We start from the raw sequence: 144,179 nt of genomic DNA, 5'->3' as shown, positions 1-144,179 counted from the left end.
CGACAGATGGAAATATTCGACCTTTAGCGGCCGAACGTTTCCCACAGATGAAAGCGTTTGTGTTGTTATTCTGCTCTTTTTAAAATCAGTGCCGTAAGAAGCTCAACACCACAAGTTGAGCGTTGTCGGCTTCTCCGTCTCCTCCCGAGTTTGGTGGATGTAACAGGACAGGAAGTGCGCCGCGTCCGTGTCAACGAGCCGTCACGCTTTAATTAGCTTGAGCTGGAGTCGTTTCAATTATTCAAAGAAAAGAAGCAAAGCAAACAAACGTCAACCAAGACTCTTTAAATATGTTTTTGAAATCATAATGAAGCCGAGCGGCGGTTTAACGTTTGTGACGTAGCGCCGCAGATACGAGAAACGGACTTGTGTTTGTAGATGCAGGTGAACAGACTCGCGCTCCAACGTTGACACGATTGCACCGATCGGCCGACTCACTGTGTCTGTGGTTAACTTCCTCCCTCTTCCTCCTCAGCCTGTCGGCCAGCACCCTCTCCTGTTCGTCCGGCAGCAGTCGAGGCTCTCTGACCTCCAGCCGCGGCTCGCTGGCCACCACCTCCAGCCTTGGCTCCACCTCCTCCCTCAGCTTCACCGACATCTACCTGGAGCAGCCGGAGCTGGCCGACCCGGACTTCCAGAACAAGCTGGACAGCCTCCTGCAGGAGGGCGTCCAGGGAGGGTACCGGCCCTCCAGCTCCATCACCACCATACACGAGCACGAGGTGGTGACCGGCAGCGGCACGAAAGACGCCGGGAGACCCCAGAGCAAGTCGGGAGGCACCGGAGGAGACGCTGGAGGAGGCACAGGGGCTGGCGTGGGGGCGGAGCCTTCCAGGATCCAGGCCCTCAAACTGTCAGAAACCCCGCGCTCAATGAACTCCTTATCCCCGCGCTCGTCTCTCTCCTCGCTGTCTCCGCCGTGCTCGCCCCTGGTCACGGACGCTAGCTTCCTGTCAGGCGAGACGTTCGCGGGCCAGTCGGGGGGCTCCGGGTTGGGCCTCGACCTGGAGCTCCACAGCAGGCTGGCCGAGCTGGAGCTCAGGCTGGACTCTGAGGAGCAGCGTCAGGAGGAGCAGGGAGGTCCGGAGGAGAAGCAGAACCACCACGGCAGGCTGGGCGAGGAGGTCAAAGGTAAACAGGAAGCAGCACGATTACACAGCACGATCTGTCTGATGTTTTTAGTCGTTGTTGATCCCAGTCACTGATTCTGGTTTCGCTTTGAGTCCTGCTGCATCAGCAATCACACGAACTCCTCAGGCTTCAAAAACTGGAAGCACGTCTTCATCTCAGTGAGGACGAACGCTTTTAATCCTCAGTGTTGCTAAGGTGACAGCGAGCCGTCTTTATAACCGCCCGCCATCAGAAACTAGAATGAAAGCTGCGTGTTTGAGTGGAAACGTGACTCTTCATCAGACCTGAGGAGCCTCCCAGCCTCTCAGCCGCTCAGCAGTCAGGTCTGACTTGTAAAACATAGTCAGGAACGAGTCGCTGTGACAGAGGCCGCTCTTGACTTCAGAGAAAAAGCTTTATTAGAAAGCCCGACTCCAGGAATCCTCCTCCTCCTCTCAGTGTGCGTGATGAGGAATCTAATACTGTGTGTGACACCTGACGGCTGCTGGCAGCGATGAGGAGGGTGGAGGTGAAGGTCTGGAGGGTTTAGGGTTGCAGCTGTTCAGTCTGAAGCTCGTTCTCTGCATCAGGAGACGTGATCGCTGTGATCGCTTCATTGCTCCAGTTTAATTTTTCAGGTATAATTTTGACTTTTATTCATTTTAAAACTAAATAATTGAAAAACTTTTTTTCCAGGTAAATCAGTTCAGTCTTTAAAAAAAGACTTTTTATGATATTTCATCTTCTCCTCCTACATCCTCTCAGTACAATCATTTGGTTTTTTCCTGTATTTCTGATACGGCCGACGGATGCAGGATTTTAGGCTGACGTTTGTATTTGGCGACTAAAACATTCGATATGTGGGACATTTCAGGGACATAAAACACAAACATCTTTGCCTGACGTTTGTTAGTGTCGTTATTAACGAGTCCTTTCTGGGTTTAATCCTGTTTTGCTGGATTACTCGTTTGCTCGTTTACGCTGTGCCAGCCTGCAGCAGCAGCAGGGCGCCCTCTACAGGACAAATTATGCAACATCAACACCTGTAACACGGTTCACGCATGTTTCTCCCGTTTCTTCTTCTACTCTTACATTTTTTTTATCGGCTGTTATTGATGCTGACACGATATCGATATCAGCTGATAGCCTGGTGCCGGTGTATTGATCAGTTCTTATTTCTGATCCCTCGTAACGTCATAAATACCGGAGAGAGCAACATTTTCAGGGTTTAGAAGGACACTTCTGAGGGTCTTGTCTTGTGTTTTGGATCAGGCGGGGCCTGTGGACCTAACGCGTTTGTTTTAGGACCGAGTGAGTCGATGAATGTGATGTTTTCACGTTTCACTCCCCTCCCAGGCCCCTTTCTGCACCTGAGCGCTGACCTACCTTTGCTTTTGTTACCGGCTTGTCTCTCTCCTGATCTGCTGTCGGCTCCGACGTCTTTCGTGGCGCTCTTGCCTCCACCTGAGCTCGCAGACGTCCCGCCATGATGTCAGACTGACTGGGACCAGCAACGAGGGCTTTATGGGCAAAAATTCCCCAAATCTCTGCTGGACGTGACCCCTACCACCCTCATCTCCCTCCCCCCATTTACTTCTTTATTTGAGCTTCACTTAAATAGTTAAAATATGAAATACCTCCGCTGCGAGAGACACTTTTAACTTCAGTGACGGTCGGTGTTGTTGAATAATGTGTTTAATAATCAAGAAAACGTCAGACGAGGAGAAAAAGAAAGTTTAATTCAAATAAAAAAAGAAGCTGTTATTTTACATGTTTACGTTTTTTGCAGCTTGTTGCACCTTTGTGTGGTTAATGAGAGAGCGGCAGTGAGAGTCAGGCTCAGGTGAAAGCTGCACCTGGTGTCTGGTTTCCTGCTCTTATCAGGTCGAAGCCACACGAGCCTGAAGTCTTTCTCAGGTCCACATCACATGCAGTCCACAGATTATTGATTATATTAGTTTGAATGTGTTGTTTGCAGTGCTGTGCGGCTCCAGGCCAGGTTTGATTGGTTCCCTTCATTGACCTCAGCTCAGGGATCAGATAGACTCGTGTTCAGGTTTCATCATTTTTCTCTACAGTTTGGACGTTTTAGTTTTGTACTTGCACATAAATAACACGAGCGGGAGTCAAAGACGCCACACGTGGTCGCTGTTTCGGCTTTTCAGCGCTTTATTGAAGGATGATTTTGAACTGTGACTCATGCAAAGCTGATGGAGATTACAAATACACATCAAATTATTTATTTATTTCTCTTCTTTTGGTTTTTTTAGGCTCAGCTTCCGAGCTGCGAGGGACGGGGGCGGGGCCAAAGAAGATTGGGGTGACCTCGGCCGTGTCCGACGAGTCGGTCGCCGGCGACAGTGGCGTGTACGAGCCGTCAGAGCGCAAGTACGAAGGTTTTACATTTGAGGTCGTAGGTTTGTCCTCGTATTGTTACGCTTTTATTTTTCCTGGTCTGGCTCTTTGTTTCAGAAATTTAAAGTTACAGTTTGTTAATAAATGAGTGGCATTGGACGGATTTCCCATAACTGCAGCTGGAGGTTAAAATAACTCTGCGTGCTGTTTCCCGCAGACCCGGCCTCCCCGCTGACCTCCTGCTGAGCTCCTACGAGGACCGCCTGGCGCCCGGCTGCCCTCAGGTGCAGCTCGGCTTCCGTTACGAGGCCAGAGACCGGCGCTTCACCGTCTACGTCATGCAGCTGTCCAACTGCAGCGCCCTCTGTCTGCCGACCGACCAGAAAATGTACGAAGTCTCAGTCTGTGTTTCCTGTCCCTCGAACGTATCTCAGCAGGTTTAATGGCCTCTGCCACGCTGCCGTGTGTTTGAGGCGCTCAACAGAAAAACTCAATACGGTCGTTTTTTTCTTTTCTAGGGGCAGTTTTATGGAATCGGATCTAAAACTAAAATGATTATTTACTGAGATCATAATGAACGTTAGAAAACTAAAATACGTGTAAGTATAGTCCCAGAAAACAGCCAAGCCGCTCCGCCTTTAGCTCCGCCTTTAGCTCCGCCTTTAGGTGATGAAGTAATAAAGTTAATAAAAAAGTAAACAAACTTTTTCTCCAAAGTAAAAAAACTAAACCAGAGGTTGATGCCATGGAGGCTACGTCCATCTTTAGTGTACAGTCTGTAATTTACATCGCGACATCATCGCGTGACCTTTGCCCTTTCCTCCTGCAGGTATGTACGCGTGGCGGTGCTTCCCTGCGTGGAGGCCACTCGCTGCCTCTTCCGAACACGCAGCTCGCCACCTCGAGACGCCGTGGAGTTCAACGAGGTGTTTGGCATGCAGATATCCCACAGTGCACTGCGGCAGAAGACCCTGAGGGTGGACGTGTGCGACACCGGCAAGTCGGGCCACGAAGAGTGTCTGGTTAGTTTCAGTTCATACGTCACTGTAAAAAAAAAAGATAATGTTCACTAATCATCGAGGATCTCACGGTTTGTTTGTTAAAGGTCATCAGCTGTTAATTAATCAGCTGTTAACGAGGTTCTTGTCACACACAGTTTAATACATGCTCACGCTCTCTCTGAATCCCTTCCTCCTCTTCCTCGCTGCAGGCGGGAGCTCAGATCAGCCTCGCTGACGTCAGCTGTTCGGAGGAGAAGTGCACCAAGTGGTACAACCTGCTGAGTCGTGTCTACCTGCCCGAGGTCAGCAGAAGCCCGGCGAGCGGCCCAGAAATGAGCCGTGCTTCGTTTCCTCTCCAGTTTCATTCAAAACGAATTCTTCTCATTTTAGTTCTCAGATGTCCTTTTTTCACATTTAGATGCTTTCAGTGAGTCACAACATGAGTTTAACGTCCCTGTGAGGAAATATTGATCATAATAATAAAGTCGTTTGTGCGCACATGAAGAAGGAAGAGGAAAAGTAACAGTTACAATTTTACACATTTCTGTCATTAAATTGATACATGAGTCAATAAAAAGGTCAAAAAGTCTTTAAAGGTGGAGCTGTGAGTGAGACAGAATAGAATACAATAGAATAGAATAGAATATCCATCACAGAGCTTCAATCTAAATACATAAATCAGATTAAAGGGATAGAAAGTAAGACGCCATGTTGGTTGCTGTAGGAATATAAGAGGAATTCTACTGCTGCACAATCAGTGTGGAAAACTGTTCGGGACATAAATGCTGTGTGTGTTACGAGTGTGACGGGGATGTCGTTGTTGAATCATCTAAAAAATGTTTGAACTGATCGGAGGATTAAAAAGTCCTGATGCAACTGTTTGTGTTTCAGACTCGCGTTTCCAGCGGCGACCGAGCGGGAGGGCCTGAGGATGACGAGTGGTGAGTGTTGAGGATGAAAACCTGAGTGATGCAAACTATGAGCGAGCCTCGTGTTCGGTCTGAGGAAGACGATGGTGGCGTAGCGAGTAAGAACGAGTGTCTGTGGTTGGTCTTCATCAGGCATGGCGAGCCTCTGGAGGCGGACATGTTCGAGGACGACGAAGGGCACGGCGTGGAGGGGGCGGGGCCTCTGAAGGACGAGGATGAGTTTTATCCCGAGAGCAGCCAATGGGAAGCAGAGGAGGAGGAAGATGAGGAGAAGGGGACCAAACCCCCTCCTCCTCCGACGGCGGTGGCGGCAGCCGCCATCACAGAGAAGGTAACGCCATTTATTTCAGCTTAAAGGTCAACGAGCCGCTTTGTGTTGAGAGTTCTTCTTCTCTGATAATTGGGAACGCTGACATTTAAGCAGGGGAAGAAGAAGGATGACTTCCCGTTCCAGTGGACCTTTTTCCAGTTTGTTTTTAAGCAGAAGCAGTTTTAGAACTAACACTGTGACGGCGCCTCGGTCGGTGAGCGTCCTCGTTACCGCTGCGGTTCTCTCCTACAGGTGAACAAGGAGACGAGCATGGACAGCCTGCCGTCGCTGCATCACTGCTCCGTGGTTCGGCCCAAAGAGCGGCGCCCGGACGTCCGCCAGCAGAACCCCTTCATGAGGGGCAACACCATCATCCGCTCCAAGACCTTCTCGCCCGGACCTCAGAGCCAGTACATCTGCAGGGTAAGTGAGACCTACGCAGGATTTGCGCCGATGGTGACGCTGCGACCTCATTAAACGCTCGATTTTGTCCTCGCAGATTAACCGCAGTGACAGCGACAGCTCCACGCTCTCCAAGAAGTCCCCGTTTGTCAGAAACGCCTCCGAGAGACGCAGCATGCGCATGAAGAGGGTAAAGACTCCGCCCCCTCACCTCTGCATCACTGCAGAACCATTATACATTAGCTAGCGTCACGCCTACTTTGTGTGGCGGATGTAGACAAAAGAAAGTAGTTCCTTTGTGAGACTCGTCATTGAAGCTTTGTTGGTATTTGTTGAGTAAGTAACTCTGCTAAAGTAGCTTTGCATGATTCACAGTTCATAATAATCCTAGTTTATCTGATACTGAGCTTCGGTGCAGCACTGTCTGTAATGAGCCATTTTAGCCCCTCCCCCTTCACCTGTGAGCGTGGCTGTTCACGCTGAACCGCGGGACGCTCGGTTCCCGTGTTTCAGCTTCAGTGGTGCGGTTTCTCTCGTCTTTCTGATCCTCCTGCTTCTCGACTTCTTGAAAGTAATACCTTCACATTTGCTGACCGCATTAAGACAATTTGCATTTTGTGAGGCTTTAAACCTCCTAACGACTCCCAGTGAAGCGACTCTTAATATTTAATGACCGTCTGAATGTTTAATGCAGCGCTGACATTTGCCAGTTTCTATTAATTTAAAGTCGAGGCAGCAGCTTCGGCCTCTCGGGGCTCCACGGCAGCAGGTGTTGGTGACAGTATTTGTAAATAGGCCGAGGTGTTATTAAACACTCGGGTGACTTTTAAGCCCCCTCCAGAGATCGAGGACTTTACAGGCTTCATCGCTGATGGCTGCACTTAAACCTGCGCAGACGTAGCAGGACTGTGTGCGTCGAGCTGTGGTCCAGCCCTGGTTAAGTTTAGATCAGCGTCACCCTGATGTTTGGATTCTGTTAGCTTTGGGTTTGTTTTTTTATGCATTTTTCTTTCTTTGCCCTCGGCTCAAACTCAGCCTGTCTGACTGACAGAACCAGGCAGCAGGAGCACTGTGACGTTGTGAGTTTGTGCTGCAGCGGGGAGAAAGTCGATGGTGTTACTGTTGCACTCGTTCAGTTTCTGTCAGATTCTCTGTCACATTTTTAAGAGCTCGTCAGTTCATAGTCGATGATTTTCCAGCAAATTTGTGTTTTGTCCTCGGCACTTAACCCCGCCCCTTCATCCTCTCTCAGCCTCCTGTACCCGTTAAAGGTCTGGACGGGCTGCTGCGGACCTCTCTGGACCTGGAGCTGGACCTGCAGGTGTCCCGGACGCGGCAGGCTCGGCTGGCGCAGGAGCTGCGGGTGCTGCGGGAGCTGAAGACGCAGCTGGAGAAGGCGAGGCAGCAGGGCCAGAAAGAGCTGCCCGCCTGGGTCCAAGAAGACGAACGCTTCCGGCTGCTCCTCAGGCAGGCCGAGAAACAGGTGAACTTACCGCCGAGTGTCCAGGCCTCCCGTGGAGCCTCTGTCCACATGTTACATGGTGAAATCAGTGTCTGTGTCCTCGTTTGCTCTCAATGTGCAGATGAAACAGATGATCCTCCAGAGGGCGCTTTCTTTCTTTTTTTACTGTCACAGTATAGTTGTCCCGCTGGAATAAAACTCGCTGCTTTTGTTCTCTTCAGACTCGAGAGGAGCAGCAGCAGGAGAAGAGGGTGGAGAAAATGATGAAGGCCGCAGCCAAGGACGTCCACAAGATCAGAGGCCAGAGCCGCAAAGAGGTCCCCGAGCTGCAGACCTTCAGGTACGAAAAGCACCGTCACCACCACAGATTCATTCGTGGGGCAGTTTGAAGGTGGCGACCTCATCGCGCACGATGATGATGTCACTGTTCGCTGTGTGTGGTTTCAGAGAGAAGATGGCGTTCTTCACACGAGCGAAGACCTGCATCCCCGACCTGCCGGCCGACGACGTGTAGAGAAGCATTTCAAAGTATTTTCCTTCCGGAGTCGTTCCCTGCTGTTCCCTCACCGACGAAGCAAACGTCTGGCGGTATTATGAAGAATTAAAATAAATAATAATAATAACACTGATAATAATAATAATAATAAGTAGGAAAAAACCTTTGAAACCGTGGAGAGAGTAATTTTAAAGAGCTCAGCATTTCTAATGTGGATAGTCTTTGTTTGTAAATTAGCGATAGCACTGCTGGAGCTTTTGTTTTTTTCCTTTTTTATTCTCGTTTCCACTTTTCTGTTTTTGTTCCTGTTACTAACCGGCTGTTCTTAGACTCGTAGGTGTTTAAAATCATTCCAGCACAGAATCATACAGTCACACATGAGCATACGAAGACTTTTGTACTGAAAATGGCACAAAATCAAAAATGGTACTCAAAGGAAAATTCAGCTGCAGCTTGAAGATATTTAATATTGACCTTCAGATGATGTGGGATTAGTTTGTTTATTATTAGAGTATTTTCTGAGCAGACAAACAGCACAGTGTTTAATTTTTGTATTTGTTTTTAAATGCGGCTCTCCCTACACAACAACAGTGAAACACTAAAACATGTTTGTGCAGACGAATCGCCGCAGTTATAATCCTTAAGATTTTTAATCCAGGTCAGGTTATTTTCTACACAGACGTGAAGTTTCTGCTGGTTAAATGATCAGAACAAAAAACAAGCAGCTGTTTCTTAGAGCAGGGCAGCTACAACTCCCAGGATGCATTTCAACAGGAAGCATCCAGTCAGATTCATTTTAAAGAGACGCTAAAGATTAAGTAAAGATTAAATAACCTCAGATTATATCCCGTCCAATCAGGCAGGAGAAAGTTTTTGGATCATGTCCAATTGTCATTCATGTGCCTGTTTAAACCTTAAACATACCTTTGAGTTTTTTATGGCCCAGTGTGGATTAAATAGGTTTTTACTACGCTGTTAAACTGTAAGGAGGGCGTAGCAAAGTCCAGAGGCCAAAAAGACAACAAATCACATGTTATGGCTCATTTATAAAGAGATTTAATGCACTAAATCTACAGTTTATTGCAAAATGAGGCACTTAAAAGTTGCTTTTTTTATGTTGTGAACATAAGAGCCGGATTTTTAAAGTGACGAAGACCAAAACTGGAGCAAAGAGAGCCAAAATGCAGCATTTGTGTTCAGCTAACGCCGCACTTCTTTAGGTTTCCTGTGTGATGCATATTTATTATTAATCATCCATCACTGAGGAAATTCACCTGTTACAGCAGCACAAGAGTCAGGAAGAAAAAGTGAATTAGACACTAATAAACATAAATACTATACAGGAGTAATTGGTACCATGTACAAATGGTACTGTAAACAGTGAAACGGACTAAAATACACGAGAGGACTGGAAGACGGCAACATTTTGCAACATTCTGTCCAAACACTTTTTTTTTTACTCTTAGTTCTATATGATGTCATACAGAGGGGATTTCCCTAATATGGCCATCTCAGGCTCCACCCAAAGGAAAGCCTTCCTCAAAGGGGAGGGGCTAAAACAGCTTCCTTCACAGAGAGGATTAACTGAGCGGCTGCACTGAGGTCCAGTGTGCCATGAAGAAGGATTTTTTTTGAACTGTTATTAAAGCATAGCTGCTCTCTGTGAGGCGAAGAGTTAAAAATAAGCTGCCACGCTTACTGCCAAACTGACCTGGACTGAAATCTTAAGGATTATCTTCATCTTCAAACACTGGCACAAACTGTAAGTTTTCTGTAAACTGAGCGACGTCGTGCTGACGGCACAGGTGGTCGTAGCACGTCAGCGTGGCCGCACGATAGCAGCTCAGAGGAGACGCGTCGCTCTGAGCGTAATCCGTAATCATCGTCTCTCGTCACACAAACACATCGGTGTAGAAACAGCACTAACTCGCACTAACACTCAGGTAGTCGATCGGGTAGTTTGCACTTTAAGAAAGTTGAGGTAGAAGTTTGAAAAAAGAAAAACTTGATGTGGGTTTTTGGAAAGTTAAACGTCTGGAAACCTTTGCCTCACGCTGGAACGATTTCTGATTGTCGGAACAGGAAGTGATCTCAAACGCATTTCTGATGACTGTGAACTTGTTATTGATCGTATGATTGTTTGACTGGAAGCGACTGAAAAAAAACTGAGTCGTCAGCCAATAGGAAGACGGAAGTCCAGCTTTGCTTCGTAAGCTCCTGCGCTTCTCTCTGATTGGCTGATCAGTTTTTGCAGTTTTAATTTCAGACTTCCTGCCCTCACGTTTCCACCTGTAACTGGATGTTTGTGAAGCATTCAGTTCTATTAGAACCGGACCTTCTGCACTTAAAACTGTTGGATGGTGTTAGTGTGGTGCCCCAGCAAAACTCAGCATGTCGCCTTTTTTTCCTCAGCTGGTTATTTAAACTGTTTTTCTCCTCGTTTCAGTCTGTTTGAAGCTCTGAAACGAGGAGAAAGACACATTCAGTGAACTTATCGATGCATTGAGCAGCTAAAGAGCCTCAGGAGTTGGTAAATGTTAGAAAAACGTCACTCCCAAAGACTCCTGACACGTTCTATATAAACTGATGTTTAATGTAGTGTTTACATAAACAAGCAAACAGAAATCTGGCACAGGAAATTTTTTTACTTTTCAGCATATGGAGGATTGAAGGTGCCAAAATAAACAAAATATGTGACTGAGTGAATAATAAAATGACATTAAATGTTCGAAAAAATAAATACATGTAGGTATTTATTAATTTGTAAAATGTGACATGAGTTAATATTTTTAAATTAATTTTATGCAGAAATACAGGGAAGGTCAGTAAACAGATATTTGTCTTACATTTTATAATTGAATGCCTTGAATGTTGAAGAATTTTGTTGTTTTTTACATTTGTAATTTATTTATTAATTTGCTTGCTGTTCCATTATTATTTTGGCGGTTTTGATCCTCCATACTGGCATGTGTCAGGAAGTCTTCTCCAAAATAACGATTTAAAAGGTGGAAAATTCTTCACATGGAAAACATTTAACATGAATTCTAGATTATTATTACAAAATGTGGGATTATAAACTACCTGCTGAACATGGAGCAGATGATTTATTCAGGTGGTGGAGACCAAAAATGGAGCTAAAAATGAACGCTGGGCCTTGAATGGTCACTAAAGTGCCTGTGACTGCCTGATGTTGTCACTCTGTAGCTGCTGAATGCAGAAATAAGCGGCTGTATATTGAATGTCCGACTTTCCTTCTTGCTGGGCCACCAGGCTGATGGTGTCGGTGCATTTTGTTCTTCGTGTTTCCATTCCCCGTGTAAAGAAGAACGTAGCTGACGAAAACCAAGCTGCTGCTGCTGCTGTCATTCCAGATGTTTCTCTCTTCTTCTTTTTTTTAACTCTGTGTGGAGAAACAGCAGCTCTAGGAAATGATTGAGGTTTTTTTTTATTGTCCATTTTGACCGTTTACCTTCGTCATCTCCACTTCCTGTTGCTGCCCAGTCTCTGTGAGTGTTTTCAGTCCTCATTAAAGCGTCAGATAGTCCCACCACATCCAGGTAGGAGTAGATATATTTTTCTAGAATGTATGTTTAAAAAAGGTAATAAGATTGAAATAACGAGACACGAATGACTTCTGAAAGAGCCTCGGTAGGATGTGAATCTGACACCATCGCCCGACATCAGTGTGAACAGTCAGTGAAAAAGACCAAAACCAAAGATTTAAAAGCTGATCCCCGTCCTCTGACATAAAACGATTCAAACCCCTTCGTCACGAGGTGTTTTTGTAATTTTACCCTCTGCTACGGCACGACAGAAAATCAGACGCTGGAAATAGTGAGCTGCTAGCATGTGGTGCTAAAGCTAAGCTAACACCTGCCAGTCAATACCATCCTGAAACTTCCCTTGGTTTACTCTCAGACTGCTGATGTCACCGTAAAGATGCAGCCAGATTTTTTTTTTTCTTTTTAAGGTACTTGATGTAAATTTCAGGGTTTAAAAAAATACTGTAAATGTTCCAAAATTAACTAAAGACAACATGAAGAAACGGCTGCTTTGACCTGATCTGCACACTGAGCATTTTTTATCATTGAAATAAGGCTCAACTCATTCAGCAAACACTGCCCCCTGGTGGTGAACATTTTAGTTAGTCTGCAGAGGGGAATTACAAAAAGTTACTTTTAATCGTACACTTGCTCATCAGACCACTTCGTGAGCTTTTGCATGTTTTTTTCGCCGTCTGGTGTGTTTTTTTTATGAATCAAAAAAAGCTGGTAACGAGAAATGCGTCGTTGTTCTCAGAGTGCAGATCAGCTGTAGATTCCAGTTTGTGCCGACTGTTCGCACTGAGAACTGAACGAACGTTACGGAGTCGGGCGTGCTGCAGGGCGAGCAGCGGGTTCACTGCAGCTCTGGAGATGTTTTTGTTTAATGTCCAAACGAGCCGCCGTCGGTGGGTGTGTAAGAAGACTTGGAGGAACTTTCATTTTTTTAATATTAGCCGTTTTTTGTTTGTCCTCTGTCTCCTCGAGTAGGTTGGACCTATAGGAATTCAGCGGTTAACCTCTGATTTAAAAAAAGACTCTTTTATTTGAAACATCTGGATGAAGGAATGTAGGTTTTTTTAAAAACAAATGCTGTTAGCCACAAATGATTCTTCTTCATCACGTAGGCAAATCTTTGGTTTTTTTGTGCTTTTATGTTTATTTTATCTGATGAATCTGTTCAAACCCGGTGATGCGTTTGCAGGCGGCTACGAGAAACACACTGCATGTATTTATTGCACTTCTGTGATTTTTTTTTTTTTTTTTTTTTTTTTTTTTGGGGGGGGGGGGGGGGGGTGCTTTTTTTCCTGTTTTGTTTTTTTGTTTTGTTTTTTTCCTTTTTATCGTAAGAGTCCTGAAAAGCTGTGAATTTTATTCTCAGACACTGTACTGTCGACCAGAGTTGTAAATATTTCACCAGCACAAAAAACAAACGATATGTTTTGTAGTTTCACAACATATAAAAAAAAGTTCTTCTCTTCTACTCATGTGTTGTGTGTTTTTCTTTCTGTCCTGACTATTAAAATGCTGGTATCTGAAAACTTGGCATTAAATTGTTGGCTTGCATGTCTAATTAGCTTAATTACTCCTGTGGGACACCACAGGGTTCTGGACTTGGTCCCTTTTCTTTTATTATATGCTGACAATTTTAGGACTACATGCCAGTCATTAACTGGAGAGGAGGAAAAAAAGTGATTTTTTTAAAATACATTGTATTGTTGAGCTGATATGAGCGGAATCACATCATCTACAAAAAAGCAAAGATTTGATCCTGAGACAAAACCAGTCACTCTCCAACCAAAGTAAAAGGTAAAGAGATTCAAGACCAAGATTTTCTTCATGCAAACACACCAGCTTATTGTGCTCATTTTCTGACACCGTATCGATAACAGTGATACATTGATTTAGTAGATAGAAAAAAGTTAAAATGTTTAACAGCTGCAGCTCTTTGTAAGTTGACCTAAAAATCAAACTACGCACACAAACAAGCAGCAGGAGAGAGGATGACATTCCCCTGAGACCATCTATTTGATCTTTTTAACCCTCTCAGGCTCAAATTAAGTTTTTTGTTGCTAATGCACAACCAAGTCCTGCAGTGGTACTTCTGAGTAAAAGAAACTCATAAAATATGTGTGTGGGGTAATCAGGGTTTAACTGTTGCAAATCGGCAACGCCTGCCTCGAGAGGGTTAATATTTTAATATATTCATCAAATTGATTTCATATTGTTTAAATTTATCATTGGTAATACTCCCATGCACATTCAGTGCAACATCACACTGCTGCAAATGCATGTCTGTTAACTGATGACAGTCCAACATCTTATATTCTTCGTATCTTTTGTAAGTCTTATCGTGCCAGTGGTTGTGTTTTTAGTGATACTTACCACATGACACACATAAAAGTCATTTTGGCTAAAACATCCACCGAAATCGCGCCTGGAAGCTCCGATACAGCAGGAGGCGCTCTCAATCCGGCTAAATGCAGCGAGGAAGAAGCGCTCCCCGGCACCGGAAGTGGACTGTAAAGTTACGGTCTTCTTCCTTTCCTCCGGTTTGTATTTCGTCAGCCACGAGATTCCAAGTCCAGCAGGCAGAAGAGTTTCTCCGCAGAGCTTCAGGAACATGGGAGACCCTGTGACCGAGTACACGGCCCGGCTGCAGCAACAGGTCAGCGGTTAATGCGAGCTGTAGGGCTAAATGCGCATCCTGCCGCCGGATAGCAACATTCCAAAGTTCTGCCAGACTTAATGAAAAAAAGTACTAATTTAAGATTTTTTGGCTTTTTATTGAATAGGTGCAGTGTCGAGTAAACCAGACATGCTTTGATTGAATATCTATGCATTAGTGTCAAATTCGGGTTAGGTTTGTTAAATCAAACGTGTCTTGTTGTAGTCGGAGGTCCCTTTGATTTGTTCGAGGACACTGCTTTGACAGCGCATGAAGGAGGACGGCATGAAGAGTTTTTACTTGTTAAAGAGCTGTGCTTCGTTATTGTAAGTCACATATATGCCGAACTTACCAGATGTGATTGGTTATCACCTGTGCACAGTGGAGCCCAGAAAGATGAGTGACTACTGAAAATGAAAGGAGGAGTTAAATCGGAAGATTTTTAAATTGAGTCTGGCGAGAACATTTTTCTCTACTTAACCCTGGCATCAAACTTATTTTTCAGAAAAATAAATATTTCACATTCCTTTTTGGGAGCTTTTATGATATATGATATGTATATGAATCAATAAATTACCCCACCCACCGTAAGGACATTTTCTGTACTTAAGTAGAAGTGCAGATAATCCTGTTTTAAAAATAAAAAAAGTACCAAGTTTGAAATGTACTAGTAAGAAAGTATAAGTATCTCCTTGAAGGACATTTTTACCACCTGTTTTTATGCAAAGCTAACTGAACCTTGTGCTTTATTGACATAATGATAAAATAATATCAGTCGTTGGGAATAGAAACTTTTTAATTCTAATTGTAGTTTGAATCTGAAGAAAAATAAGGAAAATAGAAGAAAGCTGTATTTTGTGTTACCTACATTGTAGAGGGTGACTTTGTGTTTAAACAGGAAAATGTGTCCAGTCAGGCGTTAAAGTGGATTCAGCAGGTGGAGGAATCCGTTGTCATGCCTCTGTGTGGGGAAAAGAATCACAACTCATAATAATTTCTATTGAGAGCTCCAGTAGATTTTCTTAGTGTACAGGCTGTGATCAGCTGACCTGCTGCTCTCTGTGGATGTACACAACTGAATTCAACCAGATGTGAGCAGATGTTTCAATAGTAGTCCTGGCTGATTTCCATCCTCTACACCCACAGTACACTGTTTATGCTGTGTTTATACTAGACGGTATGAAGTTAATATGATAGTGGAATTCAGTCAGAATCACAGCATCATCAGCTAAACTTTATATGAATCTCTGCTACACTTGATGTAAGCTAACTGTGACCATGAACCCACAGCCACTGTGCACCAGTCACACACGGTTCTCCACTTTAAATCCACCACATTGCAGCAAAGTAACCTGTTTATCCTGCACTAACCTGCAGAGTCACATGTGTGAGGATTTTTTCATGCAGCCTTTAAATTACAGTTAGTCTGCTTCAGTTTGTTTACTAGCATGTTTCACAATATGAAAAAACATAATGTCACATTTACCCAATATCTGATATAAAAACATGAGCAGCCCTTACCTCGAAATCTAACCATTAAGGTGGTGTTTGCTGCCCTCTAGTGGAGATTAAGCAGGTTTTAATACACTTTGAAAACACATCAGGTGTGTTTTCACAAACACAAAGGTGTGAAAAAAAAAAAAAATCATGCTGGATATCTAACCAGGGCGTCAGCGAGCTTGTGCTCAGTCCGAGGTTTGGAGGCGTTGGACGGGCTGAAACGTAACGTCTCCGACGCGTTCAGTCGGATCAGGCGAGCGTTGCCTCATCGTTGCACCTGGTTAACATCAATAACACCAAAGCAGCTGAACCTGATTAATAACCTCTGATACTAACTGATAACATCAATAATTCAGAAGTTTAACTAACTTCCTTTATTCTTTTGAACAGTGTATTTATAACTGTACCACTGTTTAAGGCCTTTCTGAAATAGTTCCTGTTACCAGGTATTTAAACACATGTTTGATGGCAGCTTAAAGAGCGCTCGTCTTTCTGGTTTGCAATGAAAACATTTCTTGCATCAGCTGTTGTGCGCACATTGTAAAACAAATACTTTCAGTTTTGCTTTGGTGAACGATGTGCGCTTTAAAGACTTGCAGGTCTGCTTCGTTATCAGTTTGTTGGTGTGTCACCAGCCCGACCTGAGCTAGACTTTAGAGTCACCACAGCGACGTGTTTGTGAACTCCGAGGCTCACTCCTGTTCAGTGGACTTTAGGTAAAGTTGTCGGTTCCTAATTTTCCTTGTTTTGTGTGGAGCTTTCATCTGATTTTGGACACGTTAAGCGATGAGACGCTTTTACTGAATAAACTGAAGCGTAAATGTGATGTGGGTGTTTTTGCATTTTGTTTTCAGCAGACTGCACAGCGCAGCTTGAGCTGCTGGAAAAAGAGTAACTCGCTTTATTGTTTGATAAGAAGTAGTTATTAATTACTCAGTTATATGGCGTACTGAAGGTCGTCCTGCTGTGTGCTCGGTCTTTTGGTGGAGGGATAGTTTTGTATTTTCTTATTTTTTTACTTTGTTGCCATTTTCAGTTTTGAGTTCAGTTTAGTTTCAGTTGTTTCTGAAAACAGGTTTGCTTCATGTTAATTTTTATTGCTTGAAACGTTTAATTTTAGTTTCGTTTTTAATCTTTCACTTGTTGACTCTCAGTCTTGCAGACATTGAAATCCCATAAAAGCCTCATCAGCTAAGCTATAACAAATATGACAAGCAGGGCTCGCAAAATTTCAAAGTCCCTGGTAGCCCTTCGGGCAGGGACTCTTCAGGTTTTGGTAGCCCAAAATAAATTTAAGTAGCCCGAATAAAAAAGAGAGCAATTTGTTGATTGATGTTTTGTTTCCTGTTACCATATTATACATTAAAGTATAATATGGTAACAGAAACAAAACATTAATCAAAAAATAGTTGAAACACAAATTACAACATTGTATAAAAATTACAATCATCAACTCAAATACTTGGTTCTAATTGAACAGAAAGTTCTATGAACTTGTAAGAACTGTGTAGGACATGAATCAGTCTGTGTCAGATCCTGAATTTGAAATTTCCACAGAAGTCACGAGGTAAGAGACAAGTGGAACCAAGATCGAGGCCGTTTGCTTTTTGAAGTTTGCAAAGACTGCTAAATTGTGCCAGTGGTAGTTCACTCTTTGCAACATAGTACGCTGTTCTAAACAGATTTTTCAGGTTTATTTTTAGTATGTTATTTGCAATTGGTGTTTGTTCTGGGAAAGATATTGCAGACTGAGCAATAATGCATTTCTTGCATTTCTCATGGGTTCTAATGGGGGCCTTTCTTAAAATGACTGGTCCCAGTAACAAAGGCGCTTGTCGACTCAGAAATCGAGGGAAAACCAACAACACACCCGGCAGAACATTATGTTATTTACACGGGTGCACATAAGTGGTCCGCATGTGCGCATTCGCTGTCAAAATAAAAGACGCGCACCAGATAAGAAGTTGCAACGCGCGTTTGCGTCCATATAAAAAGCACTGTTTTTGTCCGCTAGAGTGGGATTTTCACGACACATTCCGCACCACATCTCTGTGCGTTCATCATTTGTTTGAAGCCAGCTCACCTCCTGCAACCACTTTTCCGAGAATACGCGCTTCTTTGTGGTTCGGACTCCTTCTGACATTTGTTTGGAGGTAGAGGAACACCAAAGTAATTGCTTAAAGGAGCTTCTTCGACATCTTTAAGAGTTCTAAACAAATGTCTGTCCTCCTCCAGAAAATCTTATGTACGCAAACACGCGTTGCAACTTCTTATCTTGTGCCCGTTTTTTATTTTGACAGCGAATGCACACCTGCGGACCACTTATGTGCAGCCCTGGTTATTTAGCTCGTCATATTGCAGCCACAGAAATTCTTTTGTCCATGAAACCATAAAGCTGCACTTTCTTTTTGCCTTATAGTCTGATTTGTCATAACTTCTCTGTTTTGTGGTAAGCTTTTCTTTGGCTGTCACTTCTTCACCCTGACCTGTCTTATTTGGCTCAGCAGAACTAAAATTTATTTTATTTTAGTTTTCCAAGTTCACAAATTGTTTAGTTTCGTTTTAACTCTTATAGAAAATGTTTTTCTAATTTTTATTTTCTTAACTAAAATGTTTTTCAAGTGTAATTTTAGTCTAAGTTGGCTATATTAACTTTGCTGTGCACCCTGTCGAAATTGTTAAAATGTATTATTAACTTTTTATACCTTATACATACAGTTATTATTTGCTCAGCTCTCTTACCCACCTGACCACCATGTATCCAGGGACTCATTAAATTCCTTATTTTCTGTGTATTGCCTTAAAATGGCTTTGAAAATGTATCTGCTACCTGATCTGAGAAGATTTGATGGGAGAAAGTCAACTGGCAGGTTTCTCTGCTGAGTCAAAACATATATCATGTGGGTTAAAAAGAATGCAGATGTTGTTTAGCTGAAGAAAGTGAAAGTGAAAGTGTGTCTAATCTCACATAACCCAAGGCTGTTTTTTTTTTAATTTTTTTATTTTTCTAATTTAAAAAAAATGTGTTTAAAGTTATTTAAAAAAACAAAGTTGTAATTGAAGTCCGAACGTGAGTCTTAAGTTCTCGCAATTACATTGATTCATTTGTTGAATTAGGTTCCTTGTTTCATACTTCAATGATTCATGGTCATGTTAACTGGCTTACCACATACCCCACCCCCCACATCTGATAATGGTCAGGTATATATATTGGAGTAAAAACGAAACGGCTAATATCCAAAGAAAAAGAGTTTTAATAAAATTTAAGGGTGGCTCAAGACTTTTGCACAGTAGTTTACAAATATCAAAAACAGGTGTATAAGAGATCAACAGTGAAATACAGAAAAAGAGTTAAAGGTTATGAATATATGTGTCTTTATAATTCCTGAGGTGTACCACAGGGTGCTAACTCGGTCCTCTTTTAATGATCATTGATGTAAGTAATGCTCGTAGCCATAGAGGTAAAAATATTTATACTTCCACAGTTCCTTTTAAAAATGGGCAGCATTTAAGACCCTGAAGCATTTTCTCAGGCTGGAACTCAGTGTAAAAATATTTACTATTTATAGGAGCGCGTTAAAGCTTCTTGAGCAGCTCCAGTTGGAACTTTCTTTCTCAGTGTCTTTCTTGGAAATTGGAAATATTTTGATATCTAGGAGCAAGAGATCCAGCGTCTGTCTGCAGAGATCAAAAATCTTGAAAACTCCCAGAACCTCAGTCCATCTCCACGCCTGGAAGAGCTGCAGGAGGAAAACGCCCGACTCAAGTACCGCCTCAACATCCTGAAGAAGGTGAGTGGCGCTCTGCTGAAAGATGTCCTGAGGCGTTTTAATCTTAACCTGAGAAAAGCAGATTGATGAAAAACCATTAAACCTTTCTGTGCTGTCCTCAGAGTCTGCAGGAAGACTCACTGAGTCAACGCGGCAAAGCCATGTTAAACATCAACCAGCGACTTCAGGAGGTCTTCGGCGAGGCCATCCAGGCCTCCTGCCCCGAGCTCGACAACCCGCCACTTTCCATTGCGCCCAGCCAGCAGGCCAAGTTTGGGGACTACCAGTGCAACAGCGCCATGAGCATGTCCCAGGTTAGACCGCCACGCCCGAAAACTGACGAGTTTATGTTTAATGGTTTATGATGGCTTATTATGATCTATGGTGGCTTATTATGAATTGTGGTTGTTATGGTGGCTTGTTATGAATTATCGTGGCTTATTTTCATTTCTGGTTGCTTATTGTGATTTCTAATAGCTTACTATGATTTTTACAGTTTTAAAAGCTGCAGCTGCATTGAGTCAAATTAGAGGATTGTATTGGAGCAGTGCAGTGTGTCCTGGTCTCAGCAGGTCAGATTAAAAAGCTTTGCTTCAGACTGTCTCTGGCTGTCGGGTTACAGATGCTGAAGGCAAAGGGGATAAAGATGAGCCCGAGGGAGATCGCAGAGAAGATTATCAAAAATCTTCCAGACAACGAACTCGTCCAGAAAACGGAGGTCGCGGGGCCAGGTAGAGACTCCGCCTTTTTAATGATGTCAACACAGACATCACGGCATTCACACAATTATAGTAACAGGAACGCTATCAAGTTCCTGTTTCTCTTTAAACTTTATTCTTCTTCTACCTGATTATTCTAGTTGCTCCGTTTCTTTGCTGGTTAACTACTCCGACAGTTTTCACCATTCAAATTTTAAACTGTTCAGCTCTTTCTGGTAATGCCAGCTGTGTTGAGCTGTGTTTTAGCTCAGTGAGATGAGCAGGAGGGCTGGTTCCACTCTCGCCCATTGCAGCATGTTTTCAGCAGACAGTTCTGCTTCTTCAGCTGTTTTCGGAAGCCGATTTCCACGACACGGCATTCACACTGCATTTTCGCAGGAAATGCAACTTTTTCTTGTTTAGTTTAGTTTAATTTAATTTAATTTAGAACCTTGTCAAATGTGTACATATTTAAAGAGAAATAATTCTTTGTTTTGTATAAATATTAAAAGATTTAAAACTAGAGTAAATAAATGCCTAAAAAGTGAGTCTAAAAAAAGTTCTCTTTCAGGTTTCATCAACATCTACCTGCAGAAGACATTTGTGTCCAAACAGCTGAGCAACTTGTTGATTAACGGAGTGCAACCCCCACCACTGCCATCCAAGAAGAAGGTCTGTGCACATGCTGAAGTCATTTTCCCGCCATGTTTTTCCTTTTTAGTTAACCTCGGAAGTCTTTGATCCCTTTTTTAACATTTGATTTAATTATTTGTGTCTAATTATCTGGTATTCAACACAGTTTCACGCGCATTTTTTCTACTCTTGGCTCTGTGTGATGTCAAAGAGAGTACCACAGAGGCCCCGCCCACCAGTTTTATTGTTTCGGTCCTTGCCTTTCACAATAAAAGCCTTCCACGAACGCACACAAACAATAACAGTTTATAGAGTTACATCAAAGCAAATTACAGCAGATTTTAGGTTCACATTTTAAATATTTTTTACAAGTTGTGAAAAGGAAAATTAAATTTTTTTTCTTAATAAATAAAAAAATTTCATAAAACTTGTAGAAATGAGCTTCCTGTGAAGGCAATCTGGACGCAGAGATGAGGTGAGGAGCTCAGTTTAATATAGCAGGAACCAGAAAATGGACAGATTAGATTATTTTATTAATTTATTTATTTCAGTTACAAAAATAAAGAACCACATTTACTCATTTAATTATTTTGGTGCTGTAAAAGTCACGTTCACATTTATCTGTGTGGAGTTGAAATTATTCATATAAAGTGCGACATAAAAAAAAAATGTGTGTATGCTCACAAAAGCAGAGAAGAGAAAGAGGAGGTGGAGGATGTGAATGAGGGAGAATCCAAAATAAGCTTTTTCTATAGAGACAGAAATTAATATTAACGCAACACTGGAAAGAAGAAGATTGCTTTTAAACTGAAGCTGTGACAGGAAGTAAAAACGTGTGTGGTTTAAGGCGGATATCAAAAAGTTTGATGAAACACACCAAAACGGCGCTGATCAAACATAAAATAGGCTTATTATGAACCATGACTCATGCAAAGCTGCTCTGATAGAGTCCAGGAATAAAAACGTGGAGCTGGTTGAGTTCACCTGTGATGGGTTTACCCGTCTCGGCGTCTGCATTTATCAGTTCCTGTGTGTTTGTGTTGCATTCAGGTGGTGGTGGATTTCTCATCTCCAAACATCGCCAAAGAGATGCACGTGGGTCACCTGCGCTCCACCATCATCGGGGACAGCATGTGCCGATTGTTTGAGTTTCTGGGATACGAAGTCCTCAGGTCAGCTTGGCCGCGCTCGCTGTGTCGTAGCTGCGAACGTTAAAAACCTTTCAAGAAATAAAATCTAAGAAGTTAGTTTTTATTTCTGCAGGCTGAACCACGTGGGGGACTGGGGTACCCAGTTTGGGATGCTGATCGCCCACCTGCAGGACATGTTTCCGGACTACCTGACCGTCTCCCCTCCCATCAGTGACCTGCAGGCCTTCTACAAAGTCAGTTCATGCTCATCCCGTCTCTGTGTGTGATCGGGCTGCTTTTGGGAAAATCCCATGTGGGGTTAGGACCCTTTAAGGTTTTTACCCCAAGTGCAGTTTTTTAACCATCATAACTTCGCACTTAGTCCCTATGACCCCAAAGCGCTTTACACTACATCCAGTCATCCACACATTCACACACTGGTGATGGCAGCTACATTGTAGCCACAGCTGCCCTGGGGCGCACTGACCACCAGTAGGCAACGGATGAAGTGTCTTGCCCAAAGACACGACCGAGACTGTCCGAGCCGGCGCTCGAACCAGCAGCCTTCCGATTACAAGACGAACTGCCAACTCTTGAGCCACGATCGCATGTTCACATGAAACTTTCAGGGCTGAAAAACAGATTTAAGTTCTGTGGAAAAAAAAAAAAACGGACTCAAACACAAAAAGATGTGGCTGCCGTTGTTCCTTTGAGCCAGAAAGTTGACCTGGGACAGCCACCTGTCCCACATGGTGATGCGAGCCCTGAAAGTTTGCCCAGAATGCACTTTTTGAAGTTTCTGCATTCATGACGCTGATCAAATGTTCGGGTACAGACATGAATCTGGTGCAGCTTAGACGCGTCTTCAGCCCTGAAGGTTTCATGTCAACGTTTCCTGTAACTGTGAAGGTATTAAAGCTCAGAAATGCTGCAGAAATAAGAAAAAAGCCCCAAATTAAACGGACCCGGAGGCTTCTGAACATGTTCAGTGTGAGGGGAAAATGTTCTCGTGGCTTCATTAGATGAACTGGAGTTATTGTGTGGGAGACACATTTTTCTCAGCTTTGACTGTGACAGTGAAACGAGGGAGCTGACAGTCTCTCGTGCTCTCGTTCAGGAGTCAAAGAAGCGCTTTGACACGGACGAGGAGTTTAAGAAGCGGGCGTACCAGTGTGTCGTCAAACTGCAGAGCAAAGAGCCGGAGTTCATCAAAGCCTGGAACCTCATCTGTGACGTGTCCAGGAAAGGTACGTCGGGTTTTAGCCTTTCATGCTAACAGGAATGAAACACTCGTCCCTGATTCAGAGCCGCTGGCCTTAAATTAGTCATGTGACACGAGGACGGGTTTAACCCGTTGGAGCTCCTCCCCCTCTTTAGAGCAGCCCGTCTACCTGTGACAGGTTTTAATTATTTCTTCTTTTTTTTTATTTTCTCCAGAGTTTCAGAAAATTTACGACTGCCTGGACATCAAGCTCATCGAGAGAGGAGAGTCGTACTACCAGGACCTGATGGTTGAGGTGGTGAAGGAGCTTGAGAAGAAAGGTCAGTGTGCAGCAGGTCAAAGGTCACGGAGGGCATTTCTGAGCATTTAGGGTTACCAGAAATAGAGCTTATTTGTTCCCTTGATCACACTGATTTTAATAGAAATCTTTATAGACTCAGTTTTTCTTCTTTCAGTGGATAATAAAGTGCAGCCTGTAGTTTCTGAGTGTCACCACCAGGTGGCAGCATTGCCTCATGAATGTTTGGTGCCCTCCTGTTTTTATCTCCTTGTCTTTTTTGGACTGACTGGACCTTCTCATTAAACCGCCTCCATCCTTTTAAATCTCCACCTCAGGCCTGATGGAGCTCGACGAGGGTCGTAAGGTCGTCTTCCCCCCAGGGCAGCCCATCCCCCTCACAGTCGTCAAGTCAGACGGGGGCTACACCTACGACACGTCAGACCTCGCGGCCATTCGCCAACGAATCTTTGAAGAGAAGGCCGACATCATCATCTACGTCACTGACAGTGGACAGGTAGGTGGAGACGCGACCACAGAGGGTTTGGATTTAACTCTGAGCTCCGTCTCTTTCCTGAACATGACGTTTGGAGGGTTTCTCACTGGATTTGGGTGTGTTTTCCCCTCCAGAGCACGCACTTCCAGGTGGTGTTCGCCGCAGCTCAGCTGATCGGCTGGTACGACCCCAAAGTGACCCGGGTGGAGCACGCTGGCTTTGGAGTGGTGTTGGGGGAGGACAAGTGAGTTCAAAACACGCTCTGACAGTAGGGTTTGTTTTTCTGAGTGCTGTTTGAGGGCCGCAGCTACCCGACTGTTGCCAGGTATGACATCACCGGGTGGAGACACATTGGGGAGGTGGTGCTGAGAAAAGGGGTGGAAAAAAGGGGTGGGGCATTGTCACTGGGGACAAAGTGTGAGTGGGGTTTGAAGCACCTGAGGTGGATCATGTGATGACTCTGAGGTTTAAAAGGACCGCCTCCCCGGGGACAGCCTGCCACTAGTGTTTTAGTGTCAATGGCGACGACAGTGTCGGCCGCTCGCGAAGGCTACGCCATAGTTTCTACAAGGATTCAATGCAGAGGTGTACGCGGTTAGGTCCTGCCCTTGGACGACGCCCACTGCGCACTTATAACTCCGCCCCTGACCTCATCCGTGGATGGTCAGGGAAGTCAAAATTCTAAAATAGGGCTCAATTATGAGAACCCGCCTGATTGGCTGATAAATGAAGAGCCGGGAGGAACGCCCTGCAGCCGCGTCATGTAGTTTGTCCACCAGAGGGCGCTCTGCGACGGTTTTGGAATGCCACAAAGTAAACGAGTAAATGAATAACTACACGTAACAAACACTAAAACAATAAAACTGCTTTTTGGGGTTTTAAAAAAAAAATAATGTGTCTAAAGCCGACTTCAGATCCGAGGTCTCTGCTCGCCAGACGGGCAGACTTCCTGTGTTTCCCGCTGCTCGCATAAAGGCTCGTTTTATTTATTTATTTTTTCTGTGTCGATGAATCAAACGCAGGATTTTCAGCCACTGCCCCACAAACAGTTTAGTCGTTTGCAGCGAATCGCAGAGCCTGCCTTACTCAGCATGTGAGGAGGAGGAGCAAGGGGAGGAGCAAGGGGAGGAGCAAGGGGAGGAGCAAGAGGAGGACAGCAGTGATGAAAAAGTTCACTCAGAGTCCGTGTTGTTATTATTCCTTCCTCCTCTTTCATCTTCTTTACTTGTCTCCTTCCTTCTCCTCTTCCTTTCTTCTCGTTCTTCTTCTGCTTGTTTATTTAAACGTTTCTGTTCTTCTGTTTAACTCCTCCTCTTCCTCCACTTATTTCCTCCTTCAGCAGTGCTCGTTCGCTTCCTTCATTTTCTCCTTCCCATTGCGTCGTCCTCCTTTCTCCATCTTTCCTCTTTATCTTCATTTTTTTCTTCGTCTACTCCTCCTCCTGGGTTCCTCGTCCTTCTCCCTTTCCTCCTATTTTCCTCCTCCTCTTCCACTTATTTCCTCGTTTTCTTTCTTCTGCCGCTGCTTTAACTTTTTCTTTGATTTTTTTTCCCTTTTCTGGAGCTTCTTCTTGTTCTTTTTGTTCTTCAACATTTTCATTTCACTCTTCCTCCACTGTCTTTATGTCCTCCTGTTCTTTTGTCCTCTCGCTGCTTATATCAAACCTCCATTTTTTTCTTCCACGCCTTCTTCCTCTTGTTCTTCTTCTTCTTCTTCTTCCTATTTGTAGATTCCAAGTCATCACGTTCATAAACTTTAACACCTCAGATATATTTTTCCCGCCGCGTTCCCGTTTTTTTTGTCCTGCACTTTGAGCACCTCGTCTCTGAGCGTTGGGTTTTATAGTGTTGTCGTGTGAGCGATCGCTGCGCTCTGATTGGTGAGCAGATTTGTGATTTGACCGCTTATCTGTCACGTTGTTGTTTATTCCTAATCAGTCGACCTGAGAAGAAGCGCCGGGTTCAGGCGGCGGGCTGACGTTACGCTTCGCGGAGGCCATAACTAAGTGCCGCTAAATGCCCCGCGGTAACCTGAGGGGGCGTAAATTGGCCCCACTATGTCTGCACTACGGCAGACTCCATTAGAAATTTATCACGCTGTTCTCATAATCGCTCATCCAGACAATAAGAGCTTAACGCAGCCACGGGGGGAGCCGTTATAGCTGCGAGTAAACAGAGGAGGGAGGGGAGGCGGGGGTTATTAAATTTTTGGCTCGTGCTCGGCTTGTGATGCTTAGCTGATTTGCTTGATTGTACAAAATGTATCGCCCCGAGGCGAGCAGAAGTAATCTAATAGTTTGCTGTCATGATAATTATTGGAGACAGGAAGTGGAACCTCTGCTGGTTCAGGTTGGGGATGTGAAACTCTGCAGCAGCTCCATTACTGGTTCCCCTGCAGGTGGTTTGTAACCCGGCGTCCTCGCACTGAGCCGCTGTTTCTGCCGTTTCCTCCACAGGAAGAAGTTTAAGACTCGTTCTGGAGACACGGTGAGGCTGATGGACCTGCTGGACGAGGGACTGAAGAGGTCCATGGACAAGCTGAAGGAGAAGGAGCGAGACAAGGTGAGGCTGCAGACGCGGCAGAACAAAAACCTGATGGGAAGTTTAAGAAAATCCTCACCTGTTCACACGGCAGCGAGGAGTTCAGGCTCCACACGAGAAACTGGGACGGCCCTCACCAACAGTCCCAGTTAGAGTAACTAACTGGCCAACGAGCATTTCAACTCAGATATAATTTCCACGAGATGACGTAAGCAAGAAGATTTCTACGGTGGCCCTGAGAGGTCAAAAGCACTCCAACATAAGAAAAGCGCACAAAGAAATTAAAAGAAAAGGTAACACTTCATAACACGGGTGTAATTAAACATAATTTCATTTTATTTTTAATAAATAAATAATCTACCTTTTATATTTACCTACAAATACTTGAAAGTAGGCGCAACAAGAAGGTAACAGGTCAGATTTTTAAAGAAGACAATATTGAAAATTGGATGTTTTCCTCATCTTACATCGTAAATATGCTTCTCAGGGGCCATATTATGGACTGAATTAATCATCAAATGTCTTTTTATTATTATCAGTAAAAATGTTTTGGGCCTTAACTTATTATGAAATAGATACAATAACAACTTGCAGGCCTGCGTGACCTTAAAACGAGCTGCATGTAACTTTTTCCTCATGATCACTGCTCAAACATAAGGAAACGTCACATTCTTTGGACCCGGGTCGGTCCACAGGCTGCTGGTAACGTCTGAATATTACAGTTTGGTACATCGCCTTCACATAAAAAAAAAAACAGGTCATCAATGGGAATATCCCATTGGATCTTTAAACAGACCAAACCTGGGGTCCCAGTGCAGCCCAGTATGGGGTAACCAGTGTATTCTGAGCAGGAAGAGCCGGTGCTACTTCTAAACGTGTGCCTTTAACGTGTGGTGGAGGTGGAGAGCTCAAAGAGGGCATGAAAAACAGATCAGGTTACAAACCGGAATGATTGTTTTCCTGTTGTTGACTCATCAGCGGACGATCAGTGTGAAATTGACCAATCAGACACAAACGGTTCTGCTCTTGTTTGGATTAATGACTCAAAACAGCCGAGAGGAAAAGTGTTTGCAGAGGTTTGAGCTCACACATGAGCAGAGGAGGATGAAAGGACCACACAGGGCTGAGAGGATGAGAGGGAAGCAGCCGGGCGGTGGCGTTTCAGCCTCAGTGTGTCTGGACGAGATGAGAAAGCTCCCAAGTTTGGCTCTCTCTGAGCGGGATGAGAGCGGGAAGAATTAATGGCTACTGTAGAGCGAGGTGGTCATTGCTGTAAAATAAGCCTCGTCGGAGCGAATCGAAAGCCGGGCTCGGGGAAGAAATAATGAGCGACTCGCTGGACGGCGTCCCTCGCCGCTCCAAACGTCTGCTTATAAAAGATAAAATATTTGACACAGAATATGGATATAACATCATCGTAATAACAGGAGTTATTCCAGCAGATGTAACCCAGGAGGGAGAATAAAAAAAAGACTTCCCGCCATCGATCGAGTTTGAATCAGCAGGACGACTCGTGGTTAAATATTCACCACACACACGTGGAGCTTTAAAAAGACCTCGAGAGGAGAATCGGACGGGAGACGTGAAGCTTGGTGATCAGAGGCTCGATGGGACGAGCGTTTCGCTTCGTTAACTAAAAACATCGACGTTTAGGAGAACACACAGAAAATGTTGATGCGTTCCCACTTATTCCTTATTTTGTCCTCCCAGAGTCCAAAGATGTGCTCGTTAGGCTACCTGGTGATCCTGAACTGAAGTCATGTGACACGTGCGTCTAACGGCTCATATAGCTACGACATCGCTAAAAACAAGCTAACGTTCATCACCACGTGGTCGTGCTTTAGATGCTCCCACTTTTCCTTGTTTCTGAAGTTTTTCCACGTCTTCTTTTTACTTTCCATCCATTCCCATAGTGAGTCTTCATGTTCCCTTCAGATGTATTTATATAGTATACTATATGTGTTATACTGTAAAGTGTATACAAGAGTCCTCCCCAACAGTAATACAGAGAAAACCCCAACAATCATATGACCCCCTATGAGCACTTTGGCGACTGTGGGAAGGAAAAACTCCCTTTTAAAAGGAAGAAACCTCCAGCAGAACCAGGCTCAGGGAGGGGCGGGGCCATCTCTGTTAGAGCCATTGGGGGTGAGAGGAAGACAAAGACACTGTGGAAGAGGGACGGAGATTAGTAATAATTAATGATAAAAAGCTGACTGGTGTGTAAACACAGAGGCAAAGTGCATCATGGGAAACCAGAGGTTAGTGGAGGGTAAAAGGGAAGCTGACTGCCTGAGTTTGCTTGAGTTCAGCAGATATTCTGTGTTAAATGGAAGTTTTTGCACAGATAAAGCAGGAAGTTGTGTCATAAACTTCCTGACTCTCTGCTGAGCGCCTCTGCGTTTTGACTGATGACCCAGCGATCCCATTTCAGGGCTCAAAGCTCAGACGAATGTCAGACTTCACGTTTTTTTTATCTTCGGTGGATTGAGCGTTTGTCGGTGGATTGAGCGTTTGTCAGCGGAGCGTCCTTCGAGTCTTTCGAGCCTCGAGTTGTTTATTTTCCTTTTTCTAAAGTCATTCTTGAGAAAAACAAACTTCTGCCAGCGTGTTTCCCGTCCGGTTTTCCCTCCTCTCTGTTTCCTCAAACCAAACCACGCCGCCGCCCGGCCCCGATCCTCCATCACCGGCTCGCCCGGACCTCGTTAAGAGCTGCTTGTTTGGTTGTTTGGAGGTGGGAAGTGTTTCCTGCCTGATTCAACTCAGAAAATACCTGTTTACATCCTTTTCTTCCCTCCCTGGGCCACCGTTAGCCGCTCTCTCCGCCTCACACAGCGAGGCTCTCGACGTTCCCGTTACTTTGACTCGCCGTGTCTCACCTGCTGGTGCTGAGGTGTTTCTGTGATGTTAAACTTGCAGGGAGATTTTTTATTTTTTTTTAAAGAGGAGAAAAACAAGAGAACCTGACCCGGTTAAGTTATTATGTGGAGCACTAGGTGTGGTGCAAGCAGTCGCTGACTTTCAGTTGAACTGCAGCAATTTTAATGCTGAGAAGGTTGCCGGAAGCCGGTGCCAGCTCCCCTGCAGGCCCCTCCGGCCCGGCGCTCCTCGCTCCGTCTGGGTCGGTGCCCACGTCTACCATCTGCTAACCCGGCCTCATTAAAAACAAACCCCAGCCGTGGCCTCCGTGAACCGCAGCCCGCTCTCTAACACTGCTGCTCCTTCATGTTTGTTTTCAGCAGTTGTGATGTTTCACACTTTGCTCTCTCCTCATTTTTTTTGTCTTCTGTGTTTGGTGCTTTTATTTCCTGTTATTTTCTGGCCCTTCCTGTCTCATCCTGCCCCGTGTGTCACACACATCCTGGCCTCTCCGGCCCTGACCTGTCCTTTTGTGGCTGTTAGAAAAGCGCCTTTCAGACCAGACTGTAAGAATTTCTCGCTGCAGGGACCGATTGTTGAGTTTACAGCTCAGTTTTTGGGGTTTTTTAGCTCGTAGTACAGAGCAGGAACCTTTCTAAGCATGATGGGGCCTCTTCTCCTCATTCTAGCTCCATATTTTTATTTGCAAAGTAGCTTTGCATGATTCACTGTTCAAAATAATCCTTCAACCACTTCAGCCGTTCATTCTTTTTCTCCATCAGGCTGAAGCGCCGGGCAGGCATCAGGCAGTGTTTATGAATTAAATTCAAATTAAAACCACAGGTGCCTCTACAGGTAACCTCAAGGTCAGAGGTCAGGTTTTCTGAAAAAGTCACACAGCTAACGTATGTTCAGCATCGCAAACTGACAAACACTCAGGCCATCTGGGATCGATTAAACTGGTCTGAGAATCTGCTGGATGTATATGTAACAGCTCAGCTGATTAGTCGCTTATTTTCAAGGCGCGTACATAAAACGCTAACGTGTCGCCAGGTTGAGTAGAATATTAGTCAAAAACCCATTTGGTCATAAACATCCACCTGTAGCTCTGCTGGACTCTGAGGGTCTCAGAAAGGTTTATATTTATGATTATTTTAGCATTTCTCATTCCTGGTTCTTCGTTTTGATTGGATATGGTGGATGAGGTCACTAAAGCACCCCGTTAAGCTGTGCGACCTGGTGATCAGGTTTTCTGGACCTAACGACACTAGATCCTCTAAAGATTCTAGTATATGTTTTACTTTATACATTTATTTTTATCTTCACCTTTTAAAACAAGAATTGGATACACGAGTTTGAATTTATTTAGGATTTTCTCTAATCTGCACTCTTCAATGGTTGCTCTTCCTCTTACTACATCAAAATAAGATCATCAGTCTTCCTCGCTCACGTTTCAAAACAGCAGCTCCACATGTAAGTAAAACTTACTCCAATGATATGCATGTAATCTGAGTAAATGTTAATACATCAGAAAAATGGGTCAGGCCTGTTTTATGTCACTGACCCTCTTCTAAAGAAACAAGTGGTACGGCCCAGACGCTGGTTTTGGAGAATCACTGCACCCCTTGATCAGGATATCTCATTTAAAAGAAATAATTGTGTATTAGGAGCAAAAAATTGTGATAAATATGTTTAATTTCTGACTAAATACAAAGAGAATTAAAATAAAGTGCCTTTCTTTGATAAGACGAGTAATCAGTTGGCTAGTCTTTGGACCAGTTGTCGAGTACTTCTGGCTCCAGCTTATTAAATGTCTGAATGTGTCTTTAAGGCTATTTCTTTTCTCCTACACTCTTAGAGTAGAGGCTTCTCAGTCTTGGATTATAGAGGCTTCCCTTTAAACTCTCAGAGCTCGCTCTGTTCTGCTGTAATTCAATAAAGGATCCAAGATTTTATAAAACATTGAAGGTTTGTCCTTGAATCAGCAGGTCACAGCTACCAGGGGGATGAGATCTATTGTTTCTTTGGAGCCACTCTGAGAGCTCAGCGAAGTAACATACACCTTCTAGTACTAAATAAAAGAACATCAAGCCCCGTTTGAAAGATGGGATTAAGATTCAGGGCAGAATGCAATGAAAGGAGGGGAAGGCAGAGTTTTAAAGATTCATATTTTTATAGAACATTTCGGAAATTTCCACTTCAAACTTTTTCCCTTCGACACTTTTGAAAAGATGGGACAAAAATGAGAAAACCTTGTATCTGCTGCGGTAATTTTGAAAACACATTGATGTCTTTTAGAGGCTCTGGAGCAGGAGGGGGATTTGAATTTAGGATTTGGTTCATAAATGGAGTGAAAATGGAAGATTCGGCCGGGAGACAAATGTCTGTGAGTGCCAGGATGATTAAAAACACTTACTGCAATCATTTCATAAAATATTTATGTTTACATTTTTATATTCCAGAATCTCAAAGCCCAGAATTGTTCCTCCGCTGGGAATAATTACAAAAATTCACCCATTGTAGTTGTTGAAGGTGGAAAGTATTGATGGAGACCAAAACTGTATTTAATAGCGGGCTGTGAAGATTTATTTACGGCTGTAAGGTTGGTCATCTTAACATGTCTATGGGGACTGACTCGCTTTTGGAGGCGGCCTCTAGTGGACATTAGCGGAACTGCAGGTTTTAGTGCTTGATTTGTTTTTCTGTTCAGGAAAAATAAGCGATCGCATGTTCGATGTTGTAAACAGCTGTTCAACCAGAGGTTTACACTCAAACCACTCGCTGTTCGACCACTTTGGGTCATAAGCTGATTGCACAGGTTGCGTTGTGGGAGGCAACCTGTCTACAAACAATCACAGTCGACCTCACTGCAGTCACTCTCAGACTCTTGGATCTAATTTAGAAAAGCAGAGTGACTGCAAAGTAGAGTTGGGCGATTGGACGAATATATCGACTATCGGCGGCCGTTTTTACAAGGGCGATTTATTTATTTGAGTCAGTTTGCTAATAGTGATGGAGCTAATAGAAGCAGTCAACAGAAGAAACAAAGTTAGTCGTGTTTGAGTACTTTGCTCGCTATACGTCTGCACAAGCGGCACACCGCTTTGGTTACATCCTTAGGTTTACCTCTTTCATCTAGTTTAAAGCCAAAGAAATCCCAAATTGGCAACTTTTATATTTCTTTTTTAGTGCTGTCAGCGTTAGCGCACCATCATCACAACTAATGTGATTAACAACCCGTCTGGAGCACAGAGTCAAAATCCCTGAAATGTCTCTGTCAACACATTTCGGGCAGTTTGTCCAACGTTTCTGCGCTCCAGATGGGTTGAGGGTGTTAAAAATTTTAATGGCGTTAATGGTGATGACCGCGTTAATGCCACATTAACGCGTTAACACTGACAGCACTAATTTTTGGGGGGAAATTAGTTCGTCCATGTTTGGACTTCTTCTGTGTTGTAAATGCACAAATCAGTCCGTGCATGATTACATTGCTCCGCCCATCAAAAGTCTGCGCATGCGTGAATATACCTCCATCGTCGATTATTGGACTGACGCTTGTTGTAAAATATCGCCCAACCCTATTTCAAACCCTTATGTAGACTGCAGGATATTTTCACAGTTAATTTCCATATTATCTGAAAAAATCAGAAGCTGGACAAATGTCCTCCTGACACATCGGCCGGAAAAGCTTGAACCCGGTCATCTCTGTGCACCTCTGGTCATAGAGCCCGAGTTACGTTACATGACCAGTATTCCCATCATATTTATCTTTGTTTTTTTCGAGTTCGATTTTGGTGTTTCAGTCGATCTCAAAATGATTTGAAAGTTCAGTTGGTCGTATGTAACAGTGGGAACAGCTGGAGGAGCAGACGAAGGCCAGTTTGTGTAAACGTTGGAAGTTTCCGCAATGGAAAAGTGGCCATTTGTTCCAAATCTGACCTTAAATCTAACCTGCCCGTTACTCGCAGCCCTGTTTTCACCTGTGCCATTAATCTTTGTCCTGTCACGTCACTTCTTCTATCTGCTGTGTTCTGCTTGACTGCAGTTTTTTTTGTTGTTTTTTAATCACTATCACGAAATCTTCATAATCCTCCTCTTCACTCCCTACGGTATCAAACACGTCACACACAGATTCAAGGGAAGGCTATGACTCAATAAGTCAATTTAATCTCTGCCCGAGGATTGTAAATTGGTTTCATTATTTGGATTAAATTCATCTCACTGGTTTAACTGTTGGAAGCAGAAGGTGAAGCACTGCCTTCAGTAATTACAAGCTGATTAAAACGACACTTATCAGCATTTTTAATGCCATAAAGCACGCCGGGCGAAGGCGGCGATGGGGAGAGATTGTCTGCTTTAATAAAAGAAAACCTTCTTTCTGCAGGTCCTGACTCCAGAGGAGCTCACGAAGGCTCAGAGGGCCGTCGCCTTCGGCTGCATCAAATACGCCGACCTCTCCCACAACCGCAACAACGACTACGTCTTCTCGTTTGATAAGATGCTGGACGACCGAGGCAACACGGCGGCGTATCTCCTCTACGCCTTCACCCGCATCAGGTCAGGGTTCACTACAACTTTTAATACTTAGTTTAGATAAAAAAGATTTAAGAAGTGCACGTGTTCCAGCACACAGTCAGGCACACAAGGATACAAATAGCATATAGATTTAGACGAGTTCTGAAGTTTAGAACAGCCTGGATCTAAAACGAGCGTGGACCAATCGGAAGTCCTGATCTGTTATACAGCCCTAAAGGAGCTAATGAAGTGTCGAGTGTTTGCAACCTTACTGAAGTGCACATGAAAACTGAGGTAAATCAAACATGTGTACTCAGGGTTCAAAGTTATTGGCTGACAGGAAAGGTTTGAAAGTCTTAGAGGAATGGATGACGAGTCCCGGCTGAGTACCAGGAGTTCCACATTTAACCTGGGTGGCCCACTCCATCCTGTCTTTGTGCCACCTCAGTCTTCTGCAGCAGTCTTGGCATTTGACGGTCACTGAGACGACCTTAGTCTTGGCTTCACTTTACACTTGAAGATTCAGATTCGGACTAAATCCAGAGATAGACTGAAAAGTTGCAGCTTTGCGCCTCTGTTGCAGCTCTTTTCATGCAGCCCATCAAACCCAGTGTAAAATAACGAGTGGCGTTGCTGCTAACAGCCTCTTTTAACAGTAGATTAGTTATGTAGCAATGCAGAAGCCGGTCTGTTTAGTAATCTGTCCATCGGTTATATGAACTATTGCTTGACCCTGAGTTTAGGACACTGAAACTATCCTGAAAGTTAAATCAAGTGCCTCCATTTTTCTCGTCTGTCCTGTACGAGAACCTCCCATCAGCACCAGTATACTTTCATTACTCGTATCAGATCGGCCTCGCCAGACCCTCCGCGATCGTTGTGGCTTGGGATTAGTCTTTGGGGTATTTCCACTCAGTGAGACCCAATTTGTCCTCACCCTTATCCCCTCCATCGACTGAGCGTCTCCAGGCTGCACAAGAGCTGCACTGATCTTCCTCTCCAGCTTCCCGGAGGAGTTAGTCGGGGTGGCAGAGCGCCCGGCAAAGGATTGATCCCCTCTCTCTCTCTCTTTTTTTTTTTTTCCCTCCAACCGGGAGGGGTGAGCAGGCTCGCCCGAGAGGATTCGATGTTCGTGCGTTCAGTCAATAGAGCACTCAGTGACGGCAGCTGCCCCCTGCTGTGCTGTTCAAGATTCAGAGAAGAAGAAGAGAGAGAAAAATGGACAGAAGCAGAACTTAAAACCATGAGCTGGGCCGTCCAGTTTAACTGAACATGGACACAGAAGGAAAAAACTGAGCTTAATCAGTGTTTTAGGAGATGTTGGGTTTCCTCAACATGAACCCCAACATCACTTCTTTCATGTATTTTCCTAAAATTGGTTTATTCATTGTTGAGGTGGAGGATAAAAAGAGAAAACAATGAACTATCAACGGGTCATTTTTACAAGCCGGCTTCTGCTTGGTTTGGATAAAAGATGGATCGTTATTGGGAACACGATGGGATAACTGTGGCCGAGTGGATGCTTGGAGAATCAGACCGGTTTGACTTGTTTTATACATTTTTTCCAAAGCAGAGTTCTCATCATATCACCAGCAGGAGATCGGGGGCGTGTGAAAGGGTTTTGGTGACCAGTGACGTGGAAACTGTCGAAGGTCATTGATATTTAGTGATTTAAAGTCACGTTGAGCAGAATAACCGCTGTTCATATGAAGTAGGCGGGTCCTGAGTTAAACCAACTTTGGAGTGGTCAACAACCAATGAGAGTGCAGGATACTGGAGCTAACCACTGCGACTCTCCCTGCTTTAAACATCAAAACCATCACAAGTAAAAGCCAATTAGTCTTTGAGTTGAACTGATTCATGCCGATGTTTGGATAAGTAATAAACTGTCTCAGGACTTGGTTTGTCCATCATTTGTTGCTCTGATATTCTCCTGAATGTCACAGAACAATTATATTTGGTATCTGCCTTTAACATTAAGTCTTTGAGCTCTTCACAAAATCACGACTCTTTCTTAAGTTTTTTTTAAACTGCTGGAGATCATCAGGTGTTGGTTCTGAGCGTTTTCATGGTCCTTTGTAGTAGATTTACCCGTCTCATAACTATTAACTATTTGAGGCTATAGGTGTTAGACAGCACAGCCCTCCCAGTCGTTTTCTTTTTAGCCTGGACTCTTTAACTGGTTTTTAAACGTTTGTTTTCCTCTCGCAGGTCCATCACCCGTCTGGCCAAAATCGACGAGGCCGCGCTGAAGAAGGCGGCAGAGACCACGGAGATCCTCTTGGACCACGACAAGGAGTGGAAGTTGGGGAAGTGCATCCAGCGTTTCCCGGAGATCCTGCAGAAGATTCTGGACGACCTGCTCCTCCACACGCTGTGCGACTACGTGTACGAGCTCGCCACCACCTTCACAGAGTTCTACGACAGCTGCTACTGCGTGGAGAAGGACCGGCAGACGGGTGAGCTGGGTCGAAGTTTAGATCAGTTTCAGGGGGACAACTCTCTGGTCAGGGTCCAAACTTCAGTTTGGTGTTCGCGTGTTGGTTGTTTAGTGCATCCGATGATTGTTTTTTCTTCACTTTGATTTGAATATTCAGAGTTTGGTTTGATATGACGTCCTTTCCTCTCAGAACGTGCTTTTAAAAGTTACTCCAAGTTGTGTTTCTAAAGTACTTAAATTCTTCGGTTTTCTTTTCTGTGTCCTAAATTGTAAAACAAAACCAAAGCTGTCCAAACTTTGAAATAATAAACTTGGCATAATGCAGTCAGAACAAAAGTTTGAGCCAAGGTCCTATTGGATGGCCAAAGGATCCAGACCCGACTGTTTAGTATGAAGCTGCAAAGAAGGGTTTGAATTTTCGACTTTTCACTGTTGCTTTTGCAGAAGGAATCGATGTGTTGCAGGTCGTCAGTGAATCCTGATGAGAGAGAGGATGTCTGGACTGTTAGTCTGAGCTGAGGTCTGACTCATTGTACAGCCTTCCTGCTAACAAAGAGCCCACGGCTTATTAGACTACACCAGTGTAAGGTCGTTCGAGCCCAGAGCGCCTTGCTGGTGGGTTTCTTAGATTTACTACAGCAACGTTTCTTTGTAATGACGTTACACGATCTTTTTTGGAGATGGACAAACAAAGCCTGCGATTCTGTGTGCAGATCATAGAGCGGCCTTGCTTTTAGTTTGAGATTGATGCTAAAGAAAAGTGTTGGCTGAGGACAAAAATCCCAGGAGCCGAGGGCTGGAATTCTAAAAAGCTTGGAGAAGAGCATCTGGACTTCTTTAAGTTGCTTGAAGACCAGCTTGACCTCAGGAAATCACATGATAGGGTGGGGCTAGGGGGTTCGTGACCCCCTTGGGGGAAACTCCCACAGGGCTTAAATCTGGGACTCTCCACCATTTGACCTTAGAACTGAAGAAGCTTTTCAGATGAGAGGTGAAGCGTCTTCAAGCAACTTAAAGAAGTCCAGAAGTTTTTCTTTCCAAGCTCTGTAGACTACCATGACCTGGATGACTGAGAACCTTCACAGCCGAGGGCTGCAATTCTTTCTCCAGCCAGAACAGTCGCCCTCTGGTGGTTGTTAAATAGTTCGTTCACCCTGTTAGTAAGAGTGACCTAAGAGTAACTCCACCTTCTCGTTGGAACATGATCACTGCCGGCTTCAACAAATCAACATGGAGAAAATGGCGATCCACAGACCAGTGTGTGTTTAATTACTAAATGGAAAAAAATCTTCTCCTGTCTCCATCCTTGTCGCATCACCGCACACCGGGATGTCGGCTTGTTTGGGTCCACGTTCACGCCCCTTTAACGACCTGTCTGTGTAACGCTCCTCTGCTGCTCATTACCGACTTAATTTCTATTGGATTTCTTCTCCGTCTGACAGTGCGAGGCTGTCACGGCTGCTGTGTGCGGATGCAGATGTTCAGGTCACTGATTTTTATTTGATGCTGCCGGGTGATGGCGGCATCATTAAACACGCCCTCTGATCTTTTTGTTGTTTATTAGTCTCGCTGTCTAGTGCACCTCTGACCGCTTCAGTCTCACCTCACCTCTGTTTATTATTCTGTCTTTTTTCCCATCATCGCCGCCTTAATTTTATTTTGTTTCAGAATTTGTATCTTTTAGCTGCCTTGTTATTTCTTATCCTCTACATAAGGACAATAAATGGGGAAATAAAGTCCTGTTAAACACTCGTCGTGGGATTGGTTTGTGCTAGCACTTTTGTAAAGTGCGTATTTACTTAGAAAATAATCCGATAGTTCAAGAGATATAAACTCGAACACGCCTTTGATTTCCTCCCTTTGTCTGTTTTTACCTTTTCAGGTGAGGTGATCAAGATCAACATGTGGAGGATGCTGCTCTGCGAAGCCACTGCAGCCATCATGGCCAAAAGCTTCGACATCCTGGGTCTGACCCCGGTCGAGAGGATGTGATGTCAGAGTTCAGAACGAGGGGAAGCCTGAAGATGAACCTCGGCAGTCTGAACTCAGTGAACCGGAAGAGTTATTTTTCCATAACACTTATTAAATCAAACATGGGACGGGGAAATCATTGTGTTCGAATCATTTATTAATGTCTCGTGTGAAGGATCTTTTTATTAAAGGGCGATTATGAAACCAAAATATCACCCAGTCTGCTGTCAGTCATTTTAAAGCTGGTTCTGTAAACTTCAGTTGAGACATATCGGCTTCCTGGTTTGGTCGGATATATTTAAACACAAACTCCGTGGTTGGGAGCTATTCTATACACAGCGGTGCTTCAGAGGGTAAAGCTCTGAAATCGGTTCATTGGTGTGTGAGTAAAAGCATTTTGATTACGATCTTGGATGTCATAGGATAAACTGGCTGTTTTTCAAGCAGAGGTAGATTACATGTGCTGCTGCTCATTAAGAGCCTGTTTCCACTTCATGCTGTTAACACGTGATCTGTCTGGATAATGACGGCCAATCTGTGGGATTCTACGTTGGGAAGTGTAGCACAGAGATGGATGGGTGCCACTTTTGCTCATTGGGTTTAATTTCCGAAAGTGCAGCTGGAAAGGCCCATTGATTGGATGTCATTGCACAGAGAGATCACATGGTAATTTACACCTGGCTCATCAGCGTACCCAGCGTTTTGTAAACCCTGATTAACATGATTTTTTTTTTCCTCACCCAGAAAAGACGGAGATGCAAAATATGAACTAAAAAAGCCTTGAAAAATCTGTGATTGCTATTTGCAGTGATAATATTATTACTTGTGTTTGTGTGTAAGCTAATATCTATGAAACAGTGTTTAGGTATTCAGCACACAAAACTGACGTTATACTTCTGTATCTCATGTTATGTATGCCAACATTAAGGTCTGCTAAGTCAAAGTCAGCTGTAAAGTTGACTTAGCTAGCTAGCTTTAATTTGGCTACATAAATAAAAATCTGCTATGAGATTTCATTACTCTAAAAAGCAAATGTTAGCTATGCATATTTTGTAATTATATTGTTTACTGATGGTTAATGAGTTCATCTAACATGGTTATTAAACATCAAGTACTATGAAAATGGACGGTGAAGTTACTAGACCTTGTTTGAATAATTTAATGATGCTAAATGGGACTTAGCAGAGCTAGCATTTTGTATTAGCAGGCCCGCATTAGCTAATATTAGCTTTAAAAAACAAGAAGCAGAAGGATTGTTTGGTTTTTCAGCTCAAATCCAACCTTAAGCTATTAGTCTGCTGATGTTGAATCATAGACAATATAAAAGTGGGACATGCTACTTCTGAGTCGGTGTTTAAAATGTGACACGAACATGTAACTGCCTTTGCAGACATGTGACTGCTAGCAACGTTGATTTGTCTGGCTTGGACAAGTGAATAAGGCCTCAGTTGCACTGGTCCGCGACCATCTGGCAACCTCCTGCAGGAGAACACGTGTGACAGGTTAGCAAATCCCCCCTCGTGATTGCAGCAGTCGTCCACAGTTGCCAGCAACTATCCAAGCAATAGTACCCTTCAAAAAGTTGCTCCTTTTGAAACATGCTGAGGCACAAATTTTACTTTTGAAGGTGCACCTTCTCCGGTCCAGTTTGCATTGTACTTTTTCAAGTTTTACCACGTCTTTGCTGGTAGTTGGCAAGTGTTTGCAGACAAGTTGGTGCTTTTCATTAGAATTATGGGCAACTGTACAGGCAATATACCAAACAATCATACACAGGTTTTTAGTGCAGTGTATTCGGTTAGCTAGTAAGTTTGTAATGTTAGCTAGTAATCTGAGAGCCCCAATGAGTGTGAACAATATCCACACAAAATAAAAATGCACAAAGGGCTTTGCTATCAGCAGTTGTAGCATCATTTCTGGACGCGTAAAGGCAACGACAGCGAGCTGTGGCTGACTGACTCGAGCTTTCACCTCTGCTGTATTTCCAGTTTTCACCGTGTCTTTTCTTCAGACACCGAACTCGTTCCTTTAAAGGTTTGCGTAACAGGTTAATCACACATAAAGTCCACAGATTGACTTAAAGCTTTTTTGTTTTGCATGTATTTCGACTCTAATTGCTTTCCTCTGCGTCGCCCACCCTGCGTCCCTGACCCTGATGTATGGAAAGTCACATTTGATTCGCGCTGCATTTCAGATAACAATTAGTCTTCACTTTCCATGAGTCGTGTGAGAAAGTGGCCTTTGTTTCTCAGAAACTCAAAGTGTGAGGCAAACAAACCCATTTGACGAACTTAATTATACATCACACACTTCCTCGAGGCAGCCCGCGAGCTTGTAATTGTTGAGTCTGCCTTTACCCCCCAGACAGATGTGCACTGCGGTAGATATAAAAATTGTATGTCTCCAAGAATGGCCACAAGCCATACAATAGTTGTTAGAAGACTTCTGAAGATGTCTTCCTGTGACCCATCTTTGAAGCTTATGAAAAATATAAAGTCCCTTTCCTTTCTAGTTGTCTCTTATCGTCCCATACGTCCCGGGACTTTATCTCAGTACCTTCTCAGGCAATAATTCCTTCATGAAACATTCATCAGGCTTCCGCAGAGCCTCTGTTTTAGTTTATTCTTTTATTCTTTTGGGTGCTGCCACGCTGCTGCTGCTGAAGGACGGCGTTAAAGGTGTTTTGACAGTCGCCCCGGGAGGAGACCGCTCGCCATGCCACCGCCACCTCAGTAACACCTGCAGAAGCAATAACCCTCCTGCCTCAGTGGGAGAGACGATTATCATCACTCAGTCCTTTCAGCTGAAGTTTATTCCCTCTCCTTTATGTCTCGCGCTGGGTTAGAAGGACTGGGTGGTTTCAGGGCCTGGCAGTTGGTGACGACGTCTGTGGAGATCAAAGCTGCTGAACAACGTGCTCAGGTTCGGGATGGGGGCTCACCTGAGAAGTGCAGGTAAGAAGCAGGCGTCTGTACATACAGCCACAAAGATGCAATCTGTTTGTTTGTGTCGGCAGATTCACCTCCAATTTTCTTTATCATCTTCAGCATGACTTTGAAAAGTGAGGTTCTAGAGAAGTGCGATTGAGTAGTTTGAATTGTCTAAACCAGGGGTGTCAAACATGAGGCTCCGGGCCCAGAAAGGGCCGGCAAAGACTGCAGTCAGTTTTGGAAAATGTTAAGGAAAACATAAATGTTCAACTTTGCAGGACTGTGAGTAAATTACTGTAATTTAACTTGTTAAATCAACAGCTTTACTATTTTTTCAGCTTTTTTGGTGAATTTTTACATTTGAAAATTAATGAATAACATGTAGATTTTAGCTTTAAAACGATTTCAGCGTAAAGGGTCGTGCATACTGCAAGCATAACATCAATGCAAAAAATGATTTTCATAATTGCCAAATAATTCGTTAAGCAGTGTAATTTCATGTTTTATTTTCTTGTTGTGACAGATTCCCTCTTTATTCAACCGTCTCTTCTTCGTTTCCCAGTGTTGACGTCCTTCTGAAATCCTCGTTTCATAAGAAACTTTTCAAAACTTAAACTCTGTTCTTTACCTTCAAAGATAAAGTTTTACTTGTGTTTCTGGTTATATTTAAATTGCATGTATTTTGGCTACCACTGTGCATGACTGCAGTCTGTCTTTACAGAGCACGTGTCAGCTTGAGTCCATTCTGGCGAAGTTATCATCCCACTGGACCCGTGTCTGCGTTTGTCTCAGGAATGTAAGTCCAGTAATCTTTTAATCTTTTGACTCCAGTTTTGGTCTCCACCACCTCTTGAGGTATAAAAAAAAAACCCCACTTGTATTACGGCTCAGTAATTACATAGTAACAGAAAATGAAAGGATTAATAAGTTATATATAGTAACCAAAGTATTACCCAAGTAAAAGCATAGTATTAACAATGAGTACATTTGGATTATGCGGTCCCCAACCGGGCGATGGACCGGTTTATGTCCAACAATATTTTCATGGACCGGCCTTTAAGGTGTCGTGGATGAATACAGCAAAATAAGACCAGCGCCAGTACCAAAAAAAATAAGATTTATTCATAACACATGGGAAAAGACCCAGGGAAACCAAGTTAACGATAAAATAAAAATAACGATAAAAACCATACATTTCATACCCGAGCCCCAACTCTCGCGGCCCGGTACCAAACGACCCGCGGACTGGTACACGTTATTTTGTGATTTCTAGTCTTGGCCGGCTTCTTGAACCTTTGACCTGAGTTCATCCAAAGTTCAGCTCGTGATGTTTTAGCACCATATGGAAGAACAGACTTGCGTGGAAATGAAACCGCCTGCAGGGACTTCTGTTTTCTCTCATTGTCTCTTTCTTACAAGCCTGTTTGGACCGGGGCACGACGTCTTTGCCCCGATAAGTATTTTTACTTCACGTTTCCGTCTTATCGCGTTTATCAGCAGTTTAACCATGTGATCTGAGAGATGAACCAATAAGATATGCAAATTAGCCGTATGCAAATTAGACACGATTTGCATAATACATTGCATGTTTATGAGGAGGAGGGAGAGGTGAGGGTTGGAAGGTTTTTTTGGATCGCACTGCCAGACTTATTAATCTCTTGTGCTTCAGTGGCGCAGTGTGGCACCTCATCTTCACGCTGCCTGCTGTTTCCCCCGCCTTCCCGCAAAATTACAGTCGGTAATCTGTTTGGCACTCAGACGAGTCACAGAGGAGAGAGAGGGGGAGAAATAACAACAGGAAGCAGGTTTGAGGAGAAATAAACATTTTAATTAGGTGTTTGGCACGGATAGGTTTCACACACAAAGCCAGGAATTAAATAACATATCTGGATAGAACATTTGTATTCAGATGTACTTTAAAGTTAAATAATCTGATATAGAATTTAATGACTTTTTCATGCAGTATTCAGGTCAAGCAGGCTTTAAAAGCAACACTCGAAGATCTGTACAAGAATAAATACAAAGTTCAAAAAATATCCTGGAGTTCGGCCTCCGAGTTTTCACCACCGCGGCGTCGTCCCGTGTAGAGGTAGATATCGCTCGTCTGCGAACCGTCACAGGAGCGAATTCAGAAGTTCCGGTGATGGCAAAAAGTGTGTGTAGGCATTAGAAAGTCCCCTTTATTACAGGCATCACCGCCCTGCAGTCCCCGCCAAGCTCGAGAAAGACGATTTGCTCGTCTCTCCTCAGATTTTTCCCGATTGGTTTAGCCGGACCGTCTCTAGAACCGTCGAGCCGACTTCACAGCTTTCGATGTCCTTTTAAGGTGTTCAGGACGGCCGCACGTCGTTCCTTTTCTTTGTTCTCGGTCACAGGTTTGATACAGCAGCCGCTCTCTGGTGGCCGAAAGTCTGCTTCCTGATGTTTTCTGTCCTCGCTTCCTGACTTTGTCCCGGCAGCTTCCCCTGCCTCCTTCTCTTCCTGCCGGTGATGCCATTATTGCAGAAGTCACACTTGCTCCTTTTTTTCCTCAAAGTCAAACCAGCCTCAGCTTTTTCACCCTCCCATCAAAACGTCCTTTGTCAAAGCTCGCCACGCTTTGCATTTTTGTGTGTCTGTGTGTGAACTTGAGTGTGAAGCGTAACAGGCACAGCAGGGAGTGCAGAGGTGCTGCTGGCAATCCGCAAGGTCACCCACAGTAAAAAGCAAACATATAGAGAAAACTCCAACGGCAGAGTTTTCAAACTTCCAGAAAGACGCAGGACAGCGACGGTGCGGTCCGCCCCGTTTCGTCCTGCATTCTGCTCGGTTTGCAGTTCAGCCAGACGTGAAGAAGAGTAGGAGGAGGAGGAGGAGGACGAGCGCTCCAGATGAGCCTGACTTTCTCTGCATGGGCTCATATCTTTGTTTCTTTGTACTCGGCTCTGAAGGAGTCTTTGATGGCCAGCAGACCGGAGGCCAGGCGGAGTCCGCTCACCTTGCTGTGCCACTCCTGCGACCGACCCCTGGAAGATAAAACACAGAGGAGGTGTGTCAGCGGGAAAAAGGTGGGACAGGGGAACTATTACACCATTACAGGCACACAAATGTCTCCGCACGACAACACAAGTGACATCATGTCTGCTGCTGTTCATTTTTGTACCCTCCTGCGTTTTGCCGCCACAGCAGGACCAAAACACAAGTTTACGATTGTGTCGGATTTCAGGGAGACGCAGCAGCAGTTTGAAAAGATGACACTCGAAAAACATGCTCCTAAATCAGCTCTGATGAGGTTTCGCCTGAGTGGCGACACCTGTCGTTCAGGACTTACACTGGCGTGTTGGTTCAATCCTCTGATTTTGAACTCAAGTCTCCATCAATGGCTTTAGATCAGGATTCACATCAGGATCAAAAATAGCTTCAAAAATGTGGAATAAAGGCTGATACACACCGAGCGCATTAGGAACAAACGTGGAACGTGGATTTTACAGCTCAAACTTGTCGTGTGACGTGTGGACACACTGAGCTCGCTGCAAAAATAAATAAATAAATAAATAAAATCAGAAAAACCAAGCTTGATCTAGAGGAAAAATAAAATTAATCCAATTAAATAGACCAAAAAAATAATTTTAACACAAAAGAAATGGGCACGGACTTCACATGCCGGGTGTGTAAAGGCCTTAACAATAAGTACTGACGCCATACTTAAAAAACGTAGTTTCAGTTTCACAATTTCATCACGTTTATTAAAAGCTGAGAGATGGAGGCCTGCAGGACTCAAAAAATCCTTTTTGATTTTGAAACCCCAAACGACTGGATCCTGGGATCGGTTTGGGCATTTTCTATCGCTTTATCCAGAGGATTACGTTTTAATATCTAACGACTTTTTTTTTAAAGCTATATTTTGCAAATGACTTATCGGTGGCCCACCTGCAGTACCTGCGTGGGCCACCAGGGGACTGCAGTTTTAGCCAGAGCACAGAGGAAGTACTGCCCCCTTCTGTTCTTTAGACTGTTAATGGACGTATTTCATTGCTGGATTTGTTAAAGCTTGGACTCAAATGAGCACCAAGACTGTTTCGAATGTTGGTCAAATGTTTTATGGTCTTGGTTTGTGTTTTTTAGTCAGGGGTCGGTGCAGGAAGCATGGCAGGCACATCAAAAACTCAAGTCTGTCCTTATGTCTGAGAGCTTTGGATGAGACGACAAAGAAGGTATTCAGAGATTTTGACTGAGGTATGAAGTCCCTTAAATACATTTCTGCAGTTCTTGTTTATAAGTTCTTCTATGCAGGCTCGTCATCTAAACCTGAGTAAGAACAGGTAACAGAGCATCTGAGCTTCAGCCTGAAAATCCACGTTGCTTTCCCCGCTCCCTCCCTCCTCTCGTTGAGGCTGTAACGTGTTTAATTTCCTCTGGAGGCGATAGGATCTCCTTCACAGCCCTGTACTGTAAAAAGCCCCGCTGACCTTGATGCAGTGGATCTATTGTCTTGCCTTCAAAGCTAACAAGCACTTAAAATTAATGCCACAGCAAATAAGCCCGAGACAGGCTGGCGCATCACAGATGTTTAGATGAGAGGAAATTAAAGGCGAGAGGAAGTTGGACAACGGGAAGAGTGAAGGCACTCATCCCTCTGGGCGTTTTCACTTCTTTCTTACGTGATCACTCTTGCGTAACAGGAGCCCGAGCGGGCCGATGTTTGCCTGGAAATGAAGCTGATCGCGCTTCTGTATGCGCTCTACGTCGCTCTGGATAACAGTTTCGGTTTCACAGGCGGCTCTTTATTCAGCACGTACTCATCAGAAACAGACGCGAGTGTGTGATTGTGCGCTTCTTTTCACTTCAGTCGTAATGGGCCGACTGAAACGCCTGCTGAGATAATCACACAGTGAGAGATCAAACCCGTCTTTGCTGCTCTGCCCTCCGTCTCATGTAGCAAATCACCATTTTCACTCTTTGACTGGAGTTCATTTTCTCACACGGCGACGACATTCAGGGAAAATTAGGAAATCAAAAGTGAAACGGTAGAAAATCCTGACAAATTGCATCTTTGAACTTTTATTTGTGATGCTTGTGTCTCTATGGACAGCATTGATTGGTCTGGTCTTCATCAAAAACTGGATGCAGTTCTATAGACATGTTTCTGGTTCCAGAGGATACATCCTGAGCTTTGTGCAGAAGCTTTGGTGTATAACGGTTTTCTGGGAGCAGTGGTGCAGGTTTTCCACCTGTAGGTTCGTGTTACTTATTTTGTAGAGCTGTTCATGGTTCCCAGGGGATGTACCCTATTCTCACTTATGGACTGCTATGAAACAGTGCAGAGATGTTTCCGAAAGAATGATCATAATCACGTTGGCATTATGGATTCTGCTCGACACTGCTGTCGTAGCTACCGCGCCAATACTACACGCAGAAATGAGTCCATGACACCAACGTCAGTGTGGTCTCTCCTCTGGGAACCAGGAACAAATCTACATGGCAGTCCGTCCTCAAGGATGGAGCAATATTCAAAGATACCTATTGTAAGCAGCTGAGACATCACTTCTGTCGTCACATTTAGGACACCGGAGCAAGTGGGTTGCAGCTGTTTAATGCAATAAAATAAAAACTATTGGTGTTTTTGTAATTTTTGAATCCACTGCAGGAGGAAGGATGAGTCACCATTACATTTTTGAGATGTTCATGGTTCCCAGGGGAGTTATTGTACCTAATTTTGTGTCTTATTTTATTCCCAGAGCAGTGCCACAGTAGTTATCGAGACTTTATATGGACAAAAGAACTGTACCACGTGCACATTACGCCCATGGAAGCCCACGCAACGAAGCTCCTGGTGCAGTTTCTGTGATGATGTTAATGCCAGATGAGATTTTGAGCCCTTAAAACATCCAAATTCAAAGATTAAAAGGTGTGGCCCAGTTCTTTTTTTCCATCTATGGAATCTTGTGCAGCTGTTCGTGGTTCCCTGAGGATTTATTATAGTAATTACAATCATTTATAATGTCTCGTCAGGTACAGGATAGATCACCCATTGCTTCGTTTGTGAAGGATCAATAAAAGAAATATGAAATAGCTCGACCAGATCAAACCTGAGAGCTTACATATGCGCAGGATTTTGGCAGAAATGTGCCTCCCACACACTGAATCAGTGTCGCTGCCTACAGCGCCTTCCCGTGTAGTTCAATGTCAGGGATACGAGAGCGCCACCGCCACCTGCTTTCTGTGGCACGGAGGGTTAGTTTCATTTAATCAGCATAGACAAATGGAGCTGCAGGGCTCCGCCGAGAGTCAGCCTGATCACGTAAGCAGCAGAAAATCTGCAGCAACTTAGTTTCAAAGGGCATGAATCATGAGGAGGAGACCTGCTCCTCCTCCTCCTTTTTCTCATCTGCTCACCTACAGGGAGGAGCTGCAGATGGGTGCTGGCAGAGGTCAAAAACACAGAACGGGCTCAATTAAGAGAGATAACATGGACTAAGCGCTCTCTCTAGATATTCCTTTTAATAGGCTTCTCACGGCCTTAAACCCTCTCGGCCTCTGTGTAGTTGCTGCAAAATTCACCTTTCAGCCTTTAAACTTAAAGGACCGTTTGGCCACTTTACTGTAAACAAATTTAAATGCTTTCTACTTGCGGCTCAGATCAGTTTAAAACGTCTCCTCACCTTGTATCTGTGCGACAGAGGTGTGTCAGTCGGGTCTTCCTGATTCCTGTGGGCTCCAGCAGGTAGAGGCAAATGTGGGTGTGGACCCTGATCCCCTCCGCCAGCACCTCGGGGAGTTCGGTAGACACAGAGGAGAGGTACGTCAGGCCGGAGGACGGGTCTGCCTGCCAGATCCTGAGGAGGGAGCGATTCATGTTACAAAGTTCTGCTCCCACAACATTATTTTTACTGTGTGGAATAATCTGCCGCTGTCTGAGTGATGCTTGTCTTGCCGTTGACATCTAAACTAAGCAGCCTCTCAAGCAAAAGGACTCAGTCAGACAAATCCTGCAACCAAACTACAATCACCCTTCTTTGTGCTAAATATCATTTTTATGTGTTGAAAGTCCTGTAAATAAATGCAAATGTGCTTCAGTGTAGGCCATCAGCTGGGGAAGTTATTAAGCGTTACACCAAAGGTGGTTCAAATAGACCCCGACCAGCTGCTTTCAGTGTTTTTCCTCCTTCAAACAAATGAAACTATTTATTTTTTAAAGATTGACGTTTTCATTCGAAGCCCACGGGTCCTCACGACCACACTAATGTTCTGGTTGGGTCTCCGTGAGGGATTTGGTGAAAGTAAAAGACCTCGTTTGGATGCATTATGCAGAAGTGGTGATTTTTAGTTCTTAGTCAGGGTAACTCTGAGTTCATGCTCACAGCGCTCACAGCGGCAGGCGAGTCTGAAGGTGCACCAGCGACGCGGGCCAACTGTAAACACAGATACTGTCACGTCTCATCTGACTTCAGGCTCGGATTAAAATTTCATCAACCCCCCCCCATTCAAACCTCACGCACACAAAAGACATGCTTTGTTTCAGTGTAACTCAAAGTGACACTTTGAGGGTACTTTCAGCTTCAACTCCCCCGTCCTCCCCGCTCCGTACAGCTCAGCAGGTCGAGGCGAGCGCTCGCGGGCTCGCTGTGGCTCATTACCTGATTAGCAGGTGTTCCTGTAGGGGCTGCGAGCCCAGGCCGTGGCCTTGGCCCTGAAGGAGGTAGCGGTAGACGTCTGCGTCCTTGGACAAGGTCTGGATGACGGCGGCCTGATGAATGCCTTCCTCCCACAGCTGCTGCTCCCTCAGCAGCCGGTGGAGCAGCTCCCCCTGTGCGGCGTCCACCTCCACAGAGCCTCGCCACATCCACAGCGGGCAGCCATCGTCCATCTGAAGATGAGCAGAGATGATAAATTAGAGGCAGGCCTTAAGGTTAATTTCGAGCCTTCATAGTGCGACACAGAAACCGCGTGGTGATGTCACTTCCTCCTCCCCCGCCCCCCCACATTCACCTTCTTGTAGGCCAGCTCCACGTGATCTGGAGCCGGGTGGCTCTCCCAGCCTCGGCTCTTCTCCCTGGCCTCCTTCAGGAGTTGCTGGGTGCTCAGCTGCAGTTTGCGCCTTCTCTCCTCCAAGTCCTCCTCACCGCCGCTTTGACTCGAGGTAACCAGGCCTCCTCTGGACTCCTCAGTGAAGACGTCATCACTGGCGGTTAGACTCTGGCCGGGCCAAAACTCTGGAAGCTGCAGAAAGATGATTTAGATCTTTTAATCTCTCAAAAATGTATTTTCATGCTTAGAAACGTCCTTTGCATCGGGTTGGTGGTACCTGGAACAGTCTCTGGACCTCGGTGATCATGTTAGCCAGGCCCTGGGTGGCGGCCAGGTTCTCGCTCAGGTCTCGCTGATCCGGGCGGCCGAGGCTGTACTTCCTGTGACCGGACCTACAGCAACGACACCACAGGAGCAAGTTCAACATCCTGTTATCATCTCCTATTAGAGGAGTACTTTAAGTACTCGGGGTTGGTCACCGAGAACAAAGTTGGTTTTCCTTCCCGACTGTTTTTTCAGCGGGAATAATCCTTCCATAATGGTTCCCTCACTCTGATCCTCCACCCAGCATCATGCCGTCAAAGCTTCTTGTTTTAAACTTCATGCCTCTGTCAGATTACAGTCATCAGGTTTAAAAACAGTTTTATTCATTTGGGTTTCTTTTATGTAGGAATATGGTCAAACTGGCAGGAAGATTTGTAGATTTCAGTCAAGTAAGTTTTTGTTTGGGGGCAAAAACATTATGAATGTTATTATCAAATTAATTGAATGGATTTTTGTAAGAAGCCACAGGAACCCTGCAGCTCTATGCTTTTTGTTTTGGGGACGTGTCAGCGTCACAGCGCTTCAGGCTTTGTGCATATATCAGGAATTACCACCTTCAGAAGGTCATGTTTTCTGGAAAACCCTTGCACTGAACCGACTGAGGCTGACTGGATGTATTCACAGAAAGTTCAAGTTGTTTTAGTTTGTGGCGGATAAGAGATGAGCTTCTTTTTTTCTTTTTAACTGAGAAATTACACGGTACTTCCAGCAAGCCCGGCTGGTCAGATGCATTAAAGAGAGTATAACTCTGTGGGAGTGGCGAGTTCTGTCAGAGCAGAAACACCAGATGAGATTTCATAGCTCTGTGGGAGCGGCAGTCTCCCCCCACCCCGAGTTATTGTTCCCAGCACAAAGTGTGACATGATTTCTGACGGGCCGGGACTTTAGCTCGAGGGAGAACGGGAGGCACAAAGTGCTGATTGTGTCACTTCCATCATCCGTCCCGTCAGCCTGAAGGGAGGAAAAGAGGCAAAGTGGAAAGAGGAAGAGGTGGAGATGAAAAGGAAAGGCAGGGAGGGAGGAAGAAGGTAGAGAGAGGAAAAGCTGAAAGAAGGGTGATTACACGAATGAGAGACGAAAGAGGAGGCAGAGGAGGAGATATATGAGGAGAGAATGAGCGGAGCGAGGGTGGAGAGAGAAAGGAAGGCTGACAGACAAAAAACAAAGGACGCTTATTTGTGTAGCGCCTTTCAACAAGACGGCAATTCAAAGTGGCTTATGTAAAAAAAGGCTGAGAGAAAGTTAGAAAAGAAAAGAGAGATACAACTTACACAGCAAGACAGGACTGACAGTTGTTGTAGGTGTCAGCTGTTCCCAGAGTTTCCTCCATTTTTATGGAAGAAACCGTGAACATGCAAATGTTTCCGTCATGTTTACATCAGTATCGCCTCTCAGTTTATTAAAAAACACAACAACAAAGAAACAGCCTTTTTTAGTCTCAGCGTGAGGCTCGTCTCAGGTTTCATCACCGACGCCGGTCCAAAGATGCAACATGCAGCTTCACTGTTTGACTTCCTGAAGGTACAAACCAACAGCTCGTCCAGCCTAATCCTGGTTTAACAAAACTAACAGGAGCTAACGTGGTTCAAAAGAGAGGCTTGATCAGGATGCAGTGTTGCCAACTTAGTGACTTTCCGAGCCTTAACTACAGCCAACAAATCACTGCTGAACGTTTGCATAAAAAAATGACAGAAATACATTTTCTCTCTAATACCGAACACGAGAATTCAAAAGCGGCACAAGCCAAGTCATGAGCCTTCCATACATTGGATCTTTCCTTAAAAAATGAACTCTAATACTGTTGAATATCATCTAGTTTTCCTGTTTTCTAAACCACATTCTCAATATGAAACAGATGAGCGGCAGAAAATCTACTTATTCATCTGACTGCGTGAAGCTGAGGTCAGATGGAAATCTGTGGAGCTTATGTAATAAGTTCTCTGTGTACACTCTGCCGACGGGTTCTCGCTAACAGAGAAGAGACATATGAAAAAGATGGATCAGATCCAGAAGTCATGAGATCTGTGAGAGCAGAGAGCTTCGGAAAAATGAGGAAGAAAAAGCGCCTCAATGAGCAACCTGCCCACTGTCAGATAAACAGGCACACATAAAGTTAACTGTTGGTTATTAGGGGTTAAAATGGTACCTACAGAGACTGCAAAGCTACCAAAACGATTCAATTATTTAAAAAACTGTAAGATTTCGAGGCTACTTTAGTTTTATCTAATTTGACCACAACAGCATTGACGTCGTCACCTCACGGACTTCTGAGCAGGAGGAAACGACGCTCTGTTTTATGTTTAAGGACACACAGGATGAGACGTGTCAGAAAATCTACTCCAGGCAAGATATCAAATAAACGATTTGCAGTAAATGGGCTAAAAGCTGCAAAACAAGCTGCTTAGCAGAGGAACAGCTCTCAGAGAAATCTCCCAGCTCTTCTGATCTTCATCTGCTTTCATTTTAGGCCAAAACCAAAGCAACACACACACAGATACAGGCAGAGTGGACTCCACACCTCCAGCTCTTTATGTAACTGCTGTTAAAACTTACATAACTCTGACAATGTGGGTCAGACGCCTCACGCCCTCCGTCTCTTTCCATATTGAGATTGTGTGACTCCTCACAGTTAGAGAAACGTCTGATGTCAATTTTTAAAAGACGCGATGAGGTAACCGATGCCTGCTGATGCCCCAGAAACACATTTTAAGACCGTTTTCTTGGCCTCGGCTCACCTAGCTGCATTAGCGTCCCTCTTCAGGGTGTTGAGGTGGAACAGAGACGGCGCCAGGCAGACGGCGAGGTTTGTGGGAGTCATCTGGTTCTCATCCACGCAAGCCACAACATCACTGAGGAAGTAGAGCAGCGTCCGCAACGCCTCCCTGTTCTCATCCGGAAGCAGCAAAATGGCCGCCTGAGCCGCGACCAGCTGCTGATCCTTTGGAAAATCTGCATGAAGAAGTGGACGAGATGCTTTTATGGCAAGATTAAAGTCCTTAAACTGTCTCTTATTAAAGATGCATGTTAGGAAAGCAAACCATCGATCCCTCATGACAATCAATCAGAACTGAGTGTTATCTGCTCACATTGGTAAATGTGGAGGAAGGACTCGCAGAGTTTGCTGGTGAAAATTGGCTCGGGCAGGTCTCTGAAGAACTGCTTCAGCATGTCGGCCACGTCGAAGGCGGACTGGCCCTCGAATGAAACTCCGTCTGGGTCAGACTCCACCAGCTCACGGAGGTACTGGATGCGAGACTTCAACCCCGACTTCCGGAAGAGGCCCACCTGAGGGGACGTAAAAGACATTAAACGTTCTTATTGTCATATTTTACACTATTGTACATGATTGCAGCAGACGCTTTTTCTTAACGCTTTCAATTCCTCTCAACTTTCAAGAAATATTCAACTGGAGTTAAAAGTAGTAAACAACAAACAGTTAAAGTACTAAAAACTTTTATTTCATCAAACTAAATTTGATGAAATTGAATCAAATCACGATGCTTTGTGATTCTTAACGTTTATTTTATGGAAACTAGTCAGCCTTCATCACAGTCTACACCCAGTTCCATTACAAGGCCACTTTAAGGGTTATATTTTGATTTTTAAAAGCCAGTTTCACTAAAACTGTTTCCCAGTATCACCAAAAGCACATGTGGCCGTGAAACTTAATAAAAATATTGTCTCTTCAACTTCAATAAAACACAAATGGCCACTGAATAACACGGCACTCTGCATTTTTGACACAGCTTGTTAAACACAGCTTCTTCAATCCCTGCAGGTTTTTGTTGGTTTACCTGGTCCAAACAATTGGTCCTCAGGTAGACCAGAGCTCGGAGGATGCAGGGGGGGATGGGTTCTCCTGTCTGCTGGGCACTGAGGAGTAAAGGAACCCCAAACACTCGTCGGCCTTTCACCTCCATCGGCCTGGTCTTCCTCGGGGGTTTGGGAACAGTCCTGCAGGCGAGAGAGAGGCCTCTGTTAGACCGTGAAATATATAATATACAAAAATCGCAGACAAGTTATGGAAATGAATGTATACTCTGAAATCATTTTGCAGGCATTTCAAGAATGTGTAATCTCAACCAGTCGAGTGTTTGGGGCAAAAAAAGGCAGTTTGGAAGTGTTTCCTTTTGAAGGGAGAGCCAAATAAACAGTTTTTGATTGCATAAGTCTCTGGTGGTTGCTAAAATGTGTGTGCCATTCAAAGCAGCGCTGCAGGAAAAACATTCAGAAACCGTGGACGTTGATCAAAGAGATCTGAACTTTTGAAAGGACTGTTAAAGTTTCCTTGTGTTTCTGAACTGGTACCAGCATCCTTGTAATGACTGAATGATTGCCTTTTAGCTGGGAATTGTAGTGCTGAGTGCACTCAGAATAAAACTGCAGTCTTTTAATATAAATTAAACCTCTTCTCTTTTACTTGGCTCATTATCTCTAAAAGTTATAAAACTGTGTCTCGTCTCTGAAGCTTCCTCTAAAAGGACAAATGTCTTAGAGTTTTTCGACTCCCTTTCCCGTTCCTTCATTTTTACTTGCAGCTTCTCTCGGAAACAAACCGGCTATTTTGAGCAAACTGCCTCCGAGTATCAGGCGCCCCAATCAGCAGTTAATTGCCGTATTTTTAATCATCAAGAGCTCGCTTTGGCATCAGTGATTAAATCAATGAAATGAGGAGACTTGATCAAACTGTTGAAGCCTGGAGGTGTTTTTCTTCTATTGCTGGAGCATTTCTCCCTACTGTGCTGAAGTGACGGAGCACACAGAGCTACACTTATTAACTCTTTGTTATTAAGGCTGAAGGTAAGACTGACACCTCTTTCATATGTGTTCATACGAGCGCCCATCTCTTTGTAGCCGGCTCCAAAAGTGGGTAAATCCCCAAAGAGTCCCGTATTTAAATATCCAAACTTACAGCAGAAACAGACCTGTTTACAATCTGCTACCAAAACCTGTTTGGGTCTTTATGGATGGGGTGAAACATATCCCAACGCAGTCCCAACAACAGCATAGTCTTTATTTGGTTCGGCTAAAAGAGGAACATTATTTTCACACAATGTGAGTGAGAATAAGTCATTTAGACTTCAGAATTTGCTTCACAAATGTTAACTTAATGTTTTCTTCTGTAATGTTGTAGAGGTCATCTGTGCAATGCTTTCCTCCTTCCCTTCCATGCTGTTTATTAGACTTTTAATCCAGCGGAGTAGTTTGAAATGCCAAATTGGAGCGTAGGAAGCTTTCTTCCCCAACCTGCTTCCACAAAGGAATTTTTCCCTGTTATTCCCTTCAAACACACGTCTGATCCTGAAAATTAAAGAGGAATATCTACCAGGAGTAATTTCAGGAGGGTTTTCTGTTCCCACATCCAGCCTTATCTCATTGAGCATAACAGCCACGACCAAAAACAAATTGGTTTTCTACCAAAGCGTAAAACAAGCAGGTCACATGCTCACGGAGAGCACATAATAATAACAACAACAACAACAATAATAATAATAATAATAATAATAATAATAATAATAATAATAATAATAATAATAATAATAAAAACCTAAGTGCTCAGCAACGTAAACAAACAGAATGTTTGAATGTTTTATTCAAATGAAAAATTAATTAGTCTCAGTTCTGAACGTGGGTTCACTCCAAAAACAGTGTAGGAGGCGAAACGCTGATCTCATTACAGCCATGTGTGTCAGTAATAAGTGAAGCCTTACATTTAAAGCATAAGTAAAGCTTGACTTTAACACTCCTAATAAACAGACAGGTATCCGTTTGTGTTTACCCTGTCCTCTGAACTTGCATGTTAAGCTCCGATAGCAACATTGAAAACACGACATACACTCCTACCACCTCAGGAAGATTCAAACTGATTACACAAAAAAACTGAGCTAAGTTCTTCTACAATAAAATGACTAGTTTGATATAATTGGATGAACTTTATTCACTTTCTACTGAAAACTGAAATAAGATCAATACCACATTTAGGGCTTTATGATAAATATGTAGTTGCAACCTGGGCCCAAATTCTGCTGCAGGTCCCGAAGTCATACGATCACTGAGAGTTAAAAACGGTCTAAATCCTTTCATCTTTAATAAAATGATCAGCGTTGCTGCTTTACCAGGTGTAACAATTAAGTTTAACAGCCAGGCATCCATGAAAGCCGAATTTATGAAATTTAATAGAGTTAAAAGTTAGCAGGAAGTTAGCTTGCTAGTTTTCATCTGAATATAATATAGCATGTTCTGACGGAGAGATTTCCGAAACGAATTAAGACGTACAGCTCTGCTATCACTTCCAGCATAAATGAAGACAGAAAACTAAACAGCAGTGACGTTTGTAGGGTTACTGAAGTTTGGCTAGCTGGTGTATAATGATGTGCTACATGATCGCTAGCAACACAGCTATGTTAGCATAGCATAAACACAGTGAAGCTGGAGGATGAACGCTAACTTTTTCCACCTGATAAAAGTTAGCGTGAGGGTTCCCAAAGGTTAGGGACAAATGCAATCGCATGGCAGGATGCTGTAAACGGACCAAACTTTAGTCGGGAGAACAACTGACATAATCCATCCACAATACGAGGTTAGTCATTAATATACTGCTGTTGGGCTGTAGTTACATCGTAAGGCTTTAAAAACTGAGCTTTAAAATGATTAACGGTAATAAAACCGAGAGAGGCCGACAGTGATCACTGACTGTTTTTAGGTGCTTGTTGGGATTAAACAGAACAAGCTACAAAGCATTAAGACATGTTAAAAACACAACAGCCTTAATAAACAAAGAGTAGAGTGAGCCCCGAAGCAGGATTCATCACGTCATCACTTAAAGACCGGATAGGTAGCTCAGCTTAGCATCAACACTGAAAACAGTTCCTGTAGTCGCCACTTGAGGTTACCTCCAAAAGCGAGTCAATCCCCTGTGACTTAACAACTTCACAATAAAAGCAAATACGTTAGCACTAAATAGCAGGTGTTTCACGTGTACGGTACATAAGCGCAACTTAGCCTCTTTTACCCAGAGGTGCATTATTACGTTCACTTTGTGGGTTTTTTAAAATAATGTTATGGCCAAAAGAAAAAAAACTCCCAATATATCAAATGTGATATAAAAACTATATAATAAATATATCATTAAAATATATCATAAACAACATGATATAGGGTTATTACACATGCCAGTCCCCCCCAAAATCAGAATTTTCTGGCTATTTTTTGATGGGTTGGGTCTTACATGGTTAAAATGTTTGTATTTTATTTATCCATTTAGTTTTTATTGTTTTATTACTACAATTACATTTTGCTCTGTCTTACAAGCTATCAGTTGAGCACACAGAGCTACACGTACCTTCATGAAAGATGCTACACAAGTAAATTAAGACTGCTGATTTGTCTCATTTTAAACAGAATCTTTCTTAAACAGGGTCATATACCTACTGTTAAATTAACCCAATAAAATTCTAAGCTAAATGTTGAATTAGTAATTTAGCAATGTTGAATCTTTGTCTGTACTCCTATTTGTAGTCATTTTCCAATTCATTTGGCGCAGCAGTATAAACAATGTAAATGTGTTGACCCTTTAAAAGGACACAATACAGCTCAAAATAAGCCACTGTGCATGAATGCCAACTAGAAACAACTGCAGATCACACTTTCCTTTAATTTCACAGGAAAACAGACTCAAGGTGAGCCACTGGCAGTCCTCCCTGTGTTTTTTTTGGGGGGGAGCTTATTCCTCTTGAAGTGTGTTGTTGTTCTGTTTTTGTTTTTTTCAGATGAGGCAAGGTTGCACCTGAGCAATGAATTATGAATGACTTTTCTAAATAGGCTGCCTGAAATATTTACCCTGCACCCGCCCACCTGTCCTCCTTCCCACAGTTGTTTCCTTGAAAAAGTTTCTCCTCACATCTGTGGACTTTTCTCACCTTCTCGACCTCCGCTGAACTCCACTTTTATTTTCATGCATGAAATCACCCACTAAGCTCCATCCTTTCACACTTCTTACCAGTTCCAGCCCTGCTTGCTGGACGGGGAGTACTTGTCCATCAGAGCGGTGAGTTTGAGAAGTGACAGCTTCTGGAGCAGGAGGAACTGGGAGGCGGACTGGTTCTCCACGCCTGGACTGGAGGGCAGGGAGGGCAGGCTCTGCTCGCTGGACCAGAGGAGCTGTTGGCTCACCCTGCTGGAGACACCGGAATAACCGTATCATGGCGTGAAGCAGCACAGTTGAAGGACCTCCTCAGAATCAGCTGCCTTTTTTCTGAATAACTTATGAATATTTGATGAAGCCATGAAGAAGCCCTCACAGTACATAGGGTGGTTGAAAAACACAAGCTCGGTTAGAAACTTCAGCCAAATCAGTTTTACGCCTAATCCAAGGGAAAACTAGACATATTTTCTTTGATGTAGACAAACCTAAACAAGCATAATACCCTGGATGTTTGCTCTGTTTTCTGATCATTCTCAGGAGAAAAAATAAAAAAGAGCTTTCTGGGTAAACTTACAAGGGTCAGGCTCAAAACAGCTAGAACATAATAAAAGTCCTATTTTAACCTATATTTATATTACAGGCCCATCTTCTAGTTCTGATTCCTTCTGGGTCCAAACTATTTTCTACTACAGTCCTATTTACATTTTTTTCTTTTTAAAAAGCATCAGATTTGGGCCTTTAACTCTGGAAATATATAATACCAAGGCTTCATCAAAAATATTACAGCTATCAATACTCCAAGGGTCGGGTGGGACGCACAGACCGATTTTCTAGATTATTATCTATGTATAGAAAACAAAACAGCCGCAAAATCATAATCAACTGCATATATGTCCAAAAATAAATGACTGGAGGTTAATTCTATCAATCACTTGAATAAATGCACTTGATAGCATTGTAAGGCAAAGTCACAATCAAAATGTACAGCACCGAACTCCTGAGTATGACACTAAGTCAAAGGAGTGTATCCCCTAAGGAAGAAATCACGTGTTTGTGTTTTAGGTTTCCCGCCTCTCATTCAGAAATTTTGGTTTATTGACTTGAAACTTTCAGTTTGTTCTATGAAAGGTTTCACCTACTTTTAAGTAAGTGACACAAAATAACGCACAATCTTGAAATATCCCACAATTTTGAGATAACTCCAAATTTTGGCTTAGACCTGGCGAGAAATCTTTTTTTGAGCTTTGACGTCAGAAAGAAATTATCCAGAAAAAAAATGAGGTCGTTACTTCAGCTCTTCAAAGTTCATTATCATTATGAAACCTTAAACTTTGGCTGTGCTTAATGTGAACATCCACCCGTGGAACAAGATATATATATATGACAGAAAATAGGAAAAAGCTGAATAGGCTGACAGGTGTATCCAGTAATGGGATATTTTAGTGGTGTAAAAAACACACTAGTTTGCAGCAACAGTGCACACACCCACATTGTTACGGGTACAGGAGAAAGAAGCAGTGCCCGTGAGCAAATACACTAATAGTATGGCTTACTTTGCATTACCTGAAAGGCTTCATAACTTTTTATTGCGCTATATCTGAAAACAAATATGCAGCATGAGGTTGCTGCTTTTATCTTTAGTGCCTGACATTAAATTCACTCTTACTTTGGTCGATGCCTGAGGGAGTAAATCCCCATAACTGTCATTATTAACACTTGGCTTACACTCACTGTGTCCAGGGCTTCTCCAAGCATCCAGTAATGTCTGTACAGCCTGAATTTATCTTTTTTTAAATGACCCTGATCAGTTTTTACCAACACCTGTGAAACACTTTGAGTTATATAGCTTGTGAAATGTTGAATCACGTTACACTCACCTGCTCTTTCTCCGTCGTAATACGGCGTTCGACTCCAAGGTAACCTTCTCACAGTTCTCAGCCTCCTCCTCCTCCTCTGAAAGCTGCACCTCCAGGTTGATATGGCTGGGCGAGGAGGGGCAGGGGGAGGCAGCAGAGGAGCCGTGAGCAGGTGAGTCCTGAGAGCAGGAAGAGGAGGAGGTTCTTTGACTGTCATCTTCAGACAGGTTTTCGGACCAGGAGGACACCAGTTGCTGGAGATCACTGATTTTCTCCAAAACGCTGTCCAGAGCTGAGAAAACGTCCTCACCTGCCAGCACTCGGCTCACCTGAGAGAGATAACGAGGTCAGAAGAATAACTTAGTTAACTGGTGTTCTGTTTAGTAGGTGAACAACAAGAAGGAGCCCAGATGGCAATTAATGTTTGGCCCACATATTCCTGTTTACTGTGGGGCCCTCAGATGCATAAAAAATGTACAAAGGAACTGAAGCAAGAGACAAAAGGTACAGTAATGGAAAGAACATGGCTGGAACCAAGCAGAGTGCTTTATTCTTTTAAATCAGTTTGGTTGGGGTGACTACAGCAAAAAGTACATTGTTTACACCTTCTCCACCCGCCACAAACAGGAAGTATAAAGAAGGGAAAGCGACATGAAAACCCTCATTTATAACAGGTCAGGCATCACTAACAGCAGATGTAGATTTAACTGGGCTGGAGTCGGGCTGCAAAGAGGTTTGCACATGTTTTAAGCATTTTACTGCAGCTTTAATAGCAGAGATTGCTGGATTACAGCTGATACGAGACTCAGTTAAATGCATCTTCTGCAGCATCATTGTTGGAGCTTTGAAGGCACACTGTGGGATCTGCAAAAATCACAAATAATGAAAATATCATGCAAACATTATTCTGCTGTATGACTTCTCTATCTCTCTCCTTTTTGTAAGTTAGCAGATTTTGTAATATTAAGGGTTTAATTTTGGGATTTTTCCCACACTCATGGAGCAGAAATAAAAAGCCATTTTCTAATTAATTCAGTAATATTTCTTATCTACTTTTACATGACTTCTAGATTTTGTCAGATTAGTTTACAACTTGATACCAAAGCTTAGCTTAGCAGAATTAATATAATCCATTACATTAACAACAATATTATATACTTTGATTGGAGATTTTATACTTTTTTGCAGAACTGCAGCAGAGCCAAAGGGGAACTGAGAGGGCGCCTCCTCCTGTTTTTACCCGTTTTAAATTTCATTTGAAGGTTTCATTTTAAAGCTTTTTTTTCTATGAAAACACAATATAGTAAAAAATAAATGATGTCCTTATTTTCTACATATTACTATTTGGCTTAATATGTCATTTTGAAACTTATGTCTCCACCTGTAAGGGCATACAGTCCCATTTAGGAGTCCAAAAACAGCAATACAGAAAACACTGGAAATCAAAGGTGGATGCATTATGCTCATTTCCAACTCCACATTTATTTCTTGGACTCTTCTACACTGGCTTTGTATGAGTCAAGCTTCAAAATAATCCTTTGTGTCATTCTGGGTCGACAGTTCATCCTCTGTCTGAATAAGATGCAGTTTCTTCCTTCCCCTTCGCTTTATGTCAATTTTCTTCTGATTGGCTGAACAAACATAAATTGAACAACAAGGTGGTTTGGCATCATATTAAGTATATTATTATAACCTTATTCCCCATCAAAGAAGAACGTCAGTGTAATATTATATAGAGTACTTATTTATTGTATAAAATAAAAATACCGTAACCGTGATTTAACCCACCTCTGACTCACTCATCCGGTCTGCATCGCTGGCGCTTCCACCGCTGCCGCCTTCACTTTCAGACAGCTGGTGGTGGTCAGGCACATTGTCATAGACGCTCAACCGGTAATCGAGCACAGGCAGTGGGCTCGGAACGTCGCAGGATGAGATGCTCCCGGTCGCCAGAGAAGAAATCCCATGGCATCTTGGCTGACGCGTCCGATAACCGTGGAAGCTCCCAGTCCTCCAGTTCACGGAGGTGTCATAGCTGATGGGTAATAGGTTGGCGTGTTTGTGCGTGAGGGAGGCGGGAAAGGTCCCTGGTTTGTGTCCGTGGGGGATCGTGAAGACCATGTTCTGGTGGCTGTTGTTATTGTTGTTGTTGATTTGGTTCTTGTAGTCCTAGAAATAACGAGAACATTGGAGTCAGCGAATAAAGAAGAAACCTTTGCTGTTGGTAAGTAAGACAGATGGGAACGGTCTAATGTTTTAGGTTACATCACAATCCACTCAGAAACGGGAAACAAAAAGGATTTAATACATGAAACAGAGTCACTATACAGGTCTATATAGGTCAAGGTTAAAAGGTTAGGATTAGATGAAATAAAAGGTTTGGAGGAATCTTGTCCATGCTCTGACCTCTGGTCCTGTGTGGTTCGTCCCATCGCCAACCATGACGTTGTTGCTGGATCGTTTGCAGTTGCTCCTCACCCGAGTGACCGGGCTGGGCGTGCTGACGGTGCTGCTGCTCTCTGAGTGGCTGTTACTGCTGCTGCTGCTGCTGCTGCTGATGGTGTGAGGAGACGAGGGCGACGAAGAAGCATGACTGCTGGGCTGATCCTGCAGACTGGATACAATCAGGATGGTACAAGTTAAAGACACATAGGGTTAATGATGCTGGAGTCAACGCCGGGTAGGATGGACAGCCTCACCTTGATGTGCAGTGGAGCCCCTCCATCCTCTCTTCGTCTTGGACGAGAAGAGGCCTGCTTATAACACGCCAGGCCCGACCCCTGCTGCTGCTTTCACCTGATACCCCCTTGAGCCTCAGTTTCTCCATCTTCCTCAGCAATGTGGTGCACTTCCTCCTGGGTGGTTTCTCGGGGTAGCAGCTCTCGGCTTCGAGACTCATACTGGAGGATCCTCCACCGGGGGAAGGGGGTCCACTGAGAGAAGTATCCAGGGACGGGGTCTTGTTCGAGGACGAGCAGCGGGACGAGCTCCTGCTGTTCTCCAGGTCATCTGGGGTGCTTGCGGTGGTGACGGTGGAGCCATCAGTCGGCTCTCGCAGTCTCTTTTGGTGTTCTTCGTGGCCTTCGCTCTCAGTGCTGCTGCAGCTGTGGATGGAGCAGATATCATGGTGGTCATCGCATGTCGACACATCAGGCGAGTTGGGGGACAGTCGGAGGATATCCACGGCGGAGTCCAGGCGTCGCCATTGTCGGGTCCGCTTGTCGTAGGTCCAGTTGGGGCTGATGGCACAGAAGTCTTCCTCACCACTGTCATCTCCCTAGAAGAAGAAGATGATGATGGCCCATTCAGACAAACCCATAAAATGTTTGAAAACCACACAAACACACAACTATGGCCTGTTTTTAACAGCAAACCTGTACTGCACAGTTATGGCGTGGGGTTTAAAGGTGTATTTGCATAAGTTGCATCGTGGGAAGTGCAGAAGTTTTGTCCCTGACGCAACAGAAGGGGCCAAAAGTCAAAATATTTTCACTGTCTGTAGTGTTGATAGCGCTTTCCTGGCTTAAAAAAGCTATTTTATGTTTGTTTGCATGAATTTAACGTGACACCAGAGACCTCACGGCGATACAAGACAATAAAGACTCAGGCATGAAAAAACAAATCAAACACTTCCTCTTAGAGAACGAAGCATCGAGCAGGAGGAGCGATCAGCTGATATCAGTGAATTCCAAGTGCGGCTTAAAGAGCAGATTTCATGGCGTGAAGCCCCCCTGCGTGGCGCCAGCCGTTCTGATATGAGCACCCCGTTGCGTTCAAGTTACTCGCTGCTCACTCTCAGGACTCACCCTGCGTTTTGATCTCCGCAGCTCCAGCCTCATTTCCACGCATTTGTTTAAAGTGATTAACCTCCTGGAAGAGGAAGAGGAAGAAGAGTGAATGGAGGTTAAATGGCACACTGTAGCTCGTACTTGTTTATCAATACCTTCAGTACAGTTTCTACGAAACTAAAGACCTGTGGTTCAAACCTGAAAATCTGATTTAAAATATGACTCTGGGATCACGAGGCAGCAAGTTTAATGTCCAAACCAGGAGCATGAACGTGAAGAAAGAACTCTGTCTTTGCCAGCACAGTTTAGCCCTTTAGCAAGGCACCAAACATCCAGCTTCTCCTGAATAACATCTAATCAGGCACAGATCACACTGTTGTTGGAGTGTTTGTGCTCAGTGTAAAAAACCCTCGATCACTCTTGTAAACCTTAGGCTGTTGTTTTTATTTTCACTTCATATTTAGTCAGTTGCAGCTCAAAGACTGCGAGGTCAAAATAAAAAAAAAACCTTGGGCTCTTTGGAGAAGAGAGAGTCAGGCGAGTTTTGAAAAACAATTAGTCTTCATCTTCCAAACTGAATCTGAAAATTAAGAAAATTAAAATCCAGCAACAATAATAATGATGATATAAATTACAAAAATGCTATGCCCATTAAAGTTGTAGTAGTACTGGACCTGCCTGTAAATGAGTGCAGGATACTGAAACATTAAACTGCATGTATTATAGTCATTTTCAGCTCCATAGCTTCATATTATTACTTAACTATTCTTTCTCTCTGACATCATATAGTCCCAGAGTAAAAAAAACAACAACTATCTGATCCAGAGTGCTTAGAGGAGTGAACAGGGATTTTTTTGTACCAAAATTTGTATTTGTACCAAGAAACTGAAATGCATCGATCTTGAAAATCCTCTGGGAACTTTTTTGGTCTGTTAGAATCTGATCGAAAAATACTTAAGAAGTTTGCTGCTGACTTTAAAGTTTTATTAACTTGCTGAAAGTTGTCCATAATATTGCATTACGCTCCCGCGTGGCATTCGTTACCTGCAGAGCGACTCGAGTGCATCCTTATCCAGGAAGTGGTGATCGCGCTTCACCCACTCGATGTCAATGGGGAATCTGCAGTCTGAAACACAGACAAGACGAATGGCACAATAAGACGGCGTCTGGGGTTACGCTCTGGTATCTTGGAGTTGACTGAACAGTCTCATATTTACCTTTGAATAACTGCGCATACTGAGGGAAGCCGGCCGCTCGCAGCCAATCACAGGCCTCCTTGGCTTCAATCTCTGCAAACACAGAGAAAAGAAAACAACATTTGATTCAATTATAATCATTTCATGCTCCGCCCGCTTTAAGAGGGCAAATATTTGCACTTAATCAGCTGTCTGTTTATGAAGTTTAATTACATCTGCATTTGGAAGCAAAAAAAGAACATGAAGGGAGAAGAACTGGAAGCACGTTCAGGCTATTAATTAACTGTGACTCCTGGAAGAGGCCGTTTTAATCACTGCTAATTGGCTAAGAGTGGGGATGGGGGTTCTTGAGAGAGCGGGGAAAAGAGGTTCCTCCTCTTCAACTTCTTGCCATCTGTCACCTTCTTCCTCTGAGACTCGCTGCTATGGCTGGGCTCATCAACACACCAGCTCTCAAACACTTCTCATTTTCTATTCAGACCATGACAAAGCTTGAACTTCACAGATATTTCAGAGTAATACATCTGGAGTGTGTGCATCTTTGATTTAAGCTTTCCATATCCCACATATAAATACGTCTGGTTTTAATTGGCAGTCCCGACACCGGGTGAGTCTGGTTGCCTAAAACCAGCCACAAGTCGTATATGGACTAGCTGTCAGGTGTTTGGGCCACATCTGGCTCAAATAACACTTGTCAAGGCTGGCTCATAATGTTTAGGCTACATCCAGTCCACATTAAACTTCCTGCAACCCATGCTAGAACCACCTCATTACTTTCAGCCCATTTGGTCAACACAACATTGTTTAAGTGAGCCATCAGTGCCAAAAGTAGCCCAGATTAGGCACAGGTTGTACTAACTCTAATAAATGAGCTGCCAGTGACATTAAGTGTGTTGATTTAATATTATCAGATACCAAAATATAATGGGTTCTAAATGATAAATATTACTTAGCAGCACAATGTGCTATTGCAAATATTTAATATGGTAAAACACAGTTTAGCTAGTTAATAATAAGCGAGTTTTGCAAACGACATGACAGATTCATTTAGTGTGGGCTAGCAGCATACGACTAGTAGCATTAGCTACTAGTAGCTAATATCACAACCAAGAATTAACATGTCTTTGCCTTAAAAGGTAATTTTCAGCAGTCTCACAGAAAACCTTGACATCAGAGAAGGTCATTAGCAACACAATGTGTCCTCCAAAATAGTTAGCTTTAAAACAAGGACAGTTAAGCTAGTTCAGTGAATGTCTGTAGGTTTGCAAATAAACACAACAAATCCCCTTTAGTGTAAAGCTAATGAGCTAGTCAAGAGTCTCAAAACGCATTACTTTTGTAAAAGGATAAAAACATTTTTGCACTCTTTTTACTAACACGTAGTAGGAATCGAATAAATTTAGCTGTCATGTTAGCTAGTACTAGCAATAGCTAGCAGCATTAAAACAAACACAATATAACATCATGATATTTAATAATTTACACATTTTAAGTAGTTTCCTAATTATATAGGTGTAAGTGCCACATTTCTGATTAAGTCATTAGCAGTGTTGCCTAGCTAACTTTTTTTCTTCTTGAATTGCTTTATAAATATTTATACACAATGCAAAAGTGCAAATGTAAAACCTTTCAGCTTTAGTTTTGCTTTATTCCCACCAAAACTCTGTTTACTTTGGGGCATGCTATAAATTGTCAATACAGCTGCTGGCAGTGCTAACCCTCATCTGTAAGTCAACTTATAAAATGGGGAATAAGCACTCATAAATATAAACTGCCCCAAAATATAGATTTGTCATAACTCTGCAACACAGAAAATATTGCCAAGCAGCATAAATCTTCTACATTTGCTATAAGATTCCACGCATGTTTATTTTAAATTCATACCTCTAAAAAATATTTGTGGCTATTGCAGCTCTATAGAGTAACACTGAGGATGGTGGGGTTAAATTAAAGTCTGTTTGTTTAAGTGACCATTTTATCAAAACGCCTTAAAAAGAACACACACAGTAAAGTACACTTGACACAGTAATGCTCTTCCCTGTTCACACACTTAGATGAGAAACAGGAATAGAAACAGGCGTGCATACTTCAACACATTTCCTCCCCACTTCAAAACAACATGAAAGATGCACACACCAGAATATCAATTAATTCCAGCTGCCGTCCGGTATTTGTGTGGAAAACTGTGATTGGAAGCATGGAATACGTTTAGTTGATCCAGGATGTTTACAACAAGCAGCGACAGAAACCATTTTGTCAGTCTGCTTGTGCGGCTCAGGAGGAGGATTTGGATTTCTCAAAATATTTGTCCACCACAACTCCCCCTGAAACGTTAAACCTGCTCTCTCTCCACGCAGAAGAGGCCCGTCGCAGTTAGCAGTCAGAATACTGCCAAGGGCATTTCTTGTTTTCATATTCAGACAGCATGAAATATGGCCGACATTAGTCTTCACTAAAGAACAAACAACAGCCGTTTGGCCATGACGGATTCGTTCTTCTGACACTTCTTGTCTGCTGGTTGGGTTTTTTTTACTGCCTACTCATTCACTTCAGCTGACATGAAGAAAAGGCATCTAATTCTCATTTTACTATATGTGACTTTTCAAAACTTTGACTAAAATTTGCTTGACAGCAGGATGGAAACTTGGCTTATGATGTGGTCTCCCCCCCCCCGGTCAGAGGAACAGCAGATGGTCCCGATATGAAAACACAGGCGGATATTAAACCTTCAGAATGACAGAAGGGGGAGACAGAATGAAAGGAACAGGCTGAATGGTAAAATGTAGTCAAATTAGCATGTTTATGTTGACCCTGACGTAACGGGATAGTAAGATGCTGAGCCCGTTTTCTGGCGTCTTGATGGAGATGTGACATTCAAGACAGGAAAGGGATCAAGTGCTTGTCAAGCGGCTGTCTGACATCTACAGCAGGAGCTGTAAATCCAGGGATATGTGGAGCTACCAGAGCTCCGAACTGCTTTTTCTCTCACTCCGACCATTACAGACAGAAGAAAAAAAAAAAAAAAAAAAAAAAAATCACAGCCTGTCACTTTGCAACCTCTGGGCTCACAAGATTAAAGAAGTTGTCATTTAAACCAGTTTCCCACTTTAAAGAGGTTCTTATTGCCTACTTAAAGGCTACAGGGGCTCACAGCTCCTGCAGGAAATGTTTGAGGTTACAGCCTTAGTGGGGAAAAAAAAAACGTACAATTGTTATTATTGTAATTATCTAACAGTTTAACTGAAATCACAGAGGGACAGACGCTGCACTAAAGGTGGGATTTCTGTCAGTAAGCAGCACTGTAAACAGCTGTGGAAGTGCAGGTTAACAGGAATTTGGAGGCAGAACCGAGAACTTTCAGGAACTGTTGCTTGTTGGGCCTGTAAATCACTGGTAACTGTTAGGGGTAGTGGAAATAACAGAGGTCAGTCGACTTTGAATTAAAGGCTGATTTCCTATGATTTATTGTGTGCTGCAGTGTAGTTAGATGTTTGAACTGTGCTTTGAAACTTAGAGACTCTAAAAGGCAGCAGCCCATAAAAGGCTATTTTGCTACTGATGTCTTAGAGGTGATAAAATAAGGAAAAGCTTGTTCAGTTCTGGCAAAGAGACAATTAGCAGTTTTTCTACGTGGAGAGAGAAAGCTCTAATGTACTGATTCAGTTTTCTGTCTTCCATACCATTTCCACCACACTTGGTCTGTATATCTATATGTGCTGTGAAAATGCACGAATATCATTATGATGACAGAATAGAGGTCATCCATATGACTGGATGGGAAATAGATATGTCATGCACACATTGCTCAAGAGTTATCCGCCATATTGGATGATGGTGATACAACCATTGGTTGCTTGGGTAAAATGTGTATTCCCCGGCTGGTTGTCATTGGTTGCTGGAAATTGGTGACATTTGCTGAGTAAAATCAGAATCAAAGACGTTTGCTGCACTAAAAACCTCTTAGCAATCATGCTTTGGTTGCTAGCAGGTTGCCACAGTTGGCTGTAGAGTTTATCTCTGTCTGCAAATACTCGCTAAAGTCAAAGTTTCACCTTTGTGCTGCAGCTAACATGTTTTAAAGGGCAAACATTTTACATTCAAGGAAAAGTGTCTTTATTTTTTGGTTTGCTTTGCAATTTTCAGGTTTCACTACAGCTCAGAGAATAGCTGCAAGAATATGCTAGCAACCAAAACAATGCCAACTAGCTGGGAAATACACATTCCTCCATCCTGAGCTGTGGTTGCCAGATGGTTGCAGATCAGTCTCTAGGCCTGTGTGACTGGCACCATGTTCACTTGACCCTACACTGAGAACAGTGATTTTCACATGTTACATGGTGAGTGGTCACATGTCTGCAACACCTCAAAGGGACCAGAAATGGTTTTGGAACCACAGATATCGCCATCTGGTGGCCTTCAGACAGAATGCTTATGGTGATCATAAACTGCTGATTTAAACAGGAAGTCCTTCCCGTCTCATACCACAGCATGCATGTTTATTTGTTAGATTTTTCTTATTAAGCTAATTATTAAGCATTTTATCTCAGTTTTGATTGGAGCTGCTTCTTTGGTGTTTGTTCATGTTTTGGCTGCCGTCACGCACTAAATAAAGTACGTCTCATCTCTAGCTAAATTAGAATAACATGCAGTGTTATTCTAATTCATGTATCAGTGATATTACCGAGCGCACTTTTAACATTCATGATTTCCGTCAGTGATTCAAAGAACACATCCCAGCGCCTTCTAGCACCAGAGGAGCTGTGGGTGGAAGAATAGACCCGACTCATTTCTGACCTGATTTTCACATGAATTATGAGTCCAGTGAAGAACGACACATTCCACACCTGTCAAGAAGCAACAGTGTATTTTAAACTGGTCTCGCAGGTTTGATGAAAGACCCCGGTCCCCACTCTACTCGGCTCTGTATTTACGTAAGCGATGGTATCTGCTGCGCTCCTGTTTGAGTAGCAGGCAGAGGCCTCTTCCCTTTCCAAATGACTTTGTCTCAGAGGAAGTTGTGATTTGGCTCCTCTGGGCCTTGATAAGATTGGAGTGTCTGATTAGGATGACTCCGCCTGGCTTGCGGCAGGAAACTGGACAGTGTATGTGTGGCGGCAGAGAGGAACTATGCACGGTGAGGTTACGTGCTCGGTGGACCGTTTGTGTTTGGGTGTTTACGCTTGTCTCGACACTAAAGCTTTGACCTGGAACAAACAGAATCACTGCTCACCAGAAAAAAGGCTGATCTGGGGTTTAGAGATTTTACTATCAGGTCACCTCACTGCGTCAGACTCCAACTGAAAATGTGCATAATGAAGATTTAGACTTAAGGTCTAGTAGCGGACATCAAATTTCAGATTTATATATGATAATAAAGTTAACAACACTCGTTGAACTGCTTTAAAAAGTTTATGAAAGTACATGGCTGTAGGTTGTGTGTGGACGCACTGTTGTTATCACATTTTGAGCAGCAGATGCTTAATTTCATCCATAAGTTTTCTTTAGTTTTTCATTTATGTAAAGGAAAAGACAAAAATCAGGCAGCAGATGGAAATTTAGGGTACGTTCGGAACAATGACCGTCCTCAACTTTTCTGTTGTTATCCAGACTGAACCACCACACATCGGCAGGATTTACTCCTGTGAGTCAGTCTATCGAGTTCACATTTCGTCCACATCAGGCGGGTTTTGTGCATTTTGTTCGGGGCAGTGACATGTTTGTGTTTGTGTAAACAGAAACAAGAAATTAAATTAAGTTTCTGTAAGATTTCTGCTCACGTTCAGAACTTTCTGCATGTTAAAAGTTACACGTGTGTGTTTTGCCGTGGCTTTCTGGAAACAAGTGGGAAAGGTAACATCACCGTAGGAAAAGGTAATTGGGTAACATTTGTTCTTAAAAACGGGCTATTCCTTTAACAAAAAAGACAAATATGACTTTAATTTGAAGGACTACGTGACTGTTATTTATATTTTGAGAGGAAAAAACTATTCAGTTTATTATAATCTGTAACAAATCTGGAATAATGTGTTATATAAACTATGACAGCCAACTAACTGCATATAAAACAAGTAGCATTTACTCCAACTCTGCTTCTAACTTGCCGTGTTTGCTATGCAGTCGTTTGTGTTTTTGATCAAATCTGCAAAAGCCAGATATTCTCAGCTTTCTCTCACACTCAGATCACGAGCAGCTCCCGTCCTTCAGACGTCCAATATCCAACCGATATTTGAGGGCAGTGCTTTTTACACCTCACTGAATGTCTGCGTGACTGGTCCATGTTCTGTTTGCCGTTCAGGGAGCGCTCGGGAGCGTCTCCAGGGCTACAGAGGCGTGGTTGGAGATCAGAGGTATGTCAGCTGCCTGTCAAAACGGCACGCCATGCTTCCGTACTCCTCCTCGCTCCTTCTCTGCGGTATTCTCCTGTCAGTTCGGTCAGCTTTGCAAAAGGAGTCAGCTTTGCAAAGTTTAAGACGCCCGCGGTCATGACGGGCCACAGGGGCAAATACCAAAACTCACCAAATCAGAAATGCAGCTTTAGACCAACAACAGTAAAAATATACACAAGTGATTTTTTGTACTGACAGGACTGAGAGTCCAGTAACGGCATTTTATCTACACTGCATGTTGGCTGCTCTGTGGACTCTGTAAGAAAACTAAACTTATGACTTTAGTACAAAACATGCGAAGTACTCACAAATAAACTCCCAGATTTTACAAAAAGTGAATTTAATTGAAGCTGAAGAGATTTGTTCCTGCAAACAGTAATAATGAGCCAATTTGTGGGTTCTGAAAGGACGTTCTCCTCTTTGACCCACAGTATGAACAAAAATCAATTTTACAAGCTTACAAATATGTGAAAACATTTGTGTAAAGACTTCATTACACTGAAGTCCTTAGAAATAGCTGTTTAAAGTGTTCAGGAAGCAGTGACCCTGAGTTCATGGCATCTTCCAATAAATACAAGCTCCCATTCATTAAACCTCCTCAGCGGTACACTTACAGAAACTTCTAGGTGTCCTGGATAAACTGATGCTGGTGTACAAACGTAAACATCAAACTATTCGTTGTCTGTTTGTGGTCTTTATTTTGCTGCATGATATAATTACTTTCACATTTCAGTAATTTCAAGTATTTAGTGAGTTTTACAGCTATCAAATCTTTCTCCTTCCTGGAAAACACTTACTAGGTGCACATTTCATCTGCTCTTTAATGCACATATCTAATCAATAAATCCAGGTCACATTCATACGGGTCTAAAACAGTAAGTAATGCCAGCACAGAGCTGATTGAGCAGCTTGTTATGATGTTAAATTCAGGGTAACATCTTTTTAATTCTAAATTACTTGATATTATCCTGAATTATATCAAGTATCTTAATATGTTATGTTGTTAAACTCTGATTCATTGATATTCTGAAATGTCTTTTATAGCAAATAATTGGTAATAATAGTAATTCAACATCTGTGTGAGAACTCTGGACAGTTTAAACATCTGCAGGCTAAAACTGGTAGTTAGCAGTTTTGTGGTAAACTTATATCTATGTTGTAGGATACTGGATCTGTTAGAGCTCATCCTCAGTCATTGCTGTATTAGTTCGTACCTGATAGGTAGTGATGGCTGCATCTGTTATTTCGATCAAGCAACCTACTGAGTTTAAAGACTCAGTAGAAAATATTCAAATAAGACTGCTGGGCGAAGTGGAACAATGAGTGTCCGATGTTGAAGATGTAAATGCTCGGGTGGAGAAATGTGCGGAGAAGTGTGACAAGAAATTGGTAACATTCTGGGCATGGGTGGAGGATTTGGAGAACTGGAGCCAGAGGACTAATGTGAGAATGGTGGGGCTGAAAGAAGGCAAAGAAGAAAGAAGGTACATGGCTCAGGAGGTGGAGTGAATAATTTCTCAAGAACTCGGCATTATGGGTAGTGAGTTCAAAGTGGGACACACTCAATTGCTCACTGGCCCCTAAACCAGAACATAGGTGAAGAGCAAGTAGGCTTCGTTAAGTTCAGGCCTGCGGTAGACAACATGAGGCTGCTTACTCATCTAATACACATGAATCACTCTTAATTCAATCCCTGTAGCAGCATACGACATTTTGTTAAAGATTTCATTTGGGACAAGAAGAAAACTAGAATTAGCATGAAGAAAACGGGGGTGTGGCCCTCCCCCAATTTAAGGTCATATAGTCTTGCATTTGAAGAATCATTACATTAGCTTAATGGATTATAAGCTATATTGCCTAACCAAAAGAAATTACTCAAAGTTTCTTTTTTGGTCAAAATAGGTTTCTGGTTGTTAAGTGATGACGTACGAACCCTGCTTCTAGGTACAAACTGCACTGTGTTCATTAAGGCGGTTGTCTTTTTAACGTGTTTTATGCTATGTATCTTGTTCTATTTAATTTGAACAAGCCCTTAAAAAATAGTCAGTGATCGTTGTGGCCTCTCTGGGTTTTTAATATCACTGTCGTCTCATGGTTTGCCAGACACCAAATATTTGAACGGTTCAGAAAAGAAACGCTCTGAGGCTAACTAAGATTTGAATGTGCACATGAAGCTGAGGATCAGGAGTTTTTCACAGCGAGTCATCCAGACAATGCAGCAGTGTGCTAATGACTAACCTCATGCTGGGGATGGATCATCTGCTCAACAGGGACTCTTACATTAACTTTTATTGAGGGGAAAAAGTTAGTGTTCATCCACCAGCTTCACTGTGCTAATGTGTTTATATTATGCTAACCATAGCTTTGTAGCTAGCCAGCACGTAGCACACCATTCAGTGTTGGTCAAGTTACTTGAAAAAAGTAATCAGTAACTAATTACTTCCCCCAAAGGTAATCCCGTTACTTTACTGATTACTTATTTTCAAAAGTAATTAGCTACTTAGTTACTTTAAAAAAAAACATGATTTACAACCTGAATAGGTAATAAAGCGATAGATCTTTCAGCCCAGTTCTACTTTTTCTGCATACTCCATCATATAAAATGTAATCAAATGAAAAGGTCTCTTTTTAAAACTTGTTTTAATTAGTTTTAATCTTTTAACTTTATGCGTCAAGCAAAAGTTAAATTATATGCACCATTCTCTGACTGGAAGAAATTTGTTTAACATTTAAAGTCTAAGGAGCTTGGAAAGAAAAGCGTCTGGACTTCTTTAAGTTGCTTGAAGACGTTTTGGGTGAGCTCACCCGAAACCCTGGCTGATTGAGACCCACACCTGTTTTCACACCTTGGCTCATGTGATTAGGTAGAGGATCATCAGGGGGTCCTTTGTCCCTCTTTGGGGGAAACTCCCACTGGGTTTAAATCTGGAACTCTCCGCCATTTGACCTTAGAACTGAAGAAGCTTCTCGGATGAGAGGTGAAACGTCTTCAAGCAACTTAAAGAAGTCCAGCAGTTTCTCCGTGAATGTCACATTCCCGTGGCAGCGTACTGTCGGTGCTCACTCAGAGTTTAGGGATTTTTTGCTGTAAAAAGAAGTTTTCTTCCCACGCAGTGAACAGTGGACGCTAATGTTTTTGCCACTTTTTATGGAATCAAACTCAAAGTAAGGTCAGTACTTCCACGCTTTAAACGCTGCACGCTCATACTCTCTCCTGCACTCGATATATGATCCACTGTTGATCTGCACACAGCTGTTGTCAAGAACGTCGCACTTGCTTACGTCACTGTCATGAGACACTCTTGCAAACGAAATCACAGTTTAGTAATGCAGTAACGCAGCGTGCTTACGGGAAGGTAACAGTAATCTAATTACTTTTTGCAATAGTAATCCCTTACTTTACTCGTTACTTGAAAAAGTAATCAGATTACACGTTACTGCCCATCTCTGACACCATTATATACCAGCTAGCCCAACTTCAGTAACCCTACAAACGTTGCTGCTGTTTAGTTGTCTTTCTGTCTTAATTTATGCAGAGCTGTACGTTTTAGTAATCTCAGTCACAACGTGGTATATCATCTTAAGATGGAAACTAGCAAGCTAACTGCCTGCTAACTTCTAACTCTGTTAAACTTCACAAATCCTTTTAAATGCTTTTTTATGGCTGCCTGGATATTAAACTTGATTGTTATACCTGGTAGAGCAGCTACACTGACCATTTTAAGACTGACGAGGCAGATCTAGAGATGCATTATGTTAGCTAAAGGTAACACCTAAACATGAGAAACCTGGTTTATACTTTTTTAAATCAAAAGATTCAATGAGATATGTTTGACTTAATTAGTGGAATGGCAACCATAAGTTTGGCACAAGAATATGAACTGTTTACTATGAAATGTTAAGAGTTCATTTCCCAACAGGTTCCCAACTGCATTTGCTTTGGCCTGCAACATGTCTCACCTCAGTATTGACTCTAAAACCTCAGTGAGTCCTGATACTTAATGAGCCACTTGTGCATTTAGGTAGGAACACCTATAGCTCATTAACTGTTAGGTGAAAAACAACACGTGTGAGGTCCTCGGTGAATCTTACTGCAGTTTTTAAAATAAATTATGGTTAAGTTGTCTTTGATGAAAAAAAAGGTCAACTGATATATTATTGTTATTTATGATATGAAACCTGCTGTACTTTGTTTTTATGAGGCTGTCTGGCATTTACAGATGAGTATCTGGAGAAGGAAATGGACCAGAATTAACTGCAGTTAGAAAAAGAGGAGAAACTCTCTCTTAACCTTTCCTGGGAAAAACTTTCATTTTTTTTCTATGTAAAGGAGGAAATGTGTGTTTGTTGAGGTTTTTGAAGACATTCAGGGAGGAATCGCTCTCAAAACAACTGCATTAGGTGGTGTAAGCTGCAGGTGTGTCAGATATTAGACTGCACTTTGTGACCTGTTGTGGCCTTTGGGTTTGTACTTTTTTATCTTTCATTTACTGGTTAGGTTTAGACACTGAAAACTAATTGCTGAGGTATTTGCCCACATGGAAAAGATTTATATAAATCTTATAAAGTTTGTATCTGTCTTGTGTGAAACTTGCATGAAAAGCATACAAGAGTGAAAACAGATATAAGATCCCTTGAAAAATTATATAAATGAAACTTGTATGTTTTGGATACTTCCTAAAACAATATATGAAAGTAATGAGAAAGTGGCCACTTTCATGAGTAAATCATATAAGCCTTATAAGATTCACTATATGAAGTAGGCCACATCTTATGCAAGTCTTTTATAAGTTTTTGCTATTTCTTTTCCATGTGGGTGTGGTTAGGTTTAGGCACTAAAATTACTTGAATAGGTAGTTTTGGTCAGGTTTAGGTAGTTTGTTAGAGACTCCTGGTTGGGTTTTGGTACGAACTCTGCTTGGCTATATGTAGAAAAGACTGTGGTTTGCATTAAATATACCTGTTCATCACACTAACCCTACTTACCTACTAAATGACAAGTTGGGAATAACAGACCTTGTGTGTAAATGAACCATGTGAGCACTAACCTTGGGCAAGAGAACAGACAGGAATAACTGTCTAGTCTCATGATTTAAGCCACTGCCTCCTGTCTCCTTTCGTAGACTTTATTGCTCTGTCAAACAAGACCGTTTACTCTCAGCAAATAATACTACCACGGCTGGTTTGTACGCCAAGAGATCCACACCCAAGGGCACCTTGTACATACCCCTGTGATGCCAGGAAACTCAAACAAAACAATGCTGGAAGTTCATCAACACCACTTACAGACAAACATTTCTGTGTGTGTGAACAAGGACAGTGCTGACAAATGAGTGAGAGATAAATTAATTATAAATTAAACTAAATAATTAAAATGATAAAAAAAAAACACCATAAATAAAATCACTGGTTATGCCAAGTCAAAAGTCCAAGAAGCCACAAACATTTCATTCACGATAATCAACAAAAAGATGAATTAAAATGTCGGAACTAGAGAGCTAAAGCAACTCACTGAACAATGAAGCGCATATACGAAGCTGCACTCTTATTCACCAGGAGGCGCCACAGCGGCAGCGAAGCATCGTCGGGCAGATTCTTTTACTCCGGATGCCTTCCTGACACAACCCCAAAGGGAGTCTCCTCCTGGGATCAAACCGAGGACGCTTCGGCTGTTTGGTGAGTGTGGAGCCACAGTGAACCGCATATATACAGAACCTCTGTTCAAAAAACATTACAAGTTGAACTTGGACAAAAGGCACCAGGAATCGAACCAATAACCTCCAAACAGCATCCTGATTGCTCCCGCTACGCCACAGTTCAAACAGGTTCTTCCTCACATTAACACAAATTTACTGACAATAAAAACATGGTGAGAAAGAAACTAAGGGTCCAAAAGGAAAACACAGGTATGAAGTGCCATGTTTCAGAATAAAAGCCTCAACTTTTTTTACACTGAGTCTACATACAGGAGTGCCTTCGACGCACTTTAATGTGTTTTCAGAGTAAAATGTCTGAATATGTGTACGGTGGTTTTCTTCAGCAGGTGGAAAGTTCTCTCCAGCGGATCACATTTCAAAAGTAACCCACGCACATTCAGAGTGAATCCCACGCTCTTCCTGCCAGTAAAACGAGCTTTTATATCACCAGAGTTCAAAAGCTCACTTGTGAAGTTTTCAGGCCCACGGCCTTCAAACAACAAAGAAGTTTTAGTCAGCGCTGGAGTTCTTTAAATTCTTCTTCTGCCTCAAGAATCAACATATTTACGTCTCATCTGAAGTCACTCAACAAACAAACCTTTGAAAAAGTTTTTATGTCTCGCTAAACTCATCTCCAAATCGCCTCCTTTGAATAACGCCATCAGAGAGAAACAGCATTAGGAGGCCGATCTCATTACCTCCCATCCTGTCGTGTAACACAACATTTAGGCTTGAGCTGAACTCATACTCACTTGTGATCAACATGCTGTTCGAGGTGTGAGGACTGTGAGCAGAGGAAACTTCAGCAGGCCTCCATGTCACTCCTGACAGCTGAACCGGACAAACACATGAGCTTCATAAAGAATTAAATCCAGAGCCATATATCCAGCGTGGGAACGGAGCTGTGAAGTCCAGTTATGCTGGTCGTGTCGGGCACCGTGTTAATGAAGTCATTGTTGAAGTTTTCCCCTTTTCCTCTACCACTCCCCTTCCCTTCCCATGCCTTGGACCAGACCATCTGAACACCACAGACAGGGGGGGGGGGGTATCCTAAAAATAGCCAGAGGGAAGACTTGAGCAGACACGAGAGCGCCTGCTGGAGGAGCCGCTTTGAGTTTGAAGGGTGAGTTTGGGAGATAAAATCTGTACAGATGTTGAAGGTCCCCCCAAGAAGGAAATATTGGATTGTAGAGCGACCTGGCTGCACCCAGGCAGGCCGGTGATTATTATTCCCCCCGTGTTAAATACTATAAAACAGAAAATCCAGTTTGCCTGAAAAGAGGCCTAATCAATAATCTCCTCCGCTCGAGGCTGCTATCACAACCCTCAGACGGTGAAATTACAGACAGAGAAATGAGTGAAGAAATGAACTTTCCTTCTCTCTGAGATCCAGTGCTTTCCACCAGCTCCAGTCTCCGACCTTAACCGATTACTGGTGCGGCAAAAGAACAGCTTTGGATGAAATGGAAGACAGATACGCGACTGAGCCAGTGACTCAACGCGGGAAGGATAAAGTCCTTGCCGTGCCCTAATAGTCTGTAGTTCTTCAAGGTTTCATCTCGGCTCGGTCCAAGGTATACCATTAGCGTTAATGGGCTTCCATTCAACGCATAGGTGTTTGATTATGGGCTTTTAAATGTGAATAACTCCCTCAGAGAAGAGGAGAGGAGAGCGGTTCGCGGCACTCGCATCATTAATTCACAAGTGGAGGAGGAGGAAGTGGGAGTATGTAAACAACTGATGGACTTTTCCCAGTGTGTGGAGGTGCAGAGGGAAGAGGAGGAGTGGAAACAAGGCCCGATGAGATGCTTTAAAACCGACCCAGAGATTTTAGAGATGAGGTCATATTTCGGTCCATGTCACCACTTAAACTGGCCTAATTCACACTGATTAATTAGGATGTGTGTGTGTGTGTGTGTGTGAGAGTGTGTGTGAGTGAGAGACAGCAGCTGCTGTGAACAGACTGAGCAGCAGGCTTACATTCAATCACTTCTATTGCCTCCTTAATATTTACTCTGATATTTTACAACATCTGGGATTTATGGAGACATCTGGGATGGTGATCCCAGAGGTGTACATACGCTGGACAGAGGAACGTGGGGCTGATCAAAAAAAGGAAGTAAGGATCTGATTAAAGTTTGATTTACAAAATTAAAGTCATAAAATTATATCAGTCATAAAAATATATTAAAAAAAATCTAAACTTTCAGTGAGTATTTCCCATCTTGAAATATAGATTCTCCTTTTCTTCTTACTGTTGGCCTTTGAGTCAGCATCGTGAGTCTGTAACTTTAGCCGTGGTGCTTTTTTGGAGCCAGAGGTCACGAGGGTGGAGTGCTAATAGTCAGCTAAATATAGTAAGCTTGGTTAGCCAGGATACTTTACTATAAGTCAGCTCGGGTCTAAGGGTTGGTGACTAAATGTACCAGTGTATTTTTATTTGATTCAATATGCACCAAAACGCACCAAGAGCTGAAACAAGACAGAGTAATGGGAGAATCAGGCGGTAAGCCTGTTTATTTCTGCTGTCTGACCGACTCACTGCTGGAGCCTCTAGTGGACATTAGAGAAACTGCAGGTTTCTGTGAGCTCTGTGAGGCCTAATCAACAACGTGTCAACAATTGTTGCTCTATGGTTTAGAAAAACCAGTTCTCAGCATGTAGAGGAGGTCTCAATGTGAAAGTCTGCGATCAAGAGACGCCATCGTGAGTGTAAATACAGAAGGTTTGGAACACGGTGCAAACCTTCTGCCTCTGTGCTGTGTACAAACTCAGACGAGGCTGTGTTTCCTCTTTCTAAACAAGAGCCTCACAGGCGTCGGAAGAGGAAGAGTCCAACAATACCTCCAGCGGATGGGAGGTTTTCAGTGTGAGGACAATCCTCACGTGTCCTATGTGTGTTTTTGGTGTTTGAGGGAGGCGGCATCAGCATGCGAGGCTGTGTTTATTGCTTCTGGGGTGTGTACGGCTTTGGGTTTACTTTGTGTGCTCCTGAGTGTGCGCAGTTTCATCGGAGTCCCGCCGTGGAGGCTTCGCTTCTGGTATTTCCGATGCAGCAGGACAGGAAGCAAGCCGCTGTCGTGAACTGTGGCCTCCTCCTCTGAGCGATGCGCTCTGAACCTGTCACTGCGTTTCTGACATTTGCCTGACCGTGTATATCCGCTGCACAACATTAAGCGCCAAAGAGATTATTAACCATCAAAATGAGTGATGGGGTTTCAGTTTCTTTCTGCATCTGGTGAGATGTGCTAAAAGAAATGCCTGGGCCACCTTAAATGTGTGTCCTGCATTCACTGCAAACCCCTGGAGGAGCACAGGTGTTTTTGCCCTGGTCTCTGTCTCTGCTGCTGACTTTATGAAGCCTTATCCACTGCAGTGGACCAAAACAATGTCAGATAACTTCGTTAAACATGCTTCAGATCACATCAAAACCACACGTACAGTTCCACTACACAACCACGTATGATTATAATCACAGTAAACGCACGTCTGTCTCCATCCAACTGAAGTACCAGTGTGAATGCGAGCATCTGTCCTGCTAAGCTTAAATCCTGGTTTCTTCTTCTTTGGTGGAGGTAAACACTCTTTGTTTGAACTGTTTGACTTGGCAGGAGTACATCCAACCTCAAACATGGTCAATTTATTAGGAATCTGATTAAAGCTGCTCTTCATTAGCGCTTACGAGCCATTTGAGAGTGTGAAGTAATGGGCCGTCCACACAATGAAAAAAATAGTCTGGCAGTACACATAGCAGAGTTTTTGTGTCCCTGCTTGCCTGTTATGTTTAAATTCTGCTGCTTTATTTGTGCAAATGATCCTCATCTGGATACAGATTTGCTGCGAGTAAATTAGCTTCATTTGTGCATCCTTTTGGTTTTATATCAGCTGTTTAGTATCTTTGGAGAGTGACTGAGTGAGAATGCCATACATATGAATTTATCTGCAAAGGAGAAATAAAATAATAGAAATAGATACAAATAGAAACAGAACCTACAATTTAATTTAGCATGAATGCTAAAGATTCAGAGATGTTTCCAGAAGGTTTTGTGTTAAGTGGTCTGTAGCTGCTTCGCCTCTTTGTTCCAGCATGCACTCAAGATAACACTGTAGACTGTATATAGAAGATGGATGTAGCTATTGTGTCTCACCTGTTGCTTAATAAAGTCCTGCTGTGAAGCCTCGAGCTATCATTGAGAGTGCAAAGGGCTCAGTTTCTTATTACACCCTGCAGCATCGACTTAACTTTCACCCTTTAAAACCTTAACAAGAACCTTTTTTTACAATATGGCCATAATGTGTCATTCAGTGTGACCTCAAACTAGCAAGACTATAAAATCACCAGGAACGTGTTTACTCAGGTCATAAATAAAGTGATAATTTTCCAAATTACCAAAATTCATTCATTCAATTCAGGCCCCTCTTCTGTGGAACCAGCTTCCACTTTGGATTCAGGAGACAGACACTATCTCTACTTTTAAGATTAGGCTTCAAACTTTCCTTTTTGCTAAAGCATATAGTTAGGGCTGGACCAGGTGACCCTGAATCCTCCCTTAGTTATGCTGCAATAGACGTAGGCTGCCGGGGGATTCCCATGATGCACTCACTGTGTGTTAACAGACCTCTCTGCATTGAATCATATCTGTTATTAATCTCTGTCTCTCTTCCACAGCATGTCTTTATCCTGTCTTCCTTCTATCACCTCATCTGGTCGCAGCAGATGGCCCCGCCCCTTCTGGGTTCTGCCGGAGGTTTCTTCCTTCCCACTGTCGCCAAACTGTTTGCTCATAGGGGGTCATATGATTGTTGGGTTTTTCTCTGTATCTATTATTGTAGGATCTACTGTACAATATAAGGCGCCTTGAGGCGACTGTTGTTGTGATTTGGCGCTGTATAAATAAAATTGAATTGAATATCAAACTGGAAACCAGAGGCCATTAGAATAAATTATACATGATCTACCTAGACATTTGTCCTTTTAGACATCCAATACAAAAATGTAACTACCTCACCATTTCTAATAGATACATGAATTTTGTACTGGGTGGCATGAATGAACTAGCGAGGGCTAACAGAGAAGTATTATCTCCTCATTATTTCATACTAAATGAAGCAGACATAATATCTGAGTTGATTTGGAGGATTGAAAAACAAAATAACCATATCACACAGAAACAGTGGAAACTTTGGGAGTGCCCAAATAACCAATCTGGTACATTTTTAAAAAGAATGAATGCTCTGACCATTTAAAGTAACGAAGGCAGCTAAAGAAGATGATCACAGAATTATTTCCATGTTTAAGAGAAACAACTTTACAACATCTAACCAAGTCAAGAACACTGTAGGTGTGTCATTTACAAAGTCAACAATCACCTTCATTAATGTAAATGCACAGTTTTTATACGAAGGTGCAAACCTCTGGTTACACTGCAGAACATGAAGGCCAGGTTAGACCGATGAAACCAGATGAAACAATAAAACAAGCAGCAGCTGCTGTAATGGACTGACAGATCATCTAAATGTCATTTCCATGGTTTCTAGACTTCAGGCAGTCATTGACTGGCCTCCCTACAGAATATAAGTTGGAAACACTTAGTATTAAATCCACATCCTTTCTTGCGTAACCTGTTGAGAATTTAAGAGGGAACCAGCTTTACCTAGGCAGTGTGTCAGTCAATTAATAGCATTAATAGCAAACTCACTGTAACTCATGTACAAACTCATGTACATGCAAAACTACCAAAAAAACATGTTTCTGTTCAACAAATTATTGACCCAACTGTACCTGCAGTGAAGATGTTATTTAAAAAACGCCTAAGCCACAGAAGAGGAAGGACTGAATCTAATTAAAGTATTTCCTGATGCATATAGAGGTAAACTTAAAAGAAAACCAATACCTAGGATTTACCAAAGATGCAATCAGACAGAGATTGTCCAAATAAAGAAGATAGCGCTAGAATAAGAAGACTAGTTAAATGTATTGAGAGTGCAGCCCAAAACCTCAAGCTCAGGTCTATGAAGTGAAATCTCCTGGAAAAATCTATTAAAGGCTTTAATATCTCCAAACATAAAGCATGTGGGTTAACGTTGGTGCTGATCATGTTCGTGTTTTCTTTGGGGACTCTCCTGCTTGCTCTTGAAGTATTTTAGTGATATATTATTTGGGGGATGTGCAGATTTAACTCAAACTTCAGTAAGTCGAAGTCTGTCGTCTGAATTGCCTTTACATAGTTTTGTGTCTGCATGCGGCCTTAAGCACAGTTAGCATTAACAAGGACTCCAGCACATTTAAAATTAGGAGGAAAATACCAGAAACACAAAAGAAGAGAGTGAAGTGTGGTGGCCATTACAGACGAAAGCTGTTTTGTTAACCAAATGCCCATTCAGCTCCCTCTCCACAATGCGGTTGATATAACAAGCAGAAATGGCCGTTTGGGGATTTACTTGATGGATTGCTTTTCTTCTTGCCATCTTGTTATCGTCTTCTAGAGCTCATCTGTATTTCCATGCTAAAACTCAAACATTATCATGCTGTCAGCTGCCGTTTCTTTTTGATGAATTCTCAGCCGGCTGCACCTGTTTGGACGTAAAGCTGGGATCTGAAGCATCCTGCGTGCCCGGGGAAACTCAACAGCGGGACTAAAAAGTTGTGCCATGAAGTGTAATTGTTGCTAGGAAATGCATACAAAAACTGGCTGTGAAGTTCAGCAGTGCAACAGGCCCCTTTATCCCATGTGGACGCCCCACGGCTGACCTTTCCAACTTTATTTGTTGTCACGCTGCTATAAATAAAGTGTTCTCTGTTGTTTTGTTCTGGCCGGTGGAAGAAAAGCCTGGGGACACTGCCAAGGGTCAGCAGAGCCCCTGGCACCATGTGCAGGGATGTTATTACCAGCCTTTCAGTGAGGATATTGTTCCAAAATTCCTCTAAACACCAAGTGTGGCAGTTGGCTCCGGCTGGCACCATGTTTGACATCTTCCTCTGACAAAAGTCCAAGTTTGGAGACTTGTCAGGGCAAAGATGCTAAGCACGAAGCCACAGTGGGCAGTTTGTGTTCCCAAAAACAGAAGATTAGGAGGAAAAAGCTAAAAAAAAAGTGTGGGTTCTTTATCCCATCCATCAAATTTCTACTTCTTCTCCCTGGCCACCACCGTCCAGGTCTTCCAGAGGGATACCGAGAAGTTCCTAAACCAGTATTTTAGTTGTCTCCTTCCCTCACCGAGCCGTCCAGGAGGCATCTTGGCGTTTTTAGATGAAGAGTAGTGGTTGAGCTCTCACCTGAGCCCAGATCGCCTTCATAAGAAGCTCATTTCTGCTGCTTGTATCCTCCATCTCCTCAATTCCTTCTGACACCAGGGTAGGAATATAGATCTGCCACTAAATGGACAGCGTCACATTCACCCTCAGCTCCCTTTATCTTTCACATCAACTCTCCAACATGCATGTGGCTGCACAGTTCTGTTATCCGGGTGTCCTGAATAGGTAAAAAGTCGATATGACCTTGTTGATTTTGAGGCTAAAGGCCAAACGAGGACGCTGTTAAAGTGTAAGAGAGCAGGTATAGATATAGATCAGGCAGAAACACTCATGTAGAAAATACTGTATAAGACTATTAACAAGAGTTCCTACAGATAAATGAGGGCTTGTTGTTGACTTCAGAGCCATGAATGGAAACTTGTGTCCGGTGAAGGTCACTGTTAGAGGTCTGAGTGTTCCCGTCAGGAAGTCCCACACCAACAACAGCTTTACCATCTCTGATGCCCAAAATCTGTCAGCACCTTCATCTGGAACACAACACCTGAAAAAGACACCTAACCTTCAGTGTCACGGCCGAAACGGCATCCGATGGGGTTCGCATCACAGGCGGCTTTTATTATGAAAGCTATTGTGTCATCTGCTTTCTATAACATTAAATAATAACTGCATATTGAGTTTCACAATTTCAAACCAACAGGGCGAACAGAGCGTGGTGTTTCCACAAAAAATAAATAAAAGACATAAAAACGCTGCCGCAAAATTATGAATAATTCACGTGTTGAGGAAAAGACACTAAAATGGCAGAAGACAAAGTGCAGGGAATAGTGCCATCGGCTTCTGTAGAGCCCACCATGCAGCTCCAGAGAGAGGTGAAGCTGTAATTAACCCAGTGCTATAAACTGAATCCTGATAGTCGAAAATGGCTCTTCATCAATGCACCCATTTGTACTTTGATGTTTTTGCAAACCTTTGTTTACAGAATTATCACAGTTAAATGTGTAAACTTGACCCGACCAAAAAACAAACCCGGGTTTAAACCAGTCCTAAATCTTCACAGCGCAGAAGTATGAACACCGCAAGATCACAACGACAAAGTTTTATTGTTCAACAAGGATGTGGTGGACTTCCTTTCCCGTTAGCTGTGGCATCAAAATAAGTTCATGAACCTGGAACGCGGTGGCTGTCCTCACTGGACATTATACTGGACACAAAGCGTTTTTCCCGGGGATCGTGGGTGCAGACCACCACCAATTCAGCTGGTTTCACAAATAAATGCATAAAAACTATTAAAATCATCATGAATGTTGAACTCTGGCCAAAGTTTATGCTTCCTGTCAAATTAGTCAAATTACATGTAAAACCAGCATGTCCTCACAAGTGGCTCTGGGATTTCCTCCCTTTGCACTCTGACTTACATCTGGGTGTGCTTGTGTTGGTGTGGGTATATTTAGAAGCATTGTGCTTGTTCGTGTCATCCCAACAGTCCTTGGGGTGGTTATTACCCAAAAAGAAAATCCCCATCAAATTAACAGTAATTACAAGTCTGAAAAACATTTAAAAAAAGAAAGAAAAAAAGAGGAAAAAAATGAAAAATTTATGAGAATAAAACTTGTGTGACTGAAAAAAGAAACGTTGGCACAAAATTTAGAAGACAAAATGAGACATTTATGAGGTGAAAACAGCAGAATCAGCGTGTCCAACCTGGTGCTAGCGACACAAATTCATTTTTTTAAAAAATTAGGTTAAAAATGTAGAAAATGTGAGACTGTCCAGTTAATGTTTCCTGGAATTTACTTCATTTCTAAAGATAAAATCCAGATTTTCCATAAAGTGTAAAACAGCGTGTTCGTATTAATGGCTCTGGGATTTCCTCCCTCTGATTTCTCAATCTGCTGGTGTTGGCACACATATATTTAGACGCATTGTGTTTGTGTGTTTTCATCTAAACACTCATCATCAACTTGACAGTAAAATTTTGCTTTGATGTCTGATTTCTATTTATAGGAGCTGATTGTTTTCTCTGAAATGTGTTGCAAGAACAACAAATATGATCACACACTGGAAAAATACTGGAAACACACCGGCTCATTCCCCGGCACGGGCACCGAAAACACCGGGGAACCTTTTGTGTAACATTAAGCAACATTTCTTTTGGTGAAAAAAAACAAAAACAAAAAACTTTTTTAAATTAAAGTTTTAAAGTTATGAGAAAAATTTATGAGAAAAGATTTACAAGCATATTTTAAAACAAAAGAAGATAAATAGATGAGAAACAAATGGTAAATTAATGAGTAAAAAGGAAACAAAAAAACCCAAAAGAAAAAAAAACGTCTATGAGAAGAAAGTGGTAGACCAATTTAAAAAACTGCCAATTTATGAGAAACACTACTCATAGAAAAATGAGAGAAAATGACACATTTATCAGTAAGAATGTAAGATTACATCATGCTTGTGCTGCACTTTGTAGATGGTTAAACTGATTTATTCCAATAAAGTCTGTTAGAAAAAGAAACTGTATTAATGAAACTGTCCTATTAAAAAGGACTAAAGCTAAAACTGGACTGCCAAAGCTGTAGTTCCTCTAATGTCCACTTGGGGCTTCCCATCAGTCCGTACCCACAGACGCCCATTTAAAATGATCACGTTTACAACCTGCTACAAAAACAGTTTGTGTCTCTAAAGATCTCTATAGATAATTTGTTCCTTTGTGCCAACTGTACAAGTCACCCACTTAACTGTATTTAGTCTTTAGGGTGTGGTTACAGTTACAGTTGGATGCAGCTGAATCCTAGTTTATCCAACTATAGGTGCCAGAAAACACCTGCATTTCAAGCCAACGTTCAACATTTCCAGCCAATCAAATGATGTTATTTGTTGTTGCTGCACACACATCACCATGGATACACGATGCACGGACCTCACAGTGGGTTTCTCCATTTGTGTTTTTTGTAATTGGTGATATAAAACTGTATGCAAACACAATTAAAAAGCACCCTAAAGGTTTTGTCATTGCACCAGTGTTCCCTTCAAAAACCAGTTATGTGCTTGAAGTCTTCACCGTGTGCTTATAAATAACGGACCTGGGAGGCAGTGACCACAGAGCACCCTCACTACGTGCTTCTCAGCCTACATTCCTCGAGGTCTCCTATGGGGACGCCGCCATCCACACCTCAGAGACTCTGTAGCGTGACTGCAGGAAGTCCCCGCCCAGAACGCTGTGGTACGCAGGACGATACAGCCTTTTGTAGCGCTCGTGTTCGCCTGCTCAGGAAATCACGCTGTGATTAAGCGGCCCTTCCTGAGTGGCTGCGTGATTGCCTGTCTGTCTGCCTATTATGCTGTCCGACTGTTTGTCTCTGCAGTAATGCGACTGTCTGCTCGCCTGTCTCAACTGTCCTCTCGCCCATATGTCTGATTACCTGTCCGTCCTGGCTGCTCACTTTATTACGCCCGCCTCATTCTGCTTAGCTGTAAAAGAGCAATAAGTAAGATTTTCTCTTTTTTTCACTGCAGCACAGAATCCCCATCTGCAGAGGGTTGATAGAGTTTGGATCAATACGAGTGACTAAACAACTATTCCTTCAGCTGCTCAGATTTCTGGCTGCAGTCTGTATCACAGGGAGCGCTCTCTGTCTAGACACTAAATTACTTAATACCCCTTTAACTCCAGAGAAACCAATACGTTCGAGGAAATCTTAAATAAAATGTGTAAATACAGTTGTTTTGTGCAGAGAGCCACTGAGGACACAACGGTCAGGTCTGCACAAACTTTACCGTAACTTTACAATTTGAATTACATAAAAAGAAATCTGTGAAACCTCAGCAAACATAAACAGGTCTGTAGCCCCTTTAGCAGGATGGTCCCTTCTTCTATTGGCAGCTGTAAAGATCTTTCCTGCTTTATTATGTGTCAGCTACTTAAAGGTACTTTTAGCAGTGAACCTCTCTGAATAGACTATGTGCGCATTAGCGTATGCTACCTCCGGTGGGGAAACTCCTCTGGAGCGCTTTGTTTCTGGTGTGATAGTCGCGCCTTGTTTACAGTCGGGTTTTCCAAAACAAGTCAACCAAATGGATGAATCAAGCAGCCATTTACATTTCTCAAGACGTCTTGGGCATTTACCAAATATATCTGTAGATGATCTTCATCGACTTGTCGATCATTTTTCCCCCACGCCTCAGAGCAAAAGAGAGAAAGGATTCAAATTTGATATTTTTCAGTATTTGTATAATTTTGGAGGTAAGTCCCAACATATCCTTCATAAATACTAATATATAGAGACGCTTACCAGCATTTTTATTTATATCCTGTGACTTTTTTTCACGGTTTGTTGACATGCTGTGTAGGTGTGTACATGACTGGCTAATATCGACATAACTGGGGAAACATCTGGCTTTGACTGATGTTCACCTGTAGTTTGAATGCTGAACATTTGCCCAGCGATCGGTGTTTTCATCCTCCGTGTTGTCATTCTCGGTTGCCATAGCCACGGTATCAACAGGTCAAGGGCGGCGTTCCCAAACTCCGGGTCGCTCTGTCTTTTTATTTAAAATTATTCCAGTGGAATAACGATGGAACAACTTTCGGCCAAAGACAACGTTTCCCAGAGGAAGACACGAAGATTTCTCCATTCTCAAAATACCGAGTACACACCAGAGCTGGTCGTAACTGTGAAGCCGTCCCTTCAGATTTTTATCAGCCATTGTGCGTGCAATTCTGGATCCTTTGGAAAAGGAGTGGAAACTTAACATCTTGTTAAATCTCCCCCCAGCAGTACACACCGGGACACAGCGGGACACAGCAATGGCGAGTGTCCAAACCTTCTGCTCTTTGTAACTTAACGTGATGTTTCCGTTTTCGTGTTTTGGACATGATTTTGGAGTCCTTCTTCGCAGTAGCGATTAACCGCAAAATAAAGCTACTGGAAATGTACAACTCTACATCCGGTCTTAGTCTATTTAACCTGCAGCTTTCACCACCAGGGGGCGGTGTTTTACCCTCCTTGTCCACACTAAAATAAATAAAGTGTTTTTAAAGACTTTTCCAAAGGACATTTTATGGTACAAAGTGGTATTACACTAAAGTACATCTGATGTCTCAATCTACATCCATGTTGTTATACTTTCTGTGTTCCAGTATGGCGTACTGCTTTACTGGATCTTTTAGTAGGTCACTGATTTTTTTGAACCCTAACGTGGTTTGCCAGTCCGTAGAACAGACCGTCATCTCCTGGTGGCCAGTAGTCCCACAACTGAAGTTGCAAGGCACCAATGCAAAGGTGCCTTCTGCGTAACAGTGGCCTGCTTTTCATAGGTAGCAGCTGACTGAAAGCTGTCATGTGACACCATTGAATGAGTCTCTGTCGTCTGAATCATCCAATAGTTCAGCAGAGAAAATTCTTCAGCTTTTTTCTCAAAGCTTCCCGAGCAGAGGTTTATTTTACAATATATCCAATAACAAAAGATTAATATATGCTCCACACATCACATTAAATATGGATGATCCACCAAACTGAAGCAACAAAATGTCTCGCTGCTCAGCAGCATATAACTCTCCTTTGTCTTTCTTCGGTTTCTGAAACTTAACTCCTCTCCACATTCATCTCCAAACTTCTAATCACTCTACTGGCGGACGATTTCTCCAGCACCGTCCCCTCCTGGGGCCCATAAACCTTTGATGGGAACAATGACTGATAACTCGGGAACAAGAAAAAATTAGGCCGCTGCGTTATTGATGATTCACAATCTAGTTCCGAGGTGTTAATAGGGAGCCGTATTTAAACTGCCAATGTTTAATATACACTTCCTGCAGTTGCACTAAATCTGCTGCAGCTTTTTTTGGTTTGGGAGGGGTGTTAATGGAAGAAGCGGAGGGGCAGGTAAAACTTGGCCGCCTGCCCAGGGGACTTTTGGATTTTCTTAGTACTTTGAAGTGACCTGGATATACAGCTTGTGGATAACTCTTTCACTCTCAATCTCTCTTTTAATCTCTCTCCGTTAGTCCCTCGTAGGGTTTTATTTTTCTCTGTTTTTCAGTCTTTCTGTTTTACTCAAGATCACTATCTGTCTGCTTCTTTTGTCGTTTCACTTTTCTCATGCTCCCTCCCTTTGCACATCTCCTACTCCCTTTTGTCTTGCTGGTTGAACTGTTAAAGGAACACTCCACCCAAATCCCGACTTTGAAAATCAGACTCTGATCTATAGGAGGTGGCTCTGAGTGCTGTAGTCCCACAGCAGTCACGATGGCATCCACCGGTGTCCCAGTTTCATGGTGAAAAGGAGTTTTAAATATCCGCATGAAGTAATCAGAACACAAACACGGCATAATGAACTTCCACTCATTCCCTCTGTCCTCAGTAGTTCCCAATACTCAGCATTTCACTGACATGTGGCTAAATGTGCAGCTATGATGGGTATTTACTTACATTTAAGCCAAAAATATATGTACTTTACAGCTGCAGGGGGAAAATCACCTAAAGTATCAAAACTGTTATGTTGTATTATCATATGTACTTGCACAACTAAAGTACACCTCCTTACACCAAAGTTGACTTGGATGTGAAAAAGCTCACAGGCTGTTGTGCCATTACTGTAAAAAACAAATATATATATATCTCTGCTTTGTGCCATCAGATGAGTTACTGGTGACTAAGACGCATTACAGAGGCTGATCGCTAAGGAAAAATGTGTATTTCCGGACAAGTTGCCAGTGTTTTCTGGTTGTCTGATTAATGCTGTCGCTGTAATCTGAACTTGGTGTGGAAGATGCTGACTTGTCAGCAAATACTCACAAACTTCTGGCTGAGTGACGCTGAACCTTTAAAAAGAGCGACCTTTTCTTTGAAGGTGATTGGTTTTCTTTTCTGGTTTGTGTCACGCTTGGTGAGTGTTTGCAGACAAGTCAATGGAAACTAGCTTGAATTCTTGGCAACCAAAGCAATCACAAAAGGCTTTTGGTGCAGCATTATACACCTCACCTGGTACCATTGACCTCCAGGAACCACTTGGCAACATTGCTCACTACCCTACCTGGGCTTGTGGTTGCCAGATGGTCATTGACTGGACTCTAGCCATGTGGAACTTCATCTCAAGTCAAGGGGTTATTTTCAGGCCAGTATCATTGTTAATAGCAGTGACCACGCCCAGTGCTGTTGACCAACACTGTGCTGCTGCTGGCTAAAGAAAAAGAAAGAGCAGAGGAGGAAGGCATGTTAGCGGGATGTAGTGAAGGAGGGTTAGTGTGACAGAACAGGATGCTAGAGACAGAATGAGACATAAGAAGATGAACTGCTTTGTCTCGGAAAGAGAGCAGCTGAAAGAATAAGGAGAAGAAATATAGTTAAAGATGGCGCCCGTCAGAACCACATGGATGAATTTGGAAACAAAATATGTTTATTGTGAATAAAATTGTAGCTCAGAGGTATGTGATGGTACCTTAACTCTGACCAAAGTACATTGAAGGCTGACACACTACCTGCACATTCACCACCCTGACCTTCACACACACCTTTCTGCATTGGACATAAATCTCAGGTTTACTGAGAGAATTGCAAGACTCAACTTTTTAGTGTTTGAACTCTTTCAGTTTCAGGTTAGAAGAGGATACACACCCACGTTTGTGAGACGAGCACTGCTTGGGTATTAAGGATGTGATTACGGAAACATTTGGCAATAATTATAATATAGGCAGAGAAGGGTTTCTGGCACAGCTTCAGCCGTTCCACAAGAGAAAGTTTATTACAAATAATATGTTCAGTATATTTTACGATGTTCCTAATGAGGGCCGTAAGCCGAAAGCTTTAATTTCATAGCAAGAACGTTGTTCTGTAAATGACCCGAACCCTATTTTCACAATTTTTCTTGTACTTTTCTTGTTTCCATTTGTGGTCAGTCACTTGTCATAGACATTTTTCTGGACTTTTTTGGGATCAGATCTCTTTTCTAACATGTTGTTTGTTTTTAGCCATTTTCTGTCTCATTTTGTGTTGTTTTTTTTAATGCTTCTGTTTTCATTTTGTGTTTTTTAGTTGCTTATAGTCTCCCTTAATGTTCTGTTTATGTGTCTCTCACAGTTATTTTTCAACTTATTATATTCATTTTCTAATGATTTTATATCTTTTAATATTCATCAGTTTTATTTCTTTGTTTGTTTGTATCATTTTTGAGTATTTTCTAACTGTTTTGGGTGTTTTTGTAGTCATTCTGTAGCTGTAGATTTTTTCTTTTGCTGTTCGCCTGTCTCTCTTCGTGGTCATTTTGCATTTTTGTTTTCATTTTGATCCATTTTTGCTTTTGTAGTCATGATGGATCTTTTTAAGATTATTTTTTTAACCTTTTTTCTGTCTTTCAGATGTCATCTACTTGTAAAAAAAGATTTTTTTTGTTTTTCTAGTGATGCTAGCATACAAGCTAAGGTTAGCTAGCTAGCTACTACAGTAGGTACAAAGCAGCTTCACTGACAAGCTAACTAACTAACATTAACTAACATTAACTAGAAAAAAGCCAGTTTTCCCTAATAGAAGTGACTGCTTGATTGATTAAATGCTAAACATTAATGTTCAATCAATGGAGAGATTGTTTGACTTACGCTAGCATGTCTGCTAACTCAGATGATGTCGGTGGCTAGTTGGTCTAAACTCCTGGGGCTAAACTGGTAACTTGGCTGGACATTTATCTGCACAGGGCTCTCTATCTGTGTCCCAAAGCTTTCTCAGCTTAAGAGTTTTGGTTACATCCACTAAAACTAGCTCTATAGTCTTTAAATATGTGCTTTTTTTTTTTTAGGTTAATTTAAATGCCTTACTGGATGGAGGTAGTTCTAAGTCTGACTGTACAGTATATCTGTGTTTGACCTGAAATGATGAATCACACAGCTATAAGTGCTAATCACTTCTCCAAAAGTCATCAGCAGTAATGAGTAATCAGTAAACTCTGTCTGCTTCCTGTCGCTGGGTATTTTCTCTCTGCTGATTTGATTTTTGTTCATTTCTTTCTCTTCTGTCTCCATCCAACACCACATGAAATAGCAGTCTAGTCATAAGAGTTCAGCGGGTGCTAAAGGTGAAAGATTTGATAATTACTCCTTACATATTAGTAATTCATTATGTCGATGTATTAATGCGTACCCTGAAATTACTGAGGGCATTATCCTGAAGTAGACCTGGGCTAAAAAAAGATCAGGTTATCCAGATATAGTGTCCAAATTTGAATCCAACTCACGACAGATGTAAGTGGTCTCCAGCTGATTCATATGCTTTGGTATGCCTTGCTCATTTCCTGGACTCGGTCCTGAAGTCCATCATTAACAGCCCCCCCCCCCCCGTCATGTGCAAGAAGGTCCTAAGAAGGAACTAAATTATGCTGGGAACGGGGATACAATTCAGAGACCAGATGTTCTGTGTAAAATATTTACGTTTTCATGTTGTACAGAGTGCTTTACTAAACCTTTTCCCCTCGAATTCCACACATGAATTCCCATTCGTTCCCTTGACCTGCTCTTCGTAACGGTCTCTCTATTAAGTGATAAAATATGTTGACTATAAGTGCCCTCATTTCCTGATGAGATACGATGTGATTGGGTTTAGAAACAAGAACGACCTGATTAGGGAGCAAAGAAACATGCATTCACTGGTAGGAGACAAACACCAGTTTCCTGTGTGGCTCTAAAGCAACACCATACTGTTTCCTCTTCATTCCCAGTGGACGAGAATCATGATTCCCGGTGCTGCTCGAGGGCTTTTTAGTGTAAAAAAAAAGAAAGAAGAAGAAGCTGTTTTTAGGGGGATTTTCTGAATTGTTTTATTCCACTTAGAAGTTCAGTCTGCTGATGCCTTGCTGGATAATGCCACACTGGATGTTATTTTAGCTCTTTCTGTTTACTCTTTGTTGGCTTGAGCTGTGACGTGGTCGTTGCCAGCAGTATTATTTATATTTTCACATGTTTGAGAGGATTACAGTCCTTTTCATTTATGCACTGTGCTGGGCTGGCATGAAAACACAGAGTTCGATGGTCTTTTGTGGGACTAGATTTTTACATATTTGAACAAGCAGATTTTATTTTAAGTTAGCGTAACTGTTGTGAGTTGCTGGCTGCTGCCTCGTACTGACAGGTAGCAGACTGCCACCAGCTGGTGGATCCACCAGCCACCTAGTTGCACTCTATACTACTTCACCTGACCTCCTAAGTTGGATGTGCCGACATTCTCTCTGTAGTATTAATTGATCTCTAAAGCCTATAAAAACAAGAAAAAACTCCATGGAAGACTCCAGGAGTAATTAAGGTGTGTTTATCCAGAAAACCCTCGTTGTTTGGCCCAAATCTGCCCCACATTAGCAGTTTCCTATTCGCCACATCTGGCGGCAGTGGCTCAGGGCTAGTCTGGATTCCACAGCTCAGCTACAGGTTAAACTAATATGAGGCAGATGTTAGGAGCACTGAGACATTTGGCCATCATGTGGTCCAGACAACACCTGCTGTAACCCATGTTACCACCCAGCTACGACTGGTTTATGTGACTTATGTCATAGATGAGCCATTGGTGACGAAAGTAGCCTACATTAAGCCCCGTGTCTGCTCTCTGGGTATTATCACGGTCATGTTTAAGGTAAAGAAAAAGCCTTCATCAGGCAGGGGAACAAATTTTATGGAGGCCGTGAACTTTTTCTTTGAAAAGGTTGGTGGTCTCTAATCCAGATAGCTCTTTTTTAAGCTCTGTTTTTGGTCTCCACCAGCTCCTGAAAACAATATCTGGCTCTCTCACTATTGTCACTTAAAATTTCAACCTTTGTTTCTCAGTCAAAAAAAGGTCTCTGACTTTACTTTGATCCTGCTTCTCCCCGGTCATAGACTCTGTTTCATAAACTCTGAGCCGTTTTCCCAAACATTTGTATACAGTTCACATCCAGCCATCACCAGAGACCTAAGCCAGCAGCCCGCTTCTCACAACAGCCTGCCTCGTTGTATTAGGAGCATTCGGAAAGAAGGCTTTGACGGAAAGGTCAGGCCACCTTTTCCTATTGAAAATCATTGGCTGCTAAAGATCATGACATTAAAGGTATGAGCAGAGAGGCCATAAGAGAGCGAGGAAGAACAGACGAGTCTGCAGTGGCAAAGACAGACGGATGTCTTTGAGAATACTACAGTCAGAGATAAAGGAGGGTAAAAATACGATAATACAAGTTCTGAATTAAAAACTCTGAGTAAAAGTAGGGAGATATTAAAGAGCTCTGACCCCTTCCTGTTTTTAAAGCTTGGTTACTACCACCACATTTTCAAACAGTAGTTACATTGTACACAACGTCTGTCTGTTAAATGTAAGATTGTTGTGGTTGATTAGTGGCTCTCTGTTCTCCTTTGCGAGTCATTTCACATTAATTTTTATGATTTTTTTAGTCGTTTTGTTTCTATTAGCCTTCACCTGTATAGGTTATTTTTGTGTGTCTGTAGTCATTTTATATGATTTTATGGTCATTTCATAGTAATTTTTATGTTTTGTATCTGTTTAACTGCTCTTGTTACATAGTGTCAGTGCTAGTGTTACATCTTTTTTTATGTTTTTGTTACTGTTTCTACTTGCATCTCTCTTCAAGGTGATTTTGTGTAATTTTGTAGTGATTTTTGATTTCGTTATGTCCTCCATCAATCTCACTTTGTGGTCATTTTCTGTCTTTTACTTTCACTTACTGTTCAGTTTGTGTCTCTGAGGTATCATGTTTGTCTTTTTTGTATCTTTTTGTTTCTTTTGTAATTGTTTTGGTCATTTTTTTTTACTTATTCTGTATTTTACTAGATTAAAAAAACCTCTGATCACTTGTTTCTCTTTGTTTTGTGGCCTTTTTATGACTTTTATTGGCTGCAAGTTTCCCTTTATCGTCATTTCTGTGTCCTTGTAGTCATTTAGCATCTGTTTGCAGTCATGATTCGTCTTTTTATGCTTGTTTTTAGTGTTTTTCTGTCTTCTGAAGGTCATCTAATTCACTTTGTATTTGTATTTTTTTTCCGTGGTAGTTATTTTGGACCTTTTTGAAATGATTTAATTTCATTTAATAGTTTTGAACATTTTTTTTTGTCAATATCTGAAAGTATTAAAAAAAGCTAAAAGACAATTATTTAAATCTGGTTTCATGGCCCCTGCTGTAGCCTGAAGATTAACGCGGCACCTCTGTTGTAAAATAGCACAGTGTATACTAATTTTTATAAAAAACCTGATTTTACATAAATAATTTTAAACATTTAGAGTCAAAAATGTTTTCATAACTTAAACTTTTGCTGACTTGAGATTCCAGCTTTGCCAGTCAGCACACTGATCCAGATCGCTGCAGCAAAGGTTGAAAAGCACAGTTAGCTGAAAACTTGGCTCAAAAAATCTCTACCACAAAACCAAAAAACTTAGAAAGAGTCTGTAAAAGCTAAATAACCTTTTTCTTCTGAGGATTCGGTGGAGACCAAACATGAAACCAACAGAGGGTCAGTTTGGTTGGAGGAAGATCAGGTTTTGAATAAAGGGGGGAAAATGAGGCACATACTTTAAATTAAGCGTGGCCTTGCTTCCTGCTCCAGTGCAGCCCTGTGGCAGTCAGACAGACTTGAATTAAACACCCAGAACACAGGAGGTCACGAAGAGCAGCCAACGGGTTTTTCTTTTACTGTAATCATGAAAAAGTAAGACAAAGGGTAAAAAAGGAGCCGCCCACCTCAGAGTCAGGTAGGACATGTGTACTGTATGTATGCATGTGTTTCCCGGAGCAGCTGCTCTGTTTGCTGTCCTACTTTATGTTTGAAAGCACAAACTGTTCAGCAACGTTTCGCCATGAAATCGATTTTCATCCCACAGTGAAACGAGGCCAGCGCGCTAAAGGCTGAAGAATTAGACATACTGTATGTAGGCTAACGGCGCGCTAGCAGAGAGTCGGTGGAACCAAGTGATTAAAGCAGCAAACGAACCCTGCCGAGCAAAGTGTGTGTGTGTGTGTGTGTGTTAAAGTGGGTTGCTTTCAGAGCTGATAGAGGCTCTTCGATGTGGTCGTGGCCCGAGTTTAGTTTTGTGTACATTACTGTCTCAGCTCTGTGTGCATGTATATTTAATACATCCGAGTGCAGCTTATTTCTCCACAGGAGAGGTTCGATTTTGGCCTTTTTCTTTAGATTCACTTCATTCTCTGGAGTCGTCTCGCGTTTACACATTTTGTCTTAATCATGGTTTAAAAGACCATGAGTACATTTTTTGTTGTCACCCCCTGCCCCATAATTTTCATTTTGTGTGTCTTTGAAAGAACTTTCTTTGTAGTCATTTAGTTTTTTCTTTCTTGGCCTTTTTGTGTTTGTGATTTTATTTAAAAAGCTGAATCTAACAGTTAGCATTTTGACCATTTGAGAGCACAGCTGCAGTCTCCTCACTACCAACAATGTTGCAGCTGAAAGCGCTGCTGTGGGTGAACCACAGACACACCTGCTGACGAGCTGCAGGTAATGTTTCCCAGCATTCACGGCTGTGTTTGGATATAAAAAGCTAAACTGACAAAAACAAAATCCCAAATTTGTCTACTGGGGATAAAAAACGTTAAACAAACAGTTAATGTTCAAAGAAAAGCAAAGAAACAAACAAAATCACGAGCTTTCACGCTTACTGTACAAATGCTTCTGGTTCCTGTGTGTCCTGCTGCTGCCCCCTGCTGCTCTGGAGTGTGAACAAATGTACACATAAAACACTTACAAGGAAAGCACTAATCTTTCTTTTCTTAATTAGTTATTAAAGGAGTTTAGTCTTAAAGAACAACCTACTGAGTCATCAAAACATCTGATGGATTTGCTAAAACATTTAAATCTAATATAAGATGTAATGCTCTTCTCTCCCCTTTTGCACAGTCGAGCGTGTCAGGATACATTTCACTGCGTGTTGTACTTGTATAACTATGCATGTGACAAATAAAGAATCTTGAATCTAGATCTGTGGGGCAAGCCTTGAATTTAAATGGAAATAAATGAAGTTTATTGTGTGCTCACTTGTAATTTCTGCCCTTAAATAGGCTTTAAAAAACGTTTTCGTTTGTGCACAAACTTGCTCGATCTCCTGAGACAAAGTCCCTTCATAGTCAATTTTAGTCCTTTATCGGTCATTTTCGCCCTGTTTGAGGTCAACATGCACCTTTTTGTGCTCGTCTCTCTTTGCACCTCCAGCTGGTAGGATACCTGCGGGTATACCGAGAACACGGCGAGATCGTACATCTTACCTGGCCCGGGTCCCCCGAGGAGCCGACGGAGAGAGAGAGAGACGTCAAGACTGCCTTTGACTTCATATATCACGTGTTATTATTGTTCTTGTGTGTTTTCTATTCGAGGGCCACAAAGCAAATCACTCACCAAACACTTTGTCCTTTTATCCTTAGCCAGTGAGCTAAAGATTCATTCTAACTCTAACTCAATCATTTATGAGTTTCACCAACGGCAGCACAAATTTACGCCTTTCACCTCCCTCACAGAGGACGACATTAACCTCTGACCCTGCAGCTTTCCGCCTTCGAGCTCTACGGCAACACGCATGTGCTTTCAAAAGCAGTTTGAACCGTGTAACATAGATGTATAACACGCTAAACGTGGAGTTTGATCAGCTGGAGTGAGACCGTGATGGAGGATGGCATTTCAGGCTGCAGCTCTTAAACTTTGGCGTAGCCTCTGTCGTCCAATCACAACTTTTTTTAAAAACTGCTGAAAACAAGTTTTTATAGGTCAACTCTTTGTTAATAGTTTATATAGTGTTAAACCTGCCACTTCCTCACTCCTCTCCAGCAGCACTAACTATGAAACACAGCAAATCTGACTTTATTGAGATCTGCACCGTGAACGTATGACAGGCACGAGAAGGTTTTAACGTTTTGTTGGCGGTTGCTAAAGTAGCTCCATGTTTCTGAAATCATCGTGACTGGAGGCACTGCTCACGTAATCTCACTGCTACTACGGTGACTGAAGGTACCAGCTTATTAACAGTGGTACAACCACACAAACAGATGAATGTACCCAGCGTCACGCATGTCTAAGTACTTCTCAGTATTATTGCATATAAGTCACGTGTTTTCATTAGGAACCTGTTTTGAAGACTTCAAACTCTCCTGTAGGCACCGTGCAGGCAACATTTTGAAGGTGGTGTCTAATTACTGCAAACATTCATTATATATTTCTTTAGATCAGCTGGTGCCTCTGATGATGAGCTCCAAGGAAAAAAGCAGAAATTAGACCTTCAAAAGCAAGAAAATGATAAAGTGCACCAGAAGAAGTTCATATAATTGCTGTGAGTTTGCACAGTTTAACCCTCATTCTCGTCAACTTTTCCCGTCTGTGTGCAGCCGACGTCTCACTCCGACTTCTGCAGAGAATAAAAAATGTTGCAGAAAAACACCCGAGCTCGCAGCCCGGAGCAGGTGGAAATAACTGGCAGCACACAGTCAGCAGTTGGTGAAAATGCTGACCAACACAAAGCACTCCATCAACTAAACATTAAAGGATCAATATTGTGGAAAACAAAACACTGCAGCAATGAAGGGCTGGGAGACGGAGGGGAGGCGGCAGAGTAAAAACACCTCCCTCTCGCTGTCGAGTGCTTAACAGTTTGATGTGCATGCAAACTGCCTGCGAATGAAAGTCAAACGTGATTCACTGATTCATATTTTACATGAAGACAAAAGCAGACTGATCTGAGCTTGACGCTGCGAGAAGAAGCGGCAGAATGAGAAACATCCGACAGGTTTCAGCCGAGGAGCGGGCGATGATGATGTCGGTTCTCTCGGGAAAAAGATTTGGATTTTTTTTATTTTAAAAGTTGGGAAATGAATTTGGATTTTTACATTAATGAGTTTTTGTCATTATACACAATATAACGTGTCTTTCTTTTGCACATTATTTAAATCAAAATGCTCCATTTAGTTTCAAGATTTACATTTTTTAATTTACTTATGTTTTAATGTTTTTTGTTTTAAAGTGGAATAAATGGATTTGTGTGAGACTGGATGGGACAGAGGTTAAATACCACCCCTCAGTTGGACTTTTCCACCTATTTTTCAACTGGCTCCACTAGATACCTAGGTATCCCCTCTGGCCATCACCAGTAGGTGAAGTGTCTTGCCCAAGGACACAACGACCAAGACTGTCCGAACCGGGGCTCGAACCGGCAACCTTCCGATCACAAGACAAACTGCCAATTCTTGAGCTACGATCGCCCTGATATTCCTGTGCTTAAACTGCTGTTTTAAAAATAAGTGATCCATTTTCCTTTTTTGGATTTCTTTTTTAATAATAATAATTTGTTTTGATTGACAAATAAAATTTAAAATACACAAAGACAATCAAGAGTGAAACAAAAGCAAGCCTACATGAAACAAATGTGTGCAGATGAGAGTAAGCTGACATTTCCAGACTTCTCTGGTCCCCATGACGACCCATCCCCCAATAAAGTGTGTGTCTCAGCAGGTGGAGAGAATCTTGTTTGCAAAGGTTACACCTTTCCTGAATTTTGCGGTCCCCACGTTACCCATCAGTTTAGCTCCACCCCTGCAGACACTCATTTCGGCACGTGCAGCAATGTTAGACGGAGAAAAGCAATTTGTGCAAGGACAGCGATTACTCGATGGAAAGCAGGTAAGTCAAAAGCCCAAATTTGCAGTTACGCACTCAGTGTTTTTGGCTCTAAGTCACATGATCACAGGCCCTGCCCACCCCTGTCCTCATTGGGCGACGTCTATGTGAACTCTAAAGATGAGGGGGCCTGTCCTCACAGTCAGGGGAACCAAACGGGGATATAAAAAAGAGACCATGAGACCTTTCCCGCCTCGTTGTGAAGACTTTACGTCTCAGATGTCAGCTGCCTGCATCCGAGGTGCTGAGCTGTTATTCCTGCAGTGTTTTTGTGAGTAGATGATGTTTAGCTGCTGATGCCTGAGACTCAGAGATCACTGCCCTGCTCCCTCACCTCCTCCTCCTGCCTATTGCTCTCTAACATGACCCCTAGTGGCAGGAGAACACCACTACAGCGTGACGCGTGCTGTGGATTTGATGGCGGCTGTGCGCTGGTGGCGTGACTGACAGTTTAAGATGTTGTGCAAACATTTAGGACTCCTTTGAGCAAATTAAAGGGTCATTGACTGTAAACTGGTGATGTGCAAAACACCAAAACACAAGTGGGATGATTTAAATAAAAACTGAGAGTTCTGTGAAAAATCAAGAACCTGGACTGTGTGCAAAATATCACTATGCTGCCAGTTTATAGTAAATCAGTGCAGCATTTCTCAAACGCAGTGGAGTGGAAGTATAGAGTAGAGCACTTGAATGGATGTATTAAAGATGTATTATCGGCGAGGTGAGAGAGTTTCCTCCTGAGTGAACGTAAAGCACGGCGGCGTGACATTTGCCGCTGATACAGTGGATTCTGCAGCGAGGAGAAACTCTGCAATCTAAATAATCCGATGAAAGGTCAGATGTTCACAGCGGTCGCTTTAAAACCAAAAGAACGACCGGGGGGGGGAATGGGTCTCCGTGAGGCACACGGGGAAAAATAAAAGCACCTCGAGGATACTCATCGGACCAGAATGTATCGCATCCTTCAGTCAGAGCAGGTCTGGATGAAGGCAGGAGCTCTTTGCATAGGAAACTCCTTCGACAGCTACAGTCTTATAATAAATATAATGATTTATTAATATTTAATGATAAAAGAGCTGAACGCAGCAGTTCACACTTCAGAGTCTCATCAGAGATCAGGATGAATGAACCTCACAGCAGACGGACACTTACAGATTACTACAAGTCGTGACCCACAGGACAGACTTTACTCTGGCTGTCTGGACAAAACGCCAACAGGTTTTGTCTGATGTTTGGGAAAATCACATAGCTTCTGTGGGAGATGATACTGGAGACTGCAGAGATGACATCTTTGCAATCACACAAATAAAACACTGATGTTAGGCTAGAAATGAAGGACGCTTTGGTTGCATGACTGTTTCAGACCACCACGAGCTCTCACGTGGCACCACAGAAAACTGAAACTAAAAAAGCTTAATTTAACCTCCTAAGACCCGAACTCTTTCATGGCATGCATTCTTAATTCCTCTTTGCAAAGAATTACCAGATTTTTTTTTTTTTTTTTTACCAGATTTTTGTTTCACAGAAAAATGAGAGCCACATATGAGGATATTTGTTTCAAATTTCGATAGAGCAGTGGCAGCATAATGTCCTCGTAGGTGGATATCAGGCCCTTGTAGAGCAAAATTTAGTATTTTGGTCTAAATAACCCAAAATGTGATGTCCACATATGTGGACGGCAGGTCCTGGGAGGTTAAAGGAGCTAAAAATGATGAATCCACCCAGTTTAAACATTGTAAATCCACTTTGATCTTGGCTTCACAGGGACACGAAGCACTTCTGGGTGAAAGTCACAACTGTCATGTGGACTGTTTGTCTACTGAAGATCAGACAAGAGTCTGAACAGAGGTGTTAAAAGGGAGTTTTTCCTTCAGACTGTCTCCAGGTGTTTGCTCAGAGGAAGTGGTTCTATTATTGTAGGGTTATCTTACAGTATGGAACGCCTGGAGGTGACTTTGTTTTTAGGCATTTAACCCTTTTTTGTTTTAGTTTGTTGTAGTTTTTGCACGATAATTAGTAAATCTGTATTACTAGTAATATATGCATAAAATTACTTTGTATTACGTGTTTTTTAAAGGTACAGCCAGTAGTTTTTTCAGGTCGTTTAACAAAAAGGACACTGTACTCATAAATATACACAGAAAGTGATGTTTTCTTATAAACCTTTAATTATTCCAAATGAATACACTAAAAATACATCAGAGAGGATGCCGCGCTGTGGAAGCCTGCATGCACTTCACCATTATACTTAATTATGTTTTATGTGAGTAGAGACCAGACACAGACGTGTTACGCCAAAGGCGAAACAGAAGTTGTAGGCGTTCGCGGAGGGACAATTAAATTCATGTCTGCACCTTAAGAGTCAAGATATGAAGCATTACATCTGTTTAATCATCAGAGCAGGAATGCCCTTCAGCAAAGAAGTGAAAAGGCCAAGGAAAGAGACAACGCTATCAGCATCTTTATAAACTGTCACCCTCTTCACCTCAGCTTCCATCTCTTTAACTGAAGTCGGAGCTTCAGAAACACGGAAACACGCTCATTCTCAATATTTTAATTACTTATTGTCAGCTGATTATACATGAGCTTCCTGGACAGCTCACAATGAGCTAAACAACAATCACAGCTGGTTATAAGCTAACGTTATTTCAGATATAACCTAAAAATCACACTTTCCCCCTGATAAATAGTTTGATTACATTTCCACATTGGATGGAAGTTTTTCGCTAAGTGTCTGAATAAAAAATGTTAGATTGCCGTTTTAATAGCTGTTAGCTAGCAGAGGCTAAACGTAGCTAACAGCTGTTAACAGAGGCTAACAGAAGCTAACAGCTGTTAACAGAGGCTAACAGAAGCTAACAGCTGTTAACAGAGGCTAACAGAGGCTAACAGCTGTTAACAGAGGCTAACAGAAGCTAACAGCTGTTAACGGAGGCTAATAGAAGCTAACAGCTGTTAACAGAGGCTAACAGAGGCTAACAGAAGCTAACAGAGGCTAACAGAAGCTAACAGCTGTTAACAGAGGCTAACAGAGGCTAACAGCTGTTAACAGAGGCTAACAGAAGCTAACAGCAACACAAACAGCAGCTCTTACTGACAGAAAACTTCAGGATATCCTCAACAGCTCACCTCAGTGTTGCTGTCATCAGTCAAACAAGAGCTTCACTGACTCATCATATCACACTGTTTTCACGACGTTTCACAGCCTACTCCACAGTGAATAGATGCGACATTGACAGCTGAGGTAAACAGTCTACTGACAGCCTATAAACTCAAAGACAGATCTGTCCAGTCACTCTGCTGAGTAAACTCACGAAAAATAAACGACGGCCAGTTTTTGACCGACCCCCTCGAGTGGCTCTTGGGGCAAAACCAAACTATTTAAGTGGCTGTTTATGTTTGTACAGTTGTAGTAACACACCAGCTGGCTACAGCTGTATGGGGTCTGAATTTAATATTTTTTAACTTTCTTTCCTGAATAAATCTTGTTTGTCCACATCAGGCGCCACAGCAGGATTATGTCATTCTCATGGCAAACTTCTGTAACTCATTTGCACAAAAACAAAAGTCTTAGAGGCTGATTTAATGTGGGAATCTGTGAAAATGGCTAAAGCTAATTTCATCAATTTATTTCAGACTTATAACCAAAGACCAAACTCAAAAATAAGATTTACTTCGACATGATGGATGAGGAGGTGCACAAACCTATTTCTGTGTTTCAGGCCTCCTTCACAGAGCTTTCAATAAGGCTAAAGTCACAATTTCCTTCTCTGAATCTGCTAGTGATGGAGGTGGTTATTCAGAGAACTGTAAGGGTTACAGGTGGGCGCTGATTTGTTGAAATAACTTCACTTCATTTTTCAGATGCTTCGACCACAGTTAAAGCTGTGTTTTCCAGAAGGAAGCGAAAGTGAATGAAGTCATCCGTCACCTCAGCCGAGGCTCAAGAACACTAGTTTCACCAATTCAGCTCTTGTTCGGTCCCCGAGACCTTCAGTCGTATCCCGGTGTGCAAAATGAACACCTATTCGAATCAGACAGGTCAACCCAGGCTGAACGCTGCGGGAGAATTTGACAGCGAGCTTTTCCAAGAAAAGAAAGACAGAAAGAAAGCATGACTTAGTGTCTCATCTAACTCCCGGGCTTTCTTCTCTAAAAGCCGGAGATAAGAAGATGATTGACACGTGTTCTGTTCTCCCTGCGGACTCCCTCTCAGAGTAAAGGACAGAAGAGGTGACAGAGGAGAAGTGATGGAGGGAGACAAAAAGACAGAAAATCAAAGAGTTCAGAGGAGGAAACAGAGGAGAGAGAAGACCTGAACTCAGTCTCAATCAAAGCAGGTTTCATATTTGTAACTGAGAAAATACTGATTGCTAGTTTCTGAATAATTTCCTGCGACACTTCAGTTATTTGGTGCACTAATAAGATTGATCGGTGGGAGTCAGATCTGGTGAGTAGGTGAGAAACAGGGTTAAAACGGTAAACAGTGGATGAAGAGTGGATGAACCCTATTTTTCTGACGTAGTTAACTAAATGATTTCAGACTGGGAAGACTCTGAGATGAAACGCTCCACGTGGGTTTCATGCTGTGACTCCGTAGATGTTTGTGCGGTGATTTGGTCCCTGTTTTGGAATTGTGACACTCGTCATGTGTTGTATTATCCTGATTTACGCTGCCATCCAACATGTTCTCAGAGCACCTAATATATCTTGCCTACGATGCCAGTTTCCCAGTGGAACCAGTGATTTTAAACATCCCAGTCTTCATGTATTCCTACTTTCACTTTTTTCTGTCTCAAAGGAAAATATTAGATTGCTTAAATTCTTCGAGCTATCTGACGTCCTCCCTGCGTCTGTAGACTCATCTTTGTGACAGTGTGGACAGCGAGGTGTTTCCACTTTTTTTCCAGCTGTTTTCTAATGTGAGGGAAAGCTTTTTGCACTCGGACTGAGCAGCTGGTGAAAGTCCGAGAGCGGCGCGAGGCTTTGACCCTGATGCTCTGTTTAACAGCTAATGCTTCCGATCCCAGGTGGGAAACACTTTTGCTGGCATGTGTGTTTCTTCTTGAACCCCTCACACACACACACACACACACAGAGTAGAGGAGAGCAGCAGCGTGAGCCTGGTGTTTTGCACTGCTGCAGCTCGTCTGTATCATCACACTCGGCTGGCTCTGAAATCTGATCAGGGCTGCTGGGACCTTAAATGACTGCGAGAGGAAAGGCATGAGTGTGTGTGTGTGTGTGTGTGTGTGTGTTTGCATGTGTGTGTGTGTATGCATGTGTGTGTGTGTGCCATGAGTGTGTGTGTGTATGCATGTGTGTGTGTGTATGCATGTGTGTGTTTGCGTGTGTGCGTGTGTGTTTGCATGTGTGTGTGTGTGTGTATGCATGTGTGTGTGTGTGTGTGTGTATGCATGTGTGTGTGTGTATGCATGTGTGTGTGTGTATGCATGTGTGTGTGTGTGTGTGTGTGTGTTTGCATGTGTGTGTGTGTATGCATGTGTGTATGCATGTGTGTGTGTGTGTGTGTGTGTGTGTGTGCCATGAGTGTGTGTGTGCATGAGTGTGTGTGTGTGTTTATGTGTGTGTCATTAAGCACGTTGTAGTTTCATGTGATGCTCTGGGACTATAATGAAAATTAGCTGTTTTTCACTAAACTCTGGCATATTTACTTCTTATTTTTTAAACATTTAACATCCCTGTTTTTTGTTTTGTGTCCCTGTGAATAAAATATGAGTGAGAAAACATACAAATCAATAAAATCTAAATTGTCTCAGGATACAAAAAAAGATAAATCAGGGACTTTTACACTTTTTATACAAGAAATCAGAGTAAATTTTTACGACATAAGTCTTCTTCATCTTTCAGCTGCTCCTAAAAACAGGTCATCTGCCTCCACCTCACCTTGTGCCTAACATGCTGCTCTGTCACAATAACCCTCTGCATCTCCTCCTTCATTACACCCAAAACTCTTCTCTGTGGTCTTCTTCTTTTCCTGCGACCATGCAGCTCCATCTTATTCGTCTTTGTCCAGTATTCCCACTATCCCTCCATCTCAGGTTGTCACGGTTGTCTTTGCTTGACTCTGAGCTGTTGGAATCTGTAGTGTCTGCTTTTTCATGGGCGAGCTGATAATAACTGATGATCTTCAGTAAATGTTAGCAGTAGTAGCTGGTATGTTTTGCTGGTCCGGCCGTTTTCTGAGCCGTTCTTTGCCGTTTAGTCTTTTACAAAGTCAGGAAAGGAAGTTTAAGTCGAGCCTGATGTTACCTTAAATAAAACTACAACTCCCCGTCTCCTCCTCACAGAGAGGAGCACAGCTTATTAATCGGGTATTGGTGTCAGAACTGGAAACATATGCATGGGTGGATCCCTTGGCGTGTTTCGAGCTGGTAAATAAGGGTCTAGCTGCTGTATTTTTTGGCCCTGAGGGGGGTTGATGTGGTGGCGATACGTGCGGCTTAAAGCTTCTGCCCGCCTCTCTTTTAGCCTGCTCGTTTTGTTTGTTGACCCTGCTTGTAGCTGGTCGTGCATCTTATCTGAGTCACGTCTTCCCAGACTGTCGCATCTGCCTTATCTGAACCGCCCCTGCTCCTAAACTGCTTCTCAGACTCCATCTCTCCCTGAAGCCTTCCCAACTTTTCTGCTCTTTCAAATCTCTCCTCCTCCTCTCTCCTCTTATCTCCCCTTCTTCTGCCTCCGATCTCTCCTCTGTTCTCTTTCTGCTCACCTTCCTCGTGTCAGGACCACCCCTATCGTATTTTCCTGCTTCCCCTCTCCTCGTGATAAGGACCCCAGGTGGCATGATGGATTTCACTCGGGCCAGGAACAGTTTGCTCCCGGGCCACAGCGGCTCCAGATAGTGCTGGATAAGCAGGTCAGACGGAGTTAGCGTGTTTGAGGAGAAAACAGCTGACAAGCAGCAATGAGGGGAGCAAAAGCTAGGCCACCCCGAGATGAATGCATCTCTTCCTTTGTGGAGAGGACGGAGCAGAATAAGCCATTTTCCAAGCTCGGAGGAAGAAAGAGGAAAGCGGGGAGGGGGAGAGATCTAAATCAGAGTCACTTTATCCGACAAGTATGATAAATGTGCGGGGATATGCCTCAGAGGCAGCGGTGCAGAGAGGTTGGCACCTCGCAGAGTTTCCCTGCATGTGCTTATGAAGGAGAAAAACCTGATCCATAAAGAGCAACAGACTGGCTTACAGGTTTACAGCAGGACCGGGGACCATGGAGAGGTGCATGAAATCAATAAGACGCCAGGTAAACTGTGGGAGGGACGCAGGAAAAGTGGAGATTAGAGCAGAGCGATTTTTGTCTAATTTCTTTCCTGGTTTTCACTCTGAAGACGTCACAGATCAGTGGCAGAGGTGCAGATATAATACGATTATCAGGCTGTTATCGCACGGCACTGTGCACACTGCAAACAGGAAAACAGTCGGAGATATTCTGCCTTCCCTGCATCACTGTTTGCAGGATTAACAAGGAAGCCATGGGTTTATAAATGCAAAGGTAACAACAACTTTACAACAATAAAGGAGGGGAGCAGGCGTCAGCGATGAGGCTATAAAATCATTTCTTTCAAATTGGAAGCTTACAAATAATTAATATGATTATTTTACTGTTAAATACAACTAAAATTTCATAGCTGACAATTTTCCGTTTACTTATGACAGTTATTACAAAGCATGACTAGAAATGTGTTGGAAAATATTTATGATATTGTTGCGTAAACTGGATGATAAGAAACAAACACCTGAGAGTGTGAAAGTGCACATGGCCCTGTGTACGTTTAAAAAGAGTCTTCTTCATTCTTTCTTGTTCAGCTAATGCAACATTAATGCAGCTCGGCTGTGCTGGTTGGAGCAGCTAATGCGACTGAAATCTCACGTACATTTAACATTTTCAGACTCGTTGAGCTTGACTCTTATTTATTGGTCTTTCAAATCTGGAGGTCAACTTAAAAAACAAAATCATTCATTTTAGAATCAATTAAAAAAAAAAAGCAGCTTACTGTACATACATAGACTGTACAGAAAAGATGGAGGTAAATGTGTTGAGTGAACATCACCATCTTGGTATTTTGGGAGTGGTCAGAAGAAGAGGAAGGGGTGGTGGACAACCAAAGAGACCGCATGTTCATAGCCTCGCATTTGTCGCTTCACCACCGACTACATCATCATCATCATCATCATCGTCACATGGTCACTTTTATGCTCTTTTATTTACACCCACCATTACAGCGCAGGAAGCCACTGCAGTATTCTCCTGAACAATAAGTGTCACCACTCAGGCAACACCGCCACATCAGCGCCGATGACTTTTTCCACAAAGTCTCAGGTTTTCAAACATTTCTGTCTGTATAATGTGTGAATCTCTGAGCTTCTGTACTGAAATAGCATTAAAAAGAAGCTAAAACCGACACGACTATACACTCATGTGTTTAACCCAGCTGTAGTGGCAGTGACAGGTTATATATCGCTGTAAGCAACGAGCATAAAAGTGCTCTTACTGTCCATTTTAGTCTAAATTAAACTGTAGTTTTATGAACATCGTGTTCTATTCAGTAAAACTTGAAACTAACAACTGAGACCATAAAATCATCTTAGAGGAGTCGACCCCTGCTGGCCATTTCCAAGAATGCGGGTCTAAAGATTCGTGTAGACGGCGTGTATCAATCCACTTGTCAAGTGTGTTTTTTAGCTACTTTATCTTTGAAGTCTGGTAACCACTTTCAGAATTGACCATCATCCTGTAATGACCAGTTATCAACACAGAGGGCGCTGTTTGCTCACACTGTGTCACTAAAGACGTTTTTGTCTCTTACTTTGTTTGTGTCCAGTTTGATCTGAATTCTGTGTTTTAGGCTCTGTGTGCCTTTAATCAATGTCAGCAGCTCTGCATCCAGAGGAAAGGTATTTGTTTTTGTCCTATTTCCTAATCATGTAGCTGATTACTGATTTATTACCCAAACCTGTGAAAGGCATGTTTCTTTCATAGTAAGTTAAGGCTGGTATGTATATCTGCAGAGCATCAAAACTGACTGATTAGTACTAAGTGCTGTGTTTGGAGTGGAACTTATGCAAACAAGATGTTATCATCAGCATAGAAACTGATATCTAATTGCTGTTTTCATAAAAATGATAAAAAATGACCCTACATGGAGACAATCTCTGTTAACAAGCAGCAGCTCATTTGTAAAAATCATCCATCTTTTGTAGAGTTTGTGCCTCTGTGTTTGTTGGATAGCAGCCCTTGTTTTTCAGCTCGGTTATTTTAGAAATAGCTCAAGATAAGAGCAGCTTTCTCAGGCCTTTATCATAAATCTTCATGGTGAGTTTTTAGTTCACAGGCTGAGCCACACCATCCTCTGAAGAGAGGGAGGGAAGGAAAAAAAGGTTCTTTCATGGCTGGGAGGCTGTCAGAGCTGCAGAGCTCTTAATTTAGCCTAACTGACACACAATGTCCTGCAGCACACTCTGACTCATGGATGCAGAGGCTCGGGATGGCCCCCTTATCCTGAAAACCAGACCCTTCTTCTACTTCAGCCTCAGACAACCCCAGAGAAGAGTTTGTTAAGTCAGGACTCAGTCACCTGCTCATGGTCGGCCAGTCTAAGCAGTCAGAACTTGCTTATTGGTGGTCATACATTCAAACCTCACGTATCACTGCTTCCTCCACTGCTCAGTGCTTGGTCTGCTTCATTTCACTGCACAATTTGTCACAAACCTTCTAACAAAGAAATACATAATTGTGCAAAAATGTTCCTTCAAGTGACAAACAGAAGATCACCACACAAACCGATCCTAATGAGGCGTTTCATCACAGTGGTGGTTTAGAAACCCTGAACGAGTGTGTGGACCCGACAGCTTCGCTTCGCATTCTGCCCTCTCGAGAGCGAGACGTCGAATATTAATCTCCACAATCAATGTGATTTTATGATTAACCTTTAAATTTTCTCTGACAGCCCTAACTACGGTTGACTCATGAACTCTTTGTCATTGCTGCTGAATTACTCCACATCTAAACATCTTTTTCATGTGAAAACAGCTGAGGGAGTTACTGAAGGACTCTAAAGGTTAGAAAGTGCACGCATCTGAAGTGTGAAGGAGGGGAAACCATACCTACATCTATTATCTACAACATGCAGCCGCAGGGTTTCTCCTGCTGTCCAATCCAGGAGTGTTGGGCTCTTTTAAATTCAATAAAAACCTCTAATGCCGTCAGTGTAGAGAGCCACATCCTCAAAATATTCACCTTCAATGACAAAAATCGATTAAAAAAAACGATGATGTCGAGATTCTTTGGAACGAAACAAGAACGTTTTATTTCCACGCTCTGTAAAGTTCACAGATACTTCCAGTTTCTTCACCGATTTTTTAATCCAAAACTCATTCACACTTGGCAGTAGGGCTGGGTTTCAATAATCGGTTTATAGATTAAAATTGATTTTAGCTCTAATAACGCGATATCGATTCATTAAAATCCTGAATCGATTTTTAAATATAAATGTATTTTGCCCGAAATGCCAGAATCTCAGGTTAAACCTCACAAAACCACAACAACCGCCAAACAGCTAAAACAGCAAACGAGAGCAGGTACATGGAAGATGTGAACACAGAGAGCGGGGCATCAGGATTACGCCGTCGGGGCTGAAAGCCGACAGATCACTGACTCTGATGCGTCGGCGGGTCTGCGCTCTGTGTTTACGTCTTTTTTTTGCGCTGATTCTGAAGCTGCAGGTTTTGTCTCTCTCCAACCAAAATTGAAAAGAAGATCCAAACTACACTACACATAAACATCGTTGTTAATTCTCTCTGACTTTTGCTGTTTTGCTTCCACCACGATAAAATCACACTTCATGCACAGCTCTCTCTCTCAGTGTACTTCAGTGTACGCACCAGTCTACCATGTGTGGCGCTGTCGGCCACTGTTTTTCTTTTTAATCACTTCTGATAAGAAAACCTCATTTCTGCTGTTCAGTACCGAAGAAATGTAAACCTTTTAAAATCATACCAAATTGCAAAATGCTCAGCTGTGTCTCTAATTAAACCTCTGTAACTTTGCTCTGCTTCACTTCAGCAGCATCAGGTAATGTTCATGTGTTGATTCATGGTTTTCTTCTGTTCTTGTTCTTCTGCAGAATATTTTTAAGGTTATCTACGGTGGCCCTGAGAGGCCAAACAGACTACAACTTAAAAAAACACCAGCAATAAGGAAAACGCTGCAAAAGCACACAAAACACAACGGAAATAGGAAAAAACAGATTTCCAAAAGCACAAGGGACGTGTTTCTGGGGAGACAATAACCTGACGGACCAGTTGCAGGAACCAAAATATGCTAAGAATTGTGCTGGGAGACATTTAAAAGAAGTGGAGGATGTATCGGTTTTGTAAGGAAAGAAAAGATGAGAGGTAAGTGTGTTAGCCTAACTATTAGCCTAAAAATCCGTCATCAGTATTATATGAATGATAAAACACACCTAGCATGTTTTGGGTTCCTGCAACTGGTCCGTCAGGTTATTGTCTCCCCAGAAACACTTCCCTTGTGCGTTTGGAAATCTACTTTTTCCTATTTCTGTTTTCTTTTTCCTATTTCTGTTGTTTTTTTGTGTGCTTTTGCAGCCTTTTCCTTATTGCTGGTGTTTTCTTAAGTTGCAGTCCGTTTGGCCTCTCAGGGCTACCATAGATATTGGCCACGAAAATCTCCTTTATGTTTTTTTGTGTTTTATCCTCAGTTATTCTGACAAAGGCATCTGCTGTGTTGAAGTCTCACAAGTGTCAGTACTGATAAATGATCAGAATTATATTTCTGAATGTGATTTCCCCGATTCAAATCGAACCGAATCGATTCTAGGAATCAGTGACGATACCCAGCCCTTCTTGGCAGAGCCGCCTCGTGGGTCAGATTGGACCCTACGTCGTGCTGTTTCTGGCCCAAAGGACTAAAGAGTTTCATCCAGCATACGAACAAAAGAACTGAGGAAGGAGCATCTGCAGCATCAGATGTTGTTTGCTTATAGTGAGTCTGAGGATGGAAAACAACTGACTGTAAGCTGTGTTCAAGGTCCTGATGCACTTTATGTGTCTTCATTACCAGGCTGGTTCCTACAACCACAGCTGAACACAGACTGGATCCACAGAGTGGGTGTAAACGAACTGGTATTATTTCTTTATACCTGTCCCTGCTGCATTGATCCCTTTGCAAAGGGTTGTTTTATTAAGATGAGTTCAGTTTCAGCGCCCTGTTTATTTTTGCACAACATTAATCAGCGCTGGAAGTGTTCAGGCGGCTCCGTTTAACATCGCAGAGCAGATAAAATGACCTGAACGCTCACCGCTCACAAAACAAGAGGAATTTGTTACTTTGTGCAGCTTCTTTTCATTGTGCTGTTGTTCTAATCAGCATTTTTTGTTTAACCCTCATTGAAGAAACATGCGGTCCTTCTGCAGGCAGAAGCTTGCTGCATTTCTCCAACATGAAATAGAAATATTGAATAATTTTTCCATTTCACTCATTTTCCCCCTCCTTACTACTTCAGTGCTACAGCTCTACTTCCTGGAAAGTTTCTAACAATTCCAGCAACAAATATGAACATTTGCTTCCAAATGAAAAGAATACTTGTAGATATGAATCCCTTTACAAACCTGCCTGACCCTGACTCTGATCCCCAGGCAGCGAGCTCCCTCAGAGCTCCATCTCAGACACAAACAGATTGTTTTTCAGCCTCCTGCCTCGTCTCAGCTGCATCCTCCTCGTCATTTCCATCCCCGCGGTGATGAATGAGATTTGAAGGGCCCGTGGCACAATGTAATGAGAACTACGGCGGCGAATGGCCTCCGTGAACCCGACGTCCCCTCGGGTGACCTCGTCTGCTTCACCTCTTTGTTATTAGTGAGGAGCAGAGCAGAGCAGTCGTGCAGAAAAGTCGGTGTTACATCACATATGTCAGTTTGTTGTTGTTAATTAAATAAAGCTTTTTTGATTTTGCATCACAGCGTTCGGGTTCACTGCTGATCGCCTCGGTTACAGTTGTAGGCAGACTGTTGGGCAGCACGCAGCTCTACACAAAGCAGACAGAGCTGCAGTGACAAAGTAGTCCTGGTGCATCCCTGAGACTCATCCAACCGCACAAAGCTATCCATCAGGCCAAATGACTGAAGAGAAGCAGCCAGGCCACAGCAGAGTCCTCCAGCAGCACGTCTGGCATCGGCGGCGAAGGCGTTGCTGCCCCGGCTGGCTCGGAGATCCGCTGGAGCCGTCACAGAGTGAGACATAACAATACCAGAAAGAAGAATAGTACCGCCGCTTCAAGCAAGAGACTCTCACAAATCCGCCAGAGAGAGGACGGCTAAATAATCAGTATGATTTTTCTGGTGTGCAATGGTTGGACCGACCGTGGAGGAAGGAGGGAGCAGGACCCTTCCTGTTACTGCTTTTAGGATGTGAAAGAAAATGTGCAGTAAGTTCACATGGCAGCAACTCGTTGCACTTAGGCATGCAGACATGATCATAACGCTGTGTCACAAATCTGCAGGAGCTGTGTGATGTCGTCATGACAACATGGACCAAAACCTCTGAGCAATGATTAACTGAAGCATTTCTGAAGGAAAAGCCCAACCCGGTACTAGCAAGGTGTACTTTTAGAGAGTTTACAGGCTGTACTTATAACCATCAGTATTTGTGAGCTGTTGGTTAATTCAATTTGTCAAAAGCATCAAGAGAGAAGAACTGAAAACACAGCTGTGGCTTTTGGAAGCCATCTTAGCTACTTTGCTCTCATTAGCATGTTTATTGCTCGCTAACCAAGCTCGCTAGCTAAAGTCAGTTCTGATTCCAAAAAGCTTCAGAATTCCTTCAGAAACCAACAGTTAATGCATCTTTTATTCACAGCTGGTGGTTTATTTCCTCTTAGCTCAGAAAACATTTGTTTAGTCTTAGGAGGGCCGGTTATATATCGATAATACGTAACCATGGCAGTTTACTTATAGGACAAAAGCTCTCCTCTCGCTGTGCTGGAATGTTAATTGAGGACACTAATTTGTTTCTGCAGCTGGTTTTCTTTCACTCACTCTTGTTGTTCATCTTCTTGTCGGCTGGATGCAGAACAACTGCAAGAAGCCATCTTCGATTCACTTTAAAAACACACTACCGCTGGGCAGAGGCCAGCTCAGTTTGGTAGTCTTCCATTACTCGCTAATGATGATGATGATGACAATCAGAACTTGGCTCTAACAGATGGTGGGCTACATTCAGGGTAATTGTGTATTCAATTTTCTCATCCATAACAGGAGAAGCTGCACACATTTTGAGACAACAATGACAGCGATGACACGGATGATTAGGGTGGGCATTATAAGGATGGCTGCATCCTTACGGTCGTGCAAATGGCTCGTAGCTGTGAAGTTTAATAATTGCTTTGTTATAAATTTTCATGCCAGCAACCGTTTTTTGTAATTGTGGACGTCTCGTGGAGTAAAATTATAAATCAATCTTCCCCAAGAAGGCTAACGAGTCTCTGAAAGCAATCCGGGATGAGCTTTTAGTTGTGACCTCGCAGAACAGAGCAAAGTTATTCACCATGTAAATGATGAGATGCTCGTTTCCACACTGGCTGATGCAGTGAAAGGTGGACGAACAAAATTAGATGTGTGTTGCTGACGGAGCAGCTGGGTGGAGTTTGTGAGCTTTTAAAAACTTTGAATCAGAAGTGAAAACACCAGAAAACATTAAAATTAAAAAAATCTCATAGAAGTGGCCCGAATATGCTTTCCCTTATTGTCACAGATATACAGTTGCAGTGGTGGATGCTCATATTTCGATGATTAAAAGTTCAAATAAAGAAACCGGCGTTCGTACAAACTCAAACTTTTGTCAGAAACATTCACTTTCAGGCGTTTTTTTCTACTCTTGGATCTGTATGATGTCACAGATTGCATATATCCCTAATATGGTCATCCCAGCCCCAGAAACCCCACCCACCTGCTGTTCAACCAATCATAAGAAAGTGGCATTAAAGTGGGGGGTGTGGCCTAAACATGCCTGTTTGCTGTATGGAAGAGATTTGTCTCAACCTGTTACAGATGTTTCTTTTGTGAAACCACTGAATGTTAGGGCTGAGTATTGACACCAGTGTCGGTACTGGATTAATACTAGAGAATAGAAAGTGGATTTTGTATTTTATGGTTTATTTGCAGCATTTTTGAGATGTTTTGTCTTGTAAAGACTTCCTGGTAAAACAAAGGTAATAAATTAGAAAAATAAAATGCACCCAGTGTTTTCCTTAGATGGAAAAGATGGCCGAATGGGCAAAATTATAAAGTACTGGAAATTCCAGTGATTGTTCAAACAAATGCTTCCACAGGGAGAAATGTGCAAACTGAACAGCTTAATGTGGAGACATAAATATTCTGCTCAATAGCTGATTGACTACACATGAGAGATCCTCTCCTCAGGATATCAAACATTTGCATTAACCTCAGTAAAAAAAAAACATATTTGTCTCTGGATGTGGATGGAGGAGGCTTTTAATTGCTGCCGAATTTCTCACCTCCTCCAAACACACTTAAACTTAATTTTGGCTCTCAAAAGGGAGAAGAGTTAAGTAATGAAGCGCCACAACGATTGCTCATCTTCAGCCTGCTCTTCACGTCCCCGGAGTCTCACATTTAGCCAACTAACTGCAAATGGAAAGAGAGCTAACTGCAAATTGAATGTCGCCTGACGGAGGGGTTCGGTGTGAGGGACGGTAGCCGAGAGTCGCAGGTTGACTTCCTCCAAAAAAAGAGAGAAGTTGCTGGAGCAGCATCTTTTTTTTTAAGTTCATGATGTGGGAATAATCTGCAGGGGAGGGGTGAGGGTGTGCATCAGCTAGAGATCCTGATTTTCCTTTTTTCATGTGGCTCAGAGGCTTCAGGAGAGATGAGTCTGCAACAAAGCGCTGCAATACTGAGTGTGAGTGTGTTTTGTGTTTCCATACACAGCCTGGCAGATATGGAGCCTCTTGGCTGGATCCTCACCCTCTCAACTCTTTTTTCTCAATCCACATCTCAATCCCTGCAGGCCTGCTGTTGCTAACCACAACCAAACACACTCCAAAACAAACCCATAAAACAATATCAGATCATTAGCCCCCCCCCACACACACACACACACACACACACACACACACACTCGGCTCAGCTGAACATCTTGTTTTGTTTTAAATAAAGTTGTCATGAAGTTTCACTCTCCACCGTCGGTTCAGTGGGAGAAAGCAGCAAATTAGTGATGTGGGGCGCTCCGGGGGTCCTCGAGGGACTCCTCAGGGTGCCCACTTAAAAATGAGGAACAGCTCAGTTGTTTCCTGCACTGCAGCTTTTCCAGCTGAAGAAAAGAGTAAACAGTGCTTTTCCTAAAATAGCAGGAACACCTTGCACAGCAAAAGGAAAAACATGGAAGTCAAACTACGAGGCTCCTGTGATCCTCACATCTGGAGTCAAGAAGGAGGTTAACAGCTGTGTGAGACTGAGACTGAAGTATTTAAACACTATTAAGGCTGTAGACGTGTTTAAAGGTGGAAATTTTCACATGGGAGTCTATGGAGATTGCAGCACGATCAGACAGTCAGAAATGCAGATGATGCGTCACTGGACCTGGTTTCAACTTCCCACATCCCTCCCTTCCTCTCCTCTCCTTTCCTTTTGTCTGAGCCTCCTCTCCGCTCGCTGAGGGGAACAGCGCCGCTGCTGCATCTCCACTTTATCAGCAGCGGCCACATTCACGCCGCACGAAGATGAATCGTTGGAGGGGTTCGCAGCCACCCGGACGAGCTGCTGGAGCCAGGAACGCAGCGGGGGGACGAGTAATCCTCAGCCGGTGGTATCGCAGGACTCCAAAAAAACACAACAACAGAAACATGAAAAAGCAAAAGCAAAAAGGAAAACAGAGCAACCGGATCGGGATTAATGTTGGCGCCACTCTGCCAAGTTTACGACTGCATTCATAAGAGAATAAAAGAAACGTCCACTTCCTGTTCTGGCTGCTTCCTCTGCGGCTGCTGTAATCCTGCTCTGTCTTCAGGAGAGACGAGACAAATAAAACCCAGCACCTTTGGTTTGCTTTCATCCATTAGCACAAATAATCTGCTGGCTGAATTACACTGATTTGGCACAGCAGTCACACAGTTGTTCGCAATAAAGCAAAGCAGATTAAATGTGAAATGGCACTAATGCAGGGATGCATGTTTGCACACACACACACACACACACACACCAAGATTTTGTCTCCATAAGGGCTGTTGGTCCCCACAAGCATAGTAAACTTCCAATCTTTGGTCCCCACAAAGATATATAAACACACACTCTCTCTCACACACACACCTGGGAGGAGGTGTTTACCTACATTACAACACCCAGAGATGCACATTACCACAAAAAATGACCAAAAGCTTCCATATCTGATAAGAAAGTCAGTTAAGTACCTTAAACCTGTATTCTGCTCAGTGACCAGCAGGGGGCGCATCATCTGAATTCAGATTTTATGTGTGGAAATATGACCCTACTTCTTTACGAGCACAGAAAACACTTTGCTGACGACTTTGTGGTCTCAGTCACTGGTTTCATGTGATTTTGAATGCAACATGATATTTATTTAGTAAATTCTGGTCTCCATTAGAGCAAAAAAGAAAAGTAGAGCAGACATCGATGCAAAGCTTGTGAAAACCCGGCAAACAAAAACATTTTTGATGTTGATGAATGAAAGTTTCACGTTGAAAATCTTCACTGACATTAAATGATGACGAAGTTCTCGCGCTCGGGGACGGCGGCTTTCTGTCTGGAGGCACAGCTGGGCTCAGACAGCCTGACTGCATCCTCCAGGTAAATGAGCACCTCACAACCCCACTCAGCAACTCTGACAAATCGACTGTCGCCATCAAAGTAAACTCATTATCGAAGACGGATGATTCGTGGCGATGGAGTTGTAAAACAGCAGGTTTGGGATTAAGAGGGGAACGTAATAGAGAAAAATCATCATCTGTCTTCTTTAACATGAAGAAATGAACACTGAGCTAAAGCCGGGAAACATTGGGGAAGAATAATCCTTTTTATGGGTCCATGTGTTTTAAAGAAGACTCACTGTTCTTATATTGCACTGTTACGATGACATGTGCTTTAAAATATGCCCAAAGTTTCAAATAAGTGACTCTGTGAATATCCAAGTCAGATCCAGGACAGAAACACTCAGTTTCTGTCAGTTTTTTCTACTCTTGCGTCTGCATGATGTCAGAGAGAGGATATCTCCAATATATTGCTGTGAGAAATCACTGGCCCCCCTTTCTGAACTTATAGTCGTTATTTAAATAATTGTCTGAGCTAAGAAACCAAGAAAAAAACCTGAGAAATCAGGAGTGGGGCAAATACTTTTTCACAGCACAGCCAATCAGATGAAAACTGAGCACAGAGATCTGAACACGGTTTGATTTTGTTGGTAGATCTGAGCACTTCTGCAGGGGGGATTTTAGAAATATTTTATTTTTAATCACTCCATAAATCAGAAAACTGTCAAACTCCAGAAAAATCGGTTTGGGCCATGTTTGTAGGTATAAAATGTTCTCTAAATCTGGCCATGCCTTCAGAATATAGATGAGAAAGTAACTGGAAAGTTTGGTGATTTAAAGCACTGCTGGGAGAGCATTTCATTTAATAAAAAATCCATAGACTTATCTCGGAAACTATTATTGTTACTATTTTTTAAATATTTTAAAATGTATTATTCCAAAAAGATGCACTAATTAGGATCAGTTTCTAATTACCAAACAGTCTGATGCTGGTTCATGAAGCAGTAATGAGATTCAATTTATTTATTTACGGTGACCATGTAGGGTCAAGTGAATAAGGCTTAGTGATTGGTCCTCGACCATCTGACTGTTCACTTGAGGAAAATGTGTACGCCCTAACGGTTAGCCAAAGACCTCCTTTTGATTGCTTTGGCTTAGCAGATTGCCGCGGTTGTTAGTAGTTTGCATCGAAGAGGCTGACTTGTCTACGAATGCTTTTCCGATACTCTCTAAGCGGTAGTGAAAAATAAGTGTGACATGAATCGGAAACTGTCACTAGTTTTACTTTGAAGGTGCCGTTTCTGGTTTGCGTCATGCTTTTTCAGGCTTTACTAATGCTCTCCAAGTATTTGCAGACAAGTTGGCATTTTCCATGCAAACAACCGGCAACTGCACCAATCTGCTTGTGGTTGTTTTTGGTGGAGAATCCTCTTTGGGTCCAATTTAACTCAGCAACTTCCTGCAACCACTCGCCAGCTGGTCGAGAGTGCACATTTTTCTCTAGCCTCGTAAATCTTAGTTTTCGTGGATGTCTGGACATTAAACTTTAATGCAGCACCCAGGAGAACAGCCACACATCACTTTCTTGGAGCTGAACAAATCAGGACCATTTTTAATTCTCAGCTGTGTCACAGTGTTTGTACTTTAGGAACTTCACGAATATTTGGACCCATAAATGGCAAATGAGCTCAGTCTTAACAAGCGGATAGACCCATTCCCCCCTTAAAAAAGCAAAAGCAAAAGAAAAGAGCCCATATATCCCATGGACACCTCTGAAAAACAGCTGCATACGGAGGCAGTCACCCTTCGGCTGAGAAATGATGCAGGCTAACACTTTTGTTTTGAAGTCTCCAGGTTCAGCGGGAGCTTTAGTCCAAACACAAATCCGACCAGAGATGTTCATCTTTGTCCGACAGCACAACTCCTTTTAGGGCCATAAGGCTTCTGGCTGTTTGACGTGAGACTCGAGCAGAGAAGTTATTTTATAACAGAGTTACTTGTCACATAGCCAATCCTATAACACACACAGTCCCACACACTCCATCAGACACACAATGAATATAGATGCTTGTTTACCGTTTCTGAAAACCATTTAGCATCTGTTCATCTGTTTGTGGTTTCCGAGTGAAGCTATAAAAGCAAACAAAGTTCTGTCCTGTGATGATGTGAATGACAACGATACAGGCAGGTAGAAGATACAGAGCCACCAAAGCACCAGTCAGCCGCCATTAGAGATCCTTCTCTGGGACTGCAACTTTAGCTCCACGGCTAAATGTGCATGTGAAATGCGCGGAAAACAAGAGGGACTGTTTGCAAGAACAGTGCTTTATGGAAATTATCATGTTTGCAGCACATATGGATGCTCAGATGACTAAAGTCACCACTGAGTTTATATTAAAGGATGCACACATTACTCAAAATACAACATATGAATCAACAGTAAAGCTTCTAGTGAGGGTATTCATGGTTAACACAGTGACACAAGTCAAACATTCAATTATATTATTACTGATGTCACTCAGGTGCGGGCAGATCGATACTCACTAATAAAAAAGTAACAAAATCATTAAAAAATTTATAAGCATTTGAAGCAAATGCAACTTTTTTATAATGGTGACATTTTTGATTTACTACTTCTGCTCCAGACTGAAATACCTCATGAAATGTCCATTGCATTCCCAGAAATCACGGCAAAGCTGAAGGAATTTTTCACCTGCAGCGTCTAAGAGCGGCAGGATCCATACGAGCGTCCTCCAAATGACAAAACTGTGTGGATTTCCTCCCACAGCAACAATGATCTCACTAAAGGTACTTTACTGATACAGAACCCCGAGTTTGTCCCAATGACTCTATCAGAGTGTGGATGAGTGAATGAATCTTTTAGTAAGAAAGCAAATAGATAAGAAAAGTGCCTGACTTTGAGCCTGGCTCAGGAGTTCTTCCTCCCTGTTGACACCAAGTGTTGCTCGCCTTGTTGTGAACTAGTGCAAGCAATAGCATGTTACTATTTAGCTCAAAATAGAGGCCTGCCAGAATGGCTATTGACAAAAAAACATCTGGAGCAGATGTATAGGGTGTAACTAAAGTACAAAGCCAAAGTAAATGATGACAGCTTTTAATGGGAAATGTTTTGCTACGATAGTTTACAGTTTTTCTTGAACTTCCTGAAGCACCTTATTTGTCATACTGATAAGGTATGACTGATGTCTGCAGACAGACACAGGCAGAGAGTCATTAATTCCTAAAACACTGGAGTGAAGAGGGAAATCATGGAGCGCAGTATGAGCGCAGATGACAGCTCCTACTAAAAATCAACATGTTTGAATAGTCGCTCCTGAAGTGCAAATTAATAACTGACGTTTCAGTGATAGCGCTTTTCATTTTCACTCAATATTCTTCATCGCCAGCGTTGAGTCTTACATTCTCCTGATGCTCTGTGATAACTGCGTACGTGCAGGTAAAACCCGGATTAAACATCACCGCAGCTGTGTTTGAGAGGCATCCTGACAGATTCACGCAGTGTAAACACGTAAATCGCAGCGGCGGAGAGACGTGTATCAGTGGGCAGGAACAACCACCGAGTTAAACACTCTCACTTCACTACACATTTACTACGCATGAATACATGTATGAACTGCAGCCCCACTGCTGCATACTTAATCGTTGTTTCCCCCTGGTGTGAAAGTGGAAAGAATAGCAAGAGAACATTTGAAATGTCAAATGACTGACAGCGATAGCACACAGAGAATCATTTTGTGCACATAATGAGCAGAAGTAATCCCACAATGTCTAAGTATCCTTTCAGCCTGAATAAGAAACACAGCCACATTTTTATGCTTTAAGCGTGATGCTGAAGCTTTCATCCAAAGACTGAGTCTGGCAGCAGAAAATAGGTTAAAATACATTACTGATGGGCCAGTCAACGATCAACTCCCAAAACACACAGTTTATATATTTGTTTTCAGTATATTAAAGCCCAGTCTGAAATATACTGACAGTAATATGTTTATTGTTTTCATTATTTTGAGTAGAAACTACCAAGAATGAATCATATCTGTTATTAACCTCTGTCTCTCTTCCACAGCATGTCTTTATCCTGTCTTCCTTCTCTTTCCCCAACCGGTCGCAGCAGATGGCCCCGCCCCTCCCTGAGCCTGGTTCTGCCGGAGGTTTCTTCCTGTTAAAAGGGAGTTTTTCCTTCCCACTGTCGCCAAAGTGCTTGCTCATAGGGGGTCATATGATTGTTGGGTTTTTCTCTGTATCTATGAAGCGCCTTGAGGCGACTTTTGTTGTGATTTGGTGCTATATAAATAAAATGGAATTGAACTGAGAATTCAGATGCAAGACTACTGAGGGAGAGCGATCTGACAGTCCACCTGAGAGCTGCCTCATTCTGGCATCTATTTTCCAGTTTGTCAACCTCATGCCCATCTTAAGATGATGGCAGAGGCCACCTGGTGGGAGGCAACCTGTCTCCAACAATCACAGTCTGACTCAGACTGACTGCAACCACCCTCAGACCGTTTGACAGACGCATATATTATATAGCCAACATATTTTGATCAGTCTGATGAGCATAACCGATGAACACTTAAACGCTGTCCTGCAGCAACCATGGCCCTATTTGTGGAGGACTTTCTGTGTTAAACCTGTGAGCTTCTAGCTCAGGGGTAGGTAACTCCAGGCCTCGAGTGCCGGTGTCCTGCAGGCTTTAGATCCCACCCTGGGTTAACACACCTGAATCAAATGATTAGTTCATTACCAGACCTCTGGAGAACTTCAAGAAATGCTGAGGAGTCATTTAGCCCTTTAAATCAGCTGTGATGGATCATGGACACATCTAAAACCTCCAGGACACCGGCACTCGAGGCCTGGAGTTGCCTACCCCTGTTCTAGCTGGACTCAAATCTAAGTAGTTCATGAATTTCTGCTTAATGTAAAGTACATAAATGTCAACAGATTTCAACAAATGCACAGCAACACGTCTGTGATTTTTGCAGATTTGCTACAGTTAATTGCCATATTATCACAAACAGAGTGCATGCAACTGCTAACCTGATCACATTACATTGCAGAGTGATGGCAGACTGAATGCATTTTGTCACCGTCTTGATGAACCAATGTCGGTTTAAAGGCCACAACATTTGAACAGTTGCAAAATTGTAAATGCATTGCACCCTATTGCACTAATTTTGGTCATGCTGTGGTCTCCAACCACTGTTTTCTCTGGTGTGACTGTAGCGTTGCCTCTCTGCCGAATCCCTCATCCTGCAGGTGGAGTCCAACTCCATCACCTTGGTTTGCGTGGTTAAACACCAGCTGCAGTCTAAGGCAGAGGAGTTTAAGACAGTCGGATGGACAGAATTGACATCAAAAACTCAAATATGTGATATTACAGGACAGGGCAGAGCTAACGTTAACCTTTAAGGACAAAATACTTTATTTTGCATCTCAAAGTAATCGAACTTGGCACTTTTAAGGATTAACACAGGAATTATCCGAATGATGAAGATTTACCCTCTGATTTGAATATTAGCATCAAATTGATGACTGACAGTCATTTCAGTAACTGTTTATAGTTTCTGCTGAACAACTGTGAGACCCACATTGCCATTACGGAGACGTTTTGCAAAGAAAGACATAAAATCTCAAACTGCGTACACACAGACGTAAAGATGTTATAAACCTAAACTCACTAACAAAGATATTGTGGCTATGGTGGATATATGGGATGTAACCCAGTACTTTACTGTATTTAATGTGGTGCTTTAATCTTTTCAAGCTCTAAGTACTTCTCCATGAACCGGTGAACTTTTTGAATACCTGCAGAAAGCTGCAACTTTTTTTCCAGCCAGTCTGTTTCATTAAAGGCTGAGCTGAGAGTCTGTTGAAATGGACTCGTTTTGTGTTGACTGTTGGGATGCTGGAGAGCTGTGCACCCAGATAAGAAAGATGTGAGCATGTGTACTGTGAAGGAGTTGACGAGATTTTGGTCAGAGTATACTGTCAGAATGACTGAAAGAGATGAAGGTCAGAATCCTCTGTTGGACTCTTTTAATAAAGTACTTTAACGTCACTTCGAGAAGACAAGCACGACCCAGCCATCCACTTTATCTAAGATCACAGTTTCTGTGAATGAAGCAACTTCCAATTTTATTTTTTAAACTCCAGCTTACACACTACCAAACTTTTCTCAGTACCAAAAATGGACCATTTACAGAAGGTTACAGCTTTGATGGGAGATGGTACTTTGGGAGAAAACAGCATCTTGGCCTCAGGAACCTGGGAGAGAGTTGAAGGAGTTCATGCTTGTTCATGAGTGAAGGTAGACAGGAGAAAGGGAGACTGCAGCCTCATCTGCAACAGCGCCAGAAGACGTTAATCCTCAGGTGCTAATTCCAAAACAAAGGTTTGAAATTAGCACTTGATGTTTTCCTGTCTTCACCAGGGTCAAGAAGCTCTTGGTAGTAATCGAAAGTTCACAAATGCAGGTGGCAGAGAAATGACTTCTCTCCACTGGGACTGTGGACCAACACCTGGGAACAGGGCGAAGAGCTCAGAATAGAGTTGTTGCTCTTTCGAGGTGAAAAAGCTAAACGAGGTAGGTGGGTCATCTGCCACCCGGATGTTTCCCAAAGGATACGCTGGAGCATTGTGGAGCCCTTAGATTCCCCTCAGGAAGATCTGGAGGGAGTAAAAGCACCTGTGTTTTTCAGCTGCTGCCTTCACACCCCAATCTGGGCAAACGGTGGTCAAGATGAAATAAAGACAAAGCTGGACTCGTATATTTAACCTAATATTGGCAAACTCAAACTCGGCTGCATCCCTGCACATCAGCTGATTGCACAGCCAGCACACATTAACTGATGGCTCCTTCTCATCTTACTGGCAAATCTCATTCTGGGTCTACTATTTAAACTTTGCAACCTTCCTCCATCCCAGCTCAGTATGGGATGAGCCTGAGGCTATTTTTTAATTTTTCCAAAACTCCAGGTTCACCTGTAGCTGAAGTTCAAACTGAGCATCAGAATGGGTAACAAAGGTGATTTAAGTGACTTTTAATGTGGCATGGCTGTTGGTGCTAAGACAGCCTGGTCTGAGTATTTCACAAAAAACTGATCTCCTGGGATTTTCCCACAGAGCCAACCTTGTAGGTATTGTAGAGAATGGTCTGAAGAAGGGAAACTACCCAGAGAGTGGCAGTTCTCTGGGAGAAGATGCCTTGTCATCAGTCAAATGATCACTTGTTACAACCAAGCTATGCAAAGAGCATCTCTGAAAGCACAACCACACTCCTGTCAGCTAAGAACAGGAAACCGAGGCTATAATTTACATGGGCTCACTGAAGCGGGACCGTAGAAGACTGAAAAATGCCTGATGTCCACATTGGCTGCTTCCAGCGGGACAACACCCTATATCTCACAGCTCAAATCAGCTGGTGTCTTGATCATGAAAACAAGTTCACTCCTCCACAGTCACCAGATCTCAGTCCAACAGAGCACCTTTGGAATTTGGTGTAACAGGATTTACATCATGGACCAAAATCTCAGAGGAATGTTTCCAGCACCTTGTTGAATCGATGCCATGAACATTTAACTCAGTTCTAAAGGAAAAAAATACTGGTGGCTGCAAGTGCTTCCCTTATTCTGCAAGGAGATACACCTATCAATCCCATTTCGACTTGTTCTTGACTTATTGCATTCACAAGATTTTCAGAAAACTTGACCTCTGACCTTGAGGTTACTAGGATTTGAACTTGTTCAAGATTTTTAGTAGATATACCTCTGGATTCAATTTAAATCTTGTTCTCGGGTTATTCATAAACGCAGGTGTTTATGCTGCCAGCCCACCCGGCTGGGTGACTTTTTTACCCCATCAGCCTTTTATAACTGTTGAGGGGTAAAAAAGGGAAAAGGGGGTCCAAGCCAGTACTAGCAAAGTGTACCAAATACTGTAAAGTGGTAGGTGAGCAAAGTCTCGAGAAAAGAATGAAAAGCATCACAGACTTCAAAATAAAATCAATATCTTACCCACTTGGTCTGACAACATAACCAACAGAGAATTAAGCAAATTCATCCAGCTCCTGTGTTCAAACCCACGTCTTAAAAAGCTGTTGCATAAGAAAAACAGTTTTTCTAAGATTGAAGCGTCTCACCCAGCAGTGAGTGTGAATGTGCTAACTCGAGCAGAAGAGAAAATGAGGTCCGTCTGGGGACAACACTGTGCGAGGTGACTCGCTCCCATCCGTCTCAGCAGCACAATGCCGCTGTGCTCAATTGTCCCAACCAACCCGCCTGCGCTGTTATCATGCGTCCTCCTTCAAGAAGTAAATAAACAGATTTTTTTCTCCCCTGGGAAACTGAATGGAAAGTTATTCAGCCACAGATACCCAAATGATGACTGTATCCTGGGAGTTTTCAGAGATATGAAAATGAACATAACACTTAGTCAGGTAGAGACATTTTCTCAATGTGAAACAACAGCTACAAAAACACAGCATAAAATAACCGAGGCTCACAACCCCAACATTATGTGAATGTGAGAACGATCACGAATCATGTCAGGCCTTCAGTAGGAAGCACAACAACATACAGGAGGAATAACAAGAAAAGCTAATCAGCTTACAAAGCCCGAACATCACAGGATGATAAGCTTTGACAGGTGAAATAACAACTTATTGAGTTTTAATTGCCCAGTGGTTTTTTCCATCCAGCTAATTATTGTCTGCGCTTGTTCCGTCTTAATCAACTTCAGTGACTCTGTGGAAAACTTTGAGCTACATTTAACTATGAAAAGTGCTGAGCAGTGGATCGGACGATGTTAGAGGCAGTGGCAGCACTTTTAAATGCTTCCAAGGGTTGTCCTTAAGACATGATATCAATTTATACACCACGGTGAATGCTTAGGTTAGCTAACTGATAGATGTTAATGGTTCCAGCTAGCTTTTACACTGAATTTGTTTTTTTAAAATAATCTAAACTTTAAAAGTCCAAACTGTCTGGAAAGGCCAGCCCCACTGATGTGGTGGGTTTCTGTCAGGCCAAGCACTGCTTACTCAGTGAAATCTAAAAATTAAACCGATCTTCTCTCCTTTCATCTCAAACAGTATTCGGTCACTTAAGCTTCTCTTGTTGCCTGTGCAGACCATCCTCTAAACTTAGTGACATCTTGTGGCCACAGTTGACTATTGTCTCTGGAAGCAGCCTTAACTCCAGTTGGCCCAGAAAGCTACTTCCACTGCTGCCTGACTCACAAGGCTTCGCTACAGTGAGTCCTGCATATGTGATTTGGCAGATTTCTATGGCAGATACCCGTCCTGACAAAACCCCAAGAGATTTGTGTCTCCTTCTCAAACCAGGGACCTTTAACTTTTTTGGCACCACTGAAACTGTAGCGATTTCGATTTCACGTTTTTTTTATAATCTCCCATAGATACTGTCATACATGGCTTAAACCCTTTAATTCAGCTGTGATTTTTTTAATTACTGTATTGTAATATGTATGTTTAAAAAATAAAAAACAGGCGTTAGCTTGTTTGTCAGAGCTCTTTTTTCAGTGATACATGGTCCTAACTTGAAAGCCACACGGAAAAATATATGATTTTATAGAATATGATTCAATATTTCAATATTCAAAATTGAACAGAATACATGAATAAAACATATCTAAACTGAGCTTATCTTGAACAAATGCAGAAGTAATATTGATCCATTTAACGCTATTTGGTAACATTTTTGGCGAAATAATGTTTTGGGAAACACTTTCAAATGTTTCACTTATTTTATTCCTTTATGAATGAATAGCTCCATACATTCATCCACCACTGCTCATCGTCAGCTAACAATAAAATATTCATGATGGGAAATATAGAAGTAATAATTTTTTTAGAGTTCTTCAGCCTTAAGGGTGCGCAGAAAAGTGACGATGTTTATGGATAGTGCAGCATAATCGAAATAAAAGGCAGGAAGTGAAATCATGAAAAGGTATATGAACAGTATAGGATGTTACTTTTATTTACAATTATATTCTTATGTTTTCTACCGTTTTGCTATTTTATCGTGTGTTGTTCAGCATAAACACTCAACTTCTGTTGTACTTAAATGTGCTGTATAAATAAACTTTACTTCACTAATGCCGAGCTAAAGGCCAAAGTCTTCCGCAACCCAACATCACAGAACACACAATACACTAATGCACCAGGATTGTGCAAGTTTGTCAGCAGCAAACGGCTCGATATTCACCGATCGAGTTCACCAGCTTTAGAACGAAGGCTGGAGTTGGTGCAAGATTTCCTGGGTTTCTGGTTATTCTAACCTGGATGACATTAAGTTTCCCAGAAATAATAAAAAAAAGCTTCTTTCTTATGTGAGGCTCTCATAACAAGCTTATAAGTTTGATGGCAAAACAGGGGTTGATACAGTGTTTTCATAGCACCTCCATGACTCTGACTTCAGCTCCACAGAATGACTCTCAAATCCAATAAGACAGAAACTAGATTTTAAGGTTGTGGAATGAGGAGGTGAGTAAAAGCTGCACCGAAACGGGCGAAACTATTGCTGCCACAAGATGAAGAGTCTGTTGTACCTTTAACAAACTCACTCTCTAAGCCACAGGACACCCTGCTGTTCCAGGATAGCAGAATCATTTCAGATAAGCCATTTTCCTCGGCTGTGCCCTGGTTTACTGCCACACCCTGCCTCTCTGAAAATCTGCTGAGAGATGATGAGAAAAGCAGCCATTTTGGGCCTTTCTGTGGCTCTCAGGTGGCCGCCTCCTCCTCGCCTCTCTGCTCTCTTTGGAAACAACTAAAGCACATTTCCTCCAAGATAATAAATCCAACTCAATAAATATTGTGGAATATGGGACTCTGGCTTTTGCTGAAAGCGTATTTTCTTCTTTTCATTCTGCTGTCCTTTCAAAGCTGTGTCCCTCTGCTGCTTTAATACAACCGCAGGTGCTTTACATTGAATTTCATTGTGGCGAGAGATGCAGAGAGCAGTTTTTTTCCCACCTCGTCAAACCCGCCAACTGGCTGCCGGCTCGGTTCTTGGAGGCAAATATTGAGTGGCCTGAAATGTGAAAACATTTATATCAAATTCTAAATAGAAAATATGCCCGGCAAGTGTGCATGCAAGGGGAGGACGCAAAAGGTGTTTGCATTGCCACATCTTTAAGGGGAAAACCCTAAAATAGTGGTACATTAAATAATGCAGTAATTTTAAACAATCCCAGCATTTTTGATCCCTCCTAACTTAACTAGTACAACATCCATCTGATACTTTCAGCACATTAAAGCTCTGTTAAAAACCACAGCAATTTTACAATCACTCCAAGTGTCACGGGTGGGGGCCGGTTTGTGGCATAATTTGCATAGTACAGTTTGCTGGTCCGTGTCAGACTTGTTGTTGTTTGGCTTTATCAGTGTTTTATTTGTTCCTGAGTAAATCGGTTTGGCTGAGAGCAAAGTTCTAGTTTTCACACAGCTGAATAAACGTCAAACAGCAAACTGATCAAACAGAAGTGTGCGATGGTCGAGAATTTGCTCCAGTGTCCTGTTATATTTTAGGGAGGAGCAGATGGCTGAGTTTATTAAACTCCACCAAGACAGATGGTGACGCAAATCTGAAGGCGAGACCGACCCGATTCACAGCCTCGCACTTCCGGCCTTCTGGGTCTTCGAAGGACCCGACCCACGTAGACCGCGAAGGACGGGTTTTCCGAAGGATGCGGCCTAAGTTTTGGGACACAGCTTATGGGGTTTTTCTCTACTGTAGCCGTTAGCTTAGTGGCTAGCTGACTTTCTGTCCTGCCACTTCTGACATTTTCCTTCTAACCAGTTAGATTTTCCACACTTGATGAGGTTCGTGCCTTCCTGCGACGGACCTCGTCGGACCAAGGTCAACAGCAAGGGTCGCTGGGAAATCATTGCTGATTGGCCAGGTAACATAATAACAAATGATCTAATTGGCCCACATCTTTATTTAAATCAAAAAGGCGCCCAAACGATTTACATCATAACACATCAAAATTACTTTCCACTGCTCTTTTCTCTAGCCAGGGTGTGATGGCTGCAGTTACAGCCACATATATTGGGTAATATCTGTCAAACATCACAGTGCTACAATAGACTTATACATAACACAACTCTTTAAATAAAGGATTTAATTTACAGGGAAATGCAAACTGGTTTGGTTTATAATTAACTTACTTATACGACCACATAAAATAAGTGCATAGATTTTAGTTAGTTTTAGTGTATTATTTAATTTTCCTTTGTTTTCTCAGTGGCAGCTGCTCCCAGTCCCTTGGTTGATGAGCTAATAGGCGGGAAAAGGGGCGGAGCAAGGCTACATGGAGACCTGTAAACTGGGTCATACCACAACTCTGGATCATGGGGGGGAAATGGAATTTGTTACGTTAGTTTCACCTACGTTTTTGTGCATTCTACCCCTTTTTGTGGGCTGTATTTAAGTTTAAGTCTTATTTAGGTAGATCAGTTTGTTTGTTACCAACTTTTGAGTAGAGTTCTGTTACTTTGACCTCTTTTATGGGCCCAAGATTTAGATCTTTAGTATAATTTAACCAAGTTTGTTTTCTGGGTTAAATAGAAAAACCTTTTTTGTTGGACTTTAACCTGTGTCTGACTTTCCTTTACTTCTCAGTCCAACGCAAGCAGTGGTACCCTGGATGTTTGATCTGCTTTCTAATAATTATCAATCGGTATTAGGACCTTTAAAAGTTTACCAAAAGGCACTTTGTTTTCTCCATTCAAAACAACCAGCTGACCATCTTTTCTTGATGTTTAGTCTTGATTGAAAAATAGTTAGATGATGATGAAGACACGAACTGGCCTCTTAACTATGTATGACCCACAAAGCAGTCGATTGGCTTCTCTATTGGCTTGTCAGAATATTTGCTTTAACTTTAACTGTGCTCTATGTTTGATACCTCATGCATTAAAAATATGGTTGCAGTGTTGAGTTTGCAGCAGTACGTGTTATTATGACAGCAGCATTAGAGTGATTTGTCATTTCTGAGAGATAAAGCAAAGCAACAAAAACACTAAAGGTTGAGCACAGATGGAAGGGAACATTTCATTTAATCTCTCGACACTGAAATCTGTGGCAGGAAAATGGGGAAAATACCAGCTGTGCTACCTCTAGGAATGCTGGTACCACCTTACAGCAGCGCACATTTTAGTCCTTAAAATATCCCAGAAGGAAAGAAACAGGTCACAAGATGTGATGACAGGAGAATTATAGGGTTAGAGAAAACATTTATTTGAAATATTCAGACTACTGGTTCCAAATTGTGGGTTTTCAATTTAATAATTAATCTTAATTTAAAAATCAAATTTTCTGTATGCCATCATGTTTCAGTGTTTAAAAAGCTGGTTAAAGAGGTTTGAGCACTGTAATCATCGAACTTTGAAAACGTGGCTTTTAATGGGAACAGGTTTTTCTTCACGGTGCGGAAACAGAGTGAAGAGTTTTTGATCCTATTGGCTGAACTCAAGCTGAAGTTGCGAGAGGCTGCAAACGAGAGAGAGTGGTTTTTGATTAAAGGCAGTACACAACATGTCAAGGTCATTGCTATGATGATTTTTAGTTTTTATAAGACTGACATATGAATTCAGGGCAGTAAATTTGAACCTTCAAATTCAACGTTGAATCTCTTCATTAGGAGCCAGACTGCAGCCACCTAAAATACTGCGAGGATGTTTTTATTGAGTTTTCTAGCTTCCAGTAGCTCATTCATTTGATTTTTATTAGGTCCTAATAGAAATCAACAGAGTGGTGCATTGCAATCAGACCAGTGCATACTGTTTTCAGGGAAATTACTTAATTTTGGAATTTAACCGCAGTCAAGCTGCTACTTGATGTGAGCGTTGATGGACGTAGCGCATGAAAATTTCATTCCTCTGCATCCAACATGGGCTGAATGTGAATCGGCTCATTGAGCATTTCGATCCAAACCTTTGCAATAAGTAACTAAACCAGGTGGTACGGCGCTTGCTGCCACGCCGAGCCGTCCTCCTCCCTAATGCAGAGCCGAGCGACTGAAAAATCGTCCATCTTTGCTGCTTTTTTGTGTGAAGAGTCAAAAGTAAACTCCCAACTCTTGAATGTCCTGCTTTTTCTTCACCGACTCATCAGTCATTCATTGGACTAACTTAAAGGTTTAAAAACACAAAGCTCTCTGTGATTGGCCCTGAAACCATTAGGTTTAACTCACAGAAGAAGATGCGGTCGATGGCGGTGTTAACAGGCTCCCTGAATAGCTCCACAAACTCGACCACTTTGTTGCCTCTCCTGACATTTTCTTTTCAGCTTCAAGTAGAAAGTCCATCATTCTCATTCTGAACAGGAAGACCTGCCTCCTCCTTATTCTCATCTTCCCCCACATGAAGATTGCATCTTCATAAATCAAACAATTTCTGATAAAAATGATTCGGAGGGCTTCATACGTTAAAATATTCATGAACTGTGAGGGGAAAATTGCAGATGGGAAACCTATCAGTAAATAAGACAATTTTCAAATATTCTCTTTGTGGATGTTGGATTCGAGAAACCTGAAATCTGAATCCTTGACTCTTTTATTCCAGCTGGAGTTTTTGTGCCCCCACTGCACATCTGGAAAGGTTTTTTAAGTGTAGCGTAGGCTCCATCTGAATGGCAAAAAGCCCATCGAACACACACAGACACAGCTCGGTACTCTCCAGAGTCCGTCGTATGAATGCAGCCGGAGTGACGGCAAACAGAGGAAAGAGGAGAAGAGTGGAGGCAGCACATGGAGAGGAAAAGAGCAAAGCAGAGCGAGGGAAAGGAAAAAAGACGGAGTGAAGGAAGGCATTGAGGATGAGGTAATACCACTGATGAAACCCAGGCAGCGATGACGACAGACATCCGATGCGTTTATGAAAGCGAACAATCTCAAAGAGATTTCTTTGTCTCTGTGGTGAGCATAGCTCTTCCCTGACACAGCTGCAGCTAAGACTTCTCACCACTTTGACTTCACCCTCATACTCCATGCACCTAACACTGTACACACCAAGCAGCTACCTGAATGCAAAGCATTAGAAATATAAAGCTTATTAAGGATAACATCAAATAAATGGCACTCGTTAAGTCCCTGTGTTTTCCACAACAGGGACATAATGACCCATAATCTGCAGAGAGCGTTGACCTACTACAGCTGCATCCACACAGGGAGTAATTTGCTTCGTTCTCGTCATTTTGAACCTGATAGTCGGTCACAAGTGGAGATTTTGGGCTCTGGTTGCCTAGGCAATGTCATATGTCAATCACTGGTATCCTGCACTCTCACTGGTAGGTGCATAAAAAATTATACATTATGATTGGAGTTTAACAAGGTGCAAACATGAAATTGACATCTTGCCCCACAAATATCAGCGATGTTTGGACAGCTAGCGAAGTCTGGCTACATGGCATATACTGGTCTCCTACATGCTAGCTAGCTACACTGCTATAATTAGGCTGATATAAACACATTAGGAGAGGAACTTAAGGTCACAGAAGTTAATGCTGAGGGTCTGAAAATGGACCAAATTCATGCACATCTTCAGCACGATATTAGTTACAAATATGTTGATTACTCACTATGACAGTCCACAGTGAAATCTCAGTAAGGTTGTTGGCTGTAGCTACACTGTGGGTTTTTTAAAGTTCATATATGTGTTGCACATGACAAGAGTCAACAAAAAGCTGGAGAGAACAAGAGTCATGGTTGAAAATAAAGGAGACAGAGAACTGCAGCATGTTGCAGAGCGTCTTATCAAACGTTGAAGACGCTCGGTCAGGCAGATTGTAATAAATCAGGAGCGTCAAGACGCTGATGCCAAAAACCACCTTCAATGTAAATGTGAGACGCTGGCAGCCTCATTCTTTTTTCTTGGTTTCTTAAATGTATCGACAGGTGCGCTAAACCTTAGTGAAGTGGTAGCCCCCCTGGTGGGCTGTGAAGGTACTGCAGGTGGGTCGCAGTAATAACGGAAATTCAGTTTGAAATGAGGATGTGCAGTTGCGTTTATATAAATGTATGCATTTATTTTAATATAAACGTGAATTCAGACTGGTAATAGAAGTGGTCAGTTTGTGATGCTGCTCATTACTCTGACCTAAATTTACTGATCTAATACTGATGTTTGCTTCCCCGTGGTGGGTCACACACTGGCCTTAAAACAGCCTACGTTGTTTATAATTTTTGAATAACATTGTTTAAGTTAAATAAACTCTCATTTATGTTGATTAGATGTAGATTTAAGATTAAGTGGGCCGTGTGGGATTTTCTGGTTTTTGTGTGGGTCGCAGCACTCTTGATTTTAAGAATGGCTGCTGTAGATCAAACAGGATGCAAACTGATAAATCATTAAGCTTTTTTTGTCTCTTTTATTTAAAATAATGATTCAGTGTGTGATGCCCCATGGACGATTAACCAAAGAACTGCGTGAACTTAGACAGATGACAACAGCTCCGGGTTGAGCCGGGAGGGCACGGACCTCGTCGAGGGAAAGGACTGATTTGTGTCCACTGTTTTGTGTGTCAGCAGTGCTGCCATGACTAAGCCTTCAAACTGTGGGAGAGTACAGTGTGTTTGTTATTTCTTTGTCTCCTGTGTTTTAAACCCTGCAGTTCGTTCCATCACACACACTCTTCCTCACGTCCTGCCGCCGCTCAGAGACAGATGATGAAACACACATGCCCTTTTTCTGCAGTCATGCTGGTCCTTTTGCCCCAAAACAGATCCATTTACCACACAAGCTGCAAAAAACAAAACTGTGTGTGTGTGTGTGTCTGAAAGCTGATTATAAAGAGTGTGTGTCACCCTGTGTGTGTTATCCTCTTACTGTCAAGCCTGCAGAGACATGAAGGGGAAGTTTGTGTTTTGTTTTGGTGTGTGCGTGTCACCCAGGTTCTCACCCCAGTTTCCCCCACTCGGCTGTTTAGTTTGGCCCGTCTCTGATCGCAGAACAAACACCAGCCTTCACATCGATTCCCCCATCACTTTTGGCTCAGAGCCTCGGTGACTCTCTGCTTTCTCATTTTCAGTTTTAATCATCTTTATCCTCAAGAACCACTTCATTATGCAAGGCTATTTAACTGTAAAATCACTGTATAATTTGCTGGTCTGTTTATGCAAATGGAGAGCAGAAGCTTCTACGGCTTCATTGGAAAGAAAAAAATGCAAGGACGGAAATTTACGCTTTTTTGTGATTATTTTTTTCTCCATTGGTGGCAAATTGATCCCAAAGCGAGCAAGCCAAAATTAAAAGTACGCTTTGTGGGGAGAATTAGTAATCCATCAAGCATTTCTCATGTCTGTCTTCAAATAGTGATTAAGCCGCCCACAGTGAAAACATGGAAATGACGACAAAACCTAAACTCTAAACTGGACCTTTTAGAATTGTCCTTATTTTCTGTCATATACAAATTACCCCCCCCCCCCCCACCCAAACCCCCACCCAAAACAAACATATACAAATAATAAGTCCTCTAAACAGCAGCTTTACACAATTTTTTTTTATACCTTTGGATCTCTATGATGTCATAGAGAGCCAAAATTTCACCAAATCTAAAGCAAAGCTTTTTGTGTGGTGCTGTATGTAATTAGGTTTTCTCAAATGATGCGAACATGGCAAATGAGCATTTGTTCAAGTGAAAATATTTCAGCTTTGGCAAAATTTAGGTAAGATGGAAAAAAGGAAGCTTGCTAATTTTGCTTGGCAGGAAAATTAGTCGGACTAACTTAAATTTAATTGACATTGAATTGAATTAAAGTGATTGGTGTGTGGACAGATCTAGTCTATAGGCAGTAGTCAGAACCTCAAATTTGTTAATTTGTGTTGCTGTGCCACCTTTTCCGTGTCCATCATGACAATTTTCACTCTTATATTTAGTGATTTACAATTTTAAAAGATGAAAAAGTTGAAATTTAGAGGTTGGAGAGGTTGGTGGAGGTGGGAGATATTATTAATCCAAGATATGTTCTCTGGTTAAGTTTAAGTAGTAAAAGCAACTGGATTAGGTTGAGCGAAATATAATGGGTTTGCCTAAAATACAACAGTTACTCATCATGTTCTTTTAATCATAATGTTTGCATAAAATACAGAAGATGAGTTGAATCCACACGATTATAAGAGGTTTTTAAGCACTCAAATTCTCCATGGACATGAATCTGCAGGCACCTGCATTAACCATTAACATCACTAAATGACTAGTTTACAGCGCTCCAACACAAACGAAACATACTGACAAACAAACAAAACCTCTAAACTGACGTGTTGTTAGATAGAAACAATGAGGTTAGCAGCTATATGCTACACTGGGTATCAAACAGCTTATTCACATTAGCAGATAAGCTAACATTAGCCAGTTCTATCTGGAGCCTGTGAAACCAAATGGAAATGTAGCTATTGGAGGATTACTATAAGTGACATCAGCGGGGCAATCAATTCATGAAGGGGTTTGTTTGTTTTACGAAATCAAATCTAACCCTGAGCCATGTTTCTTTCTGACTTATGCTAGCTAACACTAGAACACCTGCTAATACAAACATTTAGCTAGTTAGCTCAAAAGCTGGACAATCTCAAAAGCTTTTTGGCAATTTTCAAATTATTTTATGAATGTTACACACTTTTGTCTGCTCTATAGTGTGGCTAAATTATTGGCAGCTGTCTAGTAAGTGATGAGCATATTTCTCCTGTTTTGGCTTCCCTTCATTGGCTTCCTGTTAAATCCAGAATTGAATTCAAAATCCTGCTCCTCACATACAAGGTCTTAAATAATCAGGCCCCATTTTATCGTAATGACCTTGTAGTACCATATCACCCTATTAGAGCACTTCGCTCTCGCTCTGCAGGCTTACTTGTTGTTCCTAGAGTATTTAAAAGTAGAATGGGAGGCAGAGCCTTCAGTTTTCAGGCCCCTCTTCTGTGGAACCAGCTTCCAGTTTGGATTCGGGAGAAGGACACAATCTCTACTTTTAAGATTAGGCTTAAAACTTTCCTTTATGACCCTGAATCCTCCCTTAGTTATGCTGCAATAGACGTAGGCTGCCGGGGGATTCCCATGATGCATTGAGTTTTTCCTTTCCAGTCACCTTTCTCACTCACTATGTATTAACAGACCTCTCTGCATTGAATCATATCTGTTATTAACCTCTGTCTCTCTTCCACAGCATGTCTTTTATCCTGTCTTCCTTCTCTCACCCCAACCGGTCGCAGCAGATGGCCCCGCCCCTCCCTGAGCCTGGTTCTGCTGGAGGTTTCTTCCTGTTAAAAGGGAGTTTTTCCTTCCCACTGTCGCCAAAGCGCTTGCTCATAGGGGGGTCATATGATTGTTGGGTTTTTCTCTGTATCTATGGAGCGCCTTGAGGCGACTTTTGTTGTGATTTGGCGCTATATAAATAAAATTGAATTGAATTGATGAGTGGAAGTGTCAGTTAGCTAGCTGTTTGTAACATTAAATGACATTACTTTTAAGTATTTTTTGTGAGTAATAATATTTTAATAAACCACCTTTTTGGTAGCAACATTTAATTGTTTCATGTCTATCCTCAGCTGCTCAACAGTTTAAATAAAAAACAAAACAAAAAACAAAACAAACAAAACAAAACGTAGCCAAAACAAACAAACAAAAATAAAATCTAAATGTATTCTTGCTGCCTTCCAAAGGGTTGGTTCAAAGACAGGGACCAGTCAGATTCCATCTTCACTGACTTTAATATCACTAAAGATGGCAGTAAGTTGCTAAGTATCTCAAAATGACAATAATGTATGGTTACTCTACAATCAGTTTGAAATCAAATGGGTACATGTTGGAAATTGCATTCACACTCTGATTCACTAATTCACATACATTTTTTACTTTTAGAGTCCAGATGGAGCCCTTACAGATTTGAAAGAGAAATTGTGCTTCAGTTGCTGAAGGATGATGATTTATCAGTGCAATGTCATTGGTGCTAAGGAGCCTTGCACTTTTACATTTGGCAACCAGTTGAGTTAAGTCCTCTATAGCAAAGAGACACATCGCAGTCTGTGCTCATAGCACAGACTGACTCAGAGTCATTGGTCTGTGTTGGCAATCAGGCTGTAGATATTTGTAATGTTTGACAGTCTGTCTGAGAGCCACTGAAGTCAGTCACTATTGTGTCGAGACAGCTGTGAACTAGGTGACCTAATAGAGCAATTGAAAGTTTCCTCTCCTTCTTGATTGAAAGTGGTTGCCAACAGGTTGAGGGTGTTGCACACTCAACCTCTGAACCACCATAAAAAAACAAAAAACGATACAGTCACCAGGCAAACTCAGATTTTCTCTCTCATCACCAGAAGGCTGCCGTCTTATGTTCCTATACCCTGTGACTGAGCCATTACCCAAACTTTTTGTAGCTGCTTTTCTCTCAGCTGTGTGTGAATGTGTGTGCTACAGGGATCTGAACCACAGCATTACATAATCTCTCTCTCAGCCAATCAGTGAGCACAACCCTTCTAACGTCATTTGTTGATCTGATCCAGAAACACACACACACTGATGTAAGTGTACACACAGCTGGAGCCAGGTATCTGTTCTCACTAGAAAACCCAAACCAGCTGTCAGAACACACAGACACACACACACAGGTGTTAATATGCATCACTAGGATTACTCAACTTTCACGTTCATTTGAAGACCTGCAGGTAGCTCTTGCAGCGTTGTCATTAAAAGCTTCTGAGCTCAGAGACCGGCCTCGTCCTCTGCAGCCTGCTGATCTGTAACATATCGAACTCCCCGCTGTTTGGATCAACACACACTGTTTCATTTCTCCACTTCTTCCAAAATGAGGCCACAGTTACATGTTATGACAGGAGACTGGGGTCAGTGGGAATGTGTGTATATTTCAATCTTGTGTGTTTCTGATTAATGTGGCAGTTCTGTGGCGCCACATTAATGTGGTGTTCAGATTCAGGAAAACTCACACAATATGTGTTTTAGCAGAGGCAAGCTGGTGTTTTATATGTTAATTGTTTCAATCATTTGTCTCTGATTTTGCACAAAAGTTAGAATTGCACAGTTACGGAGCCCCGCCAGGGACATGGGAGAAAAAAAAAATTAAGATGAACTTTTGCATGATCTCGCAAAATACACTGCATCCTTCGCAGGTCGCATTTGAAAGCTGAGTCGGTGTATCCTTCGTGACCCAACCTATCCCAGAATTCATAGCGCGGCCCAGCCAAGTCATTTCTAACAATGGCGGCAGCTACTTAGTTTCAATCTTATGTTTTCTGGGTCACAAAATAAACGTTGAAGCTATTTTCAGGCGTGAATGTAGCTGTGTAAACTTCAAGTATCTGCTCGGTTTATCAAGACATCACATATTTGTAAAAGTGCTCCGATGTTTTCGGAGACGTCTGTTACCCACCATCTCGAAGCTAACTTTAGGTCGAGGCCCACTACAGCCGGGGGGACGCCGCACTCCCGGCACATCGTGCTTTGACCTCCCGGTCGGCTTCGAGCTGGCGCCCTCTGAAGGATGCGGCCAAAACATTTGCGCAAAAGTTCATCTTAATTTTTTTTTCTCCTATGTCCCTTGCGGGGCTCTGTACAAAGACACAATGAGGACATGTATAAAAAATCCAATCAGGGCTCCAAAGCACGCCCACATGAAAGCGTTCTTTCCAAATGCTACGGACAAAATTTAAATAACACTAACAATGGATGAGTTTGAAGAATTTGTGATCCTCAAAAGCATTTCCATTTTTGCTCCTATTGAAAAAAAATCTTTTTGAGCCAGTATGAATATAATCCTGTGAAACCAACATATGAAAACTGCTTCACGGTTTCACTTTTCTACCATTCGCTTTGATAGAAAAGTGTCAGCCTGGTGCTGGTGTGAAAGCTTAGAAAGAAACAGCTGGTACTTTTATTTTGGTGGAGTTTCCTTCTCACAAAGACATCCCTGGGTTACCATTGTTTATAAAATACCATTAAGAAATAATGAAAAGCTACATTTCCTGCTTCCTTCACAGAGCGCAGATCCACATGTTTGATTCAGAAGAGTTTTACAACTGTCTTTTCGCTCTTTCTGACACACAACCTCCAGCAACCAGAATCAAACCAGCAACCCTTTGTTTGTCCAGGTAAGGTTTAAACCACTACACTATTGAGAGTAATGAGCACCAATGAAAAGAGAAACATCCAATAATTATGCAGAAAGCATCAAAATCTCTGTAGGCTATGAGACCAGATAACGAGCTACCAAAATTAGCTGACTCATCAACTTTCTTCTCAGTTTGGCAGCTTAAATTAAATGCTGCGAGTACATAAAGCATACACGACAGGTCGGAATTAATTAGTATGTGAAAATAACTGCACAACAGCCCAGAAAGAAATACAAAAATAACCAAAATAGGACAGGAAATGACCAAAAATGAAATGATATACTATCATCAAAGACGAATAACAACAAAAGGCAGAAAATTACTGAAGGATGGAATAAAAATGTCTACGGAAAACACTGCAAACAGATGTCAAATCACCAGCAGGACTCACAAAACACCTGCAAGACACAGAGCTGGAGACAAAAAGACAACTGCGTGAGCTGCTTTGTCTTTTCTGCAGTGTGGAGGTCTTGCCCGGAGGAGCTCGGTTTCATAATCCATCCATATGCACACAGCAGAAAATATTATTCCATTCTCAACTTCTCACTTTAGCACTGAAAGTCCTTTGAAGCTCTTTTTTTTGCCAGCGCTGGTATTTCACAGCATCCTGCTTTACATTCACATTTACACCTGAGAGTGGAGCACACAGGGCGCAGCAGGTGGAGGCGAAGAGTCACGCTCGGGGGTCACCTTGACATTTTCCCAGCTACTTCAGTGAATTAACCTTTTAGTCACAGGCTCACCTAACAAGCCCACACACAAACGGCCTCCAGGAAAATGAGACCAACCCAGCTTCGGCTCGACCGCGTGATATTTTCTCCGCGGGCTCACGGATCCATTAAAACCTGCTTTGTGTTAAGAGCGCTGAAATGCTGCCCCTGACCTCTCAGATGGAGCGAGAGCTTTCAAGTTCTCACTGCGGACGCCACGCTGGGATTCCTCGAAAACCGAGAGCTCCGTTTAGCACCCCGAGTATCACCCGGCGAGTTTGCCTCGCAGCGCGAAACAGGCGCAGGAAAACACTCAGCTTCAATGAGACGTGAAACCACAATCAGTCACAGCTGCAGCTCGCATGCTAGTGGCTTCATGGGACTGTCTATGATGGGCAGCAGGAAGCAGCAGCTGACCACCATGTTATGATACGGTCCATGGATTTTATTATTCATAGCTTTTAAAGGCAAAGGTGTAGATTTCATGATGCCAGCATTTAGCACACATGCGTTTGAAAACGATAACCAGCGGGACAACGATGCTTCAGATCTTGGCGTTCTTTAGTCCCAGAAATACACTTCTACCATAATCTGATGCTGATTCAAATTCACCAGCATGCTGGAAATAAAGTGTCAGTTGCTCAAAATTCACAAAATTCACTGGAGTCAGAGCCCCAGAACAACACGTAGTGTGTCTCTGCATGAACCAAACAGAAATAATTGAAATACCTCGATTGAAGACACCAGCAAAGTTACTCGAAGATGAGGAAAAGCCAGAGCAACACCTTAGAAACTAACTTACAATGCCTTCTGTATCATACGTTCTTGCAGCTCTTGCTTAAATTTATGGTGTACACATTATCTGTTATTGCAATTTGCAAAACTCGTGCACAATTTTAGTTGAACTTTTCTTTAACGAACCTTGTTTTGTCATCTAGAAAGAGATTTTTCCTGGCTTACGATAACAGATTAGCTGTTCAGCTACAACCGAGGAGTTCTTACTAGTTTCCAGTTGTAGAGATCACAGCATCCAAACCTGAAGCCAGGGCATCAGGTGAGGAGTGAGATAACGAACCAGCTCAACAGTCTCTTGTTGTTCGTTGTGCACCATGAATTCATCCTCCAATGTGATATCCCGAGTTTTACTCGATTTTGCCTACACAGACAGTCTTCACTCACAGTCTGGACCACTCACCAGATTTGTGTCCCCGCAACGTCATCCTCCAAAATAAAAAACAAGGTAAAGAATCCACGACACAGAAATGCATGAGCAAAGGAACCCAACAGGACTTTGCACCCATAAAGACAACATTTGATGAGTCTCGACACCTCAGTTTATATCACCAAAGACGAGTTTGATGAACACTAGAATACTTTTCAGGGTTTTTCCAAAGGTAGCTGCACAAGCAGAGACCACCCTCCCCAACTTCTGATGCAAATCCAGTCACTTTCTATTATCAGCAGGCCTGAAACCACTCAGCTCACAAAAGAGCTTCAAAGACTGCTCCTAGCAGGCTTTCTTTGGGTAAAGCGTGAAAAGACTGACCTAAAAACACCAACTAGTCCAGACAGGTGTATGAGAAGGTGACTGAGTGTGGGATTGGCCAAATGCCAGTCAGGTAAGGCTTTCTGATCACATCTCCCATCACACTGGGTTCTGACTCACTTCAGCACTGCCTCTGTAAATGAAGAGTGTGTGAATCACAACTGCTTCAGAGATGCACTGGAATTTCCAGAAACATCTGCAGATGACTCTGAAAAACGTCTTAGCTTTTGATTTTGTTCCAACAACAATTGTGTAGTTTTTTTTGTCACATAATGATCCAAATGTTGTCACATGGTGATTCGTGGTCTGGACTGATAAAGGCCAGTGCTGCTGACTGTTTAATGACGATGTTGCTGAATTAAGCACAACTCTGCCTAAATAAAACAAAGCCTGGATGTTATGTTTCATTTAGCATCAGTGGAACTTAACTTACTGAACTTCTTCACCACACTCTTCCACAGAGAGCTGAAACCATCGCCATCGCCTCCTGGGAGGCTCCTTTTATACCCACTCATTCTCCTGACTTGTTGCCAGTGAACTTCAGTGAAAAGCAGCATGTTCCACCAGGTGTTTTATGCTTTTAAGCATGAAATTTTCACTCTTTTGTTGCTCCTAATCCAACTTTTTTGAAATACATTCCTTGCTTTGAATTCAAGATGAGCAGAAAAACAATGACATTGCTAATTTAAAACTTTGCGATTGGACTCTAGGGTTCAGTTGTTTTGCAAACCACTGCATTTTGATTTAATTCACCTTCTGCACAGCATCTCAACTGGAAACAGACGAATGATTTTAACTATACCTCCCTTCCCTAATATCAGTTTCCTTCACCATGCTGAGTTGCACAAAACACTTTCACCAAAACACTTCTGCAACCTTGCATAAACCGCTTTTTTCCAGCTAAATAATCTTCACCCACATCGAATCCCAACTCACCCCACAGCCGCCTCTCCCTCACACCCCTCCAGAAGACATCCCAAGCCTTGTTGGTGGAGTCTTTGACATGCTCGCTGAAAGATCTCCGCAGCTGAGATTTTACCGTCGTGTGCTGAGCCATATTCCACACGTTCGACAGTCACATATTCCCAGTGAGAAACCTGTGTTTCTGGACAGTTTCTAATCCATGCGGGCAGCGTTCACTCTGTCACGGCTCATGCGGAGGGTGTGCTTCACTTAAGAGTTCAGCAAAGTAAGGAAGGAGGAGGAGGTAGAAGAGGAGGCAGGGGGGGCTGACACTTGATGCAAAAAGTCTGCATGCAATTTGTGAAACAGCACAGCCCTTTCCCTCCCTACAGCTCCACACTCAGAAAGTTAAGTGTGTGGGTACATCTATCTTTGTGAGAGCCAAATTCATAAAGTCAGGATGTTTGGGACGGTTCAAACTTTGGGACAAGCTTTCAAAGGGTGTTTTGAGAGTTAAGAATTTGTTTATGGGGCAAGGGGATGTAATATGTCAGCGAAGATCCTCACAAAAATATCAGTGCAATTTTGAGTGTGTGTGTGTAGCTGAAAGATAAGCGAATGATTACAGAGTGTCTGTGTGTGTGCGAGGCAGAGCGAGAATGAGAAGTATTTATCTTTTGTGTGTGCGTGCTTGTGTCAGAAATTAAAGGATTTGGCCGGCCTGAAGGGAG

The 144,179-nt window shown here is 42.5% G+C and overlaps 3 protein-coding genes across 6 annotated transcripts in view; 2 read left to right on the top strand and 1 right to left on the bottom strand.

Moving 5' to 3' along the window:
• LOC120734014 (protein KIBRA-like) overlaps nucleotides 1–13,090 on the top strand; it is a 39,263-nt gene extending 26,173 nt beyond the window's left edge. Inside the window, exons 11-22 of the mRNA XM_040032558.1 lie at nucleotides 476–1,131; nucleotides 3,381–3,498; nucleotides 3,683–3,853; nucleotides 4,295–4,487; nucleotides 4,676–4,768; nucleotides 5,358–5,407; nucleotides 5,528–5,726; nucleotides 5,958–6,128; nucleotides 6,205–6,297; nucleotides 7,360–7,590; nucleotides 7,791–7,909; nucleotides 8,017–13,090. Of these exons, the coding sequence (XP_039888492.1) occupies nucleotides 476–1,131; nucleotides 3,381–3,498; nucleotides 3,683–3,853; nucleotides 4,295–4,487; nucleotides 4,676–4,768; nucleotides 5,358–5,407; nucleotides 5,528–5,726; nucleotides 5,958–6,128; nucleotides 6,205–6,297; nucleotides 7,360–7,590; nucleotides 7,791–7,909; nucleotides 8,017–8,083 (2,161 nt within the window). The 3' untranslated portion in view covers nucleotides 8,084–13,090. The remainder of the gene's footprint in view (nucleotides 1–475; nucleotides 1,132–3,380; nucleotides 3,499–3,682; nucleotides 3,854–4,294; nucleotides 4,488–4,675; nucleotides 4,769–5,357; nucleotides 5,408–5,527; nucleotides 5,727–5,957; nucleotides 6,129–6,204; nucleotides 6,298–7,359; nucleotides 7,591–7,790; nucleotides 7,910–8,016) is intronic.
• A 1,034-nt stretch (nucleotides 13,091–14,124) lies between these two features.
• Nucleotides 14,125–38,538, top strand: rars1 (arginyl-tRNA synthetase 1). Of its 2 annotated transcripts, none has more exons than XM_040032563.1 (15): nucleotides 14,125–14,275; nucleotides 19,432–19,566; nucleotides 19,668–19,859; nucleotides 20,168–20,276; nucleotides 20,815–20,915; nucleotides 21,927–22,048; nucleotides 22,140–22,260; nucleotides 23,124–23,253; nucleotides 23,444–23,548; nucleotides 23,844–24,022; nucleotides 24,136–24,245; nucleotides 26,457–26,562; nucleotides 33,785–33,957; nucleotides 36,127–36,374; nucleotides 38,238–38,538. In XM_040032563.1, exons 1-15 carry the CDS (start codon nucleotides 14,231–14,233, stop codon nucleotides 38,345–38,347), a joined length of 1,986 nt encoding a protein of 661 aa, XP_039888497.1. In that variant the 5' UTR covers nucleotides 14,125–14,230; the 3' UTR covers nucleotides 38,348–38,538. The 2 variants fall into 2 exon arrangements, with proteins under 2 accessions (XP_039888497.1, XP_039888498.1); XM_040032564.1 differs by lacking the exon at nucleotides 14,125–14,275 and adding an exon at nucleotides 16,330–16,491.
• Nucleotides 38,539–43,062: 4,524 nt separating this feature from the next.
• Nucleotides 43,063–143,751, bottom strand: si:dkeyp-23e4.3 (rho GTPase-activating protein 7). 3 transcript variants are annotated; one of them, XM_040032561.1, is made up of 17 exons: nucleotides 143,482–143,751; nucleotides 64,373–64,444; nucleotides 64,200–64,281; nucleotides 63,174–63,237; nucleotides 62,067–62,644; nucleotides 61,774–61,981; nucleotides 61,156–61,536; nucleotides 59,389–59,696; nucleotides 57,587–57,760; nucleotides 53,382–53,541; nucleotides 52,674–52,872; nucleotides 52,323–52,536; nucleotides 49,541–49,655; nucleotides 49,225–49,455; nucleotides 48,873–49,102; nucleotides 47,898–48,071; nucleotides 43,063–44,261 (listed from the first exon to the last, which is right to left on the bottom strand). In XM_040032561.1, the coding sequence occupies exons 1-17, from the start codon at nucleotides 143,600–143,602 to the stop codon at nucleotides 44,153–44,155; spliced, it is 3,420 nt and encodes a 1,139-aa protein (XP_039888495.1). In that variant the 5' UTR covers nucleotides 143,603–143,751; the 3' UTR covers nucleotides 43,063–44,152. The 3 variants fall into 3 exon arrangements, with proteins under 3 accessions (XP_039888495.1, XP_039888493.1, XP_039888496.1); XM_040032559.1 differs by having other exon boundaries at nucleotides 57,587–57,763; nucleotides 143,482–143,750; XM_040032562.1 differs by lacking the exon at nucleotides 143,482–143,751 and adding an exon at nucleotides 77,186–78,581 and having other exon boundaries at nucleotides 57,587–57,763.
• Between the last annotated feature and the right edge of the window lie 428 nt (nucleotides 143,752–144,179).

Source organism: Simochromis diagramma, unplaced genomic scaffold (genome assembly GCF_900408965.1).
Source record: "Simochromis diagramma unplaced genomic scaffold, fSimDia1.1 OVJJ01000216.1, whole genome shotgun sequence".
NCBI lineage: Eukaryota > Metazoa > Chordata > Actinopteri > Cichliformes > Cichlidae > Simochromis > Simochromis diagramma.
This window is presented reverse-complemented; position numbering and strand designations above follow the sequence as displayed.

Coding starts and splice junctions, on each gene's coding strand:
- rars1 (XM_040032563.1), top strand. CDS start 14,231: ATGGGAGACCCTGTGACCGAGTACACGGCCCGGCTGCAGCAACAG. Junction 19,860..20,167: donor GCGCCATGAGCATGTCCCAG/GTTAGACCGCCA, acceptor GTCGGGTTACAG/ATGCTGAAGGCAAAGGGGAT. Junction 22,049..22,139: donor CTGGGATACGAAGTCCTCAG/GTCAGCTTGGCC, acceptor TTATTTCTGCAG/GCTGAACCACGTGGGGGACT.
- si:dkeyp-23e4.3 (XM_040032559.1), bottom strand. CDS start 143,602: ATGGCTCAGCACACGACGGTAAAATCTCAGCTGCGGAGATCTTTCAGC. Junction 57,764..59,388: donor TTACGACGGAGAAAGAGCAG/GTGAGTGTAACG, acceptor CGGTGTCTCCAG/CAGGGTGAGCCAACAGCTCC. Junction 48,072..48,872: donor CAGGAACACCTGCTAATCAG/GTAATGAGCCAC, acceptor CTCCCTCCTCAG/GATCTGGCAGGCAGACCCGT.